Source organism: Mobula hypostoma, chromosome 3, assembly GCF_963921235.1.
Source record: "Mobula hypostoma chromosome 3, sMobHyp1.1, whole genome shotgun sequence".
Classification (NCBI taxonomy): Eukaryota; Metazoa; Chordata; class Chondrichthyes; order Myliobatiformes; family Myliobatidae; genus Mobula; species Mobula hypostoma.
In genome coordinates, this window is record NC_086099.1 from 147187211 (window position 1) to 147331389 (window position 144179).

The 144179-nt window shown below is 42.8% G+C and overlaps 1 protein-coding gene and 1 long non-coding RNA gene across 8 annotated transcripts; one reads left to right on the forward strand and one right to left on the reverse strand.

The window, feature by feature from the left end:
• Positions 1–14144: 14144 nt before the first annotated feature.
• Positions 14145–107472, reverse strand: LOC134343578 (guanine nucleotide-binding protein G(T) subunit gamma-T1-like). Of its 7 annotated transcripts, XM_063042328.1 has the most exons (4): positions 107369–107422; positions 75882–75953; positions 15799–15896; positions 14145–14839 (listed from the first exon to the last, which is right to left on the reverse strand). In XM_063042328.1, the coding sequence occupies exons 3-4, from the start codon at positions 15877–15879 to the stop codon at positions 14714–14716; spliced, it is 207 nt and encodes a 68-aa protein (XP_062898398.1). In that variant the 5' UTR covers positions 15880–15896; positions 75882–75953; positions 107369–107422; the 3' UTR covers positions 14145–14713. The 7 variants fall into 7 exon arrangements, with proteins under 7 accessions (XP_062898398.1, XP_062898397.1, XP_062898401.1 ...); XM_063042327.1 differs by lacking the exon at positions 75882–75953 and having other exon boundaries at positions 107369–107472; XM_063042331.1 differs by lacking the exon at positions 75882–75953 and having other exon boundaries at positions 15799–15886; positions 107369–107399.
• Positions 16480–41229, forward strand: LOC134343581 (uncharacterized). Its single transcript, XR_010017279.1, has 3 exons — positions 16480–16548; positions 16662–16730; positions 41094–41229. It is a non-coding gene; the product is annotated as an uncharacterized LOC134343581 (long non-coding RNA).
• Positions 107473–144179: the final 36707 nt, after the last annotated feature.

The window sequence follows — 144179 nt, forward strand, 5'->3', positions numbered from 1 at the left end:
CAAAAAAGTTCTATGGGTGCATACAAGGCTTGCTAGGCTTCATTTAATGTCAACCCCAAAATGCCTGAAGTTGTTAATACTTTGATTTTCCATTCATAATACTAGGTAAGAAATTAATGTGGGACTTGACCACTGCAGTTGAACTCGAAGATGATTGTAATTCTACATCTTATTTTCTCTGAGTTAATGACTGAATGGCGGAAAACAATGTCAAAGTAACATCAGTGAGGTACTGCATTACTCTTGTACATTCCACAACCATGTTGCTCTGCAGTAAGAGGGAGCAGATACTGTAAACATTAGTCAAGGTAATTTCAGGCAATCCCAGATGATGTTATCTATTGTGAATCATCTTGCTCTGATTTGACCTTAGTTTTGAAGGATCTAAAGGTGAAACATTCATTTGTGAATAACCACCAGCTTTCCTTCCATTTTTGTACCCATAATATTGGCATGATTTGCTTAGTTACATTTTTCATCAGTGGAAGTGCTTAATAATGAGGGATATGATAATGATAGTGCCATTGAAGATTAATACAAAGATCATTGATTTTGGAGAAGTTTAGTGCCTGTGGTAAATACTTAGCTCAAGTTTTACTTGCTGTTTACCAACTGAAGCCATGCATGGCCTTGTTATCAAAAGTTTGTATGAAGCTAACCAGACAATGCAGGGAATGACATGAATGCAGATTATTAGTCCAGGAATATTGTTTTTCTAAGACTCTTGAATCAAAATACTGGAAATGCAATGATTTTTCTCTGACAGCAGCAGGAACCTCCCTGCATGCTAAATATGCATTTGGAGACAGATTGGTTACCTGTCCATTGGGAGGGGATATGGGCTGCTCAGTAGATAAGCTGCAGCATATGGTCTCTCACTGTCAAACATTTCACCATTCATCACCAGTCCGCCTTTGTACAAATACATGACTCTGTTGCTATAAAATGCTGGGCCTACTCCTGTTTTGATATGTCCTGGTGCCAGAACAGTACCCAGGACTCTGACATTGAAGGGAAACTGAGTCATTGGGTTACCCTTTAATCTATCCTGCATTCACCCCGCAAGTGAGAAGTACAGAGGCTAATTGTCACATGTCATGCAACCAAATGAGCCTTTATACACTTTGTTCATTGACCCATTGACCAGAATAACAAGGAATATATAGTTACATTTTTTGCTGGTTTAACTGTAAAAAAAAAACAAGCTTCTGTGGACAAAATAGAAAGGCTGCAGGCCATTATGTTTTGATATATAGAATCTCTGAACCCTTTGTCAGTGAGGGGAAATTCCTATGATTTCAAAGTAACTCCACTGGTTTATATCATGTGATTCATTGATGGTTGATACCATCATATGGGCATCCGTTAGTCTCGTGAGACCATGGACTTGCGCCTTGGAAAGTTTCCAGGGCGCAGGCCTGGGCAAGGTTGTATGGAAGACAGGCAGTTGCTTATGCTGCAAGTCTCCCCTCTCCACGACACCGATGTTGTTCAAGGGAAGGGCTTGAGGACCCATACAGCTTGGCACCAGTGTCATTGCAGAGCAATGTGTGGTTAAGCGCCTTGCTCAAGGGCATAACACGCTGCCTCAGCCAAGGCTTGAACTAGTGACCTTCAGATCACTAGACGAACGCCTTAACCACTTGACCACGCGCCAACACACATACCATCATAAAGACTTCTATAATTCTGGGGTCAGGACCCCGTGGCTCCTCCTGATTTGCCTCCATGGCTATTGCTGTTTATCACACAGCTGTCATCTCCAATAGTTAGCCTCTAGAAAAAGGAAGGACATTGAGTACCTAACTTTCCATAGCAGTGGAATCAGAACCAGATTTAATATCACCAGCATATGTCATGAAAAGGAATTTCAGGATGTATATTGTATACGTTCCTCTGACATTAAAGGTACCTATTGAACCTATTGAAACCACGAAATTTGTTTTCTTTGCAGCAGCACATTGCAATACATAACAATAGAGAAAAACTCGTGAATTACAGTAAGTTATATATCTTAGTTAAATAAGTGTAAGTGTACTCTTGTGTGTATGGTAGTGTTCATGGGTTCAATGTCCATTCAGAAATCGCATGGCAGAGGGGACGAAGCTGTTCTTGATTATTGAGTATGTACCTTCAAGCTTCTGTACCTCCTTCCTGATGGTAGCAATGAGAAGAGGGCATGTCCTGGGTGATGGGGGTCCTTAATGATGACTGCCTCCATCATTTGATTTACCTGCATGTGAGTCACCAAAATATAGGATCTACATAGGTCTATAGAATACAATTTTGTGGAGTCAGGTATTCGGTGACCTGAATGATCCGGAGGATATTGAAATGCTGGTTGAAAACGCTTACTCCTTACACTGGAGATTATATGGAATGAGGGCCTACGTTGTAACCTGGAAATAAATGGGGGAAAAAACAAAATACAGGCTGCATGATAAAAACAATCTGCAAATCGCAGGTACAACATATTGGAAAGGTAAAATTATTCACCTAACTCAGCTGCAACCTCCAATATTTGTGAAGCTACTGAAAAAAAAACTAATTGCTTGAGTGTGTGTAACAGCTTACCAGCACAATACTGCTTTCTGGTTTGCCAACAAGGTCAATAACAGCACCTTTGTGTGGAAAATTGGACACATTTTATCAATTGGGTCTGTGTCAGATACTTGGCATCCAATAACAAGTGTAATACCACTACCATAGGATAATCATTGAAATTAATAATATTTTGACCGAAAGCTTTTTTTACAAACTCACTAAAGAATAGCAATGGTAAATGTAGACCTGATATCCAGCAAGAGAAACAAATCAAAGGATAGTTACTTGAGCTCCAATAAATGGAGCGTAACATTGATTAACATGCCTAGGGTTTGCCAGGTCCTAATTTAATAACCGCAACAACTTGTATTTAAGATACAGTAGAGACATTTTCCAAAGTATATCACAGATTGACATAAGGACATGGATGCAGAGGTAAAGAGGCATTGAGAGAGGTGATCATAACTTTAAGTACGAAAATAAAGAGGGCTTCAAGTTGTGGAGATATCCAGCACGTAAGACCAAGGTGGCTAAAGTTAATGATGGGATAGATGGATGGCAGAAGCACAAAAGTTTGGAGTCATTGGAATGAAAAGATAAAGGGATTTGGAAGAGAATTTGAATGTAGGGTTGACAGGGTGCACAATATTTTCTAGATTATAAACTCGTCATTGACTTATGTATGTTGGGAGGTGAATGAGTAGAACCTAATACAGGTCAAGATGCAGCAACAGAGATTTGCACGTGGGACTTCGTAGCGAGTAGAAGCCTATTTTTGAAATTCTAGAGTAGAAAAACTAAAAATAACAATTAAGAATTTCACAGTAGGAAGTGCTGGGGGGGGTCAGGGTTATAGAGTCTTATAGTGAATGTAATGTAAAAGTAGAATCTCCACTCATGTTCAAAAGGATTCCTTGATTGTGAAAAGGCTGATCTGGAGATTGAAGGTAATGGTGAATGGGAGAAATGGTGACCACACTTCCTGATGATGTGCTGGAGCGTGTTGTTATCTATCCAGGATTTGAAGTTAAAGTTCAAGTTTAATTGTCATTCAACCATATGCTTTTATACAACTTAATGGAACAGTGTTCCTTAAAGGGAAAAGTACCAGTACATACAGTCACACTCACCACATAGTACACATAGTTACAATAGCAATATTCACTCAGGTCCCTCAGAGGCATGGCCTGAAGGTTGATGATGCATGGGATGTTGTCCTAGACCCTTGTTTCTGCAAGAGTAAGCACGCAGCAGTTTCTCATCTCCCACAGCTGCAGACAACAGCAATCCAGCTTGTCTTCTAGGATGAACACTAGAGAGCAGTACTGACAGGAGGGCCAGCCCAGCCCAGCATGGATTCCAGTGTGCCTACGATGCCTGTATTCTGTTCCACACCACCTCCAACGCCTCTGCCCCTGGGTGGCTGTAACAGGCGATGATGCCATGGTATGAGGGCCTAGTCCACGCAACGGCTCCCGTGCCACCAGTCTCACCAATGGACCAACGAACTGTGTTTGCAGTATTTTATATTACCAGTGTTCCACAGGTTCTTGTGATCACAAGAAAAATGTTTAAGACAAACACTTGCAATCTTTGTGTAGGATTACTCTGTAATGTTAACTGCTAAGGCTAATGTAATGGCTTTTCTGTAATGTTAACTGGTGAGGTAATGGTTTCTCTCTGTAGCAGCAATGTTTGGGTTATAACCAGAGATAACGGGTGACTGTCCAATGGGGGAAATGTTATTCTTTGTTGTGTGTCTGAAAGCTGTTGGTTTCAGGTGCTTTTGCTAGAAGGCGCGAGGGGAATAAAGAGAGGAGACGCGACTTGAGCAAGCCGGTGTGCCGCCGGACCGGGGGGAACTCTGAGTAGGGGTCCGAAGGAGAAGAACTGCTGGACTGCGTGAGCTCCAACTTTGTGTGCACATGACTGTTTAATAAGATTATTAGTGCCTTTTCTTTTATATTTTGTTTCTCTACTAACCATATTGTCAAAGTAATAGTTATAAACCTTAATTGTTTAATTGTGTATGGTTTGTTTTATCGTGTATATTGTGTATGGTTTGTTATTTCGGAGTACTGATTTGTAACGGGGGACACATCGCGCAGCAACCACCCAAACGAGATTTCTTAAGTTTGGACGGGCAGGGGGGTTATCACCTCCTAGATTAAGCCGCTAGGAGAAGCGAGTGTTACATTTGTTAAACTACACATCGCTTCTGTGCTCTGCTTCTGATGCCTTCTTCCCTGGGTAGCTGTAGCACTTGACAACACGGTACGCAGTAAGCCTATGCTGCACAGCTGCTCTGCTATCCTGCAACTCACTAGTGAGGTAGATTTCTGGTACTTGGTGTCTTGTGATATTAAGAAAGCTGTAAAGGATGAACAATTACACCATTAGTTGGACCCCGAGAGGCCGCTAAAAACCATGCATACCACCATTTTACTGGAACACAATTTGGCTATTGGATCATGATTTGGACAGAAAAATATAAGTATAAAATAAAAGTAAATGTGAAAGGTGATCTTATGCATACAGTAAGTGTCCTGAGATGTTTGATTAAAGAAATGGGATCAGGGATAAACATTTGCATTGCATGATGTGACAATGTGAGGATCTTTAAAGAAGCCATTGTGAAGATGCATTGCTTGCATTCAAATTAGTAAAACTGAAACCACATGAGGAGGACAATCCAAAGAAATTGAATGAAGGGACAGAATTGGAAATGTATAGCTAGTTATACAGAATGTTGCAAAAATTGTGTGGAAGAAAAAGTAGGATGTCTTCCCTGGTGACCGAGAATGTCATCAATGATCTCCGTGATGAAGGACAAATTAAATCAAAGTTTTAGAACAGATGCTCGGAGGCAACAAATGATTACGTAGAAATAAAAATTACTTGAAATTGAAGAAGGTTGGGGAGATACAAACAGAATTGACAACTGGACATCTGTTAAATAGGATCTATTTGTTATCCAGGAACAGCCTGTAATGGCAACCAAGAAAAGTTGAGTGACAAGGAGGGAAGAGCAGAATCTGATTCAGGTGAGCAGAAAATTATCCCAGTGACTTAAGAAAATCTATAATAGATTGATAGGGTAGTGTGATGCCCAGTAAGTCATCTGGTTAATTTCAGAAGCTAATGGAAGAGCTGCTTGAGTGACCAAGGAACCTTAGAACAAATAACTTGAAATGAGCATAAATAATAAGGATTCTTAACAACAACACATGTCATTGGGAAGTAAAATCTAGACTGATTTTAAGACCATCATGCAAAAGTAAGATGACTAGTTAATTTGTTTTATGTGGCCTGGCTGCTGGTTGACTGTTGGCTGGTGCTTTCTTGGTTGAAACAAGGGAAAGATCAGCAAGTCAGCAATCCAGGGTATGAAATCCTTAGTGTGATGGAAGGATGCAAAAGGGATGGGGTGGAATTTTTTTTTTGGGGTGGGGGGGAGGACACTGTGATGTGATTAAAGAATCCACTACTGTGGTAAAGAGGGAGAATTTCCTGGAAGGGTCTTCCAAGTAGGCCATATAGGTAAACCTTAGCGACAAAAGAGGCTTCACAACACCATCTGGCATAGACACAGCCATCCCAGGAAAGTGCTCCCACTCACGCTTGCCATCCACCTTGCACTCAACCTACCACCTACTGCAACATTCCCTGACATGGTGGGAAAATCAGGACATTCCAATTATATAAATGGTGCACAGGGAAATACCAGACCTTAAAGCAACGGTGACTAGTGGTATTCCTCAGGGGTCAGTATTGGGGTCAGCTAGTTTTCACATTGTTTGTCAGTGATTTAGATAATGTAATTGATGACTTTGAGGCAGTGTTTGTGGATGATACAAAGATAGGTGGAGGAATAGTTAGTGTTGAGGAAGAAATGCAATTGCAGCAGGAGTTAGACAAATTGGAAGAAGGGCAAAAAAGTGGCAGATGGAATACAGTGTTGGGAAATATATGATAATGTATTTTGGTAAAAGGAACAATAGTGCAGACTACTATCTAAACGGCGAGAAAATTCAAACACTGTTGGTGCAAAGGAACTTAGGATATCTCGTGCAAGACTCTCAGAAGGTTAATTTACAGGTTGAGTCTATGGCAAAGAAGACAAATGCAATGTTGACACTTATTTCAAGGGGAATAGAATATAAAAGCAAAGAGATATTGCTGAGGATTTATAAGACACTAGTCAGGCTGCACTTGGAGTATTGCCAATAGTTTGGGGCCCCATATCTCAGAAATGATGTGTGCTATTGGAGAGAGTCCGGAGGAGGTTGAAGAGGATGATTTCGGGAATGATGGGATTAACATAGGAGGAATGTGAGTGCATAGCAGTGTACTCACTGGAATTTTGAAAGATGCAGTGGGATCTCAGCGGGATCTCATTGAAACCTACCGAATGTGAAGGACTAGATAAGGAAGATGTGGAGAGGATGCTTCCTAAAGTGGGGGTATCCAGAACGAGAGGACACAGCCTCAAAATTGAGGACCAACCTCTTGGAACAGAGGTAAGGAGGAATATTTTTAGCCAGAGAGTAGTGAATCTGTGAAATACCCTGCCACAGTGAGGTGGAGGCCAAACCCATGGGTATATTTAAAGTGGAAGTTGATCGTTTCCCGATTGGTCAGTGCATCAAAGGATATGGCAAGAAGGAAGGTGTATGGGGTTGAGTGGGATCTGGGATCAGCCACGATGGAGCGGCAAAGCAGACTCGATGGGCTGAATGGCCTAATTCTGCTCCTATGAATTATGGTCTTTTGGTCTTATTCCACCAGGATTATTAAAACTTAAATGCCTTAAGGCTGTTACCATACTCTGGGATGAGGTTGGTTTAAGTAGACTACTCCCTCCCTGCTCCCCCAAAACAGAATGCCAAAACCCAAGAAATCAGATAATTTGGCCCAACAGTCTTTTTTTTTGTAGTCAAAAGGATCTATATCAGTGGCATCCCTCATGTGGTGTAGTGAGGAGTCTTCATACAAGTTCAGCAGCCTGATCTGTTGGTCCAGTGTGCAAATTCAAACACCATCCACACGAATGTAAACAGGATCCTCACCACAAAGTGGCATCCACCACTTTGTCATTCTGTAATGCAGGGAGGGACCAATGCACTCACTCCTCATTAGTCACTGGATATTTAGAAAACACACACACAAAAATAGAACTACCTGTACTAGAACTGCTCCCTAAATGCTCAATTCCCTCTGAAATGTGGCCATCTCATATCTGGAACCAAGTTGCCCAGATTTCATGAAAAATGAATTATCCCTACAACCAATTACGAATGTATATGGGGACACAAGTAACAAAGTAACAGATTAAGACACAATAAACATGTAACAGATTATTTTTTAAAAATCAAGAAACAAAGTAGCTGACCAAACAAACACAAGGAACAAAGTAACAGATTAAAACACACACCAAGGCTGTACTGCTCTTCTTTAGGACTTCCTAAAAAAATCCAACACGTTCACAGAGTCTCTTAAAGGCAAAGTCCTCACACACACAAGCAAACTGGCACGTGTGGCTGCACCTCACATTTCTCTGCATTCAAATCATTCTTATTCTATTTACAGGGAAGAAGGATGCACATCCAATGACACCCTCCCTACAAAAATGAGGTGTAAATGTACTCACCCCCCTCCACCCCGATTCCCACTGCTGATCAACGTTAGCCAATATCCTTTGCAGGGAACCCTGAACGGAATGCAAGGAATCTGCCAGAGGTCAAAAGGAAGCCTTCTCTGAAGAGGACTTGAAGAAGCATCCTTCCCCTCAACAGTTTCCCTTTTTTGCTCCTCCTGTCAGTATTTCCACATTGCATAGAGGGTGGGAGTAGGAACCCTATTTACCTGCTCCTCCGGAACCGCAGCTTGAAGCAGCACTAAAAGCATTTCTTTACCGTACTTGTGGAATTCTGCTCTCCTCATTTGCTCATTTAACTTCCAAGCACTCTCTCTTCTACATACTCTAAAACTTGGAATAATTAAATCGCAGCACTTATAGGATGACCAACAGTTGGTGCTATTAAAGACAGCACTACACCTTTTATTGGCAAAACTGCCCCAGTAGCCATGTGTCCCACCATTTCAGAAGTTACTTCAATATCCCCTGGTGGGATACCACTATCACGGTATATTTCTGAGGTAAGAGCCCACTGGTGAAGAACTTTAGTAATGTCCTCTACTGTGCTCCACATTGCTTGGGGTTCTAAATTCTATTCAGTAAGAGTGGGATACTTAAGTTTAACTACTGTCATTACCTGAATCCACAGTGATTCATTATGCTCAGGGGAAGCAAGCACTGTTCTCAAGGCATTATTGATTGAGTGCTGGGATGATAGGCTCACAAAAGCACCCATCTTTCTGTTAGGTAGGATCACTCTAGTATCCCCCTCATCCCATATCCTCAATCACCATGCGACCAAAGACTCCCCAGCCTTTTGACTGTGCCTATCTCCTAAATTTTCCCCTTCATTGCCTGCACCTATCCCCTTCTCCTTAGCGGAGAATTCTCTGAGCTCCGTGGTCTCAAAGGTGTCTATTACACCATCCCCCACACATCCCTGAACATCCGCACCCTCCCCCTTCTGAGAGGAAGAAACTGTAGGCCAATGATCCCTCTTGGTGGGTGTGGGAATGCGTAATCACTAACCTGGCCCATATCGTTTCAGACACACAAGGGACAGGGTGATCATCTCGACGATTAAACTGACAGGTCCATGCTACTCTTTCTCCCTCATTTTCATCATCCAGCCACATACACCCATCTCCCAGCCCCAGAGTAGGATCATCACCTTGTCTCGCGTGGTTTGAATCTTAACAGGATCAGGTTCCCAATAGGCCCTTCGAGCCGCCTCTAAATCCTGTACTTTCATTAGCTGATGGGCGATCTGTATATTCGTATCTTCTAACTTCGTAGTGCTGCTCTGAGCCCTCAGTAGTCATTGCTCAGAACAATACAGGGCTGACTGAGATCTTCCAGTTCATTGTGAAGTCTCGCTATTGTTTCACAATTGCTGCAAACAGCCAGAAAGCATTCCACCAGCTCTCTTTTCTTATGGGGAAAACCCAACGTTTAAAGTATAGAAACAATGTGATGTCCCATTTTAACCCTGGTGAAATTTAACTGGTCTAATCAATTTACCGGCAACCTGTAACCAATCATAAGTTAGCGAGACTTCCAAAGCCAGCGCTATTATCTGTGCAGCTTGGGGCTCTTCATTTCTCAAAGGAAGGGTCCTCTCTTTTAAATAACCTCTTAAAGGGATGCATTTCTGCTCAAAAAACCAAAGCACCAAATGTAATGTTGAATCAGATTCACGGTCTAGTGCTAATTTCAAATAGGTATATTAATCATTTATTTACAAACAGTAAAAAATTCATGTTCCCCAAGTTATGGACAATATAAAACTGTTGTGGATAGTATGGAGGGCTGTCAGAGGTTACAGCAGGACATTGATAGGATGCAAAACTGGGCTGAGAAGTGGCAGATGGAGTTCAACCCAGATAAGTGTGAATTACTTCATTTTGCTAAGTCAAATATGATGGCAGAATATAGTATTAATGGTAAGACTCTTGGTAGTGTGGAGGATCAGAGGGATCTTGAGGTCCGAGTCCATAGGACACTCAAAGCTGCTATGCAGGTTGACTCTGTGGTTAAGAAGGCATACAATGCATTGGCCTTCATCAACCGTGAGATTGAGTTTAGGAGCTGAGAGGTAATGTTGCAGCTACATAGAACCCTGTTCAGACCCTTCTTGGAGTACTGTGCTCAGTTCTGCTCGCCTCACTACAGGAAAGATGTGGAAGCCATAGAAAGGGTGCAGAAGAGATTTACAAAGATGTTGCCAGGATTGGGGACCATGCCTTATGAGAATAGGTTGAATGAACTTGGCCTTTTCTCCTTGGAGTGTCGAAGGATGAGAGGTGACCTGATAGAGGTGTATAAGATGATGAGAGGCATTGATTGTGAGAATAGTCAGAGGCTTTTTCCCAAGGATGAAATGGCTAACACAAGAGGGCACAGTTTTAAGGTGCTTGGGAGTAGCTACAGAGGAGATGTCAGGGGTACGTTTTTTATGCAGAGAGTGGTGAATGCATGGAATGGGCTGCCAGCAACAGTGGTGGAGGCGGATACGATAGGGTCTTTTAAGAGATTCCTGGATAGGTACATGGAGCTTAGAAAAATAGAGCACTATGGGTAACCTAGATAATTCCTAAAGTAAGTACATGTTTGCACAGCATTGTAGGCCGAAGGGCCTGTATTGTGCTGTAGGTTTTTTATGTTTCTAGGTTTCTATGAATATTCAACAAATATACATACATTCAACAAACATACTTAGGTAAAAGTGCACACAGAGCATACCTTCCCAATGATCTTTCACATTATTGCCTAAAACAAAGGAAGATGAGAGCAATCCCCTTCTATGTACTATTTTATATACCCAGGATATTTGAAACTGGACACCAAGCTGCTATCCAATTGAAAAAGCAGCTGCAGTTTCTAAACTAACCAATCACAGCGGAAGTGACTTTCAATAATCAGAGTAAGACATGCCCTCACAGGACACCAAGTTACTTTATTTCATTCTTCTCCAAGGTCTTTGTGCTGAAATACTAGCCCTGTTTCTCTTTACACAGATACTGCCACCTTTGCTGCTGAGTTTTCAACATTTTCTGCTTTTATAACATTCTCAAAGAGGGTTGATCCACTGATTTTGTTTGTTCTTTTTGTTTTGCTTATCACAAGCCATAAATATTGACATAGTAACAAATGGAACCCCTCAAAAATGTACTACAATGGGAATTGGGTCATTCATCTGTTCTACCATTCAACTTGAACACATGAGGTCAGTATCTTTATTCCATTTATCCATTTGGCTCATATCATTATCCATGAAAAATCTTTCCAATTCAACTTTTAACATAATTAGTTTTAAGCTGCTCTTTAGGAAGAGAACTTCTGATTGTTTTTAAACCTTGTGTGAAGGTTTATCTCCAGGGTTGGCCTGGAAGACGTGCACCTTCCAGGTGCGGCCTGGTGGTTGACCCATTTTTCGCTAATGTCACTGACCGAAGTGTCGTGGGTGACTGAAGCGTTTTGACGGCAAGCAGTGTGTGCTGCTGTCAGGGGAAGGCCTCTGTACTAGAGCGATTTCTCTTCTTCTCTCTCTCTTTTGATGGTGAATGAGAGCCTGTTGGTTCTTGAGTCTTGGAGAAGCGATATGGAAGATCGTAACATTGGAACAGCAAAAGTTGCTGACCTCTGCTCTCGTTGTTGCAGGGGCAAACTCTCTCTCCCTCGATGGGGAGAGAGAGCCTGTCTGAAATACTGAAGTGCTGAATTATGGACTGTAGTTTTTGATGAACTCTAGGTCGAGGTCTCTTTGCGGACTTTTGCTGTTGTTTGCATGATGGGGGTTGGGTGACTGTGCTTCCGCTGGGGCTTGGGGTGAGAGGGAGGTGGAGGGTCGATACCTCTGCTGCTGCTTGTGCGTGGGAGGGGGAGGGTTCTGTTGTTCCTATCATTCATTCTTTGGGGTTTCTTATTTATTGGATGTCTGTGAAGAGTAAGAATTGCAGGTTGCATACTGTATCCATTATTTAATATTAAATTGAACCATTTGAAACTTTTGAAGAAGTGATTCCCAATGTCATCTCTAAAATGTATTGTTTTCAGGTTATACTTACTCTTCCTGGATTCGTCCGTTGGAGGAAATAATTTCTCACTTTCTAGGTTATTAAATTATTACATTAATTTTCAATGAATAACTCTTCCAAAAAATATTTTGTTTCATTCAATTATCCAGTGTCTTGGGAGACTATCTGTTTCCTCATATGTGTTGAGCATTGGGCAGCGTGCTGTCTAGCCGAGTTGGAAGGCCAGGTTATGCCAACAGGCACTCCCTGGTTCACCAAATCCAGAGTTGGAGGGGCGGTGACCACCTCCAAGCCATGAGGATCAAAGGTCTGTGTGAATCCAGAAGTTGAAGGCCAAGGCACTCAGCAGTTGAAGGTGAATGATCCTGGATATTTGAGGCCTGAGTATCAAAAGAGTGATTGGTGAGTCTTGGGGCCAAGGCCTGAATGTCAAACTGTGATTGCCGAATCCACGTGCTGATTTCCAGAGGTCAGCAAAGACTGGAGTACAAAGCCGAAGGTTGAAGTCCAGAGGGAGAAGAGCCGTAGGGCTGAAGACTGAAACTGGTGAGTCTAGAAATAGAGGGCAAGCCTGAGCCGGACTGGAAGTTTAAACCCAAAGTCTGCAAGTCTGGGAATCCAGGCCAGAGAGTTTGAGGGTCCAGGGCCACAGATTGAAGGCCTGGAAGTGGTCCCTGCTGAGGTTGGAGGCCTGCATGTGGAAGGAGATGAGAGTGTCAAAAAACAGCTTGTTTTCTTGCTGTCTTCTTTTATTGTTTTTGCTGCTTAAATTTTTATGTATTGTGTTGTGTGTTGAACATTGTGGATATGCAATGTTGGTGCTGGAATGTGTGGTGGTACTTGCAGGCTACCTCGAGCATATCCTTAGGTGTGATGGTTGTTAACACATATGACACATTTCACTGTATGTTTCCATGTCCAGGTGATAATAAATCTGAAACGTACAGCCAGTTATAATTTGCACATAAACCGAAAAGCACTCAATTCCACCTTTACCGCATCTCAAACAAGAGAAAACCTGCAGATTCTGGAAAGCCAAGCAACACACACAAAATGCTGGAGGAATGCAGCAGGCCGGGCAGCATCTATGGATAAAGAGTACAACTGACGTTTTGGGCCGAGACCCTTCGGCAGGACTTTACCGCTTCTCTCTTGGTTCATGAGACAACCTTTGCAGAAGTAACATCTTAATCTACACCCCCAAATAAATTATGTTATTGTTTAGGCTAGTACTGAAAAGGCCAAAATTCATTTCTCTTAACACTTGAAACAAACATTCTTTAGTGTGATGATTTCATGATTTATCCTGGCAGCACCCAGAGGATGAACTAAATAGTGTTCACTCTTGGCAGTGCTCTGTGATCTTGACATGTTTTTCAGAGCTCATTTACTGTCCACCACATATGATTGTATTCCCCCCCCAAAGGCCTGATCACCTCCACCTATTTGGCATTGACACCCTTATCTTTGGTCATCTATTGTGGACTTGAATCTGGTTCATCTCATTATCATCTAGAAACTTCAAATTGTCCAAATTTCTGCAACATACAATTTTCCTCCACAATAATCATGTCCATCAATCATACTCACCCTTCCGAAATTAATTTCCTCTACTTCACCAACTTTAAAATTCTCATCCTTGTCATTTATTCTATTTTAATTCTCGATCCCTCGCAAATTGGCCTGTTGTGCAACTTCTCTCCATTTTTTTTCAGCTGCCTGGGTTCTTCCATTTGAAGTTCCTGACTCTATACTTGTCTTCTCAACACTGAGAACTTCTATCAAATATTCACTCACCTTCTCTAATTTATCCCATTCTATATGCATCTCTGGACTGTGGGGTTTCTTTTAAAGCAGTGAAAGAGGTCTGGTGTTCTTTCTTATGACTGAATAGCGGGGAAAATAGGAACACAAAAATCCTTCAACTCACAAGCATTTATTTTTAATGTATAAATAACTGTATTTGTATTGTACAAATGCATTAAACTGAAGCCCAGATGTGTTAAATTCTGTATTAAAATGTTTAAAAACATCAGTGTAACTCTGTTACTCTATACATGATAAAACATTTGATATTGTGCATTTTCAATAGGCTTTGATATAGGAAATACAGTTTCACTAATATTGTATCCTATACATATTTTAGGATATATACACATTTGTAATGCCATTTTTAAATATTATTACTTTGTGAAGGAACTTAAATTATGATTTTATAGGTTTAACCCTTACAGGTTAGTATCGGAAGTATATGTTGTTTTCCAAATGTTAACACCATTCATGATTGAATTTGCCAAATTTTCAACTTTATTTGCAACATTGCAGAAATGCCTTTTAATTTCAATAACAATAAAGACTACGTGCCAATGTAGATAATGTACCCATTCCTTTTCCCTCATTCAGGTTTACCACCTACAGGGTTTCATTGTACTAACAATGACTAGGCTGTAGGAAAATACCCTGATGACCTGAGTATATAGGAGTCCTATCGGATTTATGAGATCACACAGCCTCCTTTCTCTTTGAAGGGGTTCTTGTCCTCTGGGATCCCCTTTACCAAAGGGTCTTCTGCAGACTGTGATTCAATGTAATCCTTCAGTTCCTCCGCACACTTGGATACCTGAAATAGTTCAATGCCAAACCATAAGCACCAGAAGACAATTGGAATGATGGCAAGAATCTAAACATAATACATCTTACAATTTAATTTGGCAGCCATGTGGCTCAAAGAGTGCCGCTCTTGTTTGCGTATCACAAAACTCTCATTTCAAAAATATATGTTGACACTTTGTAAGACTGTGGAGATGCCAATTATTAAAGGTGTCAGAACAGAGAGTGCTGCCCTTACAGGTGTGTTCCAAAGGCTATAGATCCTCTGAAGTGGACACAAAATACCCCACATTATTATTTGGAAGATGAGAGTTAATCCTTTTAACATTTAGTCATTTATCTGATTTGATTCTCTGGTCATTTTTATACAGCTATTTGTCAGAGGTTACACTTCAAAAATTAACTGTAAAAAGCTGAAGTACATTAAAGATACTTTATCTTCTATTGCTATCATAAGTGGTCAATGCAACAGGGATCTAAATGGTAACATTTTGGACATTGCAGCTAAGAGTAGTGTAGTATAACTACAATTTGAGGTGCAAATTAATATGTACTCCAACATTTCTATTTTTAAAATATTATTTTATTTACTCCAAATTAAAAAGGACAATACACCAAGCCCAACTTTAATTAGGATCAGCTAGGTAGATCCCCGTGCTCCATGGTTACTAGTAATGGAGAAGTCCTCATTGCACCAAACTATAATTGATAATTATACATGGCTTGCTGATTCAAATTATGTTATTAAAATATATTTTTTCCCTGGGACTTACATGAAATTTAAATTGGTTTCTCACATTCTCGACCTCTAATCAAATTTCTCTAATACTGCTGGGAAGCTTGCCGTTTGGAAATGTTGAAATGAATCTTAGCGATGAGAAGACACATAATGTTTATAACTCCTCAAAATAGCATCAACAGATTCAAGATTTTGCGACGCTAATGTTCCAAAACATAAGAAGTTCCTACCAGCATCCGCTCTAAAGGCAATTCTTTCTTAAGTTGCTCTATCTCCATTTTCAAACGGTCTTTATCTGTTAAATCTTCCATTTGCCTTCTATAATTGCCTTAAAAATAAAGCAACTTTCGTTCAGAATAGTATCAAAACAACCGCAATTTTCAAGTTCAGATTTCATAATTAAACAAAAAGTAAAAGCGGCGAAAGCATGCCGTAATACAAAACAGGCGGGCAACGCATTCGATGGGCTCACCAGCTTCCGGGACGCTTGAACCTTAGCAGCGGCGAAGGATGTTCTCCCGCCACAGTGGCTGCCCACCTTCTATCCCCTTCCACCGCCACAACCAGTGATCCCGCAGTCTGCCGTCAACCCTTTTAAAGCGGTGCCCATAATATTTTAATCTATAATATGATTAAATCACCAGACTTAAAAGATTTGTGCATTAAGTGGAATGATAGAAAATCCTTCCTTTCCAAACATATTGTTTTGAAACTGCATACGCAACTTCCAAAGAAAAAAATGTATATTTTTAAAAAAACACATATCCTTCCTTTGGTTCGTCAGCTTTCCTGTAAACATACTTTTTGTTTATTTTAAAGTTACATTTATTAATAAAGTGGATCATGCTGACGTCAGTAGCCGTAAGCTGCAAAAATCGGTTATCAGAGTATTTATCGCCTCTTAAACATCTGTTGAACTGGCCAGCTGATTCATGCAGTCCGAGTCACTTATAATAAGCACGCATTTTAGATATCGCATTGTACGCAACACTAAAATAGAATTAACAATTATTCTCTTCTGAACATAGACACAAATTTAAATATTTATCCTTTGTTTATTTGAAACATGCTGATCTCTTCAAATGTACTACAGAAATATGCCAAAGTCTACTGATTCAGAGTTGAAGAGAGCAGTCTTACTCAACGATAACATCTATTGAAGGTATGTTTACATGTGATACAATTGGATAGAAATGGATTTTATTTTGCCAGTTTATGAGGTTGAGATAGATTTAGTGAAGCCCAAATTCTGCACATGCCTGTAAGATAACTATAAGAGCTTAGCGATTTTTTGCAGATTTATTTGGTTGTCATCTAAAACTTATACAGCAGAGCTACAGAGGTAAGTGAGGTGTTTAAGCTCCCTCATAAAATTGCATATCACTGAAGCATATTGATTTTTTTAGTCACCTGAGAGGATTGGATATACACCGCCAATGAGTTGCAGTGGCCCCCTGCCTCCCTCAGAGATATACCAAACTCCTCCCCTTAGTTTACCACCATGCTTCAGGAAATAACAGGCCAAAATTAGCTTTTTTAAGACGAAGGGTTAATAAGATGCTAGATGTCTACTCAAAGGGTGGATCAGGCCTATAGTTCTGGTTTAAGATGGCGCTACTTGCTGGTTTGAGCAACAACTTGACGGTGGCCGATGAAACAACAAAGCAACTAAATACTTCATTATTCTTACTTTTTCTGGTAAACAATTGCTGCAAACAGGGGCCCATGGCTTCCCTGACAGAGTTGAGCTGAATCATTTTACGATCTGGCATTTTGGTGGTGTGGCTGGAGTCTCGCTGGGGCTGGATGGTTGCAGCCTGTCTGGGCTGGAGTTGCTGAAGGGGACTTGGAGGGAATTCAATGTGGTGGAGCGGAGGTGAGGAAAGATCTGAAGTTTGATCGACTCAAGAGCCAAGCCGAATTGGAAAGGTCGGGTAATTCAATGTGGGAGGGGTAAGACATGGAAAGACTCGAGGTTTGATCGATTTAAGAGCTGAGCTGAATCAATAGGGTGACAAATCAGTAGTGGAGAGGAAGAGCGCAATTGAAAGCATCAAATCACTTGATCTGAATCTTGCCATTCATGAATTGATAATCATTTGTGTAGAGGGCGGGATTAACAACATACCTGGTGGCCACACATGAATATTAAAGACCCATCATTCTGAAATTACTATGCTGCTATCAGTTTAACTCCAGTTAATGTTCAAAATTAAAAGTCAAAGTACATATATGTCACCACATCCTACAATGAGATTTATTTCCTGCGGGTATTCACAAAGAAAAACAATAGAATCAATGAAAAACTACAGACAATGATGGACAAACAAACTTTGAGTAAAAGAAGACAAATTGTGCAAACACAAAATCTAATAATAATAAATAATATTGAGAAGATGAATTGTAGAGTACTTGAAAGTGAGTCTGTAGGTTGTGAAATCAGTTCCGTGTTGAGGTGGGTGAAGTTATCCATGCTGGTTCTAGAGTCTGATGGTTGAACTGTTCCTGATCATAGTGGTGTAGGACTTAAGGCTCCTGCATCTGGAACATGGCCCGCCAATCACCTTCGATCCTTGAACATATCCAAATTTCTTTCAAATATTGAAATACTCTGCACTTCCACTACTGGCAGCTCGTTCTACACTCTCAGCACCTTCTGAGTGAAGAAGTTTCCCCTCATATTCCCCATAGACATTTCACCTTTCTCCATTAACACATGGCCTTTGGCTGTAGGCTTAACCAACCTCAGTGGAAAAAGCTTGTTTGTATTTGCTCTATCATCATCATTATCATGTGCCATGTTGTTTGATGTGCACGACCATTGTCTTTTCGTGACCATGATTGTTCTTGACAATTTTTTCTACAAAAGTGGTTTGCCATTGCCTTCTTCTGCTCAGTCTTTACAAGATGGCGACCCCAGCCATTATCAATACTCTTCAGAGATTATCGGCCTAGCATGAGTGGTTACATAGCCAGGACTTGTGATATGCACCAGCTGCTCATGCAAATATCTACCACCTTGCACCCATGGCTTCACTTGACCCTGATTAGGAGGCTAAGCTGATTCTACACCTTGCCCAAGGGTGACCCTCAGGCTAGCGGAGGGAAACAGCACCTTGCACCTCCTTTGGTAGAGATATATCTTCACCTAGCCACCCAACTCTGTCTATGCCCCTCACACTTCTGTATACTTTATCAAATTTAAGCTCGAACTTCTACACTCCAGGGAATGAATTCCTAACCTATGCGACCTTGCCTATAACTCAGGTCCTCAAGTCCTGGCAACATCCTTATAAATTTTCTCTGTACTCTTTCAATCTTATTTACATATTTCCTATGGGTATGTAACTAAAACTGGGCACAGTACTCCAAATTAGGCCTCACCAAAGTCTTATTCAATTTCAACATAACATCCCAAATCCTGTACTCAATACATTGATTTATGAAGGCCAATGTGCCCAAAGCTTTCTTCAAGACCCTATCCACCCGTGACAACACTTTCAAAGAATTATGGATCTTTATTCCCATTTTCTCTGTTCTACTACACTCCTCAGTGACCTTCCACACACCTTGTAAGACCTACCCTGATTGGTCTTCTCAAAGTGCAACACCTCACACTTGTCTGCATTAAATGCCATCTGCCATTTTTCAGCCCACTTTTCCAGCTGGTCCAGATTCTGCTACATGCTTTGATAGTATTTCTCACTGATCCATACACCCCCAGTCTTGGTGTCATCCACAAATTTGTTGATCCAATTTACCATATTATCATCCAGATGGTTGATATTGATGACAAACAGCAGCGGACCCAGCACCGATCCCTGTGGCACTCCACTAGTCACAGGTTGATAGTCAGAGAGGCAACCATGTACTACCACTTCTCAGTTTTCCCACAAAGCTAATGTCCAATCTAATTTACTACGGCATCTTGAATACCAAGTGACTGAACCTTCTTGACCAACCTCCCATTTGGAACCTTGTCAAATGCCATACTAAAGTCCACGTAGAGAACATCCACTGCCCTGACTTCATCAACTTTCCTGGTAACTTCTTCAAAACACTCTATAAGATTTGATAGACATAATCTACCATGCACAAAGCTATACTAACTATTCCTAATCAGTCCCTGTCTATCCAAATACATCTGGTCACTTAGAGTGCCTTCCAATAACTTTCCCACTACTGATGTCAGGTTCACCAGTCTATAATTACTAGTTTATTGTAAGGGCCTTTCTTAAAAAAAAAACAGAACAACATTCACCTATCCTCCATCCTCTGGTACTCCAACCATGGTTATGGTTGTTTTAAATATCTCTGCTTGGGCCCCTGAGGTTTCTGCGCTGTCCTCCCGCAGGGTCCAAGGGTATAATTTGTCAGGCCATGGAGACTTATCCACCCTAATTTGCTTCATGACAGCAAACACTTCCTCCTCTGTAACCTGTATAGGGTCCATGACCTCGCTGCTGCTTTGCCTCATTTCTATAGGCTATGTGTCCATCTCCTGAGTAAATACAGATGCCAAAACTCCACTTAAGATTTCCCCATCTTTTTAGGATACATATACAGATTACCATTCTGATCTTCCAGAGGACCAATTTTGTCCTTTGCCATCCTTTTGCACTTAACATATCTGTAGAATCCCCCAGGATTCTCCTTCACCTTGTCTGCTAAGACAACTTCATGCCTTCTTTTAGCTCTCCTGATGTCTTTCTTAAGTGTTCCCTTGCATTTCTTATACTCCTCAAGTACCACATTTGTTCCTACCTCTCTATAGCTGCTATGCACTTCCACTTTATTAACCAGTGCCTCAATATCTTTCCAAAAACCAAGATTTCCTAAATCTGTTATTTTTGCATTTCATTCTGACAGGAACATGTAAACTCTGTACTCCCAAAATTTCCCTTTTGAAGGCCTCCCAGTTAGCACGTATACCTTTGCCAGAAAACAAACTGTCCCAATCCACGTTTGCCAGATCCTTTCTGATACCATCAGAATTAGCCTTTGCACAATTTGGAATCTTAACCTGAATACTAGACTTAACTTTCTCCATAATTATATTGAAACTAATGACATTATGATCACTAGATGCACCATTTACCCTGCACAAAATTCTGTTAACTGCCCTTTTTCAGTCCTAAATAAGAAATCTAGTATTGCACTCCCTTGAGTTGGGACTTTCTATGTACTGATTAAGGAAGCTTTCCTGAACATATTTGACAAACTCTTTCCCATCTAGCCCTTTTACAGTATGGGAGTTCCTGTCAATATGTGGAAAGTTAAAATCACCTGCTATACAAAACCTTATGTTTCTTGCAACAATCTGTGATCTCTTGATAAAGCTGTTCCTCTAAATTCCACGAATTGTTAAGACCATAAGACTCAGGTGCAGAATTAGGCCATTCAGCCCATCAAGTCTGTTCCACCATTCCATCATGGCTGATCCCAGATCCCACTCAATCCCATACACCTGCCTTCACACCATATACTTTGAAGCCCTGATCGATCAGGAAACGATCAACTTCCACCCTAAATATACCCATGGACTTGGCCTCCACCACATTCTGTGGCAGAGCATTCCACAGACTTACTACTCTCTGGCAAAAAAAATCTTCCTTACCTCTGTCCTAAAGGGTCACCCCTCAAATTTTAAGCTGTGCCCTCTAGTTCTGGACACCCCCACCATAGGAAACATCTTCTCCGTATCCACTCTATCTGGTCCTTCCAACATTCGGTAGGTTTCAATGAGATTCCAGGGCATTCTTCTAAATTCCAGTGAGCACAGGCCCAAAACTGTCAAATGCTCTTCATATTTTAACCCCTTCATTCCCGGAATATTCCTTGTGAACTTTGTTTGGACTTTCTCCAATGACAATATATCCTTTCTGAGATATGGGGCCCAAAACTGTTGACAATACTCCAAGTGCGGCCTGACTATTGTCTTATAAGGCCTCAGCATTATCTCCTTACTTTTATATTCTACTTCCCTTGAAATAAATGCCAACATTGCATTTGTCTTCTTTATCACAGAGTTAATCTGTAAATTAAGCTTTAGGGAGTCTTGCACGGGGACTCCTAAGTTCCTCTGCACCTCTGATGTTTGAACCTCCTCCCCATTTAGATAATAGTCTGCACTACTGTTCCTTTTACCAAAGTGTATTATCATACATTTCCCAACACTGTATTCCATCTGCCACTTTTGCCCATTCTTCCAATTTGTCTAAGTCCTGCTGCAATCACATTGCTTTCACAGCACTATCTACCCCTCCACCTATCTATGTATCATCCACAAACTTTGCCACAAAACCATCAATTCCATTATCCAAATAATTAACAAACAATGTGAAAAGTAGTGGTCCAATACTGACCCCTGAAGGCAGCCAACAAGTAAAGGCCCCTTTTATTCCCACTTGCCGCCTCCTACCTGTGAGCCATTCCGCTATCCATGCCAGTATCTTTCCTGTAACACCATAGGATGTTATCTTGTTAAGCAGCCTCATGTGTGGCACCTATCAAGCGTCTTCTGAAAATCTAAGTAAATGACACCCACTGCCTCTCCTTTGTCCACCCTGCTTGTTATCTCCTCAAAAAACTCTAACAGATTGGTCAGGCAAGATTTCCCTTTACAGAAACCATGCTGACTTTGACTTATTTTATCATTAGTCTCTAAGTACCCCAAAACCTCATCCTTAATTATAGACTCCAACACTTTCCCAACCACTGAGGTTAGGCTAACTGTCCACTAATTTCCTTTCTTTTGTCTTCCTCCCTTCTTAAAGAGTGGAGTGACATTTGCAATCTTCCAGTCCTCTATGACCATACCCGAATCAAGTGGTTCTTGAAAGATCATGAATAATGCATCTGTTATCTCTTCAGCAAACTTTCTCAGGACTCTGGAACGTAGTCCACCTGGTCCAGGTGACTTATCCATCTTAAGACCTTTGAGTTTGCCTAGCACTTTCTCCTTTGTAATAGCAATGGCACTCACTCCTGCTCCTTGATACTCATGGAATTCTGGTACACTGCTAGTGTGCTCCACAGTGCAGACCGATGCAAAGTATCCACTATGTTCATCTGCCATTTCTTTCTCCCCCATTACTACCTCACCAGCATCTTTTTCTAGTGGTCCAATATCAACACTGATCTCCTTTTTACTCTTCATATAACTGAAAAAAACTTTTGGTATCCTGCTGTACATTATTGGCTAGTCTGCCCTCATATTTCATCTTTTCCCTTCTTATAGCAGTTTTAGTTGCCTTTAGTTAGATTTTTAAAACTTCCCAATTATTCAACTTCCAGCGCACTTTTGCTAACTTATATGCCCTTCCCTTGGCTTTTATGCAGTCCTTAACTTTCTTTGTCAGCCACGGTTGCCTAAGCCTGCCATTTGAGAACTTCTTCCTATGCAGAACATAGCTATCCTGTGCCTTGAAAACTATTCCCAGAAACTTCAGCCATCTCTACTCTGCCATCATCCCTGCCATTATCCTCCTCCAATTCACCTGGGCAAGCTCCTTTCTCATGCCTCTGTAAATCCCGTTATTCCATTGTGATACTGATATATATGAGTTAGGCTTCTCCCTCTCAAATTGCAGTATAAATTTAATCATATCATGATCACTGCCTCCTAAGGGTTCCTTTACATTAAGCTCCCTAATAATATTTGATTTATTACACAACACCTAATCCAAGGTAGCCTTTCCCTGAGTAGGCTCAAGCACAAGCTTCTCTAAAAAGCCATCTCTTAGGCATTCAACAAATTTCCTCTCTTGCGATCCGACAGCAACCTGATTTTCCCAATTCCCTTGCATATTGTTCCCATTACATGCCTTTTCCAGCTCCCTGTGCAATCTCAACCCCACATCTTGGCTACTATTTGGAGGCCTATATATGATTCCCATAATGGTTTATTTACTCTTGCAGTTTCTTAACTCCACTCACAAAGATTCAACATTCTCTGACCCTATGTCACCTCTTTCTAAAGATGTAATTCCATCTCTTGCTAATAAAGCCACACAACCACCGAAAGCTTTCTGCCTGTCCGTTTGATACAAAGTATATCTTTTGATGTTAAGCTTCCAATCATGGCCTTCTTTCAGCCACTACTCAGTAATGCCCACAATGTCATACCAACCAATCTCTAAGTTTGTGCACCTTATTCCAAATGCTACGTGCATTTAAATACACCACCTTTAGTTCTGCATTCTTCACCCTTTTGAATTTTGCCTCTGTGATACAATGTAACTCTTTGCTCTGTCTGCATTTGTACCCAATCATTGGCTTTTCCTTCCTTACTCCCATCATCTACAAACGTTTGTACTTGTAAACCTGCTGGTTCATCCTTAGCTGTATCATCCTGGTTCCCATCCCCCTGCCATATTAGTTTACACCAATCCCAACAGCTTTAGTAAATCTGCCCACAAGAAAACTGGTCCCCCTCAGGTTCAAGGTCCCTTTTGTACAGGTCTCACCTGCCCCAGAAGAAGTCCCAATTATCCAGAAATCTTAATCTCTGCCTCCTGCTTCAGTTCTTCAGCCGTGCATTTATCTGCCCCCTCATTCTATTCCTATCCTCACTGTCACATGGCACAGGCAGCAATCCCAAGATCTCTACCCTTGAGGTCTTGCTTCTCAGCTTCCTTCCTAACTTCCTATATTCTTTTTTCAGGAGCTCTCCCTTTTTCTTCCTATGTTGTTGTTACCAATATGTACTACAACTTCTGATTGCTCACCCTCCCTTCTCAGGATATTGTGGACACATCCAAAAACATCTCGGATCCTGGCACCTGGGAGGCAAACTACCATCCGTGTTTCCTTTTGGCATCCACAGAATTGCCTGTCTATCCCCCTGACTATAGTATCCCCTATTACTGCTGCTATTCTCTTCAGTTCCCTACCCTTCTGAGCCACAGGGCCAGACTCAGGTTCCAGAAGCACAGCTGCTGTTGCTTCTACCAGGTAGGTCATCCCCCCAGCAGTACTCAAAATGGAGTACTTATTGTTGAGGGGGTGGCCACAGGGTGATCTCCTCTATCTGACATTCTCCCTTTCCTCTCCTGACAGTCACCCATTTATCTGTCTCCTGTAGCCTTGGGGTGACCACCTCCCTGTAGGTCCTGTCTACCTCTGTCTCACTTTCCCTAACAATCCAAGGGTCATTGAGCCACGGCTCCAGTTCCCTAACACGGTCTCTAAGGAGGTGCATCTCGATGCACCTGGTGCAGATGTGGCCATCGGGGAGGCTGGGAGTCTCCTGGCAATCCCACATCTGACACCCAGAACAGAACACTGTGTCTGTAGACACACCCACTATTCTCTCTAGAGTTGAATAAGAAATAAGGAATGAACTTAGACTCTGCCTGTTCTCACCAAAGCCTTGTTTGAGCCAAAGCCTTCCTACTCTGACTCAGACTACTCTGACGATGACCGTTCCCACAATGACTGCTCCGCTAGGTGGTACCTCTCTTTTTGGGTGGCCTACAGTATAATATAATCCCATTAATATGGTCATACATTTCTTACTCTTCAGTTTTATCCATAAAGGCTCACTAGATAGTCTCTCTGTCTGTCCTGACAGGCACTGCCATGACGTTTTCTCTGACTTGTAACGCCACCTCTCCCCCTTCAATCCTCCCTGTACTATGATGTCTAAAACAATATTGAGCTGCCAGCCCTGCCTCTCCTGCATCCAAGCCTCACTAATAGCTGCAATATCATAATTCCCCATGCTGATCCATGCCCCAAGCTCATCCACCTTTCCTACAGTACTCTTTGCATTGATATATACGTAGCTCAAAACACTTGCCCCACCATGCTTGACCTTTTTCATTCCTGACTTTGTATGCAGGCTTAAAAACATCTTCCTACACTAGCATTCCATTATATATTTTCTGTTGCTCTGATTCCCAGCAACTCAAGTTAAAACTCCCACATGCAGCGATAACAACCTTCCTGCAGATCAGGTGCAAACCGTTGCTCTGTAAAGACTCCTTTCTCTGGATGAGAGCCCAATGATCCAAAAATTTAAAGCCCTCCCTCCTGCACCATCTCCTTAGCCATGTGTTAAACTGTATGATCTTCCAACTTCTGACCTCACTAGCATGTGGCATAGATAGCAATCCTGTGACCACAACCTTGGACAACATCCTCTCACTTAGCACCACCTAGCTACCTGAACTCTTTTTGCAGAACATTGTTACCCCTTCTACCCCTGTCAGTGGTACCAACGCGGACCATGACCTCTAACTGCTCACCCCTCCACCTCAGAATGTTGTGCACTCGGTCAGAGATGCCCTTGATGCTGGCAACCAGGAGGCAACATACCATCCAGGAATATCATTCTTATCCACAGCAGCTCCTTTCTGTTTCCCCTAATCAAAGAACCCCCTATTACTACAGCTCGCCTCTTCACCACCCCCCTTCCCTTCTGAGCCACAGAGCTAGGCTCAGAGCCAGAGACCTTACCACAGTGGCATTCCTCTGCTAGGTCATCCAACAGTATCCTGAGGAGATTTGTTGAAATGGAAGATTTAGGTAATACAGGCAGTAGGCAATTCTATCCCCCAAAAGACAGCATAAGTCATAGTTCCTGAGCGTTCAGTGTCATTAAGGAGTAGCTGTAATACAGAACAAGACCATTCAGCACATTTGTTTGGATTCTCTATTAGTGGAACTCACTAATTCCACCCAATCGCTCCTTCTATCTAGGTATGAAAATTTTATTCCCTTTTGAAGGCCAATGTCGAACCTGCCTCCATCCCATCTGCAGGAGGTACGTTCAGAGTCCAACCACATGCTGCTTAAGAAAATTTTCACTCGCATTAATCTTAACTTTATTTTATATTTGTGATCTCCAGTCCTGGACTCCTCCACAACTGAATGTACAGTTCTGTGCAACAGTCTTAGGCACCCTAGATTTTTTATATGATTTCAGATGGTCTGGCCTCCACAGACCACTGATCTCAACATTGTCGAGGCTGTCTGGGATTACCTGGAGAGACAGAAGCAAGCCAGTTAGCCAATGTCTGCAGAACTGTGGCAAGTTCTCCAAGGTGATTGGAACAACCCACCAGCCAATTTTCTCATGAAACTGCATATAAACTTTTCATTATTTTGAAAGCATCTTAGCTTTACAGAACTTTTTTTTACAGGTGCCTAAGACTTTTGCACAGTGCTGTAGCCCTAGACTGTCCACTCTGACAATACAGCTCACAATTTTATATACATCTATCGACAATCTCTTCATACTGCTGCAAAGAAAACTGTCTGAACCTCTCGTACATTCTTCAAGCTTTCGTCCTTCATCCCAAGAATCATGCTTTTAAATCTTCCATGATCCCCCTAAGGCTTCCACATCCTTTTGTTAATGAGACAAACAGAATTCAACACAATGCTTTTGTTAAACATAGAAACATAGAAACACAGAAAATAGGTGCAGGAGTAGGCCATTCGGCCCTTCGAGCCTGCACCGCCATTCAGTATGATCATGGCTGATCATCCAACTCAGCACCCTGTACCAGCCTTCCCTCCATCCCCCGATCCCTTTAGCCACAAGGGCCATATCTAACTCCCTCTTAAATATAGCCAATGAACTGGGCTCAACTGTTTCCTGTGGCAGAGAATTCCACAGATTCACCACTCTCTCTGTGAAGAAGTTTTTCCTAATCTCAGTCCTAAAAGGCTTCCCCTTTATCCTCAAACTGTGACTCCTCGTTCTGGACTTCCCCAACATCGGGAACAATCTTCCTGCATCTAGCCTGTCCAATCCCTTTAGGATTTTATATGCTTCAATCAGATCCCCCCTCAATCTTCTAAATTCCAATGAGTATAAGCCTAGTTCATCCAGTCTTTCATCACATGAAAGTCCTGCCATCCCAGGAATCAATCTGGTGAACCTTCTTTGTACTCCCTCTATGGCAAAGATGTCTTTCCTCAGATTAGGGGACCAAAACTGCACACAATACTCCAGGTGTGGTCTCACCAAGGCCTTGTACAACTGCAGTAGTACTTCCCTGATTGTGCACTCGAATCCTCTTGCTATGAATGCCAGCATACCATTCGCCTTTTTCACCACCTGCTGTACATGCATGCCCACTTTCAATGACTGGTGTACAATGACACCCAGGTCTCGTTGCACCTCCCCTTTTCCTAATCGGCCACCATTCAGATAATAACCTGTTTTCCTGTTTTTGCCACCAAAGTGGATAACTTCACATTTATCCACATTAAATTGCATCTGCCATGAATTTGCCCACTCACCTAACCTATCCAAGTCACCCTGCATCCTCTTAGCATCCTCCTCACAGCTAACACTGCCGCCTAGCTTCGTGTCATCCGCAAACTTGGAGATGCTGCATTTAATTCCCTCATCTAAGTCATTAATCTATATCGTGAATAACTGGGGTCCCAGCACTGAGCCTTGTGGTACCCCACTAGTCACTGCCTGCCATTCTGAAAAGGTCCCATTTATTCCCACTCTTTGCTTCCTGTTTGCCAACCAATTCTCTATCCACATCAATACCTTACCCCCAATACCGTGTGCTTTAAGTTTGCACACTAATTTCCTGTGTGGGACTTTGTCAAAAGCCTTTTGAAAATCCAAATATACCATATCCACTGGTTCTCCCCTATCCACTCTACTAGTTACATCCTCAAAAAATTCTATGAGATTCGTCAGACATGATTTTCCTTTCACAAATCCATGCTGACTTTGTCCGATCATTTCACCGCTTTCCAAATGTGCTGTTATCACATCTTTGGTAACTGACTCTAGCATTTTCCCCACCACCGATGTTAGGCTAACCGATCTATAATTCCCCGGTTTCTCTCTCCCTCCTTAAAAGTGGGGTTACATTAGCCACCCTCCAATCCTCAGGAACTGGTCCAGAATCTAAAGAGTTTTGAAAAATTATCACTAATGCATCCACTATTTCTTGGGCTACTTCCTTAAGCACTCTGGGATGCAGACCGTCTGGCCCTGGGGATTTATCTGCCTTTCATCCCTTCAATTTACCTAACACCACTTCCCTACTAACATGTATTTCCCTCAGTTCCTCCATCTCACTGGACCCTTTGTCCCTTACTATTTCTGGAAGATTATTTATGTCCTCCTTAGTGAAGACAGAACCCAAGTCGTTATTCAATTGGTCTGCCATGTCCTTGCTCCCCATAATCAATTCACTTGTTTCTGTCTGTAGGGGACCTACATTTGTCTTAACCAACCTTCTTCCTTTCACGTATCTATAAAAGCTTTTACAGTCAGTTTTTATGTTCCCTGCCAGTTTTTTCTCATAATCTTTTTTCCCCTTCCTAATTAAGCAGTTTGTCCTCCTATGCTGGACTCTGAATTTCTCCCAGTCCTCAGGTGAGCCAATTTTTCTGGCTAATTTGTATGCTTCTTCTTTGGAATTGATACTATCCCTAATTTCCCTTGTTAGCCACGAGTGCACTACCTTCCTTGATTTATTCTTTTGCCAAACTAGGATGAACAATTGTTGTAGTTCATCCATGCGATCTTTAAATGCTTGCCATTGCATATCCACCGTCAACCCTTTAAGTGTCATTTGCCAGTCTATCTTAGCTAATTCACGTCTCATACCTTCAAAGTTACCCTTCTTTAAGTTCAGAACCTTGTTTCTGAATTAACTATGTCACTCTCCATCTTAATGAAGAATTCCACCATATTATGGTCACTCTTACCCAAGGGGCCTCTCACGACAAGATTGCTAATTAACCCTTCCTCATTGCTCAATACCCAGTCTAGAATAGCCTGCTCTCTAGTTGGTTCCTTGACATGTTGGTTCAGAAAACCATCCCGCATACACTCCAAGAAATCCTCTTCCTCAGCTCCCTTACCAATTTGGTTCACCCAATCTATATGTAGATTGAAGTCACCCATTATAACTGCTGTTCCTTTATTGCACGCATTTCTAATTTCCTGTTTAATGCCATCCCCAACCTCACTACTACTGTTAGGTGGCCTGTACACAACTCCCACCAGTGTTTTCTGCCCCTTAGTGTTATGCAGCTCTACTCATATCGATTCCACACTCCCGGCTAATGTCCTTCCTTTCTATTGCGTTAATCTCCTCCCTAACCAGCAATGCTACCCCACCTCCTTTTCTTTCATGTCTATCCCTCCTGAATATTGAATATCCCTGAATGTTGAGCTCCCATCCTTGGTCACCCTGGAGCCATGTCTCTGTGATCCCAACTGTATCATATTCATCAATAACAATCTGCACTTTTAATTCATCCACCTCGTTACGAATGCTCCTTGCATTGACACACAAAGCCTTCAGGCTCGCTTTTACAACACTCTTCGCCCTTATACAATTGTGTTGAAAAGTGGCCCTTTTTTATTTTTGCCCTGTATTTGTCGGCCTGCCATTTATACTTTTCACCTTACTACTTTTTGCTTCTACCCTCATTTTACACCCCTCTGTCTCTCTTCACTGGTTCCCATCACCCTGTTGTGAACTAACCTCCTCTCTCCTAGACTCTTTAATTTGATTCCCACCCCCAACCATTCTAGTTTAATGTCATCTCAATGGCCCTCGCAAATCTCCCCGCCAGGATGTTGGTCCCCCTAGGATTCAAGTGTAACCTGTCCTTTTTGTACAGGTCAAACCTGCGCCAAAAGAGGTCCCAATAATCCAAAAACTTGAATCCCTGCCCCCTGCTCCAATCCCTCAGCCACGCATTTATCCTCCACCTCATTGCATTCCTACTCTCACTGTCGCGTGGCACAGGCAGTAATCCCGAGATTACTACCTTTGCGGTCCTTTTTCTCAACTCCCTTCCTAACTCCCTATATTCTCTTTTCAGGACCTCTTCCCTTTTCCTACCTATGTCATTGGTACCTGTATGTACCACGACCTCTGGCTCCTCCCCCTCCCACTTCAGGATGTCTTGGACACGATCAGAAATATCCCAGACCCTGGCACCAGGGAGGCAAACTACCATCCGGGTCTCTGGACTGCGTCCACAGAATCGCCTGTCTGACCCCCTTACTATCGACTCCCCTATTACTACTGCCCTCCTCTTCCTTTCTCTACCCTTCTGAGCTACAGGGCCATACTCTGCGCCGGAGGCACGGCCACTGTCACTTCCCCCAGGTAAGCTGTCCCCCCCCAACAGTACTCAAACAGGAGTACCTATTGTGAAGGGGCACAGCCACCGGGGTACTCTCTATTACCTGACACTTCCCCTTCCCCCTCCTAACCATGACCCACTTGTCTGCCTCCCATGGCCCTGGCGTGACCACGGACCTGTAACTCCTCTCTATCAACTCCTCCCTCTCCCTGACCAGACGAAGGTCATCGAGCTGCAGCTCCAGTTCCCTAATATGGTCCCTTAGGAGCTGCATCTCAGTGCACCTGGCGCAGATGTGGACGTCCGGGAGGCTTGGAGACTCCAGGGCCTCCCACATCCGGCACCAAGAACAACAAACTGCCCTCACACTCATACTGCCCCTCTCTCAAGTAACAACAATAAATGAATACCAAACCTTCCTCGCCTCACCCAGTTCTGCCTACGCCCGTTGAGCCGAAGCCCTGAAGCCTTCACTCTGCTCCCAGCTCACTCCGCCGCCTGCAAACTACGCTGCCCGCTGTATGAGGCTCTGTTCCTTTAAAATCTACTGCGCTTCACTGCCCGACGTCACACACCTGCGCAGTCCCGCCTCTCTGAACGCCGATGGAAAAAAACCTGAAAAATTCAAAAATGGCTTCCTCTGCACTCCTGCTCCGATTCTCAGACTTCCTTCTTCGAAAAACCAGACCAGTGTTTCATAGAAGTTCAGCACAATTTTCTTGCTTTTACTTTCTGCCTCCATTGATAATGACGAAAGGGCTGTTTGCCTTACAACCACATTCTGAGCCTGCCTCATAACTTTAAAAGTGTTGGGGTGGGACAGTAGCATAATGATAAACACAATGCTTTACATTACAGGTGATCAGGTTCAATTCCACCGCTGCCTGTAAGGTGGTTGTACATTCTTCCCGTGACCACGTGGGTGTCCTCTGCACGCTCCAGTCTGAAGACCCACTGGTTGGTAGGCTAACTGGTCATTGTAAATCGTCCCGTGATTAGGCTAGCATTAAATTGGGAGGTGCTGGGCGGCGTAGCTTGATGGGCCGGAATGGCCTACTCCACAATGTATTGCAACAAAATAAATAAAAAATAATCCATTTGCTCAGGTTTGCACCACTTTACAGGTGGATCGTTTGTTGTCTCTTCTCATTCGTCCTACCTCACACTTCACTGCATTGCACTTCATCAGCACACATTTAACCACTTAACTAGCCAGTCTATATCCCACTTGCTGTTTATGTTTATGTCATCCACAAATCTTTGTAATAATGTAGATTAAAAAAACTGTCCAAACACTGATCTCTGGAGTACACTTTCCTAAATGGATGAGCTGCATACATTTTGTGCCGAATCTCCCACCTTCTAAATTGCCAGAGCCTTTACACTCAGGCAAAAGGTTGGTAACTATGACAGAATGCTCTCTCACTTGTCCCTGAAAACCAGTCAGGATAAGGACATTGGAAGCACTACCTCAAACTTACACTCTCTCCATCACTGGCAGACTGTGGAAACAGTGTGTGCCATTGACAAAACGGACTCCAGAAATTTGCAAGAGTTTCTTCAATAGTGCCTTACAAATGTTCATTAGAATATCAGAAAAAAACGCTACCTAACTTCACTCCATTTAGATAAAATTTATCTAAATTTTATTTTTATATATTTGAGAAAAACATGTGATGCGGAAACTTAATTCTCTTCATCTTGTTCTCTACAGCTTTGAAGTGCCTTTGAACCATGTAGTGGTATCAAATTTAGAGTTTCTGTTGTGAAATAACCCATTTCTTTAATCTATCAAATTTTTCTTCCTTAGAAACAGATGCATTTTAATTCTGATTATAAATTCTGCTTGCTGGAGCAGGCTTGTTGAGCTGAATGACCTAATTCAGCACCTATGCCTTATATCTTATGGCTTAGACCAAAGGATAGTAAGATACAGAAGCAGAATAAGGCCATTTGGCCCATCGAGTCTGATCTGCCATTTCACCATGGCTAATCCAGTTTTCCTCTCAACACCAATCTCCTGTCTTCTCCCCATATCCCTTCATGCCCTGACCAATCAAGAATCTATTATTCTCTGCCTTAAATATACATAAAGACTCGGCCTCCACAGCTGCCTGTGGCAAATAACTCCACAGATTCACCACTCTCATCTCCTTGCTAAAAAGACGCCTCTCTATTCTGAGACTGTCTTTTAGTTTTAGATTCTCCCACCATAGGAAACATCCTATCCGCATCCACTCTATCAATGCCCTTAACCATTCTATAGGTTTCAATGAGTTCACCCCTCATTCTTCTGAATTATAGTGAATACAGGGCCTGAGTCATCAGATGCTCTTCATGACAAGTCATTTAATCCTGAAGTCATTTTCATGAACCTCCTTTGAACACTCTCCAGTTTCAGCACCTCCTTTCTAAGATAAAGGGCCCAAACCTGCTCACAGTACTCCAAGTGAGGCCTCACCAGTGCTTATAAATTTTCAACATTACATCTTTGCTTTTATATTCTAGTCCTCTTGAAATGAATGCTAACATTGCATTTGCCTTCCACACCACAGACTCAAACTGCAAATTAATGTTTAGAGAATCCTGCACAAGGACTTCCAAGTTCCTTTGTGCCTTAGTTTTTTTTGTATTCTTGCTCCATTTAGAGAAAAGTCCTTTCATTTCTTCTACCAAAGTGCATGACCATACACTTCCCGATACTGTATTCCACCTGCCATTTCTTTGCCCATTCTCCCAATTGGTCTACATCCTTCTGTAGCCTCTCTACTTCCTCAAATCTACCAGCCTCTCCTCTCCACCTGTCTTCATATTGTATGGAAACATTGCAACAAAGCCATCAATTCCATCATCCAAATCATTGACATATAACGATAAAAGAATAGGTTCCAACACAGACTCCTGTGGAACACTTCTAGTCACCGGCAACCAATCAGAAAAGGCTCCCTTTCAGAATCAGAATCGAAATCAGATTTATTATCACCGGCATGTGTTGTGAAATTTGTTAACTTAGCAATAGCAGTTCAATGCAATATATTATATAGAGGAAGAAGAAAAAAATAAATAAACAAATCAATTACAGTTAACGTATATTGAATGGATTAAAAATCGTGCGAACAGCAGAAATAATAAATTTAAAAAGTGAGGTAGTGTTCACGGGTTCAATGTCCCTTCAGGAATCGGATGGCAGAGGGGAAGAAGCTGTTCCTGAATCACTGAGTGTGAGCCTTCAGCCTTCTGTACCTCCTACCTGATAGTAACAGTGAGGAAAGGGCATGCCCTGGGTGCTGGAGGACCTTAATAATGGATGCTGCCTTTCCGAAACTTTGTAGGCTAGTACCCAAGACATATTCCCACTCTTTACTTCCTGCTAATCAGTCACTGCTTTATCCATGCTAGAATCTATACCAGGGGCTCATTTTTAAGCAGCGTCATGTGTAGCAACTTGTCAAAGGCCTGAAAATCCAAGTACACATTTGCACTCACCCCATCCTCCCACCACCCCACTAGGAATAGGGTTCCCCTTGTCCTCACCTACCACCCCACCAGCCTCTGGGTCCAACATATAATTCTCCGAAACTTCTGCCACCTCCAACGGGATCCCACCACCAAGCACATCTTTCCCTCCCCCACTCTTTCTGCGTTCCCCAGGGATCGCTCCCTACGCGACTCCCTTGTCCATTCGTCCACCCCATTCCTTCCCATCAATCTCCCTCCCGGCACTTATCCTTGTAAGCGGAACAAGTGCTACACATGCCCCTATACTTCCTCCCTCAACACCATTCAGGGCCCCAGACAGTCCTTCCAGGTGAGGCAACTCTTCACCTGTGAGTTGGCTGGGGTGATATAGTGTGCCCAGTGCTCCCGATGTGGCCTTTTATATATCGACGAGACCCGACGCAGACTGGGAGACCGTTTCGCTGAACACCTACGCTCTGTCCGCCAGAAAAAGCAGAATCTCCCAGTGGCCACACATTTTAATTCCACGTCCCATTCCCATTCTGATATGTCTATCCACGGACTCCTCTACTGTCAAGATGAAGCCACACTCAGGTTGGAGGAACAACACCTTACATTTCGTCTGGGTAGTCTCCAATCTGATGGCATGAACATTGACTTCTCTAACTTCCATTAATGCCCCTCCTCCCCTTCTTACCCCATCCCTTATTTATTTATTTACTTTTTCTTATTTTTTTCCCTTTTTTTCTCTCTCTCTTTTCTCTCCCTCTGTCCCTCTCACTATAACTCCTTGCCTGATCTCCATCTTCTTTCGGGCTCCCCTCCCCCTTTCTTTCTCCCTAGGCCTCCCATCCCCTGATCCTCTCCCTTCTCCAGCCTTGTATCCCTTTTGCCAATCAACTTTCCAGCTCTTAGCTGCATCCCTCCCCCTCCTGTCTTCTCCTATCATTTTGTATCTCCCCCTCCCCCTCCCACTTTCAAATCTCTTACTATCTCTTCTTTCAGTTAGTCCTGACGAAGGGTCTCGGCCCGAAACGTTGACTGTACCTCTTCCTATAGATGCCGTCTGGCCTGCTGCATTCCACCAGCATTTTGTGTGTGTTGCTTGGATTTCTATCATCTGCAGATTTCCTCATGTTTGCGTTTTTAAACACTACATCAATCGATTCTCCTTTGTCTATCTTGCTTCTTCTTCAACAAATTCCAACTGATTTGTCAGGCAAGATTTCCCCTTGAAGAAACTATGCTGACAACAGCCTATTTATCATGAGCCTCCAAGTACTCTGACACCTTAATAATTGACTCTAACATCTTCGTGAGGTTAGGCTAACTGGCCTATAGTTTCCTTTCTTCTGCCTCTCTCCCTTTTTGAAGAGTGGAGTGTCATTTGTAATTTTCCAGTCTTCTTGAACCATTCCAGAATCTACTGGAATCTCCTCTACTGTAAAGATGAAGCCACACTCAGGTTGGAGGAACAACACCTTATATTCCGTCTGGGTAGCCTCCAACCTGATGGCATGAATATTGGCTTCTCTAACTTCCGCTAATGCCCCACCTCCCCCTCGTACCCCATCCGTTATTTATTTATATACACACATTCTTTCTCTCCCTCTGTCCCTCTGATTATTCCCCTTGTCCATCCTCTGGGCTACTCCCTCCCCCTTTTCTTTCTCCTTGGGCCTCCTGTCCTATGATCCTCTCATATCCCTTTTGCCAATCAATTGTCCAGCTCTTGGCTCCATCCCTCCCCCTCCTGTCTTCTCCTATCATTTCAGATCTCCCCCTCTCCCTCTCAAATCTCTTACTAGCTCTTCCTTCAGTTAGTCCTGACGAAGGATCTCAGCCTGAAACGTCGACTGTACCTCTTCCTAGAGATGCTGCCTGGCCTGCTGCGTTCACCAGCAACTTTGATGTGTGTTGCTTGAATTTCCAGCATCTGCAGAAATCCTCGTGTTTGCATTCTAGAATCTAGTGATTCTTGAAAGATTATTACTAATGCCTCCAAGATCTCTTCAGCCACCTCTTTCAGAACCCTAGGGTGCACAGCATCTACCTTCAGACCTTTCAGTTTCCCAAGAACCTTCTCTCTAATTATGGTAACTTCACACACTTCATGACCCCTGAAACCTGGAATTTCCACCATACTGCTAGAGTCTTCCACAGTGAAGACTGTTGTAAAGTACTTGTTCAGTTCATCTGCTATTATGTTGCTCCCCTTTACTACCTCTCCACCATTGTTTTCCAGCAGGCCAACATCCACTTTTGCCTCTCTTTTACATTTGTGTGTCTGACAAAACTCCTTGTATACTTTTTAATATTATTGACTAGCTTACTTTTGTATTCCATCTTTACCTTCTTAAGGACTTTTTTTAGTTGCCTTCTGTTGGTTTTAAAACGCTTCCGGATCCTCTAACTTCCTACTAATCTTTGCTGTATTATATGTCCTCTGCTTGGCTTTTACTTTGGTTTTGACATCTCTGGTTAGTCATGATTGTGTCATATTTCCTTTAGTATACTTCTTCCTCTTTGGCTTCTGGGTATAGGAAAGATATATTCTTTCACAGACATAACGCATCAAAACCAGCTCTTTTAGGTCTATTATTTAATTGCAGTGGCACTGAGATGTACAACATGTTGTACAAGAGGTGAGGATGAAAATGCAGCCACAGTCAAAAACTTAAAATAACTCACACAAAATGCTAGAGAAACGCAGCAGGTCAGGCAGCATGTATGAAAATGTGTAAACAGGCGACGTTTCGGTCTGAGACCCTTCTTCACGACTGAGTGGAGAAAGGAACTATCTGGGCCAAAAGAACCTGCTTCTCTGTTATATGACTTTATCTCAGATAAAATAAGCTATAATCGAGAAATAAATGATTTGCCAATCAGCCTCTATAAAATTCGAAACCGCAGCCGTCAGCCCCGAAGATGCTAATCGGGAATGAGTTTGGCGCCACTGATTTTCCAGTTGGGTCCACATGGCAGACTGAGCGCAGAACTGGTAAACCGCGCTGTATAAATGTGGCGTCTTGGGGGCCAGTCAGTGAGTACGCGAGGTCAGAACAGACTGTAATCCCGGTCACAGAGCAAGCAAGGCAACTCACAACGGCTGAACAACCATGAAGTGGGGAATCGTTGTCTTAATCAGCTGCATTTTGTTGCTCTCTCTACCGTGTTACGCAAAACCCCGAGGTAACCCATTTAGAAACATGGTTAGGCGTGGTGGGAAAATTGCAGTAACAATTAGAATTCGTTTTTTTTTAAAGTGTCTTGTTTAGTGTAAATTAAAAAAAAACACGAATCTGTAGAAATGACAAAACCGTGTTTCCTGTTTAGTGTTAATTTAAAAAAACACGAGACTGTGGAAATGATAAGACTTGCTATGTTCAGTACCACCATCGTTCCATAAGTTACATCGAAAATGTTTCCGTATGTTTAGAGGAAAATTGAGCGTTAATTTAAAGGACAGAAGCATCACAACCTCATTCACTGCAGAGAGGGGGGAAAAAATCAATCTAATCACTCAAAGTTGAAAAGCATCAGAAAGGAAATGTGGCTATTTTCTTATTTGGAGATGGTTTACCAGGTAATCGTGCAAGTTTAAAGAAGTTAAATGCAACACCTTGTAGTTTTCTAGGCAGGGTGGGAAACTATTGAGTTAGGGGATGTTTTAATGTAATTTCCATAACGCCCCCGCCCCCGCAACGGGAATTGCTATACATTCAGTGCCCACTTTATTAGATACACCTGCTCCTTTTTGGAAATATCTAATCAACCAATCATGTGGCAGCAACACTAATAGCAACTTCATTAACTGAGCTCTCTTCCTATTGGCGATGTGCTTTACCAAGGGATAAATTAAACATTAAAATACAGGCTAAAAATTAAAATGAACATAAAACACAACAAGATATTACTTAAAAGCAAGGTTAAATATGTAGCTTTTGAGTTGGTGTTTAAAAGTGTCAACTGAAACTTCGCTTACTAGCTCTTCCTTCAGTTAGTCCTGACGAAGGGTCTCGGCCTGAAACGTCGACTGTACCTCTTCCTAGAGATGCTGCCTGGCCTGCTGCGTTCACCAGCAACTTTTATGTGTGTTGCATTTAGCTTAAGGTATTAATTCCAAAATTTAGGGGCATAGTTGAAAAAAGCAGATGTGTCAATTATTTTTTGAAGGGGATTGTTTAAATTTAAGAACCTGGCAGTAGAAGATCTGAGAGTTTGAACAGAATTGTAAAACAAAATACTGTTGTGTTGTACAACACAATGTTGTACAATGTCCCAGACCGTTAAGAGCTTTTAAAAACCAGTAAGAGAACTTTTAAAATCAATTCAAAAAGATACAAGGAGTAGCTTGTACGGAAGTGATATGTTCCCTTGTCATGATTTTTGGCTAAAAATCTAGCAGCGGTGTTCTGAATGAGTTCCAGGTTGTAAATAGATTGTTTTAGAAGGGCAGTAAAAAGTGCATGCCAGTGAAAAGTGTATTAAATATAAAGACAAGAATTAGTTTTCCAGTGTCATGATGTGATACAAATATTTTTGCATTATTTCTTGTGCAGAAATGGTGCTCTGGTCAGTTTCTTAATGTGCAGTTGAAAATTCAAATCTGAATCATGGATAGTTACTTCTGATTTTACAAGGGAAGCCAAATTCCCAAGTTTATCACGAAGTTTCTCTTTTGGCTTTGGAACCAACCATAAGTATTTCAGTTGTAACTTCTTCATTTGGATATAATAAAAGATTGCTCATAAAATACATAATAGCAAACAACTATGATTGAAGGTTTCAGTTGTTGTTTAGACCAACCATCAGAATGAGGAAGAAATGTGATCTTGGTAATTTTGACCATGGAATGATTATGTGTGCCAAACAGGGCGGTTTGAGTGTCTCAGTGACTGCTGATCTCCTGGGATTTTCATGCAGAACAGGTTCTAGAGTTTACAGAGAATTGTGTGGGAAAACAAAACTCATTGTGAGCGGCAGATCTGTGGGTGAAAACACCTTTGTCAATGAGAGGTTGGAAGAGAAAAGCTGGACTGGTTCAAGCTGACAGGAAGGCCATTGTAACTCAGAAAACCACACGTTACAACAGTGGTGTGCAGAAGAGCATCTCTGAACACAGCACATTGAAATGCAGTGGATGGGCTATAACAGCCAAAGACCACTGGTACCTAATAAAGTGAACACTAAGTGTAATTCAGAGAATGAGTGTACTGTGTACTGTGGTCAGTTTTTATTCAAGCAGTTTTTTCTACTTTAAATCCATCAGCAATAAGAACAAGAATATAATAAGAAAGACTTCTGGTTTCTATAACATCTTCTAATATAAAGTGAATAGCCAACAGTCTGAGTTGAGTGACACTATAAAATGCTGTGTGTAATATCCAAATTTGTCCTCTGAATCTCAAAATACTTAGCAAAATAATCTGTTTGATATTACTTAAAGGCATTACAAAAATATTTTTCTTCGATAATGTTAACTTATGCAGAGTGTTCCAAACAACATGCCTATATTGTTGGAGCTAATGTGACGCAATGTAAAATTGCTGTGTATAATATTCAAGATTGTCCTCTGTACAACCACAAAGTATTTAATAAGATCCCTTTGATTTTGCTTTGAGACAGTTCAAAAATATTTCTTTTGAGTAATGTTAACTTATAGAGTGATTTCAAACTGTGAAAATCCCATTTCTCCTTGTGACAAATTGGTTTAACTGTATCTGTAGATAGATGGATACTTTATTGATCCCAAAGGAAATTAGTGTCACAATAGCATTACAAGTGCACAGGTATACAAATATTAGAAAAGAAGGAAGAAATAATAAAAGAGCTACTTCAAACAGTCTAGCAGGAAGAGATCCATCACTTCCCCAGCTATAGGCTGACGCATTATAGAACCTAATGGCTGAGGGTAAGAATTGCCTCGTATAGCACTCTTTGGAGCAGTGCAGTTGTCTCAGTCGATTACTAAAAGTGCTCCTCTGCTCAGCCATGGTGGCATGCAGAGGGTGAGAAACATTGTCCAGAATTGCCAGCATTTCTGTAGGGTCATTTGTTCCACTACAGACTCCAATGTGTCCAGTTTGACTTCTGTAGCAGAGCTAGCCTTTCTAATCAGTTTATTGAGCCTGTTGGCATCACCTGTATTAATGCCATTGTTCTAGCACACCACGACATAGAAGATTGTACTGGCGACACCAGACTAGTAGAAATATGTGAACAAGAGGCCTGCATACTCCAAAGCACCACAGTCTCCTCAGGAAGTAGAAGCAACTCTGGCCCTTCTTGTACACAGCCTCTCTGTTGATGCTCCACTCAAGTCTGTCATCCAGGTGCACCCCCAGGTACTTCTAGGTCCTCACCCCATCCATGTCCTCACCATCAATTGTAACAGGGAGACTATTTGTAATGACCCTGCCCAGATAATATTTTAGTTTCAATTACTTTCATGAGGCATTTAACAGATAAAGTGAAACCCAGACCAAAAAAAAAGAAGCAAGGGATGAAATATGGTCATGTGGTGCCATTGTTTAAAAAGGGAGAAAACCACAAACTGAGTAACCACAGTTCAGTCAGTCTGCATCAGTAGGGGGCAACTTGTTGGAAATTTTTCTGAATATTAGCATAAATCAGCATTTGGGGAGACACGTGATAAACAATGATTGTCAGCCTGAACTTGTTAAAGTTCACTGCTAACTAAATGAAGTGTGCTTTAGCACAGCATTTAGACCTGCATAGAGACATTTGATGAAGTCCCAGTTAATAAATGAATCGAGAAAGGAAAAGCCCAATGTACATTAACTTTACACCAGATAAAGATGACAACCATGTTGTGAATTCTATTTCTGACAATACTTTTACTAAATAGTAATAACTTGTATTTGTTTTTTTTTGTATCATGACATCGAGACCTATGTTTTTGCACTATATTAGTTTTACAAAAGCTACAGTTACTCGCTTTGTGCTTTTCCAGTGAAACCAAACTGTCATAAGCCAAAACCTACATCGAAGTGCAAAGCCCGTATAATTCGTTACTACTTCAACACAGTCACTCAGAGATGTGAAAAGTTTATTTATGGTGGCTGCAACAGCAATGGAAATAACTATAGGAGCCTAAAGATTTGCATAAAATATTGTCACTAAAATTCAGGTAAGTTTCTAAGCCAACATTTTTAAATGGCAAAACATTTCCAACAGTACCTATCTTCACAAGTTGTAGGAAAGAGAATGTGACAAGGAGAAAAGGAGTAACACACCTGTCAGCATCTATGAAGAGGAATGAGTAGTTGACTTTTCATGCTGAGACACTTTGTCAGGTCTTGGTCTGAAACCTCTACTATTTATTCCTCTCCACAGATGCTGCCTGACCTAGTGAGTTCCTCCAGCATTTTGCATGCGTTGCCCTAGATTTCCAGCATCTGCAGAATCTCTTGCGTTTAAGAAGGAAAGGGATCTTGCACAGTGGAATGATTTCAAAGTTATTCTGAACAACCAAGAACCTGAGAGAGACAGCAAGTGCTTTTCAACTTCCAGTTACACTAAGGCAATATCATTTTACATTTAACATAACAGGATTTTTACTAATTTTATCTTCCCCTCAATTTTAAAATATTTAACAAAATTATTCTTTTGATAGCTTATTTTGAATGATATGACCTAAAGACTATATAACCAATGCTATAATTTCTGCAAATTCAGTTTTTATTAAATAACTCCAGATTTTTAAAGTCCCATTCTCTCACTATGCACCATACATCAGCTCTCTCATTTCGATGCTAATGCTGTCTTGTTTTAAAATACTTCCGTATGTGGTAATATTGAATGTACCCATTCCAGAGTTCTAAGCCTAAGCCAAGGTCTTGAGTCCATGTTCCAAGCTTTCCCTGGTAATGCTCCCCAACCCTTTCTCGGCTACATGACCAACTGCCTTGGTGGTGCTTCCTGCACCCATACTGAGCTTTTCAATTTATCAACTTTGCTTCTAACTTCCATACTCTTCTTACGTTCCCTTGGTCCATTATTGACACCTCCCTCCTCTTAATCTCCATCTCGGGAGACAAACTGTCAACTGACTTTTTTTTTAAACCTACCTGTTCCCACGGTTATCTTGACTGTATCTCTTCCCACCCTATCTCCTGTGAAAATGCTATTCTCTTTGTCAGTTCCTTTGCCTGTGCCACATTTGTCCCAAGGATGTGGCTTTCCTTCCCAGGACTTCAGAGATGTCTCATCCCTTCCTCCACTATTGATGCTGCCTTCATCCACATCTCCTCCATTTCTGGTGCTTCAGTGCTCACCCCATCTTCCTGCCTCCTTTACAGTGACAGAGTTCCTCTTGTCCTTATCTACCACCCTATGAGCCTCCTGATCCAACACATCATCCTCCACAATTTCCGCCATCTCCAAAGGGATCCTACCACTAAACATATAAAGCACTATATGGACCAGATAGTGTACACCCCAGAGATCTGAAAGACGTGGCTGAAGAGATTGTGGAGGCAATAATAATGATCTTTCATGAATCACTAGATTCTTGAATGGTTCTGGAAGACTGGAATATTGCAAATGTCACTCTAGGAAGGGAGAGAGGCAGAAGAAAGGAAACTGTTGGCCCAGATAGTCTGACCTCAGTGGCTGGGAAAATGTTGGAGTTGATTCTTAAGGATGAGGTCTCAGGGTACTTGGAGGCACATGATAAAGTGGGCTGCAGTCAGCATGGTTTCCTCAAGGAAAAATCTTGCCTAACAAATCCATTGGAATTCTTTGAAGAAGTAACAAGCAGAATAGACAAGAAGATCAGTTGATGTTTTATACTTGAATTTTCAGAAGGCCTTTGACAAATTGTCACACAGGAAAGATTGTAGCTTGGATAAAGCAGTGGCTGATTGATAGGAGGCAAAGTGTGGGAATATAGGGAACCTTTTCTGAGTGGTTGCCAGTGACTAGTTGTGTTCCACAGGGTGTGTATTGGCACTGGTTCTTTTTGCACTATATTTCAATGATTTGGATGATGGAATTGATGGCTTTGTTGCAAACTTGCAGATGATATGAAGGTAGGAGGAGGGGCAGGTAGTTCTGACGAAGTAGAGAGACTACAGAAGGACTTGGACAGATTAGGAGAATGGGCAAAGAAATGGCAGATGGAATACCATATTGGGAAGTGTATGGTCATGTACTTTGGTAGAAGAAATGAAAGGGTTGACTGTTTCAAAAATGGAGAGAAAATACAAAAAAATGAGATGCAAAGGGATTTGGGAGTTCTTGTGCAGGATTCCCTAAAGGTTAATTTGCAGGTTTAGTCTGCAGTGAGGAAGGCAAATGCAATGTTAGCATTCATTTCATGAGGACTAGAATATAAAAGCAAGGATATGATGTTGAAACTTTATAAAACACTGGCGAGGCTTCACTTGGGGTACTATGAGCAGTTTTGGGCCCCTTATTTTAGAAAGGATGTGCTGAAACTGAAGACGGTTCAAAGAAGGTTTATGAAAAAGATTCCAGGATTAACTGACTTGTCATATGAAGAGCATCTGTTGGCTCTAGGCCTGTAATCACTAGAATTCTGAAGAATGAGAGTTGATCTCATTGCCTTTCACCATTCTATAGGTTTCATTGATAGAGTGGATGTGGAGAGGATGTTTCTTTTGCTGGGAGAGTCTAAGACTAGAGGACACAGCATCAGAATAAAGGGGCATCCTTTTAGAATGGAGAAGAGAAGTAATTTCTTTAGCCAGAGGGACATGAATCTGTGGATTTCTTTGTCACAGTTAGCTATGGAGGCTAAGTCTTTATGTATATTTAAGACAGAAATTGATAGATTCCTGACTGGTCAGGACATGAAGGGATATAGGGAGAAGGCAGCAGATTGATGTTGTGAGGAAAATTGGATCAGCCATGATGAAATGACAGAGCAGACTTGATGGGCCTATTGGCCTAATTCTGCTTCTATATATCTTGCATCTTTACTTCTCCCCCCACCCCACTTTCTATAGTGATCACTCCCTCTGAGATTCCCTTGTCCATTAATCCTTCTCCAGTGATCTGGTTCTCCCTGTGAACCACCCGCCCCCCCCCCCCCCAAGCACTTATCCCTGCAAGCGGCCTAAGTGCTATACCTGCCCATTCACGTCCTTCCTCACTTCCATTCAGGGCCCCGAACAGTCCTTATAAGTGAGGTAACACTTCACCTGCAAATCTACTTGGGTTGTCTCTTGTGTCCAGTGCTCCCCATGTGTCCCCCTCTACACTGGGGAGACCTGTTGTAATTTGGGGCACTGCTTCGCCAGGCACCTCTGCTTCATCGGCCAAAAGCGGAACTTCCTGCTGGCCAAACGTTTTAATTCCTATCCCCATTCCGATTCTGAGATGTCAGTCCATGGCCTCCTCTTGTACCAAGATGACACCACCCTCAGGGTGGAGGAGCAACAATTTGTATTCCATTTGGGTAGCATCCAACCTGATGCACTAATATCGATTTCTCCTTCTGTTTTTTAAAAAAAAAATTTTACTCTTTCCCTCCCCTCTTCTTCCACTCCCCATTCTGGCCTCTTGCCTTTTCTCACTTGCCTATCACCTCCCCTCGAGTCCCTCCTCCTTCCCCTTCTCTATTGTCCACCTTCCTCTCAAATCAGATTCTTTCTTCTCCAGCCTTTCACCTTTCCAACCCACCTGGCTTCACCTTTCACCCTGTAGCTATTCTCCTTCCACTTCCCCCACATTTTGATCGTGACATCTTACCCCTTCCTTTTCAGTCCTGAAAAAGGGTTTTGGCCCAAAATGCTGACTGTTAATTCGTATCCATAGATGCTTCCTGACCTGCTGAGTTCCTCCAGGTCTGTGTGTGTACATAACATACCTTGCTGGTTGTCTGCACCTGGAGTGTGGACTTGACCATAATGAGCATCAGGAAATAGAGACAGCTCTGCCCCTTCTTGTAGACATCCTCAGTGTCCTTGAACTTCTGTCTTGTCTCCCTTTCTCTTCACCATTTACACCTCGGACTTCAACTACTGCACAGAGTCTTGCCATCTTCAGAAGTTTTCTGATGACTCTGCCATAGTTGGATGCATCAGCAAGGGAGATGAGGCTGAGTACAAGGCTACGGTAGGAAACTTTGTCACATGGTGTGAGCAGAATTATCTGCAGCTTAATGTGAAAAAGACTAAGGAGCTGGTTGTAGACCTGAGGAGAGCTTAAGGTACCGGTGACGCCTGTTTCCATCCAGGGGGTCAGTGTGGACATGGTGGAGGATTACAAATACCTGGGGATACAAATTGACAATAAACTGGACTGGTCAAAGAACACTGAGGCTGTCTACAAGAAGGGTCAGAGCTGTCTCTATTTCCTGAGAAGACTGAAGTCCTTTAACATCTGCCAGATGATGCTGAGGATGTTCTACGAGTCTGTGGTGGCCAGTGCGATCATGTTTGCTGTTGTGTGCTGGGGCAGCAGGCTGAGGGTAGCAGACATCAACAGAATCAACAAACTCATTCGTAAGGCCAGTGATGTTGTGGGGATGGAACTAGACTCTCTGATGGTGGTGTCTGAAGAGAGGATGCTGTCCAAGTTGCATGCCATCTTGGACAATGTCTCCCATCCACTACATAATGTACTGGTTGGGCACAGGAGTACATTCAGCCAGAGACTCATTCCACCGAGATGCAACACAGAGCGTCATAGGAAGTCATTCCTGCCTGTGGCCATCAAACTTTACAACTCCTCCTTTGGAGGGTCAGACACCCTGAGCCAATAGGCTGGTCCTGGACTTATTTCCTGGCATAATTTACATATTACTATTTAACTATTTATGGTTTTATTACTATTTAATTATTTATGGTGCAACTGTAACAAAAACCAATTTCCTCCAGGATCAATAAAGTATGACTATGACTATGACTAGGTGGTATAATGCATAGACCTTCTCAACAATGTTCTTGGTAGCTGGCAAAACTGGGTGGTGGTGGTGGGGGGGGGGGGAAATCACAAATTTTGTTGATGTTTAACCATATACTCAAACACACAAACTTTTCAAATCTAATTGAAGCAACATGAGATGTCCTACGTCTTCAAAGAACAGAGCTTCCCTTCCTCTATCATTGATACTATCCTCATGTATATCTCCTCCAATCCCTGCAACACTCCATTGGTCACACGTCTACAGACAGAGGGACAACAATCTACTGCCAATTTTGGGTTCTCCTGCAAAGCCGATGTCTAACCCAATTTACTACCACATCTAGAATGCCAAGTGACTGATTCTTCCTGACCAACCATCCATTGGGGACCTTGTCAAAGTCCATGTAGACAATATCCATTCCCTTGCTTCATTAACTTTCCTGGTAACTTCCTCAAAAATCTATAAGATTGGTTAGGCATGACCTACCATGCACAAAGCCATGCTGACTATCCCTAGTAAGTCCGAATCTATCCAAATACTTAAATATTCCTTAGAACATGCTGCATCCACAAAGCTAACAGTATTGTGAAGGACCCGACGCACCCCTCACACAAACTCTTCTCCCTCCTGCCATCTGGCAAAAGGTACCGAAGCATTCAGGCTGTCACAACCAGACTGTGCAACAATTTCTTCCCCCAAGCCATCAGACTCCTCAATACTCAAAAGTCTAGACTGACATATACATAATCTATTATTATAATGTAATTTGTCCTCTTCTGTGCCTATTGTCATTTATTAATTATTGTACTGCCTTGCACTGTTTTGTGCACTTTATGTAGTCCTGTGAAGGTCTGAGGTCTGTAGTCCAGTGCAGTTTTTATGTTGTTTTACCTAGTCTAGTGTAGCCTTGTGTTGTCTCACATAGTCCAGTGTAGTTTTGTGTTGTTTCATGTAGCACCAGGGTCCTGGAGGAACATTGTTTTGTTTTTACTGTGTACTGTACCAGCAGCTTATGGTCGAAATGACAATAACTTTCCCACTACTGAGGCTGGTGAGCCTGACGTATAATTTCCTGGTTTATTTTTAGAGCCTTTCTTAAATAGCAAAACAACATTAGCCATTCTCCAATCCACCGGCACGTCACCTGTTGCTAAGCATGATTTAAGTATCTCTGTTAAGGCCACTGAAATTTCTTTTCTTGTTTGCCACACAGCATCCGAGGGAACACCTTGTCTGGCCCTGGGGATTTATCCACCCTAATTTGCCTCAAGAGCAAACACCTCTTCCTCTGTAATCTTGAGATGCAAAAAATCATTTTAAGATCTCCATCTCTTTTGACTCCATGCATAGATTACCATTCTGATGTTCCAGAGGACCAACTTTGTCCCTTGCAATCCTTTAGCTCTTCACATACCTGTAGAATCCCTTGGGATTCTCCTTCATCTTGTCTCCTAGAGCAAGCTCATACTTTCTTTTAACCCTCTAGATTTCTTTCTTCAAGCTTTCTCTTGCATTCCTTATCTCCTCAAGTACCTTATTTGTTCCTACCGGCCTGTACCTGCTATGCACCTCCTTTTGTTTTTCTTAACCAGATGTGGAAGAGTAGAGGCATTTCCCTTGCTGAATACATCTTCAAAGTCCTTGTACCTGGAAGGAACTTTGACCAGCCTGAGTGTGCAAATTCTTCTGAACCCTCCTTCAAGGAAGGCTCCTGAGGCTTCTTGGGTGGCAGGGATGGTTCGACCGACTGACCTCAGAGTCGCCACCCTAGGTTCACTAGAATTTGTCATATCCTCAGGCACTGGCAATGAGGTATTGCAGCTTGTCCTTGCGCCCCCAGGAACGGAGTCTTCCCTTTAGTTGGGACATGGTGGCTGGATTCCTCAGGCTTCAGGTTACCCCAACCTGATGTCAGTCCCCTTGCTGTTCGTTGGTCTTGGGAGAATCTGATGGTTGGAACACAATGCCGCAAACGTGCCCTCTTACAAAAATTGGAGCAAGCGATGATTCTCCCTTCCTTCTAGTCCACGGGCGAGTTAGACCATAAGACAAAGTAGCAGAAGCTGGCCATTCGGCCCATTGAGTCTGCTCCACCATTTTATCATGCGCTGATCCATTCTCCCATTTAGTCCCACTCCCCCGCCTTCTCACTATAACCTTTGATGCCCTGGCTACTCAGATAACTATCAATCTCTGCCTTAAGTACACCCAATGACTTGGCCTCCACTGCTGCCCGTGGCAACAAATTCCATAGATTCACCACCCTCTGGCTAAAAAAATTTCTTTGCATTTCTGTTCTGAATGGGCCCCCTTCAATCCTTAAGTCATGCCCTCTCATGCTAGACTCCCCTATCATGGGAAGAAAACTTCGCCACATCCACTCTGTCCATGCCTTTCAACATTATGCTGGGACAGCCAAGTGTGCCGGAGGATCAGGGGTATGAGCGGTGAGTCAATGATGTAGAAAGTAATGTCTTCCATGTGATCCCATTCCTCAACTTCAAGATGACAGTCTGTTGCTGGTTCTGCCTAGAACCACGCAGGCAGCCATCCAAGACAGTCGCATCATGGACTTGATCAACTCTTGCAGCAGTATGTCAAACTGATAGGCAGTTCTTAAATCCAGGAAACTACCTGACTGCCCCAGGGTCCACAAAAGCCTTCAACTTCCTCAAGTTCTTACCCCAGGTGAACTCCATCTTCAGCACAAAACCAGAATCCATGGGATTGGGAGTACTATCATAGTCCTCCCAATACTGGATGGTCTTCGCAGTCCTCCAGGTGACTGCAGCTTTGGATATTCAACCTGCAGGTGACCTGCTTCCCCGCGGTAGTGGCAGCAGCCTTAATTCTGATGCCAGGAACCCTGCCCCCCCCCGCCCCCATCAGCGGAGAGCCTCATGTAACAGAGCTGCATGGCTCGACAGAGTCCTGAGTCGGAGACGGGCCTGTCGTGGTCCAAAATTGGGGGTGGGGAATCTGCAATCAATTGAGGCCGGGGTCAGGCTAGCCTTCTTTGGCCTCGTAATGTAGTCTCTCGTGTGCTCTGCCAGATTATTGTCAACGTGGATGGACTGGTCATTAAGGACTTCTGAGTCCCCTGTTAGCTCTCCCAAGATGAGGGCATCCTTTAGTTTGTCCCGGCGGTTGGCAGTACAGAGTGGCCAAGGCTTCTCTGTTCCAACAACTCTGTTGCACCAAAGTTTGGAACTCAATAGCATAGTTGGTCGCTGGCTGACTTCCCTGAAGCAGCTTCATCAGAACATCCAAGGCTCTGTTTGCACCGGCAGGATGATAAAATGCCTTTCCCATGGTGGCCATGAATTCCTCTGAATCAGCACAAATCTCCAACTTTCATTCCCAATGGGTAGTGGCCCAGGCAAGGACTCTCTGTGAGGAGAGAGATTATGAAGACCACTTTTCCGCATTCCGAAGGGAACTGGGACGGTTGCACAAACACCAATGAGCATGGAGTGAGGAAACTGGCAAAAACCCAGGTCTCCGTCAGATCTCTCCAGGGTCAGAAGATGTACTCGCTCCACAGAGCGACCGCCAGCCTCACCCGAGTGACTCTGGCATCCTCCTTGCAATTAGCTGGTACACGGCAGCCTGGAGATCATGTATTGCCAGGTTCTGTCTGGAAATCCTCTCACTGTGGCTGGCCACGGTGGTCAAGAGAATCTGATGTCCCACTGGATCCGTGTTGGCTCAGTTGTACTGTGATGAGGGAATTTGACGATGATGGTTTGGACCCAAATGCTGGAGTATCCGAGGCTGGAATCGACAAACAGTATAAAGCTGGAACGAGAGCTGAGCAAAAACAAAATGCCGGACGCTGTCTTTTGTTAGGCTTAAAATTGAGCATCGAACCTCAGTTCAGGTGCTTCTTAAATACTTGATTCTTGGTGCCCAAAACATGACTGCCAATTAGCGGGACCATCCTGAACCCTTAAAGGGGCCAGGCCAGTTATCCACACTCTGGAGAGGAAGAGCATCTCAATCCCGGAAGCGGGCACAGTTGGGAGTGTCATGTAACACACTGTTGTTATCTTTTATATCTTAAATCTAGAGGTAAATCAACATGTCTCCACTTTTGGGCTTGTGAACAGTTTCAAACTCAAAATTCAAAGTATTATTAAAGTTCATGTATGTTGTCATATACAACCCACACATTCACCTTCTTGCAGCCATTCATAGTAAGTGCAGAAAACACAATACAATCAATGAAAGACCTCTCCCAATAGGACATACAAACTGTGTGTGTGTCTGTGTCTATAAATTGATAGGTAGATAGGTGATAAATAAGCAATTAGTAAATATCAAGAGCCCAATACCTCCTTGTGCAATTGGATCCGGAATTCCACACTTGCAGACCCGTCAGCTTGAATAGGTAACCACAACTCCATCTACAAATATGCACCACAAGGCTGTGTGCTTAGCCCTCTGCTCTACTCACCTTACACTTGCTGTGTGGCTAAGCACAGCTTTAACATCACATTAAAGTTTGCTGATAGCACCATTTGTCATAGGCTGAATCGTAGGTAGTGATAGGAGGGAAATTGTACTTCTGACTAAGTAGTGTCATAACAAGAAACTAGCAAAACCAAGGAGCTGAATATAGACTTTAGGGGAAGGAAGCAAGAGGTTCATGAGCTAGTCCTCATTGGAGGATTGGAGGTGGAGAGGTTATCAACTATAAATTCCTAGGTGTTATTATTTCATGGGACCAGTACTGGGCCCAACATGCAAGTGCAATATTGAAGAAAGCACAGCAGTGCATCTACTTCCTTAGGAGTTTGTGGAGAATTGGCATGACATCTAAAACTTTAACATACTTCTATAGATGAGTAGTGGCGAATATATTGACTGGCTGTATTCAACCATAGTGCAGGTGACAAAAAACTGTGCAATTGCAAAACAAAAGCAATAAATAGACAATAAATTTCGAGAACCTGAGATGATGAGTCATTGGTTGTGGGAACATTTCAGTGCATGTGAAGTTATCCCTTATGTTCAAGAGCCTGATGGTTGAAGGGTAGTAACGCTTCCTGAACCTGGTGGTGTGAGCCCTGAGGCTCTTGTACCTTCTTCCTTAGAGCTGCAGCGAGAGAAGAGTGTGGACTGGATGGTGGGGTCCTCAATGATGCATGCTGCTTTCCTGTGACAGCCGTCCTTGTAGATGTGCTCAATGTTGGGGAGGGCTTCACATGTGAAGGACTAGGCCATATCCATTAGTTTTTGTAGGAATTTCTGTTCAAGGGCATTGGTATTTCCTTACCAGGCTGTGATGTAACCAGTCAATATACCCTCTAGCACACATCTATACAAGGTTGTCTTCTATAGGCCTTACAACCTATATCCAAACATCTCAGATTATTCATTATAAAGGAGACGGGTATTTTAAAAATAATCCTTGAATGATATTGTTTGCAGTAGAATCTGACAGGTTAAGTGAGTGTTCTGCTAGTAAAACGAAAAGTGCACACATTTAAAATGGAGGAATTTTTTGATGTAAATCTTACTTACTAATTTTTCCCACAAAATGTGTCTAGCCTTTTTCTCAGTTTCTGTGTCAACCAGGCAAGCTCTATCAGTTGCCTTGACATTTCAGTTCATTAGAATGTATCTGTCCTCTTTATTCCTCTCAAAGTGTGGCCTTGTATTAGAAGGACTTGCTCCTAAAACATGTAATTGTATTTCATTGATATTAACCTCTGCTCTTCTGTGCTTGTGACAGAAATGGCACAGTTGGGACGGAGAAGTCAGTATCATTTGTGACCAGAGCTAAAGAATGGAGATGTGAGCATCAAAGAGAAAACTTCACAGAATATCAATATTATTGTCTTAAATTATTTTACTCTTTTGAAAATCTGCATGTTAATCCATACATACTTTTAATTGGAAGCATTTAATGATGAAATGTGGAAGCAGTGTGATTTTTTTGTCATCATTTTAGAAGAAGTTAAATCTGATAATTACTGCTAAACTCTTGCCATGGTGGAGAATATTCTGTATTTCAGTTCTTGCAGTCCTATTTACAAATTGTGTATGTGCTAAAATCAAAATAAAGGAATTCCATGTACAGTGTGATGTGTGAATATATGTGTCAGGCAGCAATTTTCTTGGTTATGCTTCTGAATTTCTTCTTCTCAACACTTCAATACACATTACAACTTTGGCTTCAGGAAAATGTTGTGGAAAGTTTGGCAATAACTCCTGTGATTCATCTCCATATCCCAGGCTTCCTGTATTTACAACACTAAATTTGTATTAATCATTTACTGAGTTCCATAACCTATTGGCTAAAGATGCATTGTGAGGCACATTCTGAATTGTGAATACTCCTGTTTTGAAAGTACAGTTCTCTGTAAATAGTCTATTTGACTATACATCATTCAATCTGTCAGTGAAATTTTCCATGTGAAAGTTAGCTGGTTAAGTAAAGCTGTGAATCATACTAGTTTTGTAAGTGAATAGCACTGTGCAAATATAAATCTCTCAGAGTGTAGTGACACAGCTGGTGGAGCTGCTGCCTCACATCTACAATAACACAGATGTAATCTTGGTCTCCAGTGCTGACTGGTGGAGTTTTCATATTCTCCTTGTCATGTTTTGGTGATTCCTACTGGTCACCATCAACATGGGGAGCCAAAGGGCCTCAATTTGTGATCTACGAAGACAACCCGAAGGCCCTCTGAGAGGTGGGATGAAAGATGGGCCCAAAAGGTTGGATTACACGGTAATGACTGGAATGAATATAGACAAGATCCTTCAGAAGAGGTCCTAGAGACCTAGGTAGAAAGCTGAGAATCAGGATCTCCGGGGTAGTAATTTCTGGATTGCTGCCTGGGCTGTGCACCACTGAGAGTAGAAACAGGATGATTTGGCATATTAATGTGTGGCTGAGAAGGTGGCGCGGGGGCAGCGCTTCAGGTTCTTGGATCATTGAGATTTCTTCCGGGGAGGTATGACCTGTTCACAAGTGACAGGTTGCACCTGAACCTGAGAGGGACCAATATTCTCACGGGCAGGTTGTTAGAGCTGTTGGGGATGGTTTAAACTAATTTGGCAAGGGGCTGGGAACCGAAGTGAGGGGTTTCAGGGTAGGATAGATGGCAAAAAATCAAAGATAGCTTGCAGTCAGTCTGTCAGGAAGGGCAGGGAAATGATAGGACTAAATTGCAGCCAGCAGGGTGAGTATCAGTGCAATAAGGATGCAGAATCAAAAAGGGTAGTAAACACAGTACTGAAAGTGTTATATCTCAATGCGCAGAGTATGAGAAATAAGGTGGATGATCTTGTTGCACTTTTACAGATTATCAGGCATGATGTTGTGGCCAGCACTGAATCCTAGCTGAAGGATGGTTGTAGTTGGGAGCTGAATATTGAAGGATACACATTGTAATCTGGGAAATTATTGGCCAGTGAGTTTAACGTCAGTAGTAGGTAAGTTATTGGAGGGAGTACTAAGAGACAGAATCTACAAGCATTTGGATAGACAGGGGCTTATTAGGGAAAGTCAACATGGCTTTGTGCGTGGTAGGTCATGTTTGATCAATCTGTTGGAGTTTTTCGAGGAGGTTACCAGGAAAGTGGATGAAGGGAAGGCAGTGGATATTGTCTATATGGACTTCAGTAAGGCCTTTGACAAGGTCCCGCATGGGAGGTTAGTTAGGAAAATTCATTCGCTAGGTATACATGGAGAGGTGGTAAATTGGATTAGACATTGGCTTGATGGAAGAAGCCAGAGAGTGGTGGTAGAGAATTGCTTCTCTGAGTGGAGGCCTGTGACTAGTGGTGTGCCACAGGGATCAGTGCTGGGTCCATTGTTATTTGTCATCTATATCAATGATCTGGATGATAATGTGGTAAATTGGATCAGCAAGTTTGCTGATGATACAAAGATTGGAGGTGTAGTAGACAGTGAGGAAGGTTTTCAGAGCCTGCAGAGGGACTTGGACCAGCTGGAAAAATGGGCTGAAAAATGGCAGATGGACTTTAATACTGACAAGTGTGAGGTATTGCACGTTGGAAGGACAAACCAACGTAGAACATACAGGGTTAATGGTAAGGCACTGAGGAGTGCAGTGGAACAGAGGGATCTGGGAATACAGATACAAAATTCCCTAAAAGTGTCGTCACAGGTAGATAGGGTCGTAAAGAGAGCTTTTGGTACATTGGCCTTTATTAATCAAAGTATTGAGTATAAGAGCTGAAATGTTATGATGAGGTTGTATAAGGCATTGGTGAGGCCGAATCTGGAGTATTGTGTTCAGTTTTGGTCACCAAATTACAGGAAGGATATAAATAAGGTTGAAAGAGTGCAGAGAATGTTTACAAGGATGTTTCCGGGACTTGAGAAACTCAGTTACAGAGAAAGGTTAAATAGGTTAGGACTTTATTCCCTGGAGTGTAGAAGAATGAGGGGAGATTTGATAGAGGTATATAAAATTATGATGGGTATTGATAGAGTGAATGCAAGTAGACTTTTTCCACTGAGGCAAGGGGAGAAAAAAACCAGAGGACATGGGTTAAGGGTGAGGGGGGAAAAGTTTAAAGGGAACATTAGGGGGGGCTTCTTCACACAGAGAGTGGTGGGAGTATGGAATGAGCTGCTAGATGAGGTGGTAAATGCGGGTTCTTTTTTAACATTTACGAATAAATTGGACAGATACATGGATGGGAGGTGTATGGAGGGGTATGGTCCGTGTGCAGGTCAGTGGGACTAGGCACAAAATGGTTCGGCACAGCCAAGAAGGGCCAAAGGGCCTGTTTCTGTGCTGTAGTTTCTATGGTTTCTATGGTTCTATTGGAGGGATAGAAAGGTAAGCAGAGGAGGTGGCATGGCTCTGCTGGTAAAGAATGGCATCAAACCAGTAGAAAGATGTCACATAGGATCAGAAGGTGTTGAATCCTTGTGGGTTGAGTTAAGAAACTGCAAGGGTAAAAAGACCCTGATAGCAGTTATATAGAGGCCTTCCAATATAGTAGGTGGGATGTGGACCACAGATTACAACAGGAGATAGAAAAGGCGTGCCAAAAAGTCTGATATAGCAGTATCTCAGTGGAGTAAAGGAAATTACAGTGCTATGAGAAAGGAGTTGGACAAAGTAAATTAAAAGGAGATACTGGCAGGGATGACGGCAGAGTAGTTTCTGGGAACAATGATGAATGTGCAATATAGATGTATTCCAAAAGCAAAGAATTACACATACAGCAAAATAGTAACAACCATGGCTGACAAGGGAAGCCGAAGCTAATGTGAAAGCAAAAGAGGGTGCATACAACAAAGCAAAAATGAGTGGTACGACAGAAGATTGGGAAACTTTTAAAAACCTACAGAGAGCAACTAAAATGAATCATCAGGAGGAAAAAGATGAAATACGAAAGCAAGCTAGCAAGCAATATCAATGTGGATAGTACAGAAAAAGCTTTTTCAAATGTGTAAAAAACAAAAGAGAGATGAGAGTGGATATAGGACTGCTAGAAAATGAGGCCAGAGAAATAATAATGTGGAACAAGGAGATGACAGATGAAATAAATGAGCATTTTATATCAGTCTTCACTATGGAAGACACTCGCTGTGTACCGGATGTTGAAGGGTGCAAGGGAAGGGAAGTGAGTGCAGTTACTATTACAAGGGAGATGGTGCTCAAAAAACTGAAAGACCCAAGGGTACATAAGTCACCTCGTCCAGATGAAATGCACCTCAGGGTTCTGAAGGAGATAGCAGTAGATATTATGGGGGCATTAATAATGATCTTTCAAAATTCATTGGACTCTGGCATGGTGCCAGAGGACTGGAAATTGCAAATGTCACTCCACTCTTTAAGAAAGGAGGAAAGCAGCAGGAAGGAAATTACAGACTTATTTGCCTGACCTCAGTGGTTTGGAAGAGGTTTGGAGTCAATTGATAAGGATGAGGTTACGGAGGACTTGGTGACACAGGACAAGATAGGAAAAGTCAGCATGGTTTCCTCAAGCGAAAGTCTTGCCTGATGAATCTGTTGGAATTCTTTGAGGAGATTACAAGTAGGATACATAAAGGGGATGCAATGGATATTGTACAAACGTATACTTGGATTTTCAGAGGCCTTTGACAAGGTGTCACACAAGTTAAGAGCTCATGGTATTACAGGAAAGTTAATGGCATGGTTAGACCATTGGCTGATTGGTAGAAGGCAGAGAGTCGGAATAAAGGGATCCTTTTCTGGTTGGCTGCCAATGACTAGTGGTGTTCCGCAGGGGTCATTGTTAGGACTGTTTATTTTTATGTTGCATATCAATGATTTAGATGATGGAGTAGATGGGTTTGTTGCCAAGTTTGCAGATGATATGAAGATTGGTGGAGAGGCAGGTAGCATTGTGGAAACAGGCAGGCTGCAGAAGGACTTAGGCAGAGCAGGAGAATGGGCAAGAAAGTGGCAAATGAAATACAATGTTGGAAAATGCATGGCCATGCACTTTGGTAGAAGAAATAAATGTTAAGACTATTTTCTAAATGAGGAGAAAATCCAAAAATCTGAGATGCAAAAGGACTTGGGAGTCCTTGTGCAGAACACCCTAAAGGTTAACTTGCAGTTAGAGTCTGTGGTGAGGAAGGCAAATGCAATGTTAGCATTCATTTCAAGAGGTCTAGAATAAAAGAGAAGGGATGTGATGCTGAGGCTTTAAAAGGAACTGGTGTGATCTCACCTCGGAGCAGTTTTGGGCTCCTTATCTAAGAAAAGATGTGGTGGCATTGGAGAGGGTTCAGAAGAGGTTCACAAGGATGATTCCAGGAATGAAAGGGTTATCATACAAGGAAATTTGATGGCTCTGGGTCTGTACTCACTGGAATTTAGAAGGATGGAGGTGTATCTCATTGAAACCTTTCAAATGTTGAAAGGCCTCGACAGAGTAGATGTGGAAAGGATGTTTCCCATGGCAGGGAAGTCTAGGACAAGAGGGCACAGCCTCAGGATAGAGGGGTGTCCATTTCAACCAGAGATGTGGAAAAATTTCTTTAGCAAGTGGGTGGTGAATTTGTAGAATTTATTACCTCAGACGGCTGTAGAGGCCAGGTTGTTGGTTGTATTTAAGCCAGAGCTTGATAGGTTCTTGATTGGACATGGCATCAAAAGTTACAGGGAGAAGGCCAGGTAGTGGGGCTGTGGCGGGTAAAAAAAAAAGGATCAGCCATGATTGAATGGTGGAGCAGATTTGATGGGCCAAATGGCCTAATTCTGCCCCTATGTCGTATGGGCTTATAGAAGTGTAGGTGTGGATGGGAGAATGTGATGACACACCAGGGGCTACGAATCCTTCAGGGAAGAATGAAGTGCAGCGAGAAGAACCAACAGCAACCTTGCACAGCTGCGGCAGAACCAACAAGAGGGACCAAAAGCCAGGTGGAAAACCACAGAGCCGAAGGACACATCACTGATGAAGGTGATTTGTTGGTTGGGGAAGAAAGCCTAAAGATGGTAACTACCCCTCCCACCCCCACCTCCTGTGTGTGAGCACACAAACACACCTGACATCTCCCCATCTGTGGAACCACACTGCAAAGTGAAGGAGGCACAAGATCAAGTGGCCAAGTGGTAGAGGCTGGATATGGATCTCAGCGCGATCCTAGAGCATGTGCTGCATGGTCGACTGTAAGACCAGCTTAACCGATATGGAGACTTGCTCTACGAGGTGTGTAGAGAAAGGTGACGTCAAGTGAGTTGATATCCAAGAGAAAAGGGAAGAAGGGAGAAGGACATAGATCAGCTAGTATGAAGGTATCATCAGGTGTGAGAGAACTGGAAGAAAGCAACCTAGGAGGATAAGGTGGGCTTGAAGCTGTTGTGGAATGAAGCTGACTAGGCTGTCAAGGGCAGAGCTCATTTGTCAGTGCAGGAGAGAGGAGGGAGAGAGAGCCAGCTTCTTCAAGTATTGTTTCAAATATGCCTGACATAGTTGGGAGGATAAAAACAGCAAGAATTTGGAACCCACCAGAGAGGAGCTAGAGCAGTACATCAGGGGCCAGTACAGTGATCCAGCAAGGGAAACTTCGCTGGACCACCAGGGCATGTTCCATGTTCTGCTTCTCCAGCCGTTCACTTTGACTCCTCACCCCCCCTAAGTGAAGTCAGAGAAGTCATCAAAAAGGCAAGGTCAGCGTCAGTGCCAGGTCCAAATGGAATTCCTTACAAGCACTACAAAAACAGCCCTCATGTCCTTTGGAACCTAATAAGAACTTCCTAGAAGAATCAGCACATTTCATCAGAGTAGCATAGAGCTGTAGCGGTGTTCATCCCTAAAGAGTAGATCTCCAGTTCCACCAACCAGTTCAGGAGCATTGCACTGCTGAACTTTGAGGTGAAAATCTTCTTCTCTGTCGTGGCTAAGAGGGTGAGCAGCTACCTCATGGGCAATGGATACATTGACACCAGCTGCCAGAAGGAGGTGTTCCAGGCTTCCCTGGAAGTGTGGAGCATGCATCATTGATATGGGACCTGATCCAAGGGGCCAAGCGTGCAAAAGGCAATTGACATGTCCTGTGGCTAGATCTTGCGAACGCCTATGGATCTATGCCTCACCAGCTCATCAACTTTCTGATGGAGTTCTTTTACAATCTGATTCATTAGAGGACTGGTTTCTGATTATTTCAATGACCTCCAGATGGGCTTCTCTTTACAAGACTTTACAACAAGGTGCGGGATGTCACGTGATGACGTGGGATTGAGATGTGTAAATCCAGCTCTCCCGTAAAAAATCAGCAAAGTACCATTTAACCAAAGCAAAGTTAATAAATACTTTCCGAAAACTACTTATAAACTTCGCAAGACTACTTTACGATATGCCTCGTAAACCGCAACAGAAGAAGTCTGTTGTTGTGAAGTCGCCATGAGATGGGAAGAAAAAAGGGCCTACTGCAGCGATGGAGCATCGGATTCAGGTTGGATCTCCTTCGGAGGAGACGCATTTTATCTCTGGTGTAGAAGAACAGGGAGCAATGGCGGCGGTAGCGGTCTCTCGGAAGGAGATGCGGAAATGCGCATGCGCAAAGAAGTACGCATGCGCAAATCGACACAAATCAAAATACGAGAACCGATGGCAACTGCAAGTGAAAGTGACTCAGAGTCAGAATTGGATTCCGCAGAGAATACAGATGAAGAAGAGGAGGAAGAACTGGAAGAGACTGGAAGTAAAGGAGGCGACGGAGACATAAAAGAGGCTTTATTGCAAGTAACGATTGAATTAAGAAAATTAAGAACAGAGATTAAAGACATGAAGATGTTCTATGATAAACCTATGAAAAGACAGGACAAAATGGATAAGAAACTTCAGAAGATGGAAAGAACAATGGAGCATATTAACGATAGAGTGGAAAAAACAGAAAATGATTTGCTTGTCTGGAACACGGAAAGAAATCGACTCTTGGAGAAAGTGGCGTGTTGGAAGATTTTAGTAGACGAAATAATATTAAAATTGTTGGTCTTAAAGAAGGTATAGAGGGAGATAATCCAATAGAATTTTTTCAAAGATGGATCCTGGAAACTTTGCAAATGAAAGAGGAAGACCGATCAATTGAAATTGAGCGGGCACATAGAGCTCTAAGACCAAAACCACAAGATGACCAAATATCCACGATCAATTTTAATAAAATTCTTAAGATTTCAAGACAAAGAAAGGATTCTACAGGCAGCTGCCCAAGCTGCGAAGAATAGAAAAGGGCGATTGATGATAGAAGGGAACAAAATTTTTTTCCACCCTGACATAAGTTATGAGCTTTTGAAGAGAAGGAAGAAATTTAATCCAGTGAAGAAAGTCCTATGGGATCACGGTTATCAATTTATATTGCGTTATCCTGCAACCTTGAAGATTTTTTTCGCTGGTGGAGAAAAAAGATTTTTTGACGATTATCGGAAAGCGGAGGAGTTTGTGTGAGATTCTTTGAATATTCACCAGATACAGGAACAAACTCAGGGGAGCGAGATGGATTGAAGATGAAGACTGGGTCAAGGAATAGACCTGTTGGATTTTTAAAGGCGGATGAATATATAAATATATTATTAATTATATGAGAGAGGGGAAGAGAGGTTAAAATTTGAGGAATATTAGCTGGGAATAGTGACATTAATTTTTTTAATATATATATATATATACAATTTTTTTTACGGGGGAGCTGGAAGAAGTACCGACCAATCGCTACTCTATTCATGTGTGCAAGCATGGCAATAGCCACTGTTACGTACCCCGTAACTGGGTTGCCAAACCAGCAGAAATGGATCACTCAGTTGGAGTCTGGATTACTAGAACTAAGAAAGTTTTATTAAAGAAACAAGCAACACAGTAATCGAAAGGATAATAAATGCAACAGTTCAGCAATGATAAACACACATGTGCACAGAATTAAGATAACAGGATCAATCAAGCTCTATCGTTGTCTAGGGGTAAATGACCAATTTCAAAGTGACACACAAAGTCCAGTTCAATTTAGTTCAGTTCACAGTAATTGTTGTCATGGCGATGGACACTGTGGGGGGAGGGAGAGAGAGAACGAGAACGACTGATCATTCAGAACGGCTTCCACTCACAGACCGGCGATATTGCTCACAAGCAGCTTTCGGGCGGGTCCTTTGTGATGTCACCTGAGGTCACCGACTGTGACCCCTCCTCCAGATGCGATCGATCCTCTGCAGTGAACCCGGCACCCAAGCGAGGGTGGACACACACCGGGTTCCCACTGATCGTACCTTTCCACCCTGTGCGTTTAAGGCTGATCCCCCGTTCAGCCGTCCAAGAGCTTTCCACCGACTTGTGAGAGGCTTCCAGGGTCTCGTTACCTCGGGTGTCGTGTGTGTCCTGCCTTAGCGAACCTGTCCCTTTTTATCCCCCTGCTGGGGTATCGCCTGTCCATCACTTCAAACAGTTCAGGGTTCAAAGGGGGAGCCGCTCTAGACAGCTCTCTCTCCCGTCCCTTCATTACACATCTCCAAATGCTGCTCCATTGTCTTCCTTATCTCTCTCTCTCTCCCGAAGACAGGTGGCAGACCAACTGCTGATCACACGGGCCAGCTAACATCTTATCTACATGTATTCTTGTCACACCACGACCCACAAAATGGAGGGGGGTAGTGTTGTGTATCTTTTCATTCACAACATTAGTAGGGGGGTGTTTTGTCATTTCTCTTTTTGTATCTTATCTATCTTTTATTTCTTTCTTTTTGCCTGGATGATTGGGAGGGAAACACATAGCAACATGGTGAAGTTCAAAGAGATTCCCCAAGGAACTATGAGAATTGAGAAGCTAAGTAATGTTTTAGATTGGAGTAACTTTGTTAAGAATAATGACTAATTTACTAAATTTTTTGAGTTTTAAAGTTAATGGACTTAATGGACCGGTGAAAAGAAAAAGAATCTTAATACATATTAAGAAAATGAAGGTAGATTTAGCCTTCTTACAGGAAACACATTTAACAGAAACAGAGCATCAGAAATTAAAGAGAGATTGGGTGGGTAGTCTTGTTGGAGCTTCATTTAATTCAAAAGCGAGGGAAGTAGCAATTTTGATTAATAAAACGTTACCAATTAGAATACAAAATGCAATAACCGATTCTGCGGGGAGATATGTGATTATACACTGTCAACTTTTTTCTGAATTATGGACTTTCATGAATATTTATGCACCAAATGAAAATGATGCAAAATTCATACAAGAAGCTTTTTTGAATTTGGCTGATGCATATGAAAAAATATTAATAGGAGGAGATTTTAATTTTTGCCTAGACCCAGTCTTAGATAGATCAACTAAGGCTGTCATAAAATCGAAGGTAGTAAGACTAACTTTATCATCGATGAAAGATTTAAATTTGATTGATATATGGAGAAGAATTAATCCTAAAGAAAGAGATTATTCATTCTATTCTAATAGACACAAAACTTATTCAAGGATAGATTTTTTCCTATTATCAATGCATATTCAACACACAGTGAAAAATATGGAATATAAAGCAAGAATATTGTCAGATCATTCTCCTCTATTAATGACAATAATAATGACTGATAAGGAAGAAGTGGCTTATAGATGGAGATTTAATTCAACATTATTAAAATGTCAAGATTTTTGTGATTTTATGAAAAAGCAGATCCAATTTTTTTGGATACAAACTCTCTTTCAGTGGATGATAAATTTATACTATGGGATGCGATGAAAGCATATTTGAGGGGTCAGATAATAAGTTATACGTCTAAAATTAAGAAAGAATATATAGCAGAACTGGATCAATTGGAAAAAGAGATTACAAAATTAGAAAAAGAATCTCAAAGACATATGACAGAAGAAAAACGAAGGCAACTTGTCAATAGGAAGTTACAATATAATACGCTTCAGACATACAGAATGGAAAAAGCAATCATAAGAACTAAGCAAAGGTATTATGAGTTAGGTGAGAGAGCACATAAAATTCTTGCTTGGCAGTTGAAAACAGAACAAGCTTCCAAAACGATAAATGCAATTAGAACAAGTGTAAATAAAATTACTTATAAACCTTTAGAAATTAATGAAACCTTCAAAAGTTTCTATTCTGAATTATATCAATCAGAATCACAAAATGATGTTAATGAGATAGAAAGGTTTTTATCACAAGTAACTCTTCCAAAATTGAATTTGGAAGAACAGAAGGGATTAGATATGCCTTTTACTTTAAAAGAGGTTGAAGAAGCTTTAGGATCACTCCAAAGTAATAAATCTCCAGGAGAAGATGGTTTTCCACCTGAATTTTATAAAAAATTTAAATATTTATTACTTCCTCCCTTTATGGAGTTAATACGTCAAGCAGAAAAAATACATAAACTCCCAGAATCTTTTTCAACAGCGATTGTAATAGTATTGCCAAAAAAAGACAGAGATCCTTTAAAACCAGCATCATACAGGCCTATTTCTTTGTTGAACACGGATTATAAAATAATAGCAAAAATTTTATCAAATAGATTATCTAAATATTTACCAAAATTAATACATATGGATCAAACAGGATTTATTAAAAATAGACAATTGGCAGATAATGTAACTTGGCTACTCAGTATAATTCATTTGGCTTAAAAAAGGGAGGAGATGAGTATAGTGTAGCCTTGGATGCAGAAAAAACATTTGGTAGATTGGAATGGGATTTTTTATTTAAAGTATTAGAAAAATATGTGTTAGGAACATCTTTTATAAACTGGATTAAAACTTTAAATACTAAACCTAATGCTAAAGTAGTGACAAATATTCAAATTTCAACACCATTCCAGTTAAAAAGGTCAACTAGACAAGGTTGCCATTATCACCTGCTTTATTTGTACTGGCGATAGAGCCATTAGCAGAACTAATTAGAATTGATCCAGATGTTATGGGTTTTAGAGTTAATCAGGAGGAATATAAAATTAATCTTTTTGCCGATAATGTTTTGATTTACTTAACAAACCCACAGCATTCGTTACATAAATTATCTTCTAGATTGGATGAATATGGGAAAGTATCAGGGTATAAAAGAAATAGGGATAAAAGTGAAATTTTACCTCTTACTAAAGGAGATTATAGTCAATGTCGATTAGCAACCCAATTTAGATGGCCGGTAAATGGTATAAAGTATTTAGGTATAAGTCTTGATAATGATGTAAAGAACTTATATAAATTTAACTATTTACCACTATTGAAAAAAATTCAAGAAGATCTTGACAAATGGATGATACCACCAATAACATTAGTGGGTAGAGTCAATGTTGTAAAAATGAATATATTTCCTAGATTACAGTATTTGTTTCAAACATTACCAATACAATTGCCACAGAAATTTTTTCAGGAGTTCAATAAATGTGTGAGAAAATTTCTTTGGGAAGGTAAGATGTCATGAATATCATTGGAAAAATTGACATGTAAATTTGAGTTAGGAGGGTTACAACTTCCAAATTTTATTATAAAGCAAATCAACTTAGATTTATTGCATCTTTCTTCGATGATCGAAAACCAGCATGGATTAGAATAGAATTAGACAAGATAGGAGAAAATATACCTGAAGATTTTATATATAAATGGGAATCTAAATGGATACGGGAAAAGAAAGAATCTCCTATATTAAAACATTTGATTGATCTATGGAATAAGATAAATGTTGATAAGGAAATAAAGAAATCTTTATTAGCAAGGATACCTTTGTTCCAAAACAGACTTATTTCTTTTACAATGGATAATCAACTTTTATATAATTGGTACCAAAAATGGATTAGATCTATAGGAGACTGTAATGAACGAGGTATATTGATGTCATTTGAACAACTAAAGAATAAATATAAAATATCAAATAACACTTACTTTTGTTACCTTCAATTAAGGGCTTACTTAAAAGACAAACTGGGTCAAACAATGTTTTTGCCAAAAACCAATGAAATTGAAATTTTAATTCAAAAAGGAAAAATTTAAAAAATTATTTCTTGTATGTATAATTTGATTCAAAGACAGACAATTAAACAAGGAATCCACAAGTCAAAACAAAAATGGGAAATGGATCTGAATATTAATATTGATGAAACAAATTGGTCAAGACTGCGTCTTGAAAGTATGACAAATACAATAAATGTTCGACTTAGATTAGTACAATTTAATTTTTTACACCAATTATATATTACACCACAAAAAATAAATAGATTAAGTTCAAATTTATCTGATCAATGCTTTCGGTGTAATCAAGAAATTGGTACTTTCTTACATTCTACTTGGTCTTGTTCTAAAATTCAACCATGTTGGATAAATTTAAGAGTCTTATGGGAACAAATTACTGGAATTCAATTTCCACATAAACCTGTATTATTTCTATTAGGTGATATTGAAAGGATAAAACAAAAACTTAAATTGAATAAATATCAGAAAGAATTCATAAAAATTGCATTGGCAGTAGCTAAGAACGCTATAGCAGTTACTTGGAAATCTGATTCGTATTTAAGTATGAATCGTTGGGACAATGAAATGGCTAGTTCTAATCCACTCAGAAAAATTACTTATAATTTAAGAGATAAATATGAAACATTTTTGAATATTTGGCACCCTTATTTACAAAAGATAGGATGGCATATTTAGTTACTCCGATGATAAAGATCTTGGTCCCTTGGGGAAAGTAATAAATAAATATACTAAATTTATTTTGAATCCCATGGAGCATGTGGAAACCTTCCAATATCCAGGCAGTTCTTTTTTTTTCTTCTTTCTTTCTTTTCTTTTTAGGTAGGAGTATATATCGGGGGGAAGGGTTAAGGGGAGGGGGGAGGGTAGACATTATCTTTTCATGTATCCACTTTGAAAACTCAATAAAAATTATATATAAAAAAATTAAAAAAAACAAGGTGGCAGCAGCTCGAAGTAGGTGTTGCAATGGGTGCTCCATCTCTCCCATACTGTTTGTGATCATCCTTATCAGAACAAGGCATGTGGTAGGAGGGGTAAAGCTACTGTCAAGACAGACGCTTCCTCCATCGAGATGCTACGTGGACGATGTCACAAGCATCCATCAGACAGCTGTATACACAAGAAGGCTGCTGAAGAGGATGGATAAGCTAGTGACATGTGCAAGGATAAAGATCAGAATCAGAGTCAGAATCAGGTTTCTATGTCATGTGCTTTGAAATTAGTTCACTTAGCAGTAGCAGTTCAATACAATACATAATATAGAATATTTAAAAAAAATAAATAGGTAAATTAATTACAGTATATAGATTAAAAATTGTGCAAAAACAGAAATAATATATATTAAAAATTGAGTTAGTGTTCAAGGGTTCAATGTCCATTTAGGAATCGGATGGCAGAGGGGAAGAAGCTGTTCCTGAATTGCTGAGTGTGTGCCTTCAGGCTTCTGTATCTCCTACCTGATGGCAACAGTGAGAAAAGGGCATGCCCTGGGTGCTGGAGGTCCTTAATAATGGATGCTGCCTTTCTGAGATATCGCTCCTTAAAGATGTCCTGGGTACTTTATAGGCTAGTACCCAAGATGGAGCCGACTAAATTTACAATCCTCTGCAGCTTCTTTTGGTCCTGTGTAGTAGCCGCCCCCCCAATACCAGACAGTGATACATCCTGTCAGAACGCTCTCTGCGGTACATCTATAGAAGTTTTTGAGTGTATTTGTTGACTTACCAAGTCTTTTCAAACTCCCAATGAAGTATAGTCACTGTCTTGCCTTCTTTATAACTGCATCAATATGTTGTGACCAGATTAGGTCCTCAGAGATCTTGACACCCAAGAACTTGAAACTGCTCACTCTCTCCACTTCTGATCCCTCTATGAGGATGGATATGTGTTCCTTCATCTTACCCTTCCTGGTCCACAATCAGCTCTTTTGTTCTACTGATGTTGAGTGCCAGGCTGTGACACCACTCCACTAGTTGGCATATCTCACTCCTGTGCACCCTCTCATCACCATCTGAGATTCTACCAATAATGGTTCTATCATCAGCGAATTTATAGATGGTCTTTCAGCTATGCCTAGCCACACAGTCATGGGTATAGAGGGAGTAGAGCAGTGGGCTAAGCACACACCCCTGAGGTGTACCAGTGTTGATTGTCAGCGAGGAGGAGATGTTATCACCAATCTGCTCAGATTGTGGTCTTCTGGTTTGAAAGTCAAGGATCCATTTGCAGAGGGAGATTCAGAGGCCCAGGTTCTGTAACTTTGCAATCAGGATTTGTGAATGATTGTATTAAATGCTGAGCTATAGTCGGTGAACAGCATCCTGACATGGGTGTTTGTGTTGTCCAGGTGGTGTAAAGCCGTGTGAAGAGCCATTGAGTTTGCATCTGCCATTGACCTATTGTGGCGATAGGAAAATTGCAATGGGTTCATGTCCTTGCTGAGGCAGGAGTTCAGTCTAGTTGTGACCAACCTCTCAAAGCATTTCATCACTGTCGATGTGAGTGCTACTGGGTGATAGTCATTAAGGCAGCTCACATTATTCTTCTTAGGCACTGGTATAATTGTTGCCTTTTTGAAGCACGTGGGAACTTCTGCCCATAGCAGTGAGAGGTTGAAAATGTCTTTGAAAACTCCCACCAGCTGGTTGGCACAGATTTTCAGAGCCATACCAGGTACTCCATCGGGACCTTACGCCTAGCAAGGGTTCACTCTCTTTAAAGACAGCCTCTGAGACAGAGATCACAGGGTCTTCAGGTGCAGCAGGGATCTTCACAGCTGTTGTTATATTCTCCCTTTTGAAGCGGGCATAGAAGGTGTTGAGTTCATCTGGTAGTGAAGCATCGCTGCCATTCACACTATTGGGTTTTGCTTTGTAGGAAGTAATGTCTTGCAAACCCGCCAAGCCTGCCAAGTCACGAAGCCTATCGCTCTGAAAAGGGATCAGATGCGGCCGTATTACTTTTGTTGTGGGGGGGGGCGGTGGGGGGGGGGAGGAAATCCCATTGTTGGCCAAGCAGTCAGTCCATGCTAAGCCTTGGGAGGCTGTACACTGCAGAGTTTTCTGCAGGCAGATTAGGAAATGTAGCACAGAAAGAGTTCGCAGAGGGCCTGACCAAATCAACCAGGGCCAACTACCCGGAAAGTATAAAGTTGGTGCTACTAGTTCGCACTGTACCAAATAGTGACGCGGCCCCGAACATGTGTAAATTTCCAGTCGGATGGATGAGATAGCTAACTTGTACATCAGGAAATGGCTGGGGTTGCCCCGGTGTTTCTCGGATACGGGCCCCTTGGGGACAACATGCACAGCTGCCAGTAAGATCCAGCAGCCTGGGGTACAAGCAGGAGAAAACCCATCTGGGCATTGAGCTGAGAGAGTCCACCGACCCGCTAGTGAGGAGTGCCAATGCCCCAATCCATACTGGCCATAAATGGAGAGCTCAAGCTGAAGTAGACCAGGCCATCAGCAGACTGCAGCACCAAGAGGTTGTCAGCAGAGTCTAGGCTGGACATGCAGGACTTGGCTTGGGGAAGGCAGCATGTTCCTGGTCCAAGGCCTGAAAGAAAGAGAGGAAAGCAATGGCAGTGGAAGAGGTGACAAGGACAGAACAGGAGCGCTACAGGGTGAAGGAAGTGGCACAGGGCCGCCAGGAAAGCTGGACAACATGGGAGGGCACCATCAATAGGTCATTCAGCTGCTCTGACCTGTGGAAGATCCCACAAGCCAGACTCAGCTTCCTCATCAGGGCAACCCAAGACACTTTGCCCTGTCCCTAAAATCTTCGCCAGTGGTTCGGCAGTGAGAAGATCTGCCCCCGTGTGATACCACCATTGCCAACCTCCAACACATCCTGGCAGGTTTCAAGACTGCACTGTCCCAAGGATTCTACAGATAGTGACACAACCAGGTCCTAAAGAAGCTGGCAGAGATCCTAGAGACCTGTAGGTGAGATACGAGAAGCAGCCTTTCCTCAGCAGGAGAACAACTCATCCCATTTGTTAAGGCTGGTAAGAGGACTGAATGTCCCTGCCCAAGGGCTCCTTCAGGTCTCCTCTCTATGGGCAAGCAGTGAAACATGAGGGCAGATCTCAGCAAACAGCTGCAGTTCACCACGGAAATCACTACCATATCTCTCTGCCCAGACAGAGTACGGTGGTCCACGGCCGTCAAGATAGTCCTCCTCATTGAGTTAATCATCCATGGGAGGAAGGAGTGAAAGAGGCTGAAGCAGCTGAGTGTAAGGAAGCTGCTGGAGGACCATCAGCTACCCTGTGGAGGTAGGATGACGGGGCTTCACCGGCGCGTCAACAACAAGGTTACCCCATGATATGGCAGTGACTGGAGCGGACCACTGGAGGACCACTGGAGAGTTGGCTGAAGAGGTAGAAAAGGGCAGCTCTTGGCAGTGAAATTGGGGGACTGACTAACCCTATTGGAAGCTACAGGGGCCAGCATGGAGGTGTCCCTGCCACTGCTCTGGCACCAGGAGATCTACCAGGGCTAAGGGAGGTGAAACGCCAGTGAGTGGTGGTCCCCGGCTGATGATCCTGCAGCTGACCTACGGGCATTGTCTGAGGTGCAGGAGACAGCAATGCCAGTCAGGAAACAATATCGTCCTGTAAGTCTCATTGATGGCTTGGTGACTCTCCCCGGTCAGCGTGGACATGGGAGACCAAGGGGCCTGTATATATGATATACGATTCCATCACTTTGTGGTTCTGAACTATTTGAGTCATAGAGTTATGGAGTGGTACAGCACAGAAACAGGCCTCTCAGCCCAACCCGACCATGCCAAACTGTTAATCTGTCTAGTCCTATCGACTCACACCTGGACTGCAGCCCTTTATATTCCCTGGTAGTAATCCAAACTCCTTCAAGTATTGCAATCGGTCTTGAATATTACACATCCACTGGCATCATGTTCCACATTGGCACTGCCTTCTGATAGAAGAGGATCCTGCTTAGATTCCACTTAAATATTCCACTTCGCACATTTAACCTGTGGCCTCTAGTTCTGGTCTCACCCAACCTCAGTGGAAAACTGCTGCTTGTATTTACTCCTCATTCTATACCCCTCATAATTTTGTACACTCTGTCAAATCTCCCCTCACTCTCCTAAGCTACAGATCTTTGTTCTGCCGCACTCCTCAGTGCCCTACCGTGCACTGCGTACATCCTGTCCTGGTTTGTCCTTACCCTTCAAAAACAGGAAATACTGGGAACATGTAGTTGGTAGGAATCTAATTTATGTGGAGAAAACCCAGTGGATTGCCAATCCACCTTAACCACCCAACCACAACTACAGAGGGAATAGGATTACTCTGCCGGTTCTGCCGTACCTCTCAGTTTTTAAAAACATATTAGCTATCCGCACTCTTACTTTCCAGTCCAGAGATGTTGATGCTGCCTAAGCTGCTGACTTCCTCTTTGTGCATTGCTCCCGATTTCCAGCATCTGCAGTCTCTCTCATGTCATCCAGTAATTATTGTTTTGTTTTTCCTTTCACCTTGTGTTTGAAAAATTTATGCCAGATGGTATGGGGTTGTAAAGCAATGCCAGAGTTAAACAGTGCAGAAGATAGTGATAAAATGTGTTGACCTAAGCATTAGCCTTTTTTGTTAGAAATTAGCTATACGGGGAGGCCAAACATTGTAAAAATGGTTGTTACATCATTACTGAATGTCCTGCAGAGGCAATGGATATGGCTGGAATATCCTAAGCTGTTTTTAGTTGCAATTAGTTAACAGAAAGAAGTACATATTAGCATGCAACTACCCCCTCAGGGCCACTTTGTAATTTAGCTTTCTTTCCTATCTATGTGCCATCAGCAAAAATAACAACCATACCTTTACTACTTTCATCCAAGTTATTTATAAAAAGTATCAAAAGCCAAGGTCTCAGCAGCAATTCACTTGGCCTCCTGCCAAACAGAGTCGCATTCCTCTAAGTTGTTACTTTCTGTGTGAAAGAAGTCAATGTTTACTGGCTGGAAGATAAGAACTTGCCATGCTTATTTACTTTGCAGCAGTGGGTAGCTGTGGCTAGCAGTCCCGAGACATGAATTTCACAACTTGTTCCACATTCCAGTCAGTTCCTGTCCAATACACATGGAGATACTGGCTGCACTTTTATGAGGATGCTTCCCATATGCCCAAATGATATTGCTTCAATAGACATACTTGTAGTACATTGGATTCACCACTTTATGGCATCACAATACCAACCTCGATTTACCAACAGCTCACACCTCCTTTTCTGATCAATCTGATTTCCTCCCATCTCCATACCTCAGTGAAGCTGTGTTCATGCACGGGGGTTGGAGAAACATTACTAGGCTTATCTCCAGTCAGGACAAAGGGTCTTGGCCTGAAATGTCGACTGTACTTCTTCCTATAGATGCTGCCTGGCCTGCTGCGTTCCTCCAGCATTTTGTGTGACATTATGTTAGTTAATATGCCTGCACAAGATCCATATCACTCTAAAGCCGGAGTTTCCAACCTGTAGTCCATGGACCCCTTGCTTAATGGTATTGGTCCATGACATAAAAAAGGTTGGGAATCCCTGCTCTAAAGCTTTTCTTTCCACGTACCTATCTAAATGACTTTATAAATAAACCTGCCACTACCACCTACAAGAGAAGATCTGCAGATGCTGGAAATCCAAGCAACTCACACAAAATGCTGGAGGAAATCAGCAGGCCAGGCAGCATCAATGGAAAAGAGTACAGTCGACGGTTTGGGTTGAGACCCTTCAACAGGACATCAATTGCTTTCTCACCCTGGATCCCATGCAGTTTAACTTTCTGGACCAGTCTACCATGTGTGACCTTGTCAAAGGCTTGCCTACATCTATGTAGACAAAGTAAACTGCCCTGAAGGGTCTTGACTTGAAACGTCGACTGTACTCTTTCTCAGAGATGCTGCCTGGCCTGCTGAGTTCATCCAGCATTTTGTCTGTGCTGCCACTACCACCTCCTCTGATGGCTCGTTTCGCACACCCAAACACTCTGTGTGGAAAATCTTGCCCCTCAGGTCCCCTTCAGTTCTTTCTTCTCACCATAAGCATGTCTTAAACTCCTAATAAGAAGACAGAATATTTACCTTATCTATACCCTTCATGATTTTATAAACCTCCATAAGGTCACACATCAGTCCTCTTTACTTGAAGAAAACAGTTGCATCTATTTGTCTTCTCTTATATCTCAAGTCTCCCAATCTGGAATTCGATTGTAAACAAGGTGGGAGAGTGGAAACCTGATTGGATGAGGACTAACCAATCGGGATGGACGGTCTACAGGGGTATAAATACCACTGAACTAGACATACCCAGGCATCATTCCTGAAGAAGATGGCAGAGTTTGTCATCAAAACGTTGGTTACAATTGATATCTATACCCAGCTGGAAGCCTGAGACGAGTTTACTGCTCAAGTCTCCCAGTTCAGCCTACAGTCCTGTGATTCGTTTCTGCTCTATCCTTTGCTTTGTCACATCTTGCGTACAGCACAGCAACTGAAACTGAAGACAATACTCCAAACATCAAAGTTGCTGGTGAACACTTGAATTTCCAGCATCTGCAGAATTCCTCGTGTTTACAATACTCCAAAGGTGTCGTTGACAGCTGTAACATCACATCCTACCTCTAATACTGAATTCCTTGGCCAATGAATGAAAACATACCACATAACTTTTTCACCACTCTGTTTATCTGTGTCACTACTTCCAGCGAACTATGTACCTGACTCCAAGGACTCGCTGTTGAAATACATCCCCGCAACCTGACCACTTTCCTGGCATGGTTTAGCTTCCCAAACTGCATCAATTTTCATGTCTAAACTAAACTACATTTGCTATTTTTTGTCCATTGACCTAGTTGATCTAGATCATTAGGCAAACTTCTACATTGTCGATCATACCAATTTTACTGTCATCTGTATTCTTACTGATCATGGCCACATATATTCTTTTCCAGAATTAATATGTATGCCCAACTATAAAGGACTCAGCATGAACCCCTGTGGCAGATCACTGGTTGCTGATCTCTAATCTGTAAAGCTATACTCTACCACCATATCTTCTTCCCAGCATCAAGCCAATTATAATCAACTTGCTTTCTCACCCTGGATCTCATGCATTTTAACTTTCTGGACAAGACTACCATGTGCGACCTTGTCAAAGGCTTGCTCATACCCAAGTAGACAAAATAAACTGCCCTGTCCTTGACAGTCCTTTTGGATGAGTAGTAGATTGATTAGAGGTCAATGTGTAGTGGTGTTCTCTTTTGGGACCCTGCTTTACTTTCCACTCCCCTGACAGCAGTGTGTGCTATGGCTCAAGCACAGAGGGAGCGACATTGAAGCAGATGAATAGTTCATTGACTTTTAACAAGAACTATTCTCAATTTAAGGAAAACAAAAAATAGGCCAACAAGACCATTAAGAAAAACTCTGAAATTGAAAGCTAATGCTGACACAGAAGTTGGGAACCAATAACAATAGTAAATGATTACTGCTCCCTTACAGCGTTAATCTAGCTGGTAGTCTTCTTTCTCAGAACAAGGACAAAGGTAAGCAGGGAGCAGGGATGTTGCTGTGAAATTGGTCAAGGGAGTTAACGAACACTGTTTGGCTGGAACATGCATACTCATAAGCATGACTGCTGAATCCATTCTGCAGCCCGCTGTGAAGTTGAGCGGACCCTGTGGTAGAGTCTGTGGTTGTGACTTCCCATTCTGTTTACTTTATCAGCCATCCTGTTCTCCTCACCAGCATATCACCTCCCTTTGACTCCCTTTTTTCCACTGTCCCCTGTTAACTTCTATCAGATATCTTCTTTTTCAACCTTTTATCTTTTCCACCTATCTCCTCCCAGATTCTTGGTTCATCCCCCATCCTTCACTCACTCACCTTGCCCCTCTCCTGGACTCACTCACTTATCGCCTACCAGCTTCCCATCCCCTCAGCTTCTCATTCTGGCTTCTGCTCCTTTCATTTCCTGTCCTGATGAAGTGTCTTGGTCTGATTGTTCCCTCTCCATAGGTGTTGCCTGACTTGTTGAGCTCCTCCAGTGTGTTGCTCAAGGTTTCCATCATCTGCAGAATCTCTTGTGTTTATGGGCCAGAGGTCACTGTAGTCCAGGTGCTCCAGTACCAAGTGTAGAGCCAGTGACAGTACAACTGCTGTGGTATTGTTCCCATGGTAAGCAAATTGTAGCAGGTCCAGGTCCTCCATATCAAGGGGTTCACTGGATCCCAACTGCCTGTAGCTAACATGTGCTTCCTTTTTCCTGACTAGTGTGACAAGAATACACATAGATAAGATGTTAGCTGTCCTGTGTGATCAGCAGTTGGTCTGCCACCTGTCTTCAAGAGAGAGATAAGGAACAATGAAGCAGCATCTGGAGATGTGTAATGAAGGGACGGGAGAGAGAGCTGTCTAGAGTGGCTCCCCCTTTGAACCCTGAACTGTCTGAAGTGATGGATAGGCGATCTGGAGATGTGTAATGAAGGGATGGGAGAGAGAGCTGTCTGAAGCGGCTCCCCCTTTGAACCCTGAACTGTTTGAAGTGATGGACAGGCGATACCCCAGCAGGGAGATAAAAAGGGACAGGTTCGCTAAGGTAGGACACACACGACACCCGAGGTAACGAGACCCTGGAAGCGGTGCGCCTCTCACGAGTCGGTGGGAAGTACCAGACCTTAAACGCACAGGGTGGAAAGGTACGATCAGCGGGAACCCGGTGTGTGTCCACCCTCGCTTGGGTGCCGGGTTCACTGCAGAGGATCGACCGCATCTGGAGGAGGGGTCACAGTCGGTGATCTCAGGTGACATCACAAAGGACCCGCCCGAAAGCTGCTTGTGAGCAATATCGCAGGTCTGTGAGTGGAAGCCATTTCTGAATGATCAGTCATTCTTGTTCTCTCTCTCTCCCCCCCCCCCCACGTTGTCCATCACCATGGCAACGATTACTGCGAACTGAACTACTAAATTGGACTGAACTTTGTGTCACTTTGAAATTGGTCATTTATCCCTAGACAACGATAGAGCTTGATTGATGCTGTTATCTTAATTCTGTGAGCATGTGTGTTTATCATTGCTGAACTGTTGCATTTATTATCCTTTCGATTACTGTGTTGCTTGTTTCTTTAATAAACCTTTCTTAGTTCTAGTAACCCAGACTCCAACTGAGTGATCTATTCCTGCTGGTTTGGCAACCCAGTTACGGGGTACGTAACACTAGAGACTCAATATCCCTCATCAACCAGGATTCCCCAATCCTGCCAGTCTTTCCATTCACTATACCAGGTGTGATCTAAACAGGATTTATGGAGCTGCAACATTACCTCATGGCTCTTGAACTCAATCTGTAACTAATGAAGGCCTGCACACGATATGCTTTCTAAACAACTCTCTCAACCTTGACAGATATATGGATGTGGACCCCAAGATCCCACTGTTCCTCCACACTACTAAGAATCTTGCTATTGACTCTGTATTTTGCCTTTAAATGTGACCTTCTAAAGTGAATCACTTAATACTTTTTTTTTGAGTTGAACTCCTCCTTCCAATTCTCAGCCCAGCTGTGATTTCTGTCAATGTCCAATTGTAACCCTCGACAACCTTCTACACCGTCCAGAACATCACCAAATGTCATGGCAACTGCACCCTTCCACTACCTCATCCAAGCCATTTATAAAAATCACACAGCACATGGGGTCTCGGAACAGATCCCTATGGAACACCACTGGCTACCAACCTCCAGGCAGAATATACTTCACTCTGCCTTCTATGCGCAAGCTAATTCTGAATCCACACAGCAGAGGTCCCTTGGATCCCATGCCTTCTGAAGTTCTAAGTCAGCCTACCACAAGGAAACTTATCAAACACCTTCCCAAAATCCATACATACAACATTCACTGCTCTATCTTCATCAAAGTATCTTATCACATCCTCAAAGAATTAAGACTCCCTGGTCTATAATTCCCAAGTTATCCTTACTCCCTTTCTTGAACAAAGGAACAATATTTGCTATCCCCCGATCATCTGGTACTATAGTGGCCAGGGATGACTCAAAGATCATTCTCTCTAAACTTTTCCCAGTGCTTACCTTCTCCATTTTAGCAATCAAACCAGGTCTGTAATTCATGTTAGTGCTGACTGTAACATGATGGGTTAGATTTAGGTCAGTGCTTCTGCAACATTCTAGGTAATAGTGTAACAACCACATGTTTCTGCTCTGTGAGTTTGTAGAAAGACGCTAGGCTTTTGCTCAGCATCTTCTGCAATGAAACAGGTGAAACTGAATGTCAGTGAAGTATTTCAATTATGGAATTAAATGCTCCAGAGAACGTGCAAACCAATAATCCATTATATAATTTAGTGTGTTTCTGAATAAGTTGTAATACTAGTATATTGTAGTTCAATGGGGTAAAAAGTGTCCTGGGCAGCTACTGACCTTTAGCTTTTTCTCTTATTTCCACTGACTGCAACAATCATGCAGTATGCCAACTGGAACCGCAGCAGTAGTCTGCAAGGGGTGACGTCAAAAAATGGCATAATCAGATTCACAAAACTGTGAAAAATATCATCCTCAAAATAATTTTAACAATGAACATTGTTTCCACTGTTGCTGTTACTATCATCAAGAAAATAATGGCGTGTTGTTATTAATTGCAATTGCCCGACAAACGGCAGTTACATTGAATAAGGTAAATTATAAAACTATCAATTTCAGAGTTGTTGCTCATCAAATAATGTGCCATACATTGTGATGGGATTTCCCCACATTATGAAGACATGTCAGTGGACTCTCTTCTTCATCCAGTCTGACAAATATCTCATAGAGAGAATTGCAAACCCCGACAGAACTTCCTGAAGTTCTAACAGGTGGAAATGAAGTTTTCCAGAGTCTGTCAGCCCTGCCCCACCTGATTTTCCTCTCCCTGCTTCTTTGATCTGATATAATTTCCAGGCAGTAGAGATAGCTTTTTTTGCCTCAAGACAGCCATTTTGATCAAATTAGAAGCATCCATTTATAGAAAAGTTGCATCTACAATCAGTTGCCATAACTTGAAATGTTCAATTCTAACAGATACCATTTTGACAAAAAGAACAGTGACATTTCTTAAAGAGCATTTAGATCAGTTTAAGCTTTGTGACTGTTATTCAACATTTTATCTGTACACTCAGTGACCGAGCAGCACTTGAGAAGGACTATATCCTTGTTATCACAGTCTTAATGTTATAAGTCAACAAGAGCTCACAGCATTCAGAATCACCTAACTGGATGTGACACAATTTTACTGACAGAAGATCAATGCTGAAAGTTAAAAATGAAAAGGGAAAACCACTGAACAAAAGATAAAATCGGATGTAATATTTACAGATATGATATGTACAAGAAGGTACAAAATTGTACCATCTGATTTTGGAACAATTGGGAAATGTCTGCAGAATGTGTTATTAAAAGTCTTCCAAGTGCAGTCAGTGTGGAAGTTGTGGTAATGCAAAGATAGCCTGGAGTAGTTGTAGTCAAGCGAGCCCTTTGAAGTGAGACCAGTGGAGACACCGCTACTATCTGCAGATGAGAGTGGCTGGGTTACTCAAGCCAGATGAGTGAGACCATTGCAGTAAGACTTTACCAGAAAGATCTTCCTAAAGCATAACAGTAGGTGTCCAAGAAGGATGTAAAACATACCTAACAACTAAGGTTCTATTATTCTTACTTCAAAATATCATCAGCTGTCCGCTTTAAGTTTCAATTGACTTTAACACTGCTATTGAGAATGGCGATTAATCTTGTGAGTAAGGAATTAAAACATGTACAATTTACAATGATCAATTTACATACCTAGTAAGCTAATTTTGTATAAAAGTAGCAGTTTTCTGCTCATTCTTCAGAACAGTGTGGATTGTAGGGGCCTGTGCTGTTCTTCTGCACAAGTAAAATGAAAAGAATGCTTGAGTTGTAAGAGAAAGGAATTCAGCCCTGGTAGCCAATCAGTTCTAAATATTTGAGGCAGGTTCCTGTACTGGGTTTGCTGATGGAATGCAAGTTTCCTCCTGTGTGGAATAGTCAAGGTATGCTATGTCAGTCACTGGCATAGGAAAGCAGCAGTGCAAAAAAAAAGATGAGGTTGCTCTGGTCCGGGTTAAAGTCGCACTCGAGGTTGCTATGGTCCGGGTTAGAGTCGCACTCGAGGTTGCTGTGGTCCGGGTTAGAGTCGCACTCGAGGTTGCTGTGGGCCGGGTTAGAGTCGCACTCGAGGTTGCTGTGGTCCGGGTTAGAGTCGCACTCGAGGTTGCTGTGGTCCGGGTTAGAGTCGCACTCGAGGTTGCTGTGGTCCGGGTTAGAGTCGCACTCGAGGTTGCTGTGGTCTGGGTTAGAGTCGCACTCGAGGTTGCTGTGGCCCGGGTTAGAGTCGCACTCGAGGTTGCTGTGGTCCGGGTTAGAGTCGCACTCGAGGTTGCTGTGGTCCGGGTTAGAGTCGCACTCGAGGTTGCTGTGGTCCGGGTTAGAGTCGCACTCGAGGTTGCTGTGGTCCGGGTTAGAGTCGCACTCGAGGTTGCTGTGGTCCCGGTTAGAGTCGCACTCGAGGTTGCTGTGGTCCGGGTTAGAGTCGCACTCGAGGTTGCTGTGGGCCGGGTTAGAGTCGCACTCGAGGTTGCTGTGGGCCGGGTTGGAGTCGCACTCGAGGTTGCTGTGGCCCGGGTTGGAGTCGCACTCGAGGTTGCTGTGGCCCGGGTTGGAGTCGCACTCGAGGTTGCTGTGGCCCGGGTTGGAGTTGCACTCGAGGTTGCTGTGGGCCGGGTTGGAGTCGCACTCGAGGTTGCTGTGGCCCGGGTTGGAGTCGCACTCGAGGTTGCTGTGGTCCAGGTTGGAGTCGCACTCGAGGTTGCTGTAGCCCGGGTTGGAGTCGCACTCGAGGTTGCTGTGGTCCGGGTTAGAGTCGCACTCGAGGTTGCTGTGGGCCGGGTTAGAGTCGCACTCGAGGTTGCTGTGGGCTGGGTTAGAGTCGCACTCGAGGTTGCTGTGGTCCGGGTTAGAGTCGCACTCGAGGTTGCTGTGGTCCGGGTTAGAGTCGCACTCGAGGTTGCTGTGGTCCGGGTTAGAGTCGCACTCGAGGTTGCTGTGGTCCGGGTTAGAGTCGCACTCGAGGTTGCTGTGGTCCGGGTTAGAGTCGCACTCGAGGTTGCTGTGGTATGGGTTGGAATCCTGTGATCCCAGTTTGCTGTGATCCTGTTTGGAGTGGGACAGTCGGCGATGAGACAGAGACGGACTCGTGTGGAGTGTCTGGTCGACCACCGTTGTTGGTTCCAGGTGGCCGGTCGAGGTGGTCCGAGGGGGTCGCAGGGTGAAGAAGAAGGTCCTTGAGCTCCAGCGGTTTTTGTGCACGAAGAGATTGAACTTCGATAAGTGTGGCGCCTTTTATTTTCCTTTTATATTTTATTCTCTATTAATTATATAGTTCCAGTAATATCTATAAACTGTAAATCATTTAATCGTATCTGGTGTATTGTCTGTTATTTGGGCAGGGTGGGGTACATCACACAGCATCCACACAAACTAATTACCCGGTTTGGCGGGACCGAGGCTGTTTCCCTAGACGACAGTCAGCCGAGCGACCCTGAGGGTGGCCAGGGGGTCTACAATGTGTAGGCTTTTGTCCGGGATTGGATCTACTGGTATGCTGTGTGGCTGCTCTGTTTAAATCAGTAATGTGTGTCTCTGTGGGTTATTTGTTGGTTATTGCTGTATGCGTTGTGAGTGAGGTCTTTGTTCGAGTTCAGACTAGCATTGCAGAATTGGAGGTGCAACTCGGGCTGTCCATTGCTGTTGGGAGAGAGAGGAAAGAGCGGTCTGATTTGGAGGTAGTGTCTGCGAATAAATGTTCTAGCTCTGGCAGGCTCTGCCTGGCGTTTGGGATAGTGTCCACCCCAAGAGGGGCGGAGGCGTGCGGGACGTGGGCGGAGTGGATCTCTCAGTTGTTAGATGAGTGGCAGTGTTTGGTTGAGGGAGAGTGACAGGGATTGGTTGAAAGTTTGAGTAGGCGGGCTGGTGACGGTGTTAGAGCTGTCAGGTTCACTTACACGGTGGTGACAGCTGTCAGTTATCTGAAAGAGGGGGAAAGTTTTCAGTGTGTCTTCTCTGGCTAGAAGGGAGGCTAAATTGCTTGCAGTGCCAGGGGGATCATTTCAGGGGATCAGTTGTTCAGCTGATCAGAGAGGTGTCGGGAAACTTAGTGGAGGCCCAGTGGGGGAACGTCTTGGTGTCTCTGGGGGAGCATGTTCCCAGCAATGTACCAATGAACTTCCAAAAGGAAAAGACCCTATTCCTGAAGGCTTAGAGGGACCACGCCCCAGGGTTCCACCAAGATGCAACACAGAGTGTCATAGGAAGTCATTCCTGCCTGTGGCCATCAAACTTTACAACTCCTCCCTTGGAGGGTCAGACACCCTGAGCCAATAGGCTGGTCCTGGACTTATTTCATAATTTACTAGCATAATTTACTCTATTTATGGTTCTATTACTATTTATTATTTATGGTGCAACTGTAACGAAAACCAATTTCCCCCGGGATCAATAAAGTATGACTATGACTATGACTATGACTGTGGGTAGAGGGAAGTGATGCTAAAGCTATCCTCGACCCCGGGGCGCAGGTCAAGTTGCTGTACAGTTCTTTTTCCAAACCGTGTCTGAAGCATTTACCCTTGACAACCGCAAGGGCACCGGAGATTTTGGGTACCAGTGCCAGTAGTTATCCAGAAGACGATGATTGGTTAATGACCCTGGAGTTCATGGGGGCATTGTTTGGGCACCCAGCGTGTCGAGTTGCTTCTGAGGACGTGTGTAGCAGCCTTGAGCCGGTACCAAATTTAAGCAAGACCCAGCGGTGGTACGGCCTGGGGAAAGTAGCTGAGGGTGAGACCCTCTTAGCAGATGCTCCGAACTACCACGAGGGAGGGGAGTTGACCGCTGAAGACACCTCAGTGAGAGAGAGGTCGCGGCAACTGGACCCTGGTGCCATGGAAGGTGGAGGCAGCGTGTGTGTGGATTATGCGACGTGGTTTAATGTGCTGGATCTGAGGAGTGGATGTTGCCAGATCCTGAGGAGTGCGGCTGTGGAGAGCCGAAGACAGTCGTTATTAGTTCCCTAGGATTCTTCTGATCCGGAAAGATGCCCAAGGGCATATCCGGAGCCCCTGCATCCTTCCTGCGGGGCATGAGGAAGACCTTGGGGAAAATGAAAGTGTGTGGAGTTTTGGCGTATGTGGATGATCGCCTAGAGCTTGGATTCGCCTGGGAGGACTATGAGGCAAGGCGAGTGGCTGAGCCCGGGCGACAGAAGCGAAGTGTCAAATGTGGAGGAGTTTTTGGCCAGAGCAGTTTGGTGCAATGTGAGAAAAATGACCCGACATACCAGTTGAACTTCCTGGTGTTGGAACAGACGGTGGTGGACCTGGGGATGGAAACCCAGATTGTCAATCTGAATGAGACACAGGGGAGAGAGGGGACTTGCACCGCTGAACTGAGTGCTCAGAAATGCCGGCCGGAGACTGAGTGCCGCACTTGTGGGACGACCATTGCAGACTTGGAATTCACGCTCGTCAACGTGGAGAAGGAGCAACGGAATTCCGAGCCGACACTGTGGTCATGTACTGATGAATTAATCCAGCGAGAAGAAACAATGACCCACCTTCGAAGGGATCAGCAGAAACTCACGACGTCGATTCAGAACAGATTGGAAGACTTGCAAGTTGGGGAAGGTCAAGGAAGTGTTCTGACTAAGGCCAACAGAAAACTGAGAGCCCAGGGAGGGGAGGTTGACTACGCTTCCAAGGAGGTGAAGAAATGGAGGACAGATCTCAGAAAAGGGAGGCGGACGCTTGAAAGGAGCCTGAAGATGACTATCAACAGTTTAAATGAAGTGGAAAAACTGAAAGTTGACCTGGAAGACGTCATCAGGAAGAAACAACCGGAGGCTGAACATACTTTAACTGCTGCTTTTCAGGTCAGGGAGGAAGAGGCTGGTGGGGTAACTGCGTCCCAGATTGAGATGGCCAAGAACCCTGAGTCCGAACTGCAGAGGCTGTGGCGAGAGTTGAAGGAGTTTCTGAAGAAGCTGATGTCTCGACTGCAGGAGGCTGAAGGGGTAGCCCCGGCTAAATGTTTCAGTTTGGAGAAACTCAAACAGCAGCTACTGATCGAGGGAATGAGGAAGAATACGGATTCAAAGGATGATGTGCTGCACATGTGGTACATGCTTCCTTTCGCTAACTTCCCCGTGATTGAGGAAGAGACCTTTGGCCCTTCTCCCACTGAGTCAGGTGTAGTGGGGAGGGCTAGCTGTGGGCAGTCTGAGTTACGGAAGGATCAGGAAGGAAAAGGAGCGGGGCCCCGGACACGGGACAGGGGGCTCCGAGTTGTAATGGTGGCCTGAGTGACAGAGGAGGCAGGCAGGCCCGAGGTATCCCTAGTAGTGTCTGAGCCTTTAGGGTTTAGGTGAGGGGGTACAGAGGTCTCGGAGGATTAGAAAGCTCCCGGATAGGTTGGCCTATGTAGCACCCGTGGGACGGGCATAAGGTCCACTGTTTGGGGAGCACTGTCACTGTGTGTATCTGTGTATGTGTGTGTTGTGTGTCTGCAGGACTGGTTGGCGAGTTATTTCAAAGTCATGAGGACATGACTTTGTTTGGCGGGGGAGAGTGTAAGGGGGTTTCGTCTTTTATGTTACTGCATAGGCTAATTAAAATGGCTTATTTGTTATGTTATACTTGGGAATGCTTCTTTGTTATGTTAAACGCCGAGAAAGTTCTTGCGCTAGCAGCTTGTTTTGGTTTAGAGTGTGATAAGAATATGTTATGAACTAATTGGGATAGTTGTTCTGTTTTTGGTGTATCTGAAGATATTGTATGTGCAGGGTTTTGAGGCAGAAGGCGGGAGAGAGAGAGACAGAGGATGGACCAGGTGCTGTGATGTCCGCTAATGGGGTCGGACCCCGAATGGGGCGTTTGGCGAGGAGAGGAGACGGAGACGGACTCGTGTGGAGCGTCTGGTCGACCACCATTGTTGGTCCCAGGCAGCCGGTCGAGGTGGTCCGAGGGGTCGCAGGGTGAAGATGAAGAGTCCTGGGCTCCAACTGTTTGTGCACAAAGAGATTGAACTTTGATAAGTGTGGCGCTTTTTATTTTCCTTTTATGTTTTATTCTCTATTAATTATATAGTTCCAGTAATATCTATAAACTGTAAATCATTTAATTGCATCTGGTGTATTGTCTGTTATTTGGGCGGGGTGGGTTACATCACATAGCATCCACACAAACTAATTACCCAGTTTGGCGGGGCCGAGGCTGTTTCCCTAGACAACAGCGAGCTGAGCGACCCTGAGGGTGACCAGGGGGGCTCCATTTAAAAGAAAGGAATTCTGAAATGTGTTTGTGTGTGCATTGTAGCATGAAAGTCCCCTTTCCGAGACCTCTAAAGGACCCTGGTAAGCATGCATGTTTGTACATTATTGACCAGGAAAGTTGAGAAGTATATTATACGGTGGAATGGACTAAATGAGTGTCTGCAGAAGTGTTGCCAGAGAAAGAAAAATGAGAGAACACTATAGGGTGGCTTGTGTTTATTCAATGTAGATATGAAATGCAAAAAGAGTTAGATAAGTTCTGTTTAAACAAATGAGAAAGTGAGCTACAGCTAAAGAAGGAAAAGACACCGAAAGAACAGGCAAGGATAATAATGTCTATCTCAGTGCTTGAAAAGAAACAATTCACACCAGAGTCTGAGCATGAATGACTTGTATCACCCCTGCCTTCTCTAGGCACAGTTTCAACAGGTGACGGGAGTCCTTGATGAGGATGAATTGGACCCAGATGCTGAGATATCTGAAGCAAGGTTCAAGACATGAACTTTTATTACATGAACTATTACACTGGATCTGAGCTCAAAACAAACACTAGATAATATCACAATAAGGCTTACAATTGAGCACTGAACCACTGTTCAGGTGATCTGCAAATACTCAACTCTCGGTGCTTGAAACATGATGACCAATTAGTGGGACCATCCTGAACCCTTAAAGGGGCCGTGTCAGCTGTCTGTACTCCGGGGAGTTTGAGCATCTAAATCCTGGAAGATGACACACTTGGGTGTCTCGTTTACAGGACCCCCTCCCCTTTGGCTGACTCTTGACGGCCCTGGCTGCTGGGTTCAAGATGTCTCTTTCGGGCACCCAGCTCCTCTCCTTGGGTCCGAATCGTTCCCAGTCCATGAGGTATTGCCGAATCCCTCGAGCTGTATGACTTCCCCTTGGATGACAGGAGGCCTGTGACAATGTCCATGGAGATGTGTGCCCAAGGTCTTTCCAGAACAGGTAGGGAGTGGAGGAGCCCTTGAGGTCAGGTATGGGGATTCCTTGTACATCTCGCACGCCTGCACGCACTTCCTAATTTCTCTCATCATTCTGGGCTACTGATACCTCCTCTTGATAAACTCAAGGTTCCTGGCAATCCCCTGGGTGTGCGGTCATTCTCGATCAATGTCCCCTGGAAACTGATGGAAATTGGGACGAACAGCCGACCCGGAGGGCTGTTCAACAGCCCGACCCGAAGGGCCGTTCCTAGGAATCTCCCCTTGCGTTTGGGCCTTTGAACAAGAGGGTCAATACCTCAATGAATTGGTTTAACCACCCTGACCTCGGATAAAATGGTGATAGGCTACTCCTCTCGTTCTGGTTCATCAAACTGATGGGATGGGCATCTGGCTTCTGGTTTATCGACCCCGAGAAGTAGGTCAAGATGAATTCAAAGCAGTTAAAGAACAAAGCCCACATGGCCTGCCTGGAATTCAGTCTCTTGGCCTTTTGAATAAAAGCCAGGCTTTTGTTGTCAGTCCAAATGATAAAAGTGTTCTTGGCCTCCTCTAGCCAGTGATACCATTCCTCCATGAGTAACTTAACCGCAAGAAGCTTCCTATTCCCGATGTCATAGTTTCTCTCTGCCAGGGATAGCCGCCTGGAGAAGAAGGCACATGGGTGCAGTTTACTGGTCCGTAGGTAGTCATTGGGACAGCACAGCACCGACGGTGATGTCTGAAGCACCCACCTCCATGATGAAGCGAAGGTCTGGGTTAGGAGAAACCAAGATGGGAGCTGATGTAAACTGTTGCTTAAGCTCTGTAAAAGTGGTCTCCACTTGGTAGTCCAGATGAAAGAGCACACGGATTTCTTAGATAGTGCCATCAGCGGCGCTACCACTGAGCTGAAGTTCTTGATGAACTTCCAGTAGAAATGAGCAAATCCCAGGAATCACTGGACTTGTTTGATACTGGACATTTGTGGCCAGTCTTTGACTACCTGGGTCTTGGTAGGGTCCATCTTGTGATTGCCATTGGAGATGATGAAACCCAAAATGAAACAGTTGTCATGTGAAACTCTGACTTTTCCAACTTGACATAAAGTCTATGGTCTAGAAGCCTCTTTAAAATGTCCCTGACTTGAGCGACATGCTCCTCCATTGGTTTTGAGAAGATTTGAATATCATCCAGGTAGATAAGGCATATTTATGGAGAGTATCCTGGAGCACATCATTTATAAGGTCTTATAAAATGGCTGGAGTGTTCACAAGGCCAACGGACATAACCTGGTACTCGTAGTGCCCTGTCGGTGTATTGAATGCCATTTTCCACTCATCACCTTCCCTAATACGGACCAGATTGTATGCACTCTGTCGATATAGTTTTGTGAATACCCTCGAAAGCCTTATTCATGAGAGGAAGTGGGTAGTGATTCCTGGCCGTTATGTGGTTTAATCCCCTATAATCAATGTATGGCCACAGGCTCCCATCTTTCTTTTGTACAAAGAAGAAGCCTGCACCGGCCGGAGAGGTGGAGGGCTGAATGAAGCCCGTGGCAAGAGCTTCCTTTTTATGCTCCACATGGGCACTTCTCTCTGGGCCTGAGAGCATGTACAATTGACCCCGTGGGGGAGGAGTACCAGGCAGCAGGTCTATAGCACAGTCGTAGGGTCAGTGCAGTGGACGAGTCAAGGGAAAGGCCTTGACTTTTCCACCACTCCGATCCTACGACTGTGCTATAGACCTCTTCCTTGCAGATGGAAAGAGTTTCAACTGATCTGGGTGTTACTATCTCCCCTGGACCTTCCTTCGAGGATGACTCCTGAGGCTTCTTGGGTGACAGGAATGATTCAACAGACCTGTGGGTCCTCTCCCTATGCTCATGAAGTTCCGTTGTAGAAACGGTGGCCGAATCAAAGTCCAAACCACTGTCTGTATCAGGCAATGGCAGCAAGGCATTACAGAGGGTTCTTGCCCTCTCCCTGACCTTGGGAATAGGCTGCAAGGACTGGCGTACAGGAGTCTCTCCCTACCTTGAGACCTGACGGCTAAATTTCTTAAGCTTAGCAGTGGGTTTCCCAGACTGCTCTGCCATCTCCTTGGACCACTCCTGAACTATAGATTCCCTCTCTCTAGTTCCAGTGTGATCCCGACTAGACTGTCAGTACTCGCACAGTCCCGTTGGCCGGAACTGGCTTGTCCACTCTTCAGAACTGGACTAGGTCTCCAGAAGGTCTCAGGTTCCCTTGCACTGAAGGCTGTCCCCTTATTGGGTGTTGGTCATGAGAGAGTCTGGGAGTTGGAACCTTATGCCGTTAACAAAGCCTCTTATAATGACTGGACCAAACAGTGATTCTCCCCTGCCTCCAGTCCACTGATGGGTTATGTTGGGCAGCCAAGGATACTCAAGGTTCAGGGCTATGAGTGGAGAGTCAATGATCTACAAACTAATGTCTTTCACATGATCCCCTGTCCTCATCTGTAAAACCACAGTTTGTTGCTGGATCTGCCTGGAATCTAGTGGGCAGCTGTACGAGACAGATGTGGGCAAGGTCTGACTCAACTCTTGCAGTGGTATGCTGAACCGACGAGTGGTTCCTAAATCCAGGAAATTCCTCACTGCCCTAGAGTCCACGAAAGCTTTCGCCTGCCTCAAGTTTTTACCCAGGTGAACTCCGCCTTCAGCAAAAAACCTGAATTTGTAGGATTGGGTGTGGTGGCTGCTACCATCACAGTCCTCCTGATACCGGATGGTCTTAGCAGTTCCCCAGATGGCTGCAGCTTTGGACATTCGGCCCGCAGGCAACCTGCTCCTCCACAGTAACAACAGCGAACTGGACTATAACGCCGGGACCTCTCATTGGCGGATAGTCCAGCTGCACTGACCCGTATGGGCTTGACTGGATCCTGAGCAGGCGACCGACTGGTCATGCTCTGAGGTTGGAGAGTGGAACCCCGATGTGTAGGGACTGGGCTCAGACCAGCTCTCGTCAACCTCCTGATGTGGTCCCACTCTCACTCTGCCAGACTAATACCGCAGCGGATGGACTGGTCGATCAGAACCTCTGCTGGCTCTCCCAAGGTGAGGGCATCTTACAGCTCATCTCAGAGTCCATGGGGGTATAGGGTGGCCGAGGCCTTCCCGTTCCAGCCACTCTCCTAGGCCAAGATCCCAAATTCAGTCGTGTAGTTGGCCGTTGAACCTTCATCAGGCGGTCCGAGGCTTGGCTGGCTCCAATGCGGTGATGAAACACCTTCCTCATGGCAGCTCTGAATTCCTTCGAATCCGAGCAAATCTCTGACCTGTGTTCCCAGTGTGTGCTGGCCCAGGCCAGGCTCTTCCAGTCAGAAGAAAGATAATGAAGGCCACCTTTCCACACTTTGAAGGGAACCGGGATGGCTGGAGTTCAAATACCAATGAGCATAGAATGAGGAAGGTGCGGCAAGAACCCAGATCACGGTCGTCTCTCCGGGGTTGGCAGATGGACTGGCTCCACAGAGCGACCGACAGCCTCACCCGAGCGACTTTGGCTTCCTCCCTGCAATAGCTGGCACATGGCAAGCTGGAGGACGTACATTTCCAGCGTCTGGAAATGTTGTCACTCAGACTTAGTCTAATCATTACCAGAAAAACTTCTGCTTATAATTTCACTGTTAATCTCGGGTTTTAACATTACCTGCTTTATATATGTAATGCCCTGACTAAAATTGCATTTCTACTGCTATGCTGTTCGGCATTTTATTTTAGCAGGTTTCTGCAAACACAGTGTGTTCTGTTAGTTGAGCCTCATAGACTAGTATTTTGGCTTCAACTGAGAAAAGGAACATTTGCTCAGACCAGGAATGTTGTGTCAGCTGTTTGGGTTTGTCTGGTAACGTGCTGTAACACTCTGTCCGTACAAGAGAGCTGGGCGGGTTCAGATTTCTGAGGGACAGTAGTCTGGTCTTAGGCATTTGTTGGCAGGAGGTGTGGAGCGGGGCACAAGGGAAGATACCCGCCGAATGCCGCTCAAAGGAGAGACCCTGTTGTAAGAAGTGCTTTGTGCAGGTGAGTGGTTCCTAGGAGGAAGTGCCAATATTCCTGAGTTAGCCAGTTTATTTGAAATGGTCTTCGAGGGAAGTTCAAACTGTGGCTGGTGTCTTTCACGCAGAATGCAAGTTCAGCACGTAAGCAATCAAAGGGAAGCACCCAACTACTTCAGAAATGAGCTCCAATGTTTATGTGCACATTTAGCCTGGTTTAAGTGTACTGGGCCCTTTTCTCCCCCACCCCATTAACTGTTTGCTAAAGCAGAAATTTCTGTAAATATACTTCCACTTTAATTTTATGCTGCTGCAAGATCTGTTATTTCCTGTTGAACAATAACTTTGAATGGGGCAGCATTTACCCAGTATTCACCGTAGTGTCCATTCCCATATTGGAACATTCCAGCTTTCCTTTTCGGGCGAACCCGCATCACAGCGTCCCTAGACGTGTGTTGCTTATTGAAGATGGCCTTGTCACCATTACCCATGCAATGCTGAGTCACGTGGCTGTTAGTCAGAATTAGCTAACAAGCCAAGCTTGTACAAGCCATGGTGAGACAGTTACATCTTTTGGGGCCTTCGGCCAGAGGATTGGAATGCTGTGTAAGGATTGATTAAGCAGCTTATTTGTTTAAGCCAGTGTATTGAGGAAAGTGAGGCACCTTATTATAGATGCTGTGGAGATTAAGGTCTGGTGCGATACAACTACCAGTGCCATGACTGAAGTCACACTGCCTGATAAGATAGGGGTACCTGGAGAGGCAGGGCCATGGCCAGTTCATATCTGCAGCGTAACTGAGGGTCACTATTTTAAAGGCAAGTTATTTTCTTTCCTTTGGAGTGAGGGGAAGTCTTTGTCTGATGTGAAAAGTCTAAAAGGTCCTTCAGCTGTTGATTTAAGTTCAGAGCTTGTTTCGGCTATTACATCACTGGTTGATGAATGCCAAAGTGTACCTGTGGAGAACCAATGTTATCATAGGCTGAGAATGTTCTCTGGAGTTAAACCCACACCTGTTGAAGAAGAAAAATATGAGGCTTGGGTGGAGCAGACATCTCATTTACTGGATGAGTGGCAGTGGTCAGATAATATGAAAAAACAGAGGCTGCTTAAAGGGTCTGGCGGTTGATATAGTGAGATTCCTAAAACTCAGTTAGCCACCTCAGCAACTCTGAATGTTGCTTTTGGCACTACTGAAAGTTCAGCTGATCTTATGATGAAGTTTAGGCACACATCCCTGGAGGAAGGAGAGAAGCCTTCTGCTGACCTTTTCGGATTGGAGAAACTGCTGCACTGTTTGTGCCACACAGGGGCATTAAACTGTCGGAGGGAAATTGCCTGAGGGTGGAGCAAGTTGTGAAGGGCATGCTGTCACATGACATGATTGCTCTATGTATCAGAATGCACAAGATGCACCCTCCTCCACCTTTTACTGAGGTACTCAGAGAAGTTAAAGAGAAGGAAAATATGGTTGAGTAGTAGAGCTACTAGGACTTGATGTTTCAATCCCTATGGTAAGTTGGCACTCTCAATGTTGGCAGTTGGTTTGGAGTGGTGACAAGGAGGGAGGGTAGGTATGTCATCGGGTCATCATGTGGGCGCCCTCCTTCTTTGACGTTTCGTTGATAAGCCCACGATGTCTCCAGAGGGCTCAACGGTGCTACCTGGCGTCCCAGATACACCCCCCTCAGTTCCATACCCTGTGTCTTCATCTTGCAGCCCAGTTGTTGTCTTTCCTTTTAATCCAAATCCAATTGCTGCTTTCTTCTGCTGCATTTGACAAGGACTTGATTGCTTGTTGGAGGGAGTGACCCCTCACCCCCATCTTCTTCAATAGACTGGTCATAGATGTAGCAATGGATCCCCTGCATCCCACTTCTACAGGGAAAATCTTGGTCTTCCAGTCATTCTGGGCAGCTTCAGTTGCCAGTTCAGAGTACTTGGTCTTTTTCCTCTCATAAGCTTCTTTGACACCATCTTCCCACGGTACTGTCAATTCCACAACATATGCTAGCTTGGCTGTTGTAGACCACAGGACCATGTCTGGCCAGAGTGTTGTAGCCGCAATGTCTGGGGGAAACACAAGCTTTTTTTGCAAGTCCACGTCCATTTTCCAATCCCGAGCAACCTGCAGAATGCTTACATCTTTTGATGTTGTATGGTGCTCTGGAGGTTGGCCTGCTGGTACAAATCGTGTGATGTGTTGTGGACATTTCCTGCTGATGTTTGTGGGAGAGCATTTGTGGTGATTCGCCTTGCTCCAAAAGCCGAGTAATGTCTTCAGTGATAGCCCCTGTTGCTAAAGTGACCCCTGATGCAACAGAGAAAAAGCTTTTGAAGTATGAGCTGAGCTGACGCAGTGAATATTTGCTAACATTTCAGATAAATATGACACATCCATTGGAAACCCAACTCACCTGTAGGACTTACTAAGCACAGGAACGTTGCTAAAAAATAGTCTTTTGACTAGACAGCCAACCAGCATTTTCTGTTACAACTGAGGAGAAGATGGGCATTTCAAGCAAAACTGTGAGGCACAGGACAATCTTCGAAAATTAAATCAGCGGTTAATCAAACAGAGAAGTAAAGAAGCAAAATTATGATGGGACCCAGTAAAGGAATGGCCTGGCATCTCAGAGAGAATCAGTGCATCAAGGAAAATACTAAAGAGCAAAATGCTTTTCCTGAAGGCTCAGAGGGACAAAGCTCTGATATATCCATATGCATTGAAGGTATTTATGCTCGAGCCATACTTGACACAGGTCCTCAAGTTACATTATGTTACAGATCCTTTTACACTTTGGTATTTGACACTTTTACATCAGGTGGCATTCTACAATGGGAAGAATTAAAATTGTAGAATTCTCAAGTACAGTTTTGGAATAGATTATTTAAAGTAAACTGTGTAGTCTATGGTCCTAGTGGCATTGGAGGTGGAAACTGTTATCAAAATTGCCTTGGCTCAAGGGCATCTTCGAGACCAGTGGCCAGGCTGTCCACAAAAAGTATATATCTACCCCTTGCAGATACTCCTATTGTATCCACCATCCCATTTCCACATTTATTGGATCAAAGAACTGTAAAACCTATGCTGTTCAAAACAAAAATTACCAGCCACATATGGGTATATGGCTGAAAGGACTATCACGGGCTAGCAGGCCAGGCATACCCCTTCTAAAATGGGATCTTTCTCCTGAACCAAAGCCATGGAGAGGTGGTTGTTATCTGGCCTATGTAGTAGCAGTACCTGCCCACTCTCTCTCCACAGCCTGCTGTGTGAAGCTGCCATCAAAGGACTATGGAGATTGAATGGTTCTGGATTGTAGTGTTCCTTTTCTGGGAACCTGCTAGGCTGGCTCCTGAAAGCCTCAGCACTGCTGGAGAAACCGGCTACCTACAGAGACGTAGCTCTACGTAACACAAACCAGGCCATCAATGACATTACTCCTGAAATGCTGGCAATCCGCACCATTGCCTCTCCCCACAATTCACAAGCACTAGACTTTCCATATCTAAGCGAGGTGGTACTTGTGCCATTATTTGCCAAGAGACTGCACGCTATTGCAATTTAGTAAGATTTATGTTGTAGTCTACAGAACAAAAGGAGGGAGTGTGGAAGTCACGATATAGCTGGGGCAGCTGTAATAACTATAGATGAGATAGGCTGGGTTGACTAAGGCACTGTACACTCAAGCCAGAAGAGTGAAGGTTCTCTAGTGAGGCTTATCCGGAAAGCTCTTCCAAAAACAAAGCAATCCGTTACACGATAGAGGGTGCCAGAGACAGATGAGATAAAAATAATGGAAGAAGGTGAAACATGCCAACAACGAAAGCTCGACTGTCTTTACTAACTTCAAAATATAAATGTTTGTCTTCTTAAAGTTTCAATTGATTTTCTGAATCGTGATTAATCTTGAGAGTTAGGAATTCAAACATCTACCATTTACAATGTTCAGTACCCGTAACTGATCAGCCAGTTCTGTATAAAAATACGAATTTTCTGTTCAGGTTTCAGAACAGAGTGGGTGACAGGGGTCCATGCTGTTTGCCTTGTGCACAAGTAAAATAAAAAGAATGCTTGAGTCGTAAGAGTGTGTGTGTTCTGGGCTCAGTTATTATAGTTATTTAATGCTGTATTTACTTATTTTATTATCAGTAATGACGCTATCATGTACCAGTTGAGGAACAGATATGCAGGCAGACTAGGGAAAGTGCACAAACAATAGGGTTGTAGTAATGGGTGACTTCAACTTCCTTAATATAGACTGGGACTTTCAGTGCAAGGGTGTTAGGTGGGATGGAGTTCGTTAGGGTCTTTGAAGAGAGTTTCTTAACATTGTATGTGGATCTAGACAAGGGCCATACTGGACCTTGTGGGAGGTGTCTAGAATGTGCAGCCACAAATGGTGGTACAGCAGATACGAAAGAGGTATTTAAAAAGTGCTTATACAGGCATATGAATACGCAGCAAACAGAGGGATATGGGCCATGTGTTGTCAAAGGGGGTTAGTGTAATTAACATCATTAGCTTAATTAGTCCAGCACTACATCATGGGACAAAGAGCCCGTGTCTGTGGAGTATTACGTTTTATGTTCTATGGTACTTCCTGAATTATACTGACGTAACTGAAACAAAGTCTGCTTGTACTCTTTGTTATAAAAATACTTATAATAACAAAAGGGACATTGTGCTATCTTCTGGAGAGTTCTCTCACACAGTCTCAGTCACACACACACACACGTGCGCTTGACTGCTACCACCATCTTTGCTTCCAAACTCTCTCAGTCACCCTTCACTCTTGATACCTCACCCAAAGACCTCCATGCCCATGAACACATCTACTTGCTGTTTTTTCTCACTACAGTCCCATTTTCTGACATCTTCAACCTCTTCCACGAACTCCCCTCCTTCTAGCCCTTACACCCGAGAGGTTCCCAGTCACTCATCTGACCATGTCACGTTTCAATATGTCCAGGTACAGTCTGAAGCCGGGTGTCTTCGGGGCCTTGCATGAATTCTCACCAGTGTTGCGAAGTGAAGCACAGCGGGAGCCGGAACATCGAAAACAGGGACAGCGGCTGTTGGAAGGCTCAGCACCCGGTACTAACCACGCTCTCCCTCTCTCATTGCTGAGGGAGAATTTGCTGCTGATTCTCGAGTCAGGGAACTCAAAATAAAAGCAACACTTCAGACTGACTAACAACAAAATAGCGGCTCTTGCAGCCTGTGGGATGTTGAAATGTTGGAGTGAACAATTAGGTTTTGATGTACCATACACTATGGTCTCTTTTTGGGGGGCTTTGCTGTTGCTTGCATGGTGGGTGGTGAGAATGCTGTTGCTTTATGCAAGAATAAGTGGAGGAAGAGTTGATTCTGCTTGCTGCTGCTTGTGTGAGGAAGCGGGGGACGAGGCTTTGGGGTTCCTATGTTTTTTCTACCATTCATTCCTTTGGGCTTTTCCTTCTGTTTCAAGGGTATCTGTGGAGAGTAGGAATTTCAGGTTGCATATTGTGTACATTCTCTAATTAAATGAAATCATTGACCTATTGAAACATTTTCTTGGCCATGTTTCCACCTTTGGATCCTGATCGCTGATGTGCTCTGGCTTTGCGTTCTGCACTGCACAACTGACAGCATTCCACAATTCCACATTCTTGTTTCATTTCCAGTCAAGTTGTGCACACGTGTACCCGAATGGACTGCCCCCATTCCTGGACTTGCTCCTTCTGCACAAATTGAAATATAATCAAAAAGCAACATGCTGATAAGTGTGGTTTTAAGCTTTAGTTGAAGAGGTTGGAGAATGAGCTGAGAAAAGTAGGAGCAGGTTAGTTTGTGAGCTGTGGGTGATCAGTGTGTGTGTTGGAGGAGAATGGTACATGACTGTGGAACATCAGATGATGGTCTGAGCATTATTGTGAATCATGTGGACATTAGCATCGGATCATGGAGTGATTGGAGTGTGGATATAAATTAGATCAAATTCAATCAAAATTAGATCAAATTGTTTACGGATAAATGTAGTTTCAATGAGGGAACTAAAATGCTCCATTAGAAGTATCAGTTTCTCTTTCTTTAAATTGGTAAATTTCTTTGAACAGAAGTAATGAACTAAAAGATGGCTGTGTGAGAGAGCTGTTCAGTTTAACAAGAAATGTAGCTGGCATTGTACTATGATCTGATATTGTGCTGGATTGTACCAGACATTAGCCAGCAGTTCTAGTGGGAAATGATTCCTATTGAGGATCACTCAGGGAATTCTGAGCCAGCAACTCCAGGGAGACACAACTTCCACTGTGGCCATGAAAATGCTCAGTGGCTGAGCATTTCCTAATTAAGTCATAACAATTGAAGACTGAGAAACCCAACCATTTGGTCAATATCTTAATCCCAAGAGATTGGTTGCTGAATGAGTCTGGCTGCAGGCTTGTCGGGAAGTGAGAATATAGATTTATAGAGTTATGGAATTTGGCCAAACACATCAATACAGACTAGAATATTCAACTCAGCTAATCCCATTTCCCTGTGTTTGGTCCATGCCCTCTGTAACTTACCTGTCCATGTACTGTACTTATCCAAATGTCTTTTAAATGTCGTAATTGGACTTGCCTCTGCATCTTCCTCTGACAGCTTGTTCCATACACCCTCCACCATCTGTATTAAAAACCCACCCCTCAGGCTCTCTTTAAAACTTTCTCCTCTCTTCCTAAACCTTTGGTCTCTAGCTCTAGATTCCTCTACAATGGGAAAATCTCTGTGACTGACTATGGTCCTTCTGGTTTTATAAATCTCTATTAATGTCAGAATCAGAACCAGAGTCAGGTTTAATACCACCAGCATATGCTGTGAAATTTCTTAACTTAGCAGCAGCAATACAAAGCAATACGTAATAATACAGAAAAAAAGTAAATCAAATACGTTAAGTATTTCAACATATATTAAATATTCAGTTAAAAATTGTGCAAAAACAGAAATAATACAAAAAAAAGTATGGTAGTATTTGTGGGTTTAATGTCCATTTAGAAATCGGATGGCAGAGCTGTTCCTGAATCACTGAGTGTGTGCCTTTAGGCTTCTGTACCTTCTTCCTGACAGTAGCAATGAGAAGAGGGTGATGGGCTCCTTAATAAACTGAGTAATTATACAAATTTCTGTAGCTTCTTTTGATCCTTTGCAGTAGCCTCCCCCCATAACAGAAAGTGATGCATTCAGAATGCTCTCCATGTTACATCTGTACAAGTTTTCAAGTGCTTTAAATGACAAACAAAATCTCCTCAAACTCCTAATAAAATATAACTGCTGTCTTCCCTTTTTTGTTGTATCAATATGTTGGGACCAGGTTAGATCCTCAGAGATCTTGACACCCAGGAAATTGCTCATTCTCTCCACTCCTGATCTCTCTGAGGATTGGTTCATGTTCCCTCGTTGAAGCCTTTCTGAAGTTGAAAATCAGCTCTTTGGTCTTATTGATATTGAGTGCAATGTTGTAGCTGCGACACCACTCAACTAGCTGGTATATCTTGCTCCTGTACGCCCTCATCTCCATCTGAGATTCTGCCAACAATGGTTGTATCATCAGCAAATTTATAGATGGTATTAGGCTACTCAGTCATGGGTATAGAGAGAATAGAGCTGTGGATCAAGCACACATCCCTGAGTTGTGGCAGTATTGACCATTGGCAAGGAGGAAATATTATTACCAATCCACACAGATTTTGTCTTCCAGTTAGGAAGCCAAGGATCCAATTACAGAGGGAGGTACAGATACCCGTTTTCTGTAGCTTACTGATCAGGACTATGGGAATGATGGTGTTAAATGCTGAGCTATACTCAATGAACTATAGGTATTTGGCGGTGTACTATGTTCTGTGTTCTATGTTACTTCCTGAATTATATTTGTTCTAAATACTTAACACCAAAAGACCAGTACTACCTTAATTTGGGAATTCATATACAGGCCATCCCCACATTATGGCCGTTCTGTTTACACTCATTTGCTCTTATAAAATTTGCAAATCACTACCCAAAATTTGAGATATGGAACGAAATTCGCTTTAACAGAATTCATGTTTCTTCTTCTTTTGCCCGTTACGCCGTTGGCATTTAGAGCAGCAACGAAGCTCCTCCATCTTTGGTGGTATTTACGCCTTCCTTCAGTGTGTCAGTAGCTTCCTCTTGGTTTACTGTCAGTCTTGCATGTCCTGGGTGGAGACTCAGGAATACCGTCGCACTCAGATGTAGACGGATTTTTCATTGTAGTGTCCAACAACAGTTTTGTTTGACCAGTCAGGGCTGTTTGCCCCAAGCAAAACCTCCAAACCTGGAGGATCATGGACCACTCTTACTCTGGTCTCTACCCTTGGACATGTTTGGCATGAGTGACCGTTCCAAGAGCAAAAGCATAAAGCCAGAATAGCTCTTGATGTCATCGAAGCAGGCAAGCCTCCAAACAAGCTTGATGTCTTGTTGGAGGAGAATTCATGTGAAAAATAGTAAATAAATCAACAGTATTTTTCTTGAAACATGCAAAGATGAGGCAGCTTCGCATTACAGAAAATCTCGCTACAGCTTGTTTCCTAGTAACGTACCTCCCATAAGACAGAGATCACTTATGTATCACCGACCTTCACTATTTTTCATACAAATGCAACTTTGGCAAAAACTTTCTATGTGCAAAACATGTTAACTACTAAATTAATGCATTGCTATTACTTCCTAATGAATGATTTTACAGAGAAACTGATGTAACTGAAACAAAGACTGCTTGTATTTTTTTTGTTAAAAAATACTTGTTACAACAAAAGGAACATTGTGCCATCTTCTGGATCTCTCTCTGTGTCTCTCTGTGTGTCTCTCTCTCTCACACACACACACACACACACACACACACGTGCGCGCTTAACCACTACCACCATTTTTGTTTCTAAACTCAGTCACCCTTCACTCTTGATACCTCACCTATAGACCTCCATGCCCATGAACATTTCTACTTGCTGTTTTCTCTCACTACAGTCCCATTTTCTGACATCATCAACCTCTTTCACAAACTCCCTTCCTTCTGGCCCTTACACCCCTGATTCCCAGTCACTCATCTGACCATACCATGTTTTGATATGTCCAGGTTCAGCCTGAAGTTTGGTACCTTTGGAGCCTTGCACCAATTCTTGCTGGTGTAGCAAACTGAAGCACAGTGGGAGCTGGAACATCGAAAACAGGGAGAGCAACTGTTGAAGGTTTCTGCATTTGGGATTGATCACTCTCCCTCTCTCAATGCTGAGGGAGAGTTTGCTGCTGATTCTCGCGTCGGGGAACTCAAAATAAAAACAACACTTCAGACTGACTGTAACATCAAAATAGTTCTTTGCTTCCAAACTCTCTCACACCCACCTCCTCCCAATACTTCAGCCACAGTCCTCTATGTACCAGAACCCCACTGCTTTGTACTTTCCCTTCTCCTAGGCCCATATTCTGACCTCTTTATTCTCTCTTTTTAGCCCTTACATCTCCCTCTCCCTCCCTGCCTTCCTCTCTGCAAGCCATTTGCTCCCAGTCATTCATCTGCCCATATTCTTGGCCATGTTTCCACCTTTGGATCCTGATCGCTGATGTGCTCTGGCTTTGAGTTCTGCACTGCACAACTGACACCAGTCCTCACAGCATTCCACAATTCCACATTCTTCTTTCATTTCCAGTCAAGTTGTGCACACGTGTACCCGAATGGACTGCCCCCATTCCTGGACTTGCTCCTTCTGCACAAATTGAAATATAATCAAAAAGCAACATGCTGATAAGAGTGGATTTAAGTTTTAGTTGAAGAGGTTGGAGAATGAGCTGAGAAAAGTAGGAGCAGGTTAATTTGTGAGCTGTGGGTGATCAGAGTGTGTGTTGGAGGAGAATGGAACATGACTGAAATATCAGACCATGGGTTGAGGGTTATTGTGGAGATCACCGTTGGATCAGGGAGACATCAGGGCACATATGCAAATTAGACCAAATTGGGATCATTTGAGTTTAATTGTAAGTTTTACATGGCAACTAAAATGCACACTTTGAAATATCAGATTTCTTTCTCTAAATTAGTAAATCTATAAGAACAGAAGTAACAAAGTAAAAGATGGGTGTTCAGTTGAACAGGAAATAAAGGTTGAGCATTTCCTAATGGAGTTATAACAATTGATGACTGAGCAAACCAGCCATTTGGTCAATATCTTATTCTCAAGAGATTGGTTGCTGAGTGAGTCCAGCTGCAGGCTTGCCAGGATATATGAATATTTATAGAGTTATAGAGCATGGAAACAGGACCTTTGGCCCAACGCATCGATGACGACCATTTGCCTGTGTATGGCCTATACACTCTACAACTTTCCTGTCCATGTATCTGTCCAAATGTCTTTTAAATGTAGTATTTACACTTGCCTCTACCACTTCCTCTGACAGCTTGTTCCATCTCCCCTCCACCTTCTGTATTAAAAACCCACCCCTCAGAATCTATTTAAATCTTTCTCCTCTCATCTTAAACCTATGCCCTCTAGTTTGAGATTCCCCTACAATGGGAAAATCTCTGAATAACTACGTTTGTACTTTAACAATGGTCCTTATAAACCTTTATAATTTCACCCCTCTGCTTCCTTCTGTCCAGGAAAATCAGGCGGAGCCTATCCATCCCTTCTTGTAACTCAAGCCCCCCACTCCCGGAAAAATCCTTATGAATATTTTCTGCGCCCCCCCCCCCTCACTTAACCACATGTTCTCCATAGTGCGATGACCTGAATACACACAATGAACTAGCTGTGGCTGAACCTATGTATTTTATTACAATAGATTCTCCTGTGTTTCTTCATTTTCTTAATGATAAAATTGTGCATCAGGAAGCAATAATAATCTAGGAACTCATTACCAAGTAATATTAGTGTCAATCTGACCAGGAGTTGGAAATGCTATCTGCACCATCATCACTAATTATTCCAGTAACTATACTCTCTATTGAAACAGTAATCTGACAGAGTTTCTCACTTCAAATGCAGCAGTTTTCTTCCTGATCCTACAAGGATGGCCTTTTTGCTGTTGACCATGGCCTATTCCTCTCCGCAGCCACAATTACAGGTCCTTCCCTCCACAGTCTGACGGATTCTTTCCCCAAGCAACCAGATCTACTTTATGACCTTGACTGAGAGCTTTCCCTCTTCAGAAGCAGTTGTCATTCAACTTGCAACATCTCTTTTCTGCCACTAGTTCAACAATGGTTTTGCTCCTGTTCCAACTAGAACTTGAAGTAGAACATAAAGGCCCTGTAGCTCAGAAGGGTAGGGAAAGGAAAAGGAGGGCAGTAGTAATAGGGGACTCGATAGTTAGGGGCTCAGCTAGGCGATTCTGTGGACACAGTCCGGAGACCCAGATGGTAGTTTGCCTCCCTGGTGCCAGGGTCCAGGATGTTTCTGATCGCATCCAAGATATCCTGAAGTGGGAGGGAGAGGAGCCAGAGGTCGTGGTACATATAGGTACCAATGACATATGTAGGAGAAGGGGAGAGGTCCTGAAAGGAGAATATAGGGAGTTAGGAAGGGAGTTGATAAAAAGGACCGCAAAGGTAGTAATCTCGGGATTACTGCCTGTGCTACGCGACAGTGAGAGTAGGAATGCAATGAGGTGGAGAATAAATGCATGGCTGAGGGATTAGAACAGGGGGTAGGGATTCAAGTTTTTGGATCATTGGGACCTCTTTTGGTGCAGGTGTGACCTGTACAAAAAGGACGGATTACACTTGAATCCTAGGGGAACCAATATCCTGGTAGGGAGATTTGCGAAGGCTACTGAGGTGATTTTAAACTAGAATGGTTCAGGGGTGGGAATCAAATTAAAGAGACTCGGAGAGAGGAGGTTAGTTCACAAATAGAGAAAGCTAATAGACAATGTGTGAGGGAGGATAAGCAGGAGACAGAGATCAGGAGCACTCAGACTGAAGATGTAGGGGACAAGGAAGAAAAAGATAACAAAGTTGTTTGCTCCATTAAGGATAAACAGAGAGTAAGAGGTGGAGAGTTTCTTAAATGCATCTATTTTAATGCTAGGAGCATTGTAAGAAAGGTGGATGAGCTTAGAGCATGGATTGATACCTGGAAGTACGATGTTGTAGCTATTAGTGAAACGTGGTTGCAGGAGGGGTGTGATTGGCAACTAAATATTCCAGGATTTCGTTGCTTCGGGTGTGATAGAATAGGAGGGGCAAGAGAGGGAGGTGATGCATTGCTTGTCAGAGAAAATATAACAGAGGTGCTCTGGCAGGATAGATTAGTGGACTTGTCCAAGGAGGCTATTTGGGTGGAATTAAGGAATAGGAAAGGTGTAGTGACGCTTACAGGGGTGTATTATAGACCACCTAATGGGGACCGAGAACTGGAGGAGCAAATCTGTAAGGAGATAGCAGATATTTGTAGTAAGCACAAGGTTGTGATTGTGGGAGATTTTAATTTTCCACACATAGACTGGGAAGTCCATTCTGTAAAAGGGCTGGATGGTTTGGAGTTTGTCAAATGTGTGCAAGATAGTTTTTTGCAGCAATACATAGAAGTACCAACTGGAGAAGGGGCAGTGTTGGATCTCCTGTTAGGGAATGAGATAGGGCAGGTGATGGAGGTATGTGTTGGGGAGCACTTCGGGTCCAGTGATCACAATACCATAGTTTCAATATAATTATGGAGAAGGATAGGACTGGACCCAGGGTTGATATTTTTGATTGGAGAAAGACTAACTTTGAGGAGATGCAAGAAGATTTAGAAGGAGTGGATTGGGAGAATTTGTTTTATGGGAAAGATGCAATCAAGAAGTGGAGGTCATTTAAAGGTGAAATTTTGAAGGTACAGGATCTTTATGTTCCTGTTAGGTTGAAAGGAAAGGTTAAAAGTTTGAGAGAGCCATGGTTTTCAATGGATATGGGAAACTTAGTTCGGGGAAAAAAGAGGGATCTACAATAAATATAGGCAGCTTGGAGTAAATGAAGTGCTCGAGGAATATAAAGAATATAAAAAGAATCTTAAGAAAGAAATTAGAAAAGGTAAAAGAAAATACGAGACTGTAAGATGAAAATAAATAAATCCAAAGGGTCTCTACAGTTATATTAATAGCGAAAGGATAGTGAGGGATAAAATTGGTCCCTTAGAGAATCAGAGTGGACAGCTATGTGCGGAGCCAAAAGAGATGGGGGAGATTTCGAACAATTTCTTTCCTTTGGTATTCACTAAGGAGAAGGATATTGAATTGTGTAAGGTAAGGGAAACAAGAAGGGCAGTTATGGAAAGTATGATGATTAAAGAAGAGGAAGTACTGGCACTTTTAAGGAATATAAAAGTGGTTCAGTCTCCAGGTCCGGACAAGATATTCCCTAGACCCTTGAGGGAAGTTAGTGTGGAAATAGCAGGGGCTCTGACAGAAATATTTCAAATGTCATTAGAAACAGGGATGGTGCTGGAGGATTGGCATATTGCTCATGTGGTTCCATTGTTTAAAAAGGGTTCTAAGAGTAAACCTAGCAATTATCGGCCTGCGAGTTTGACGACAGTGGTGGGTAATTTGATGGAAAGTATTCTTAGAGATGGTATATATAATTATCTGGATAGACAGGGTCTGATTAGGAACAGTCAGCATGGATTTGTGCGTGGAAGGTCATATTTGACAAATCTTACTGAATTTTTTGATAAGGTTACTAGGAAAGTTGACGAGGGTAAAGCAGTGGATGTTGTCTATATGGTCTTCAGTAAGGGGTTTGACAAGGTTCCACATGGAAGGTTAGATAGGAAGGTTCAATCGTTAAGCGTTAATATCGAAGTAGTAAAATGGATTCAGCAGTGGCTGGATGGAAGACGCCAGAGTGTAGTGGTGGATAACTGTGTGTCAGATTGGAGGACGGTGTGTAGCAGTGTGCCTCAGGGATCTGTACTGGGTCCAATGTTGTTCGTCATATATATTAATGACCTGGACGATGGGGTGGTAAATTGGATTAGTAAGTATGCAGATGATACTAAGATAGGTGGCTTTGTGGATAATGAAGTAGGTTTTCAAAGCTTGCAGAGAGATTTAGGCCAGTTAGAAGAGTGGGCTGAAAGATGGCAGGTGGAGTCTGATGCTGAAAAATGTGAGGTGCTACATTTTGGTAGGACGAATCAAAATAGGACATACATGGTAAATGGTAGGGCAATGAAGAATGCTGTAGAACAGAGGGATCTAGGAATAATGGTGCATAGTTCCCTGAAGGTGGAATTTCATGTGGATAGGGTGGTGAAGAAAGCTTTTGGTATGTTGGGCTTTATTAATCAGAGCATTGAGTATAGGAGTTGGGATGTAATGTTGAAATTGTATAAGGCATTGGTAAGGCCAAATTTGGAGTATTGTGTACAGTTCTGGTCACCAAATTATGGGAAAGACGTCAATAAAATTGAGAGAGTACAGAGAAGATTTACTAAAATGTTGCCTGGGTTTCATCTCCTAAGTTACAGAGAAAGGTTGAACCAGTTAGGTCTTTGTTCTTTGGAGCGTAGAAGGTTGAGAAGGGACTTGATAGAGGTATTTAAAATTATGAGGGGGATTGATAGACTTGACGTGGATAGGCTTTTTCCATTGAGAGTGGGGGAGATTCAAACAAGAAGACATGAATTGAGAGTTAAAGGGCAAAAGTTTAGGGGTAACATAAGGGGGAACTTCTTTACTCAGAGAGTGGTAGCTGTGTGGAACGAGCTTCCAGCTGAAGTGGTTGAGGCAGGTTCGATGTTGTCACTTAAAGTTAACTTGGATAGATATATGGACAGGAAAGGAATGGAGGGATATGGGCCGAGTGCAGGTCAGTGGGTCTAGGTGAGAGTAAGAGTTCGGCACGGACTAGAAGGGCCGAGACGGCCTGTTTCCGTGCTGTAATTGTTATATGGTTATAACCCATAGTAACATTGAGTAACTGATACTGGAATTGCAGCTGATGTAACTCATTTGACTGCAGGGATAACCCTTCCCCTTATTGTCAAAGCCCTCCTTTTACTGAGTTTCTTACCTTACAACCAGTCATTTGGTTGGTAAACTTCATCAGGGAAACTGAGGTATTCATACAGCTGAAGGTTGAGCACTAAAGTGCACTCAAATACTGTCCCAGTTAGCTCCTCAGTCGTAGCCACTCTGAGAGATGTGTAGACCGTTCATGAGATAATAAGTGAGTTAAATGGAAGATTTGGAAACAATGAGAGACTCGACCAATATGATGTGACACTGATATTTCAATACATGATTAGTGTCAGAGTGATGATGTAGCTGTAGTGTTTTTCCTCCTGTGACAATTTTACAGTGCTGTGGTTCCCCAATTGCTCCTGATACTGAGAAACACAGACAGTTTTGAGATATTGTTGTACCATGGACAGTATCCTCTCCCCAAAAAGATCTTTACTCCCAGTCAAAGGATGGCAGTGAACCCCTGGTGGGCAGAGGAAACATTTCAAAGATAATATCAAAAACAGCATGAAGAAATTCAACATTGCAAAACTAGGAAGTCGTTGTACTCAATAGATACACCTGGAGGAAATTTGTTCAAGAAGGAGCTGTACTACTTGTGGCTAAGGTAATTATGAGAACCAGCAAGAAAAACAACAAGTACTTACTGTATATGTAACAAGAATTGACTTGTAGCCATGTCATTGATGATAAAATCAAAACACTGTCTGAATGATTTAGAAAGAAATGTTTAAAAAGGTGCCTCATGAGATGATAGATAGTCATAACCCTAGAGCTTAACAGTTGCAGAATAAGACTTCAAACTCTGACCGGAGAGGAATTCGCCACATTGACACCTGGCCAGCTTTATCGTGAGTAGGTAATATCTGAATAGACTCAATGAGATTTGGAGGGTGTGAAATTGCTGTAAGTGTTGTGTAATTAAAGAGTTAAGTTTTGGTATTGTGTCCTGAATGTTTGAGCTGTTTGAATTAATTATGCTTATTTGATGTGGCTTGCCATGTGTTATGTTTAATTTGGTTTAATTGGCAACAGGTGGATAATCAAGATCTCAGCAGGCCAGGCAGCATCAATGGAAAAAAAGAACAGTTTATGGTTTGGGCTGAGACCCTTTGGCAGGACCAGAGGAAAAAAAGATAAGGAGTAGATTTAAAAGATGGGAGAGGGGAGAGAGAAACACCAAGTGATAGGTGAAACTGGGAGGAGGAGGGATGAAGTAAAGAGCTGGGAAGCTGATTGGTAAAAGAGATACAGGGCTGGAGAAGGAGGAGCCTGATAGGAGGGAACAGAAGTCTATGGAAGGAAGAAAAGGGGGGAGGAGCACCAGAAGGAGGCGATGGGCAGGCTAGGAGATATGGAGATGGGGAATGGTGTAGGTGGACATTACTGGAAGTTTCAGAAATAGATTTTTATGCCATCAAGTTGGAGGCTACCCAGATGGAATATAAGGTGTTGTTCCTCCAACCTGAGTGTGCCCTTATCACAATAGTAGAGGAGGCCATGGATGGACATATGGGAATGGGAAGTGGAATTAAAATTGGTGGTCACTGGGAGATCCTGCTTTTTCTGGCGGACGGAGCATAGGTGCTTGGCGAAACAGTCTCCCAATCTGTATCGGTTCTCACCAATATACAGGAGGCCACACCAGGAGCACCGGACACAGTATATAACCCCAAAAGACTCACAGGTGAAGTGTCGCCTCACCTGGAAGAACTGTTTGGGGCCCCGAATGGCAGTGAGGGAGGAGGTGTAGGTGCAGTTGTAGCATTTGTTCTGCTTGCAAGGATAAGTGCCAGCAGGGAGATCAGCGGAGAGGGATGGATGAACAAGGGAGTTGCATAGGAAGCGATCCCTGCAGAAAGTGTGGGGGGGGGGTGGAGGGAGGGAAAAATGTGCTTGGTGGTGGATCCTGTGGAGATGGTGAAAGTTGTGGAAAATTATGTGCTGATGTGGAGGCTGGTGGGGTGGTAGATGAGGACAGGAGGAACCCTATCCCTGGTAGGGTGGCAGGAGGATGGGGTAAGAGCAGACGTGCGTGAAATGGAAGATATGTGGTTGAGGACAGTGTTGATGGTTGAGGAAGGGAAGCCCCTTTCTTTGAAAAAGGAGGACATCTCCTTTGTTCTAGAATGAAAAGCCTCATCATGAGAGCAGATGCAGCGGAGATGGAGGAATTGAGAGAAGGGGATGGTGTTTTCACAAGTAAGAAGGTGGGAAGAGGTATAGTCCAGGTAGCCGTGAGTCCGTGGGTTTATAATAGACATCAGTCGATAAATTGTCTCCAGAGATAGAGACAGTGAGACCAAGAAGGGGGAGGGAGATGTCAGAAATAGATCAGGTAAATTTGAGGGCAGGGTGGAAGTTGGAGGCAAAGTTGATGAAGTCAACAAGCTCTGCATGGGTGCAGGAAGCAGCACCAATCCCGTCATCAATGTAGCATAGGAGAAGTGCGGGACGGTCGCCGATGTAGGCTTGGAACGTAGACTGTTTCACATAACCAACAGAAAGGCAGGCATAGCTGGGACCCATGTGAGTGCCCATGGCTACACCTTTTGTTTGAAGGAAGTAGGAGGAGCCAAAGGAGAAATTATTAAGGGTGAGGACAAGTTCTGCTAGACGAAGGAGAGTGGTGGTGGAGAGGAACTGGTTGGGTCTGGTGTCCAGAAAGAAACAGAGAGCTTTGAGGCCTTCCTGGTGGGGGGAGTGGAGGTGTACAGGGACTGGACATCCATAGAAAAAACAAGATAATGGGGGGCAGGGAAGCTGAAATCATACATGTGAAGTGTCATGGATGTAGGTAGGAAGAGACTGAACTAGGGGATAAGACAGAGCTGATGTATGCAGATAGAGTTTAGTGGGGCAGGAACAAGCTGAAAGAATGGGTCTACATGGACAAGCAAGTTTGTGGATCTTGGGTAGGAGGTAGAAACAGGAAGTGCCTGGTATGAGAACTACGAGGTTGGTGGTAGTGGACTGGAGATCCCCAGAGCTAATAAGGTCAGTGATGGTGTGGGAGACAATGGCTGGTGCTCCTTGGTGGATTCCTGTTCAAGGGGTAAATAAGAGGTGGAGTCTGAGAGTTGTTGCTGGGCCTCAGCAAGGTAGACGTCAGTCTGGCAGACTACTACAGCACTCTCCTTTATCTGCGGCTGTGTAGCTGAGGTTAGGATTAGTGTGGAGAGAGCAGAGCAAGACAACATCACATTTCCCTCAACATAGAATGAAACTATTTGGTCCATCACTGAACAATCCCATTTATTCAATCCCATTTATTCATTAATTTGCCCTGTCATTTGGTCCTCATACAATTCCATCAACTCTCATTAGGAGCGATGACTCACTTATACAGGAGGGACAATTCTGTGGTCAATCAATCCCTTGAATGTGAGGAAAAAACTTGAGAGCTTGGAGGAAACCCACACAATGTGCAAACTCCACACAGACAGTACTAAAGTTTAGGGCTGAACTGAGTTTACTATTCTTGTGAGGGAGGAATTCTTCTGGCTGAGACATTATGTTGTCTATTATTCTGAACATCAGAAACCTGTTCTGTTATCAGAGCAACAGTGAAACTATTAAGAACAAACATTTTTCTAAACAATAAGATTATAGAGTAGAGTTTTTGTATATTTCTGGACAAGAGTTTCCAAAATATAATCACATGCAGATTTACAACAAGCTTTCAATTTAATTCAATTCAATTTTAATTGTCATTTATCCATCTATGAATACTCATGAATACAGCCAAACGAGACAGTGTTATTATGGGGGTCGAGGTGCAAAGACACCTTAACAACAGTCACACACAAGATCACAATCACGTTATAAGAGTCCCGAGACCCACTTCCCCACCCCGTAATGTCGTGGCTTGATGCATGCAAGTCAACAAACCCATCTAGAATATCAGTAAAAATACAACAACGCCAAATATGCATGTGTATATATATATATATATATATATATATATATATATATATACAGTCCAGAACCCCCAGCCCATCAATAGTATCTGTCTCCCAGCACCACCAGGCGACACCATGGCTTTGAGGCTCAGTCCTTGCATATATAGAATATTAGTAAGAACACAACCAGACAAATATCTATATGTATATATAGTCCACACCCCTCAGTCCATTTGAAATCTTCGGTCACCACAACAGCGCTACGTTGCCCCTGTAGAGCGCAGTGGCTCAGAAGCCTGTCCTCCGGTGGCTGAAAACCAAGCGACCTCGCAACTTGAGGCCCAAGTCCATTGAGTGCCGCTAAGAAATCTACAGTCAGCCACAACAGAGCTGGTCTTCTGCCGAGCAAAATGCTGAACATTTCATGTTTGCATTTTACTCTGGGCTTAGCACAATACTTAAAAAGCAAACGTATATTGAGTCCACAGTAGAAAATAAAATACAGAATTTATTCCACCAAGTATCTGGAGTTTATGAAAATGCTCATTTTTCCCATATTATACAAATAGCATGTTCCATTGGTGTTTTCAGTTTACATTCAGGAGAATATAAAAATTATATAAAGCATTGCAATTGAATCTAATAATTAAAAACTGTAATATTACATTACCTGTCAAAAATATCAATGATTTCCAAGCTTTCTTTTTGAAACAGAGTTATATAACTCAGATCATACTTGTGTTGGCTTCTCAGCCTTATCTGTGCCACGTCACTGTCAGAAGTAGGTCAAAGAACGTAAGCATTGTTTAAAGTACAATTACATTGCATACAGGAATTAACTTGCTAGTGCTTTTATTGCAAGGCATAATTGTGAGGGAAGGAAAGAAAGTAAGTTTACATTGTTATAAACTAATAAATCATTGAAGCGAAGGTGTGTTTGTGTTCGCAGGAGGTTATCTGAGGAAAAACATATGCCTATTTTGCATGAACATTGTGCAAACTATCTATTTTTTATTTTTTTTATTTTACATGGGTGTAATTTTGAAACAGTTTAATTAATTTTCCTACAGTGACAATTTGGCCCAACAAGTATATTCACAAATAAATTATGGGAATTTCATAACCAACATTAATGACATTTTGATAAGTCTAGCAAAAGAATAATTTGGAAAAATCGCTAATTTTGGAATGCTCTGGAAGATTTTGATGTTGGTCTAATCCTAGTTTTCATGTTCAGAAACTCTGGAGGCAACTGTATGTTTTAATTTTAAAAAATGTAGAAAAGACCGTAAGACCTTTATATACAGAAGCAGAATTCGGCCCACTGAGTCTGCTCTGCCAATTCATCATGGCTGATCCATTTCCCTCTCAACCTCAATCTCCTGCCTTCTTCCCGTAACCCTTCATGCCCTGACTAATCAACAATCTACCAGCCTCTGCCTTAAATATACCCAATGACTTGGCCTCCACAGCGAGCTGTAGCAACAAATTCCACAGATTCATCACTCACTGGCTATAGCAGTTCCTCCTCACCTCTATTCTAAAATGGACATTCCTCTATTTTGAGGCTGTGTCCTCTGGTCTTAGACTCCCTCACCATAGGAAACACCCTCTAAACATCCACTCTATCGAGGCATTTCAATATTTGATAAATCCCCACTCTTGGAATGCCTTTGGGGAGCAATCAATCAGTGGGTTTTGTCGAGAGAGCTAGGGAAGGCCAACCACCAGTGGCAGTTCAGGTGAATGAACAAGATAGGAGAGCTGATGCCTATGGTTACCATCTTGCACATGTTGTCAAGCCTGCTTCCACTGACACCCCCCAGTCTCCAGTCAGCTAATAGAATTCACCTGCCACTCATCCCAGACTCATCACTTGCAGCCTATTTCTGAGAGGGACTTGTGGTGATGAACCAAGTGCAGAGATACACTGCAGTTCACTGACTTTTAATAAGAACTGTTCAGAATTAAAGTAAAAACACCAAACACTAGGCCAGCAGGGCCATTAACTAAAACCCGCAAACTGAAGGCTAACGCCGACACTGAGGCTCAAAAACAGTAATGTAACATTAAAGTAAATAGCACCCCCTTACAGAGTGAATCTAAGTGGTTCTCTTCTTTCCCAGTAAAAGGACAAAGCAGGGATGGTTGATGTTGCTGTGCTTTTTGTCAAGATTCGACAAGACTAAAATGAGAGGAAGGGAGTTAATTACAATCACAGTGAATCACTAGTTGGCTGGAACGTGTATACTCACAAGCATGACTGATGATCCCTTTCTGCAGCCCGTCTGTGAGGGTGCCTAGCTCCTGCAGCAGAGTCTATGACAGGGTTGTGACAGGGTCCCCCTTCCTAGGCACTGCTCCTGAGGTGTAAACCTGTGTCACTTGAAATCCCATATGAGGGACTTGTCCAGGATGTCTCGAGCTAGAACCCAAGAATGCTGCGAGTTGCTAAACTGTCACTGTGAGGGCTGACACCTGTTCTTCCTGCTTGAATTGTGCTTGCCGCTCTGAAATTAACTGTTGTACTGCATGAGGCACTTTAAGCAACCAGACTCTACTGATTTTAACTTCTTCTCCATGAACTTCAGTTTGGGCTGGACTTGCCATTCTGTGAGTAGCTGTTGTACTGCATGAATCACCTCTGCCAACAGGGGCACAACTGACTGTAGCTAACCGCAGATCTCATCCGAAGACCTTGTTTACTCATCAAGCAAGTCAGGCTCGAACAGTTGCTTCTAGTTTTCACTCTCCCAGCCTAAAGTTTATTGTCTATTCTTGCTTGTGTGGCTTGTTACTTTGTGGTGCATTATTAAGGTTATCATTCACTGGTTCATCTCCATTGCTCTGCTTTTGGGCAAAGTTTCCTCTACATTTCCTGACACTGTCGACAGGTAGATCAAATCTTACTGGTGCCCATAGACTAACCATCTAGAGCCTTGATATCTCTCAATTGTTGAGTGGGAACTACCCATCTTTGAGGTTGGAAGATACCCTTGAGCTACTCGGCTGCCCTGAAGTCAATAATTGCCGGAAACTCATGGGTGTGGGACCCACACAACAGGCAAGTTAGGAGCATTACTTGACTAGGAGAAGATGCTTGCAGGGAGAATCAACTCAGAAGAATTCTTCTTCTTACAGGCAGGTCTCCTCTTTTGCTGGGCACTTGGGACACAATATCCAAAGGTGACCTGAAAGCCACACCAGAGGCAACAAACTATTCATCTATGCTGATTTCATTTGTCCTGAGATAGGTGCAGGGCCCCAACCTGAATGGGTTCTTATGTAGGTAGATTGTGTATTGAATGGTGAGGCTATAAGATGAGACCATTAGATATAGGTGCAAAAACAGGTCATTTGCCCCATCGAGTGTGCTCTGCCATTTCATCATGGCTGATCCCATTTTCCTCTCAGCCTCAATCTCCTGCCTTCTCCCTATATTCCTTCATGCCCCGACCAATCAAGAATCTATCAACCTCTGCCTTAAATATACATAGGAACATGGGCTCCACAGCTTCCTATGGCAAAGAATTCAACAGATTCACTACTCTATGGCTAAAGAAATATCTCATCATCTCTGTTCTAAAAGGACGCCTCTCTATTCTGAGGCTGTGTGCACAGGTCTTAGACACTCGCACCATAGACTCTCTACATCCACTCTATCAAAGCCTTACACCATTCGACAGGTTTCAATGAGGACATCACTCATTCTTCTGAACTCCAGTGAATACAGGCCCAGAGACATCAAATGCTCTTCAGACGACAAGCCATTCAATCCTGAAATCATTTTTGTGAACCTCCTTTGAACCCTCTCCAGTTTCAGCACATCCTTTCTAAGATAGGGGGCCCAAAACTGCTCATAATACTTCAAGTGAGGTTTCACCAGTCCTTTATAAAGTCTCAACATTGCATCCTTGTTTTTATATTCTACTCCTCCTGAAATGAATGTTAACATTGTACTTGCCTTCCTCACCATAGACTCAACCTGGAAATTAACCTTCAAGGAATCCTGCACAAGGACTCCCAAATTCCCTTGCACCTCAGTTTTTTATACTATTTCTCCATTTAGAAATTAGTCAACCCTTTCATTTCTTCTACCAATGTGTATGACCATACACTTCCCGACACTATACTCCATCTGCCATTTCTTCGCCTGTTCTCCTAATCTGTACAAGTCCTTCTGCAGCCTCTCTACTTCCTCAAAACTACCTGCCCCTAAACCTATCTTCATATTGCCTACAGATTTTGCAACAAAGCCATCAATTCCATCATCCAAATCACTGACATATAACAAAAAAAGTGGTCTCAACGTAGACCCCTGTGGAACTCCACTAATCTCTAGCAGCCAGTCAGAAAAGGCTCCCATTATTCCCAGTCTTTGCCTCCCGCCAATCAGCCACCGCTTTATTCATGCTACCATCCTTCCTGTAATACCATGGGCTTGTTGCTTGTTAAGCAGCCTCATGTGTGGCACCTTGTTAAAGGCCTTCTGAAAATCCAAGTACACGACATCCACTGATTCCCCTTTTGTCTATTCTGCCAGTTATTTCCTCAAAGAATTCCAACAGATTTGTCAGCCAAGATTTTCCCTTGTGGAAACCATGCTGACTACAGCCTATTTTATCATGTGCCTCCAAATATCCAGAGAACTCATCCTGAATAATTGACTCCAATATTTTCCCAACCACTGAGGTCAGGCTAACTGGCCTATAGTTTCCTCTCTTTGACCTCTTTCTTTTCTTGAAGAGTGGAGTGACTTTTGCAATTTTACAGTCCTCCAGAACCTTTCCAAATCTAGTGATACTTGGAAGATTATTACTAATGCCTCCACAATCTCTTCAGCCACCTCTTTCATACACCTGGTGACTCCAGGTGACTTATCTAACTTCAGACCTTTCAGTTTTCCAATAACCTTCTTTGTAGTTATGGTAACTTTACACACTTCGTGACCCCTGACACCTGGAACTTCCACCATACCACTAGTGTCTTCCACCACGAAGGCGGATGCAAAATACTTATTCAGTTCAACTGTCATTTCATCGTCCCCCATTACTACTTCTGAAGCATAGTTTTCCAGCGGTCCGATATCCACTCTCGCCTCTCTTTTACACTTTATGTATCTGAAGAATCTTTTGGTATCCTCTTTAATATTATTTGCTGGCTTACTTTTGTATTCCATTTTTATCTACTTAATGAGTTTTTTTGTTGCCTGCTGTTGGTTTTTAAAAGCTTTCCAATCCTCTAACTTCCCACTAATTTTTGCTCTATTATATGCCCTCTCTTTGGCTTTGACTTCTCTTGTTAGCCATGATTGTGTCATTTTTCTTTTAGAATAACTTCTTCCTCTTCGGAATTGCTTCCAGAAATTCCAGCCATTGCTGCCATCAATCTGCCATCATTCCTGCCAGTGTTCTGAGAGAGGAGGTAAAGTCAGGTAGTGATCCGATGAGTGTGAGGCTTGAGGTATCTTCTCTTGGCACCACTCATCTACACGGTTGTCTATTTGAATGGGCAGATTTATCCGGTCATCCAGGTTGTCCTGTTCATTACGCACTGTGACCTCCTGCTGGATCACCGTTCTCAGCCCATGCTGGAAAGTAGTGATGAGAGATCTCTTGTCCCACCCCATCTCAAGCTCAGGAGGGTGGAACTTTACTGCATAAGTTCTCACTGACCCTCTCCCTTGGTGCAGGTCCAGGAGTCGGTGGGTACCTTCCAGACCCCATACTGGAAGGACAAACACTCTCTCGAACTCAATGTCAGTTTGCTGGAAAGAGTGGGCTGGAAGAGAAACATGTTCTCCTAGAACATTGAACAGGCTAATTGGGGGTCAGTCTAAGAGATTCATCATGGAAGCCAGTTCATGTGCAACATCTCTGAACTGACCTGACTGAGCTTGGAATGTCAACTCACAATGGGTAATAAAGTTTCTGCAACCGTCAGGGTCACCGGTGTACCTGCCTGCTGGAGGAAAGTTCGCTTCAAGTCCGGAGCAGCCATGGGAATTAGAGTATTAATGGCGGAGGCTGATGAGACTGCAATAGAGGAGGATGGGGATGGTGATGGTGCTTGTGCTTGAAGTGGGGCCATCCTGGCAAAGAGCTGCTGAACCACAGCAGTGAGGGCAGTAATGGTGCCACCTGATTCTGGCTGTCTGTTCTGAGTTTCTGAACCGTCATTGACACGAGTTCTTCAAGCGTGGATTGAGCTTGCCCTGCTGAGAGAAGGTGTCACACCATGGGAGACAATTCTGTTAACCCAACCTCCGCTGACTTTAACTTCTTCCCCACCTGACCAACAAAACTCAGTGCCAATTTCAGCTGTTCTCTCTTTGTTGGGTCCATTTTGAAGATTGACTCTTGTTGACAGGAGTTCTGTGATGGCCCAAGTGTAGAGGGAGATACAAAGACATGGAATGAACATTTCTCTAAGGTTAACTAAGAATTGTGTAGAACCAAGGAAAAATTATATACACTAGGTTAACAGGGCCGCTAAATAATACTGTCATACTAACTAAAACCTAATGCCATCACTGCAGCTTGAAAACAGTGTCCCAGAACCAAATTAATACCGCTCCTTTAACAGCGTTTATCTAATCACTCATCTTATTACCAGGAGTGTGGACTAAGGCAAGCAGGGAGAATTATCGTCGTTGTGCTTTGATCAAAACTTGACAAGACTGAGGCTGCGTCCACACCAGACCGGATAATTTTGAAAACGCCGGTTTTGCGTAAAAATGATAGGTGTCCACACCAGGCGTTTTTGAAAATACCTCCGTCCCCATTAAAATGGATATTTGGGCGAATCTCCTCCTGCTGGGCATACGCAGGACACATTATAGAAAACAAGTGAAGAGGAAATGGTGCGCAGTTGTCCAGTTACAGACTAGAAAAACTTAAAAGGAAATTGCCAAACGACGGACAGCTGTTGGCTCTCGCGCGGGAGTACTTAAAACTGACAAAAAACATATACTGGAGCATATGGAGGCAACCGACAGGGAGTTCACAGACAGTATGACCCGGCTGATGATGAACATTAAAAAACTGACTAACTCTGTTGCGGAGGGATTTGCAATAATGAGGAATATGATGGCTCCGCCCCCCAGTACTTTTCACCGCCACAATACCAGCCTCACAGCCACTACAATAGTTACACATATGGACACACAGACCCCCGGGTGGCCCCACCAACATCTTCCCCACTCCCACAGAGGCGTCACTCTGGAAACATTTCCTACAGTCATAGTCTCTTTACCGATGAAGGGGATGACTGGTTTTTAAAAACCTCTGGTTACCCCGTACACACTACAACGCCCAACTGCTGTTTTCAGATTTGGAGAGTCTTTTAGAAAAGCTCCATTTTCGGGGGAGGAAAATACCGTTTCTGTGTGGACGGAGGGTCAAAGCAATGAGAAAAAGCTTCGGTTATGGATTTATCTGGTCTAGTGTGGACGTAGCCTGAAACAGAATGAAGAGTGTTAAATACAATTACAAAGAAACCCTAATGGACTGGAATGTGCACATTCTCACGTGATTGTCGTCTTCTTTCAGCTGCCCATCTGCAAGAGCGCCCTGACTGTGTGGCAGTCTCAGTGATTATCACAGCTACAGCGTAAAAAATAAGTTAATGAGATTGTTTGTTGTTGATTCTCAAGTCTTCCATTTTCAATTCCTCTTACAGAAAAATCAGGCATTTCAAGGTATAGAAAAACTTGGGCAACATAATGCTATGGTCTGAGGACCCAATTTTTAAAATATCTATCAAATGTTGTTTCTTGCTTGATACAAACACATTTTAATTCTGGTTAGAAATTCTGCTTGCTGAAGAGGACTTGATGGGCTGAATGGCATAAATCAGCACACACATTTTAAGTCTTACAGCTTGTGGGTATAGAACTCCAAACAAAGGAATGATATGTTCTTTCACAGACATAAAGCACCAAAACCTCTTCTTTTAGGTCTATTCTTTAATTACAGTGGCACTGAGATGTTCAACGTGTTGTACACGAGGTGAGGCTGAAAATGCAGCCACTGAGGAAAACTTAAAATAACTCTCACCGAGCAGGTGAGAAACTCATTGGATCAGGTAGCATTTATGGAAGAGTACACAGTCGATATTTCGGGCCGAGACAGTTCTTCATGACTGAGTGGAGAGAGAAACTATCTGGGCCAAAAGAACCCGCTTCTCTGTTGTATGACTTTATGACAGTGAGATAAAAATAAACAATGATTCAGAAATCAATGATCGCCAATCTGTTTTTATAGAATTTGAAACTGCAGCCGTCGGCCCCGAAGATCCTAACTTGGAATGAGTTTGGTGCCATTGATTTGCCAGTTGGGTCCACATGGAAAACTGAGCGCAGAAGTCATAAACCGCGCTGTATAAATGTGGCGTCTTGGAGTCAGTCAGTGAGTATGTGAACTCGGAACAGAGCAAACAAGGCAACTCACAACGGCTGAACAACCATGAAGTGAGGCATAGTCGTCTTAATCAGCTGCATTTTGTTGCTCTCTCCACCGTGTTACGCAGAATCAGAAGGTAACCTGTTTAGAAAAATGATTAGACGTGGTGGGAAAGTTGCAGTAACAATTAGAATTTGTTAAAAATCATCCGTTTTCCCTATTTGGTGTAAATTAAAAAAAACACGAGGCTGTTGAAATCAGAAACTTGCCATGTTCAGTACCACCATCGTTCCATAAGTTATATCGAATATATTTTCCATATGATTAGAGGAAGATTGAGTGTTAATATAGAGGACAGAAGTATCATAACCTCATTTAGTGCAGAGAGAGGAAAAAAAATCAATCTAATCACTCCAAGTTGCAAAGCATCAGAAAGGGAATGTGGCTATATTTTTTATTTTGAAATGGTTTACCAGGTAATCGTGTAAGTTTAAAGAAGTTAAATGCAACATTTGTATTGTTCTAGTTAGAGTGGAAAACTTCTGAACTAGGGCATGTTTAATTTAATTTGCATAGCACACAGACACACACATATTACATATGGTAGTTGCTAAGGCAACAGGAGTCAATATTCACTCAGTGCCCACTTTATTAGGAACACCTGTTTGTTAGTGCAAATATCTAATCAGCCAATCATGTGAACGCTACTCAATAATAATCATAATAACTTTATTGATAGAGCACTTTTCAGACTGATGGTGTTGTTCAAAGTGCTTTATAATGCAATTAAAAGTACAAAGATTAAAATAAAAATAAACAGAAAATAAAAGGCAAAAATAAGTTAGTTCAAAGGTTCAAAGGTCAAATTTAATGTCAGAGAAATGTATACAATATACATCCTGAAATGCTTTTTCTTTGCAAACATCCACGAAAACAGAGAAGTGCCCCAAAGAATGAACGACAGTTAAACATGAGAGCCCCAAAGACTCTCCCCAGCTCCCCCCTCCCGCGCATAAGCAGCTGCAAGCAATGATCCCCCTCCCCCCACCCAAAAAAAACGTGCATTGGTACCATCACCGAGCCCAAGCTTGTGCTAAGCAATAGCAAAGACACAAACCAAAGTTACCCCAAAGCTCCGCATTTCATCCGACAATCGACAAACCGCAGGTTCTCTCTCTCCCTGGCAAAGGAGAGGGAAGTGTCCCCCATTTTCACAGAGAGCGGGAGACATAACAACAACCTGCTGGTTTCTGATGTTAAAAGTCTGTTTTGTCACTTTTTCCTAGCTCTGTGTCCGAAGATAGCAAAGAGCTCGGGTCTTTGGGCCCACAGCGAAAGATTTTCCGGCCTCCTCGACGATACGAGTCTCCTGCCGAGACACTGACCCTCAATCAGCCCGTTTCCAGAGCCCCGAGATCTTAGGCTTCCAAACACAATTGAGATTCTCAGGCCAAACTCTTGGCATATCGAATAACGGCCAGTCGTGGAACCCCGAGAAGGGGTCCCATTCCCACAAAGAACTGAAGTTAAAAGGTAGGTTAAATATAGTGCCTATAAAAAGTATTCAACCCCCTTGGAAGCTTTACAACTTGCATCACAATGGATTTAGTTTGGCTTTTTTGACACTGATCAACAGAAAAAGTCTCTTTTGTGTCAAAGTGAAAACATGTCTCTATAAAGTAATCTAAATTAATTATAAATATAAAGCACAAAATAATTGATTGCATAAGTATTCACTCATTCACGTCAGTATTTAGTAGATGCCCCTTTGGCAACAATTACAGCCTTGAGTCTGTGTGGGTAGGTGTCTATCAGCTTTGCATATCTGACACTGCAGTCTTTCCCACTTCTCTCCAAAGCTGCTCAAGCTGTGTCAGATTGCATGGGGATCATGAGTGAACGGCACTTTTCAGGTCCAGCCACAAATTCTCAATTGGATTGAGGTCTGGACTCTGACTTGGGCACTCCAGGACATTAACTTTGTTGTTTTTAAGTCATTCCTGTGTAGTTTTGGCTTTATGCTTGGGGTCATTATCTTGCTGGAAAACAAATCTTCTCCCAAATTGCAGTTCTCTTGCAGACCATGTCAGATTTTCCTCCAGGATTTCCCTGAATTCTACTGCATTCATTTTACCCTCTACCTTCACAAGCCTTCCAGGGCCTGCTGCAGTGAAGCATCCCTACAGCCTGATGCTCCCAGCTTCACAGTAGGGATGGTGTGTTTTTGGTGATGTGGGATGTTTGGTTTACGCCAAACATAGTGTTTAGTCTGATGACCAAAAAGCTCATTCTTCCAGCTGGCTTCAGAGTCTCCCACATGCCTTCTGGCTAACGCTAGCTGAGATTTCACCTGAGTTTTTGCACCAGTGGCTTTCTCTTTGCCACTCTGCCATAAAACTGCAACTGGTGAAGTACTCGATCAATGGTTGTTGTATGCAGTCTCTCCTAGCTTAGCCACTGAAGCTTGTAACTCCTCCAAAGTTGTCATAGGTCTTTTAGCGGCCTCCCACACTAATTCCCTTCTTGCACAGTCACTCAGTTTTTGAAGATGTCCTGCCCTGGGCAGATTTACAGCTGTGCCATATTCTTTCCATTTTGTGCTTAACATAACTGTACTCCAAGGGATATTCAGTGACTTGGAAATTTTCTTGTATCCACCTCCTGACGTACTTTTCAATAACCTTGTTGTGGAGTTGCTTAGAGTGTTCTTTTGACTTCATGGTGTAGTTTTGAGGGGATACTGATTCACCAGCAGATGGACCTTCCAGACACAGGTATTTTTACTACAATCAATTGAAACACCTTGAAGGTACACTAGTGATCTCCATTTAACTAATTATCTGACTTCTAAAACCAATTGGCTGCACCAGTGAGGATTTGGTGAAGATCTGGGGTGAATACTTACGCAACCAATTATTTTGTGTTTCATTTTTGTAATTAATTTGAATTTCTTTGTGGAGATCTGTTTTCATTTTTTTAATAGAAATACTTTAAGTTTCAGAGACTGAAAAAGAATACTTGGGAGCTCAAGAAGCAGTACCAAATGAAAACAATTCTGTAATATACTCCAGTCCCAGACCATTAAGAGTTTTAACAACAAATAAGAGAACTTTAAAATCAATTCTAAAAAATCTAGGAGGAGTAGCTAGTACAGGGGTGATATGCCCGCTCATCCTGATTTTGGTTAGAAGTCTAGCAGTGACATTTTCAATGAGTTGAAGTTTGTCAATGGAGTGCTTTGGAAGGCCTGTAAAAAGTGCCATTGCAAAAATCTAATCACTTGAAATAAAGGCGTGCATTAGTTTATCAGTATCATTATGTGACAGAAACAATGCACCTTTGAAATATTTCTTAAATGTAGAAATGTTACTCTGGTCACTTTCTTTATGCGGGGTTTAAAACTTAAATCTGAATCAATAATAATACCCAGGCTAGTTTCTTCTGATTTTACAAGGGGTGTCAAGTTCCCAAGTTTATGAACAAGTTTATCTCTTTTGGCTTTTAGACCAACCATAAATGTTTCAGTTTTACCTTCATTTAGATTTAAAACAATATTGCTCATAAAATGCAAGCAGATATGGTCAAAAGTTTCTATTACTGTTTAGACCAAATATCAGAATGGGGAAGAAATGTGATCTTGGTAACTTTGACAACTGAATGATTATTACTGCCAGGTGGGGTGATTTGAGTATCAGTAACTGCTGATCTCCTGGAATTTTCATGTGAACAGACTCTGGAGTTTACAGAGAATTCAGCAAAAAATAAATCTGCAGGAAAAAAAGCCTCATTAGAGAGAGGCCAGAAAAGAATAGCTAGACTGGTTCAAGATGACAGGAAGGCGACTGTAACTCAAATAACCATGTGTTAAACATTGTTGTCCGAAGAGCATCTCTGAATGCACAGTATCTTGAAGCTTGCAGTAGGTTAGCTACAGCAGAAGACTACGAATACCATCAGTACCTAATAAAGTAGCCACTGAATATAATTCAGAGAATGAATGTATGATGTAATGTGGTCAGTGTTTATTCAAATAGTTTTTCCTACTTTAGATCCATCAACATTAAGAACAGAAGGGTTCTGGTTACTTTAATAGTTAATATAGAATGAATAGCCAACAAACTGAATTGAGTGACACAATATAAAATTAAGTGTGTAGTTTTCATATTTGACTCTGTTGAGCCTCGAAATATTTAGCAATGCAATTCTTTTGATAATACTTCAAACATTTCGAAGATATCTGTTTTGAGTAATGTTAACTTTCATAGTGATTCCAACATGTGCATTTCTCATTGTGACAAGTTGGACTAACTCCAACTGTATTGACTCTGTCCAGATAATATATTAGTTTCAAATACTTTCCTAAGGTATTTCAGAATCAGAAACAGGTTTAATATCACCTGCACATGTCGTGAAATTTGTCAACTTAGTGACAGGATTACAATGCAATAAATATACCTTAATTCAGTTTTTCTATATTATCATATATATTAATATATTTAATGATAGAAAAAAACTGAATTATCATAAAACTGGGAAAATGTATCATTTAATATATATGGTACAAAAACAGAAATTTAAAAAAGTAGTGAGGTAATGTTCATGGGTTCAATGGCAACTCAGAAATTGGATGGCGGAGGGGAAAAAGCTGTTCCTGAATCGCTGAGTGTGTGCCTTCCAGCTTCTGCATCTCCTTCCTGATGGTAACTGTGAGAAGAAGGCATGTCCTGGTAGTGTGGGTCTTTCATGATTATCACTGCCTTTCTAAGGCACTGTGCCTTGAAGATGTCTGGATACTATGGAGGATAGGCCCCATGATGGAGCTGACTAAGTTTACATATCTCTGCAGTTTACTTTGATCCTGCGCAGTGACTCCACACCCATCCCCCTCCATACCAGATGGCGATGCAGCTTATCAGAATGCTCTGTAGAAATTTTTGTGTGTTTTAGGTGACAAACCAAATCTCCTCAAACTCCGAATGAAATATAGCTACTGTCGTGCCTTCTTTCTAGCTGCTTCAATATGTTGTAACCAGGTTAGGTCCTAACACGCAGAAACTTGAAATTGCTCACTCTCTCCACTTCTGACCCTCTGAGGGTCACTGTGTATTCCCTTGTCTTTTGTAGAGTAATTTTAAAATGTGAAAATTCAATTTCTTGTGAGAAATTGGACTAACTCCATCCGTACTGAACCTGCCCAGATAATTTAGTTTCACGTACTTTCATGAGGTATTTAATAGATAAAATGGAATCCAGACCCAAAAAGAAGCAAGGGAGGAAATAGTAAAGGCTTTGATCATACTTTGTGATTGTTTATCAGCAAGAGACTTGGTATCAGAGGACTGGACACTTGGTCATGTGGTGCCATTGTTTAAAAAGGGAGAAACCCACAGACTGAGTAACCACAGTTCAGTCAGTCTGCATCAGCAGTGGGCAACTTGTTGGAAATTTTTCTGAACAATATCATAAATCAACATTTGGAAGACACGTGATAGACAATGGTTGTCAGCCTGAACTTATTTAAGGAAGGTCATTACTAACTAAGTGAAATGCACAGCATTACACCTGCATAGACTTTGCTCAGACATTTGAAGTCCCAGCTGATAAATGAATTGAGAAAGAGAAAGCCCAATTTTACACTGGTTAAAGACATCTATCACATCTTCAGTTCTGTTTTAAGCTGTATTTTTACTTATTGGTAAAACCCCAAAGATATGGCCTCCTTTACATTGGTGAGACCCGTTGAAAATTGGTGGAACACTTTGTCGAGCACCTCTGCACTATCCACCATAAACTGGACTTCCCGGTGGCCAAACATTTTATTTCTGATTTTCATTCATGATCCGACATGTTGATTCACAACTTCCTCTTCTGCCAAGATGAGGCCACCCTCAGTTTGGAGGAGCGACACCTTGTATTCCATCTGGGTACCCTGCAACCTGATGATATGAATATCAATTTCTCATTCCAGTGAACAGATTTTCAGCATCCCCCTGCCCCCACCTTCTTCTATTCCCTATTCTGACCTTTCACATCTTCTCACCAGCCTGTTACTTTCCCCTGAGTCTCCTCCACTTTCCCTTTCTCCTATTGTCCACTCTCCTCTCCTGTCAGATTCCTTCTTCTCCAGCCCTTGATCTTTCCCACCCACCTGGCTTCACCTATCACCTTCCAGCCAGCCTCTTTTCCCTTCCTCCTTCCTTTTCAGCCCTGATAAAGGGTCTCAGCTCCAAATGTCGACTGTACTCTTTTCCATAGATGCTGGCTGACCTGCTGAGTTCCTCCTGCATTTTGTGTGTGTTGTGAAAGATTATTATTTTCCTAGTGGTGGGAGTAGTGATTTTAAAAGAGGAAATCTGTCTGATTTTCCTTTCTGAAGCTCTCCATGCAGTGCTGATAGATTACGGTGATTATAAACTGACTAAAGGTGACAACCATGTTATAAGTTCTATTTCTGGCAATACTTTTACAAAATAACAATCGATTGTATTTTCAATTGTTTCTTGTATCCTGACATTGAGACCTGTGTTTTTGTATGATATTACAGTTTTACAAACGCTACTTTGTACTTTTCGAGTCGAACTAAACTGTTCAGAGCCAAAAAATGGTAGGATTGTGCAAAGGCTATGTCCCTCGTTATTACTACAATGCGGACACTCGGAAATGCAAGAGGTTTATTTATGGTGACTGCAGTACCAATGGAAATAACTTTCTGAGACTAAAAGACTGCATTGCATTTTGCAAAGGTAATCTAAGTAAATTTCTAAGGCAACATTTTTGTTCTGGTTAAAAACCAAAACATTTCCAACAATACCTATGTTCACATGTTGAATGAAAGGGAATATGACAAGAAGGAAGAGAGTAACATACTCAAAACAGATCTGAAGAGGAATAAGTGGTTGACTTTTCAGGTTGAGACACTTCATCAGGTCTTGGTCCGAAATGTCTACTATTTATTCCTCTCCATAGATGCTGCCTGACCTGCTAAGTTCCTCCAACATTTTCTGTGGTTGCTCTGGATTTCCAGCATCTGCAGAATTTCTTGTGTTTAAGAAGGCAAGAATTCTTGCACAGTGTGACAATTGCAAAGTTATTCTGAACAGCCAAGAACCTGAGAGACAGCAAGTACTTTGCAACTGTTTAAATAACAAGTAATATTTAACAATTATTTTTGAAAGCATATTTTGAATGATATGACCTAAAGATTGTATAACTAATTATATAATTCCTGCAAAATTCATTTTTTATTAAATAACTCCAGATTTTGAAAATCCCGTTCTCTCACTATGCACCATGCATCAGCTCTCTCCTATAAATGCTAATGCTGTCTTGTTTTAAAATACTTTCACATGAGATGATGTTGAATGTACCCGTTCTAGAGCCCTGAACTTAAGCCAAGGTCTTCAGTCATATAATTATAGGTGTCTATCAGTACACTGAATGAAGGAGGATTGTACTTTATCAATGTATAATGCAAGACTACTTTACTTGTCATTGTAAGTGTACAAGATGTAGAGTAAGGACACAGTGATGTGTGGGTCATCAGTGTTGAAGAAAGTCATGGCAGAGGTATTACTGCCTCTGATTGCAGTCTGTTAGTTTTGTTGGAAGCTACAGCTTTTTTTCAATAATACTTTTTATAAGATTTGTACTTTTTAACAAACTTGTGTATTTTTCAGACTCATTGGCAAAAAGCGATATAGCAGATAAACTAATGGTTTATCACCTTTCTCATTTTTCATTGGCTAAGTATTAGCACATTACCCATATGATGTAACTGTTTTAATTATATAACCTATTATCTAATTTATCACTATCTAAGGGGTTTTCTTTATCTTAACGATAGAAGTGATAGATTTTTCAGAAGCACCAGCTTCATTCCTCTGTCTCACCTCCACCCCCACCCCCAGCATCTTTCTCAGCTCCTTATTTAGCTCTTTATTTGTGCGTTTATTTATACTCAAAAATAAACTGAAGTCTTGGAATTAAGACTGCTTGCTGCTTTTGACTTGCAGAAGAACCTTAAGAATCAGAAATTAGACTGAGATCCAACTGTCAGGAAATCAAGGATCATTTATAAAGGGAGGTGTTTAGTCCCAGGTCTGGGAGTTTGGATACAAGTTTTCTTGAAATTAGGTTGAAGGTCGATGTTGAAGTCAAAAAGAATGGTCTAATGTAGGGGTCTCTACAATGTTCTGATGTGCCAAAGATGAGTGTAGGGCCTTGTTTCTGGAATCTGGTGACAGGCACATGGATGACAGGCTAAATTAGGTAAATTGGTTAATTGCTGTCACATGTCCTGTGCTGCAGTGAAACTTTTGTCTTGCATACCATCCAGATAGATCAATTCACTGCAACAGTGCAGTGAGGCGGTACAAGGGAAAGAGAATGCAGAATGAAGGAATGAAGTGTTACAATTACAGAGAAAGTGCAATGCAGGGAGACGATAAGGTGAAAGGCCATAAAAGATGTAGATTGTGAGGTCAAAAGCCCATCTAACCATAATAGCGAGGAAGTCAATCATTTTATGACAGTGGGATAGAAACCGTCCTGGGGTCAAATGGAAATTCGAATCTCACTAATGGTACATGATTTCAGGCTTTCTTGTCTTTCCCCTGATGTGATTGGGGAAGAAAAGAATGGCCGGGGTGGGTGGGATATTTGATAATGTTGGCTGTTTATCAACACAGCAAGACATAATCCAAAGAGGGAAGGCTATTCTCCATAACATGCTGAGCTGTGACAACTCTCTGTAGTTGCTTTTAGTGGTCACAGTCAGAGCAGTTGCCACACCAAGCCATGATGCTTCGGATAGAATCCCTTCTGTGATGCATCAGTTAAAGGTTGGTGAGTTTCAAAGGGGACATGCTGAATTTCTTTAGGTTTGTGAGGGAGGAGAGGTGTAAGTGCACTTTCTCGTCTATGGCAACTATGTGGTTGAATGTGGGTGAAGTACATTCCGAGGCACTTAAAGCTCTCAACCCTCTTGGCCACAGTATTGTTGATGTAAACAGGAGCATGTGCACTGATTATCCTGAAGTCCACAATCAGCTGTTGCTGGTGTAACGCTCAGCTATATCGGCTCGTATTTATCTAGGAGAAACCCCGTCCGCCACCCAACCGTGTCTCCCAGTTGTATCGGTTGCTATGCAATGCCACCTGGTACAACCTCACACCTCAAATATCAGACAGCACACAATGTACCCTTTACAGATTACACTTTATAAATCTTACTGGGACTATGAGACTAATAGAGATACAATATAAAAACAAAAGAAAAAGGCGTCAGACTTATCAAAGTTCAATTTCTTCGTGCACACAGTTGGAGCTCAAATACCCGGGGTCTTCTCTCTCCACCCTGCGATCCACTCCGACCCCCTCAACTCACCGCTCGGGATCAACCAGAGCGCTTCCAGCACGTCAATCTTCTCCCGGTCTCCCCTGAAAAGGCCGCCAAACACATCGGTTCCCAGCCATATGAGACAGAATATCACCCCAAAAAAAGAATAACATGTACACCCATTGGTTCATTCCCTCCTTATCATTATTAGTAACCCAAACTAGCTGCTAGAAAAAGAATCACTGTCTCAGCAGTTAACATCACAGAGAAACCACTTTAATTAAAACATAACAAAGAAGCTATTTTGATTAGCATACGCAGTAACATAAAAGAAGAAACCCCTTACACTGGCATTAAGGGAAAGGTTTTTGTTATTACACTATGTCACCAGTCTCTCTTATCATCTTCCTGTGCTTCAGATTAACGTTATTTGAGATGCAACCTACTACAGTCATATCACCAGCAGATTTCCCAGTGCGTTTACAACATAGAACATTATAGCACAATTCAGGTCCTTTGGCGCGCAAAGTTGTGTATACCTTTTCAACCCACTCTAAGATCAATCTATTCCTGACCTCCCACGTAGCTTCTATTTTTCTATCATCTTTCTGGCTATCTAAGCATCTCTTGAAAGTCCCTAATGTATCTGCATCTTTCACCATCTCTGGCCATGTGTTGCACACACTGTCCACTCCATGTTTTAAAAAACACTTGACCCTGACATATCACCCCCCCCCATACTTTCCTCCAGTTGGCTTAAAATTATGCCCCCTCTTATAAATCATTTCCACCCTGGGAAAATGTTTGTGGCTGTCCACATGATCTAGGTCTCTTATCACTTTGTAAATCTTTATCAAGTGTCCTCACATCCTCCTTCACTCCAAAGAGAAAAACTTTAGCTCACTCAACCTATCCTCATAAGATATGTTCTCCAATCAGGAAGTTTACTGGTAAGTCTTCTCTGCACTCTCTCTAAAGCTTCCACATCTTTCCTAAAGTGAGGCGACTGGAACGGAACAGCATATCGCAAGTGTGGTTTAACCAACGTTTTATAGAGCTGAAACATTACCTCTTGGCTCTTGAACTCAATCCCCAATGATTGAAGGCCAACACACCATATGCCTTTTTAACAATCCTATCAACTTGTGGCACTTTTGATGGATCTATGGATGTAGACCTCAAGGCCCCTCTGTTCCTCCACACTGCTAAGAATCATGCCACTAACCCTGTATTTTTCTTTCAAATTCATCTTTCTGAAGTGAATCACTTCACACTTTCTGTATTGAACTCAATCTGCCTTTGACAGTCCAGAACTGCATCCTATCAATGTCCCATTGTAACCCTCGACAACTTTTTATACTGGGGTTTCTAACTTGAAATCCATGGATCCCTTGCTTAATGGTATTAGTCCATGGCATTAAAAAAAGTTTGGGAACTCCTGTTCTGCACTATCCACAATACCACAAGCATTAGTGTTATCTGCAAACTTTAGAGTAGAATCTGGGGCTGGACAGTCAAGTGTATCGGGCATAGAGTAAGGGGTTGAGGACAGAGTGTTGTGGGCTTCAGTGTTGGGAATAATCTTAGCTTTGATTATAGTTTGTTGGTCAGGAATTCAGGGATTCAGCAAGAAAGGGAAGTGTTGTGTAAGTCCTAGGTCTAGGAATTTGGAATTCAGTTTGCTTGGAATTATAGTGTTAAATGCAGAGCTGTCGTCAATAAAGAAAGGTCTAGTGTAGGAGTCTCTTAAAGTGCACAGGCTGCAAAAATGAATGTATGGCCAGGGAGGTGGCATCCACTGTAGATCTGTCTTGCCCATTGGCAGGTTGTAGTTGACTGAGTTCTCTAGGACGTTGGGGTTAATATGTGCTGTAACCAGCATCTTAGAGCATTTCATGATTGTAGACGTCAAAGCCACAAGTGATTGCCATGTTGCCCTGTTTTTCTTGGGTACTAGGACCACAATGTTCTTTTCAAAGTAGATGGGAACAGCAGAATGAAGCAAGGAGAGGTTAAGAATATCTGCAAATCCCCGCAGCAGGGTCCAGGACGCGGCTCGGTACACCATCTGGACCCGTTGTTCTCTGGGGATTCACTTACTGAAAAACGATTTTACATATGCAACACTGACTATGGGTTCAGGTTCATCTGAGCTTGTTGTAACAAAAAGGATAAATATACATTCCAATGACTGGTTAGTCTCATAAAAGTAAAGGTGAAATTGACCCATTTTAAGTTTTACTGAAGCCAGACCTTGGAGAATAAATTAGGTGATTTAAAATCCATACAATAATTCAGTAAATATGATGAAATTTATTGTGCTTGCTTCATTGCCTTCATTTGTGAATAAAGATACCTTGACCGGGGGTGTGATGGACCTCTATCACTCATGCCTGCACTTCATGTCTGACCAATCTCATAGAATTTTTTGAGGATGTAACTGGTAGAATGGATAGGGGAGAACCAGTGGATGTGGTATATTTGGATTTTCAAAAGGCTTTTGACAAGGTCCCACACAGGAGATTAGTGTGCAAACTTAAAGCACACAGTATTGGGGGTAAGGTATTGGTGTGGGTGGAGAATTGGTTAGCAGACAGGAAGCAAAGAGTGGGAATAAACGGGTCCTTTTCAGAATGGCAGGCGGTGACTAGTGGGGTACCGCAAGGCTCAGTGCTGGGACCCCAGTTGTTTACAATATATATTAATGACTTGGATGAGGGAATTAAATGCAGCATCTCCAAGTTTGCGGATGACACGAAGCTGGGTGGCAGTGTTAGCTGTGAGGGGGATGCTAAGAGGATGCAGGGTGACTTGGATAGGTTGGGTGAGTGGGCAAATTCATGGCAGATGCAATTTAATGTGGATAAATGTGAAGTTATCCACTTTGGTGGCAAAAATAGGAAAACAGATTATTATCTGAATGGTGGCCGATTAGGAAAAGGGGAGGTGCAACGAGACCTGGGTGTCATTATACACCAGTCATTGAAAGTGGGCATGCAGGTACAGCAGGCGGTGAAAAAGCTGAATGGTATGCTGGCATTTATAGCGAGAGGATTCGAGTACAGGAGCAGGGAGGTACTACTGCAGTTGTACAAGGCCTTGGTGAGACCACACCTGGAGTATTGTGTGCAGTTTTGGTCCCCTAATCTGAGGAAAGACATTCTTGCCATAGAGGGAGTACAAAGAAAGTTCACCAGATTGATTCTTGGGATGGCAGGACTTTCATATGAAGAAAGACTGGATAAACTGGGCTTGTACTCGTTGGAATTTAGAAGATTGAGGGGGGATCTGATTGAAATGTATAAGATCCTAAAGGGATTGGACAGGCTAGATGCAGGAAGATTGTTCCCAATGTTGGGGAAGTCCAGAACGAGGGGCCACAGTTTGAGGATAGAGGGGAAGCCTTTTAGGACCGAGATTAGGAAAAACTTCTTCACACAGAGAGTGGTGAATCTGTGGAATTCTCTGCCACAGGAAACAGTTGAGGCCAGTTCATTGGCTATATTTAAGAGGGAGTTAGATATGGCCCTTGTGGCTACGGGGGTCAGGGAGTATGGAGGGAAGGCTGGGGCGGGGTTCTGAGTTGGGTGATCAGCCATGATCATAATAAATGGCGGTGCAGGCTCGAAGGGCCGAATGGCCTACTCCTGCACCTATTTTCTATGTTTCTATGTTTCCCTGGGCTGGATGAGAGATATCCATCTTGCTGGCTGTCCGCACCTGGAGTGTGGTTTTGGCTATAGCTGAGCCTCAGGTGATGTAATGCACACACTTTCTCAGGAACACTCCTGATAACTGACCAAGCTGGGGGAATCACAAATCTGATAACATTGAACCAAATACTCAAATGCATGAAAACTTTACAAAGCTAACTGAAGCAAATAAGAATAATAAGAAATTAAATTCAAGCACAAGTCTTAAATCTTCTCAAATTATGTTTCCTGACCTGCTGAGCATAATCTGTATTTCGGATCTAAAGGAATCAGAACTTGTGGCATAAGGCAGCAAAATCATTTTCAGAATTTGAATCAGAATTGGGTTTAATATCTGTCTGTCTGTCTAGGTACCACATCCGACGTGGACTTTGGTGGCCATGGTTTTCCATATAGATCTATCCTTCGTTTCTTGGATGACTTCCATTTCCTCAATGTGTAGCCACCTGGCTATGCTTTTGATGTACATAAGCCGAGGTCTTCCTCTAGGTTTGCTCCCCTTAATCTTTCCAGAGAGTATGAGTTTTTCTAGCTTATCTTTCAGCATGATGTGTCCCAGGAATCTGAGTTGTCTTTCTCTTATTGTTGGTATGAGTGATCGAACTGCTTGGGCTCTTCTGAGAACTTCTTCATTTGATGTGTGTGTGGTCCATCATATTTTTAACATTCTCCTGTAGAACCATAATTCAGCTGCTTCTAGTCTCTTTCCCATTGCTGGAGAAAATGGTCCAGCATTCACTTCCATAAGTCAGGATAGAATAAATGTAGCACTGCAGTATTCTGTTTTTTGGGTATGTGCCCATCTTTCTGTCTGTTAATATGGTTCTCATTTTTTGGAAAGCTTCTTTCACCATTGCTATTCTGTATTTGATATCTGTGTCGCACCTGCCATTACTTGTTATTAGGCTGCCAAGATATTTGAATTTGTCGACCGGGTCACACATTGTGGGATGTTTGTCTTTCTGGAGATAACCATGTTTTCTGTCTTCTTGGTGTTGATTGAGAGGCCTCTGCGATTATTTTCTGCTGCCACTATAGTGAGTAGTTCTTGAACTTTTGTTTCTGAGTCAGCTATTAGTACAATGTCATCAGCATATCTGATGTTATTCATATTACGACCTCCAATTGTGAATCCTTTGATGTCTTTGATACTTCTCAAGATATTTTCAGTATACAGGTTGAATAATATCACTGGCACAATTTTGTTTTTATGGTGAAATTTGTTTATTTTGCAGTAGCAATACAATGCATGATAATAGAGAGAAAAAAACTGAATTACAGTAAGTGTGTATGTATGTGTGTAAATATTTTTAAATTATTTAAATTAAGTCAATAATTCCAAAAAAATGTATTTTAAATTTTACTAAAAGGTAGTGAGGGAGTGTTCATGGGTTCAATGTCCATTCAGAAATCGGGTGGCAGAGGGGAAGAAGCTGTTCCTGAATTGCTACGTGTGTGCCTTCAGGCTTCTGTACCTCCTTCCAGATGGAAGCAATGAGAAGAGAGCTTGTCCTGGGTGGTGGAGGTCCTTAATGATGGATGCCACCATTATGAGGCACTGCTCCTTGCAGGTAACTTGGATACTGCAGAGGCTGGTGCCCATGATGGAGATGGCCATCTTACAACTCTGCAACTTACTTTGATCCTGTGCAACACCCCCTCCCCATCCGCATAGCAGACAGTGATGCAGCCATTTAGAATGTTCTCCATGGTACATCTGTAAAAACCTGTAAGTGTTTTTGGTGACATACCTCAAGCTCCTAATGAAATATAGTCACTGTGTTGTCTTCTTTATAGCTGCTGCATCGATATATTGCGTCACAGTTACGTCCTCAGAGATGTCAGTGCAGCCTAAATGATAAATGTCCTACAACTGCTCCCTTTTCAGTTTTATGTACTTTAGTATATTTCAAATCTTCTCTAATGTCTTTGAAAGATAAGATCCCGTGACAGCAAAAAAAAGTGATTAATTGGTACTAGAATTATTAAAATCTGCTCATCAATTTCATCAACTTTGCGCCCTCCTCTTGAATTTACTTGGTCCATCTCAGATAACCCTCTGAGAAAATGGGCAGCTAAACTATTTATTTATTGACATCCAGTGCAGAATAGGTGCTTTCGGTCTTTCGAGAGCTGTACTGCCCAGCAACCCTCAATTAATCACAAGACAATTTACAATAATCAATTAACCTACCAACCGGTAGGTCTTTGGACTGTGGGAAGAAGCTGGAGCAAATGGAGGAAACCTACACAGTCACGGAAAGAATGAACAAACTCCTTACAGGCAGTGGTGGGATTTGAACTGAGGTCACCTGTCCTGTAAAGCATTGTGCTAACCACTACATTACAATGCCATCCCAAACTAGTCCCCCTCGCCGACACAATGTTCATATCCTTACATTTTCCTCACATTCATGTGCCTGCCCAAACATCTCTTAAAAGTTTCTAATGAATCTGCCTTTGCCACCAATCCAGGCAGTGCATTATAGGCATCCACCACTCATGTATTATATTAAAAAAAATCTTGCCCCTCACATCTCCTTTGACATTTTCCCCCTGTCACCTTAAATGTGCCTGTGGAATGTCCTGTGTTTAAGTCTGCAGAACCTTTGGAAGCTGCAGCAATTGACTTGTTTTGATGAAAATACTGTACATATCACAACAGATTCCTTCATCCCTCTGTACATTTAATGTGAGTCTAACCCAGTCTAAGCACATCTGAGCAACATGGAGCTTCTGGCCTGTGAAGCAATCTGGTGAGAAACAGTTTGATGTGTGTAGTCAACTTGCCAGACACCTTTGAATCTCGAAGACTGTGAAGCCCAGTGAAGACTGTGAAGTTTGTTTTATTGTTTGCTCAATATCTTTGCTCTTTTCTAAAGGTATGCTCACCATTGGAATTCTGTAGCATTCCTCCCCTCATCTACAAAGACACTTTTAGCTCCTTTCTGCTTCTACCCAATCTCTGTGAGGCATAAAAGTAGTTTTATAGTTAGACATTTGTGTTACTCATCCCATAATTTTAAAATCTCGATTGACCTCTAGATTTGTGCTTTAGTAAGGTAAACCTTAGTTACTTGCATCAAAGTATGTTTCATCTGCAATTTCGTTTAGTATTTTATACTTCAATGACATTTGATGTATCCAGACATAGGGAACTGGCGGCTTTCAGAAGTAACACACATCAAAGTTGCTGGTGAACGCAGCAGGCCAGGCAGCATCTCTAGAAAGAGGTACAGTTGACGTTTCAGGCCAAGACCCTTCGTCAGGACTAACTGAAGAAAGAGCTAGTAAGAGATTTAAAAGTGGGAGGGGGAGATCCAAAATGATAGGAGAAGACAGGAGGGGGAGGGATGGAGCCAAGAGCTGGACAGGTGATTGGCAAAAGGGATACGAGAGGATCATGGGACAGGAGGCCCAGGGAGAAGGAAAAGGGGGAGGGGGGAAAAGCCCAGAGGATGGGCGAGGGGTATAGTCAGAGGGACAGAGGGAGAAAAAGGAGAGTGAGAGAAAGAATGTGTGTATATAAATAACGGATGGGGTACGAGGGGGAGGTGGGGCATTAGAGGAAGTTAGAGAAGTCAATGTTCATGCCATCAGGTTGGAGGCTACCCAGACGGAATATAAGGTGTTGTTCCTCCAACCTGAGTGTGGCTTCATCTTTACAGTAGGGGAGGCCATGGATAGACATGTCAGAACGGGAATGGGATGTGGAATTAAAATGTGTGGCTACTGGGAGATCCTGCTTTCTCTGGCGGATAGAGCGTAGGTGTTCAGCAAAACGATCTCCCAGTCTGCGTCAGGTCTCGCTAATATATAGAAGGACACATCGAGAGCACCAGACGCAGTATATCACCCCAGCCGACTCACAGGTGAAGTATCGGCTCACCTGGAAGGACTATCTGGGGCCCTGAATGGTGGTAAGGGAGGAAGTGTAAGGGCATGTGTAGCACTTGTTCCACTTACAAGGATAAGTGCCAGGAGGGAGATCAGTGAGGAGGGATGGGGGTACGAATGGACAAGGGAGTCGCGTAGGGAGCGATCCCTCCGGACAGCAGGGGGGGCGGGGGAGGGAAAGATGTGCTTAGTGGTGGGATCCCGTTGGAGGTGGCGGAAGTTACGGAGAATAATATGTTGGACCCGGAGGCTGGTGGGGTGGTAGGTGAGGACCAGGGGAACCCTATTCCTAGTGGGGTGGCGGGAGGATGGAGAGAGAGCAGATGTGCGTGAAATGGGGGAGATGCGCTTGAGCGCAAAGTTGATGGTGGAGGAAGGGAAGCCCCTTTCTTTAAAAAAGGAGGACATCTCCCTCGTCCTGGAATGTAAAGTCTCATCCTGAGAGCAGATGTGGCGGAGACAGAGGAATTGCGAGAAGGGGATGGCATTTTTGCAAGAGACAGGGTGAGAAGAGGAATAGTCCAGATAGCTGTGAGAGTCAGTTGGCTTGATAGAGACAGAAAGATCTAGAAAGGGGAGGGAGGTGTCGGAAATGGACCTGGTAAACTTGAGGGCAGGGTGAAAGTTGGAGGCAAAGTTAATAAAGTCAACGAGCTCAGCATGCGTGCAGGAAGCAGCGCCAATGCAGTCGTCGATGTAGTGAAGCAAAAGTGGGGGACAGATACTAGAATACGTACGGAACATAGATTGTTCCACAAAGCCAACAAAAAGGCAGGCATAGCTAGGACCCATACGGGTGCCCATAGCTACACCTTTAGTTTGGGGGAAGTGGGAGGAGCCAAAGGAGAAATTATTAAGAGTGAGGACTAATTCTGCTAGATGGAGCGGAGTGGTGGTAGAGGAGAACTGGTTAGGTCTGGAATCCAAAAAGAAGCGGAGAGCTTTGAGACCTTCCTGTTGGGGGATGGAAGTATATAGGGACTGGACATCCATGGTGAAAATAAAGCGGTGAGGGCCAGGGAACTTAAAATCATCGAAAAGTTTAAGAGCGTGAGAAGTGTCACGAACGTAGGTAGGAAGGGATTGAACAAGGGGGGATAAAACCGTGTCGAGGTATGCAGAAACGAGTTCGGTGGGGCAGGACCAAGCTGAGACAATAGGTCGGCCAGGACAGGCAGGTTTGTGGATCTTGGGTAGGAGGTAGAAACGGGAAGTGCGAGGTGTGGGAACTATAAGGTTGGTAGCAGTGGATGGGAGATCTCCTGAGCGGATAAAGTCGGTGATCGTGTGGGAGACAATGGCCTGGTGCTCCTTAGTGGGGTCATGAACGAGGGGTAAATAAGAGAAGATATCCGCGAGTTGTCGCTGTGCCTCGGCAAGGTAGAGGTCAGTATGCCAGACTACAACAGCACCCGCCTTATCGGCGGGTTTAATAGTAAGGTTAGGATTAGTGAGGAGGGAGTGGAGAGCAGAGCGTTCGGAAGGAGTAAGGTTGGAATGGGAACAAGGTGCGGTGAAATCGAGACGGTTGATGTCCCGTCAACAGTTAGCAATAAAGAGATCCAGGGCAGGCAGAAGACCAGAGCGGGGTGTCCATGAAGAGGAGGAGGGTTGAAGACGGGAGAAGTGGTCATCGGTGGGGGTGGAAGAGTCCTTGCCGAAGAAGTAGGCTCGGAGATGGAGACGCCGGAAGAACAGTTCCGCGTCATGGCGTACGCAGAACTCACTGAGGTGTGGGCAAAGGGGGACAAAGGTAAGGCCCTTACTGAGGACAGAGCGTTCTGCCTCCGACAGTTGAAGGTCGGAGGGGATGGTAAAGACCCGGCACGGATGAGAGCTGGGATCAGAGGGAGGAGGGGGGAGGGGGGCGACTGGTGGTGTCAGTGGAGTGGGGAGGGTTGGGGTGAGAGGAAGATGGAGCCTCTGAGGGCCCAGGAGCTGACGGTGGGATCTGAGGGAAACGGGGCTATATATTGGCGAGACCCGACGCAGACTGGGAGATCGTTTTGTTGAACACCTACGCTCTGTCCGCCAGAGAAAGCAGGATCTCCCAGTGGCCACACATTTTAATTCCACGTCCCATTTCCATTCTGATATGTCTATCCACGGCCTCCTCTACTGTAAAGATGAAGCCACACTCAGGTTGGAGGAACAACACCTTATATTCCGTCTGGGTAGCCTCCAACCTGATGGCATGAACATTGACTTCTCTAACTTCCTCTAATGCCCCACCTCCCCCTCATACCCCATGTGTTACTTATTTTTATGCACACATTCTTTCTCTCACTCTCCTTTTTCTGCCTCTGTCCCTCTGACTATACCCCTTGCCCATCCTCTGGGCTTCCCCTCCCTCCCCCTTTTCCTTCTCCCTGGGCCTCCTGTCCCATGATCCTCTCATATCCCTTTTGCCAATCACCTGTCCAGCTCTTGGCTCCATCCCTCCCCCTCCTGTCTTCTATCATTTTGGATCTCCCCCTCCCACTTTTAAATCTCTTACTAGCTCTTTCTTCAGTTAGTCATGACGAAGGGTCTGGGCCTGAAACGTCCACTGTACCTCTTCCTAGAGATGCTGCCTGGCCTGCTGCGTTCACCAGCAACTTTGATGTGTGTTGCTTGAATTTCCAGCGTTTGCAGAATTCCTCGTGTTCGCGGCTTTCTGAAGTGTATATTGACTTACTCTTTTGTGAACTATACTGTACCTTCTTTATCATAATGATGTTCAACCTCTCATTTGATTTTTCAACTTGACTCCCTATCTATCATCAATTTTCCCTCGTTTATTTGATCTGAATTTCTCTAAGTAACCTATTACTTTTTGATAATTCTTCCTTTAATCGTATCTGGAATACATTGAACCAGAATGCTATGAAGCTTCACATCTGTTGTGAGCAGCTGTACGACTTGTGGCTGAAAATTTTTTTTGGCTCACCTCTTTGTGCACTCTGGAAATATCTCTCTAAAGACTTGCTTACTCCATATTATGCCACTGGAGTTTAGGACAGCAATGAAAGCCCTTCATCTCTGGTGGTGTTGAGGGCTTCCTTCGCCGTGTCAGATGTAGCAGGATTCTTCATTGCTGTTTCCGTGGCAATTTTTTTTTACCAGTCATGGTTGTTAACCCTGACTGAACCCCCAAACCTGGAGGACCAGTGGACCACTTATAGTCTGCCCTTTGACCTGTTTGGCACGGGAGACCCTACCAAGAGCCAAAGCATAAAGCCTTGACTCCAGCCAGCATAGCTCTCTGGGTCACTGAGGCAGAAGCCTTCAAACCATGATGAGGTTGTTGTCCTTCTGGAGGCTCTCTCTAAAGAGGCTGGCGTGAAAAGGTGGTGAGCAGAAACTTTGCACAATACATGGACATTAAACACACCACTGTTTTCTAGTCAGTATAGATGTGTCCTTTATGATAGACTAATATGTACATTCATTTAGAGTGCTTTAGGATATTGTGCCTGTGTTCTTCCTTGGAGCTGGACTGACAATTGTGTTCACTTAGTGGAGTAGCTCAGAATGATATATCCCCCCATACGTTATAATTTATACAGCCGTGCACCCAGATTATTAACCTGCCTTTTAGATTACAGATGAGCAATGTGCAGAAGGAAAGCTGATCTTGAACACAAAGTCAGAATGTTAGCATTTGAAATGGCACGTTTGCCTTTTTTGAAAGGATGTTGGAGTTTAGAAATAAGGAAGTGTTATTAGAATTGTACGGGTACTGATGACACCACTCCTGGACCACCGTGTATCTTTCCTCTGCAAATGAAAAACTAAAAGGTAAATTTGCATTGGATGTAGTTAAGTCCTCTTAAATTCTCCTGCCAAAAATGAATGTCCCCTAGTTTTATTTACCTCTATAAAGGGAAGAGGTTCCTGCAGTCTACCTTCCCTAAACATCTCATGTATATGTATATCTCTGTGTACCTCTTAGAAATTTTACACACCTCAATTATATTTTCTCTTAAACTCATCTCCTCCAGTGTCTCTTCATAACGGAACACATCATCCCAATAAACAGGCATTGCCTAATTTGTTGTGTTTTAGTATTTCAGAAACATTGTAAATATAATGTTTGATTAGGGATCTTTGTTTACATAATTCATTATGAGTTGTATATAAAATTCATGACTGGCGTACATCACGGCACAGTAGTGTAGTAGTTAGCACAATGCTTTACAGTACGGGTGACTGAGTTCAATTCGCACTGCTGCCTGTTAGGAGTGACCACATGGATTCCTCTAGGTGCTCCGATTTCTTCCCACAGTTCAAAGATTTACCTGTTGGTACATTAATTGTTCATTGTAAATCAGGGGATTTCTAGGGGGCGTGGCTTGAAGGGATGGAAGGGCCTATTCTGTGCCCGTTCTCCAACTCTTCTTCTGCTATTTCCGGCTGTTTAGACGCATCTAGGCGTATTACAGCCCTCCGCAGGATGTATAATTAATTATAGAACTTCCAGGAACTCAAATTCTTGAATACAACCTAGTCTCACGTATAAACTGAATAATAGACTCTCCAATCAGATGTTGATTCTCTTGATGGCCAAAGAAAGATTTAATAGGAAACCAAAATAAATTTAAGCCAGATAGCCTCTTGAACAACATGCTTCTTTCAATTTTGTATCGATTACAGCTCAGCAAAACATGCTGGACTGTCTCTGGACTACCACAGTCACATAATCCAGTAGGATGTTTTCCTATTATCTTTAAATAATAGTTTAGCCCACAATGCCCCAACCTAAGTCTTGTAAATTTCACGATATCTCTACGACTTAAAAGGTAACAGTCTGAGAGCTTTTTAACTAGTGGGTGACTAGAAAAATAATGCCCGCCCCTTAATTCAATTTTCCAATCCTCCTGCCACTTCTTCTCTATACCTTTTTTAATCCTACTTTTCAATTCTGCTCTGCCGAGGGGAACTCTAATTTCTACTTGCCTGCTCTGTAAGGAAGACTTTGCAATGCCATCACAATTTCATTTCCCTCCACCCCAGCATGCCCAGGTATTATCTCAATAAATAAATGTGCACTTCACTGAAGTAAAAACGAAGTATGAGAGCATCTTCCTGACTCTGTGCTTTTCGTTCTATTAGCTTTATGCATTGGAGTTACAAATCATAAGCGGCCACAAGGAAGTTTTAAAATGACCCGAGACGCCTACCTACATGCTGAATTGTGGCACATTTTTTCTTCAGAAAGGGGAAAAAGATGTTCGAGTTTTAAAAAAAAGTGCAGCACGATGACGTATGCAATTAACATATTTTTCCATATAGCCTGTAATTAATTATTTAAATGAACAAGAAAGCTTAATAAAACAGTACATATACAAGATTGCTCAAATACTGAAACATCAAATCCACACTCCTCCCTGCTTAGCTATAAACCAACTCAATAAGGAATACTTTCAACCATATACACAACATGCTATATAGTACAAATACTTGTATACAACCATCCACAGCATAGTAAATTTTAAATTGTGCCATTCAAGCCTAAAGATTTAATTGCTGTGGAGGACTTCTTACTGTTGTGGATAACATCTTTGCTGACAAGGACATGCTGCTTGGCAGGTGAGACTTCTCGCTGTGAAACAACCTCGGGTTCTGGGGCCACCTCCGTGGTGGTTGTAGGAGTTGACTCTGAGACTGTTGGAAGTGGTTCTGATGGTGGGAGCCAACTTTCTTCTCTATCAATTAACTCTGCTCTCTTCAACTGATTGATGTGTCTCCAGAGGATATCGGACTCAATTTCCACAGTGTAGGAGAGTGGTAGAGTTCTATCCTTAATCCTGCCAAGTACCCATTTTTGATCACCTGTCTAGTCCCTCACCAGGACTACTTGTCCAGGAGTGAAACCCCGAACCTTCTTGTTTGAGGAGCCCTTGGTTCATCTCAGCTGTTTGTCCTGTATACTCCTTCTGAGATTGGGTTTGAGGAGATCCGAGCATGAGTACAAGGGACAACCTAGGATCAGCATAGCTGGTGAGTTGGTGGTTGTGGAGTGTACTGCATTGCCATATGCAAGGAGGAAATTGGCGAGCTTCTGGTTCATTGATAGTGTAGTGTGTCCTCACCGTGTGTTCTTCAGTCTCTAGACAAGTCTATTTGCCAAGCCGTTTGTAGCTGGGTGTACAGTGCAGGTGTAATATGTCTTTTTCCATTCATTTTCAGGAATTATTTAAACTGTTTCTTGAACACCAGTCCTTGCAAAGAGGTTTCTCAATATTATCAACTGCGTATATGGCTGTACTGGAGGCCATTGGCAGCACCTCTGGCCAATTTATCTAGTACTACAACAAATTTGTGCCCAAGAATGGACTCCCAAACTCTACATGACTCCTCTGCCAGGGTAGTGCCACTCATTCCCAGGGATGGAGAGGTGATGCTCTGGATATGTTGACATTCCATACTGTGCATGGCAAGTTGCTCAATCTGCTGTTATATCCCAGGTCACCAGCAAAGCTTCAAGCTAACGTTTTCATTTTAACCATGGCTAGCTGACAGCCATGTAGCTCCTCCAACACTTCTGTTCTCAGCTTGGATGGAACAACAACTCTCGGTCCCCACATAAGCCAACATTTTTCAAGGGCAAGTTCATTTCTACGCTGGTAAAAATGGGGAAACTGGAGGTTTTGTTGCACGTCCCACACATTTTTGGTAGTAATGTAGATCCCAAACAGTGTGGGGTCTTTTTTTGTTTCCCTTTGGATCATCTCTGCCATAATAGGTTGAATTTGCATTAGGGAGACTACGTCAGGAGGAGTGTCTTCTTATGTAATTCTTGCAGTACTTCCTTTTCCAAGGTAAATGAGACAATCCTTCAGCAATTCCATGAATAGTCATTCTCTTGAATTCTCTCTTGAAATTGTGTCCTCTAAGAAACAAAACGCTTATTTGCATTTATGCTGTTGCTGTTAGTGGAACACCCTTCTGTGGATTGAAAATTAGCACTAGTGGTTGATCATCAATAACAAGGGTAAACTTACTCCCATACAAGTACGAGTTGAAAGGCATTACACCTCAAACCAGACTCAAGGCCTCTCTGTCAATTTGTGCATAATTTTTCTCTGCAGCGGTAAGGGAATGTGATGCAAGGGCTAAGGGGTGTTCACACCCATCACTCATAACATGTGACATGATTGCATCTATACCATAAGGCAAAGGGTCACAGGCAACATTCGCTGGATGATGTGGACCATAATATGTGAGTACAATGTCTGATGTCACCATTTCCTTCACCGTTTTGAAAGCCATCTCACACTGCTTTGTCCATTGTCATTTCTTACTGATCTGTAGTAATGAGTTCAAGGGTGAGCACGGTGGCCAGGTTTGACAGGAACCCGTTACAGTAATTAACAAATCCTAAATAGGATCACAACTGTGACATATCCTTTGGCCTTGGGGCATCCAACACTGCTTGAATTTTCTCTGCACTATTGTATAATCCTAGTGCATCAATCGTATAACCATAGTAAGTTTTGCTTGGTTTAAAGAATTCACACTTCTTGCATTGTGCTCGGGTGAGTCCATTAACTTCTAATCTTTTTAACACTATCTTGACATTTTAGAGATGTTCCTTGTCATCCTTACTGGTAACAGTGATGTCATCCAGGTAACGAGGAATGCCCAGACATCCTTGCGACACCTGGTAATCTTCTGTTGCTCTTTGTAAGAATTCAATTATAAAATGTTCGAAGGTTCATTTATTATTAAAGTAATTCTTCTTCTCCAGATAGCCTTTCCAAAATAGTAGCTGGGATATGGACCACAAATTACAACGGGAGATAGAAAAGGTGCGTCAAAAGGGCAATGTTATGATAGTCATGGGAGATTTCAACATACAGGTCAAATGGGAAAATCAGGTTGTAGTGGATCTTAAGAGAGTGAGTTTGTTGAATGCCTATGAGATGGCTTTTTAGAGCAGTTTGTCATTGAGCCTACTAGGGGATTAGCAAAATTGGATTGTGTGTTATGTGATGAACTGGAGGTGATTGGGGAGCTTGCGATAAAAGAACCCTTAGGAGGCAGTGATCACAATATAATTAGTTCAATTTGAAATTTGATAGGGAGAAAGTAAAATCTGACCAGCAATATTTCAGTGGAGTAAAGGAAATTACAATGGTATGAGAGAGGAGTTTCCAAAGTAAATTGGAAGGAGATGCTGGCAGGAATGACAGCACTGCAGAAATAGTGTGAGTTTCTGGGAAAACTGAGGAAGGTGCAGGATAGGTGTATTCCTAAAATAAAGCAATACTCAAATTGCAAAATAGAAAAATCTGTGGTTGACAAGGGAAGTCAAAGCTAACATGAAAGGAAATGAGAGGGCATACATCAAAGCAGAAATTAGTGTTAGACAGAAGATTTGGAAGCTTTTAAAAACCTACAGAGAGCAATTAAAAGAATCATTAGGAGGGAAAAGATAAAATATGAAAGCAAGCTAGCAACAATATCAAAATGGATAGTAAAAGCTTTTTCAAATATGTAAAAAAAAGAGAGATGAGAGTGGATCTAGGACTGATAGAAAATAAGGCCAGAGAAATAATAACGGGGGCCAAGGAAATGGCAGATGAACTATATGAATACTTTGCATCCGTTTTCATTGTGAAAGATACTAGCAGTGCGCCTGATGTTGAAGGGTGCAAGGGAAGAGAAGTGAGTGCAGTTACTATTATAAGGGAGAAGGCGCTCAAAAAACTGAAATACTCAAGGGCACATAAGTCACCCAGGCCAGATTTAAGGCACCCTAGGGTTCTGAAGGAGGTAGTGGTAACGATTGAGGAGTCTTTAGTAATTATCTTTCAGAAGTCTTAGGACTCTGGAAATGGTGCCAGAGGATTGGAAAATTGCAAATGTTACTCCACTCTTTAAGAAAGGAGGAAGGCAGCAGAAAGGAAATTATAGACCAATTAGCTTGACCTCAGTGGTTGGGAAGATGTTGGAGTCAATTGTTAAGGATGAGGTTATGGAGCACATGGTGACACAGGACAAGATAGGACAAAATCAGCATGGTTTTTTAAAGTGAAAATCTTGCCTGACAAACCTTTTGGAATTCTTTGAGGAGATTACAAGTGGGATAGATAAAGTGGGTGCAATGGATGTTGTGTTTTGGGATTTTCAGAAGGCCTTTATCAAGGTGACACACATGAGACTGCTAACCAAGTTACGAACCCATGGTATTACAGGGAAGTTACAGGCATGGTTAGAGCATTGGCTGATTGGTAGGAGGCAGCTAGTGGGAATAAAAGGATCCTTTTCTGGTTGGCTGTCAGTGACTAGTGGTGTTCTGCAGGGATCAGGGTTGGGATTGCTTTGTTATATGCTGTATATCAATGATTTAGATGATGGAATAGATGGCTTTGTTGTCAAGTTTGCAGATGATATGAAGATTGGTGGAGGGGCAGGTAGCATTGAGGAGACAAATAGGCTGTGGAAGAATTTAGACAGATTAGGAGAATGGGCAAGAAAGTGGCAAATGAAATATAATGTTGGAAAATACATGGTCATGCACTTTGGTAGAAGAAATAAATGTGCAGCCTATTTTCTAAATGGGGAGAAAATCCAAAAATCTGAGGTGCAAAAGGACTTGGGAGTCCTTGTGCAGAACACCCTAAAGGTTGTCTTGCAGGTAGATTTCGTGGTGAGGAAGGCAAATGCAATGTTAGCATTCTTTTTAAAAGGTCTAGAATACAAGAGCAGGGATGTGATGCTGAGGATTTATAAGGCCCTGTGGAATTTACCTGTGGAAATATTTGAAATCATAACTGTGGGAAAATTTATTAAATAATTTTAAAATGACAGTCATTTAAAATGAAAAAATGGAAGTAGATTATTTGCACAATGTTCATGCAAAATGGGCACACTTCTTACCTCAGATAATCACTTGTTGACACAAGCATTCCCTCAGATCATTTCAATGATTTATTAGAGTTTATAACAATATAAACCTACTTTCTTTTCCGCCTTCACAATTGTGTCTTACAATAAAAACTGTAGCAAGTTAATTTGTGTATGCAAAGTAACAACGCTTATGTTCTGTGACCTATCTCTGACATGGACGTGGCACAGATAAGGCTGAGAAACTAACACAAATATGACCTGAATTATAGAAAGGGTATGCAAGCTCTCTTTCAAAAAGAAAAGCTTAGAAAATTATTTAAATTTTTGTTATGTAATGTAATATTATAGCTTTGAATTACTAGGTTCACTTGCAATGCTTCATTTTTTTAATATTTTCATGAATGCAAACTGAAAACTAACTGTACATGCTACTCCTATATTATGGGAAACTTGAATCCATAAGACCTTAAGATACAGGAGCAGAATTAGGCCATTCGGCCCATCAAGCCTGCTCCACCATTCCATCACAGCTCATCTATTTCCCTCTCAGCCCCAGTCTCCTGCCTTCTCCTCATAACCCTTCATGCCCTGACCAATCAAGAATCTATCAATCTCTGCCTTAAATATACTCATTGACTTGGTCTGTAGGAATAAATTTCACAAATTCACTACTCAGTCTAAATAAATTCCTCCTCAACTTCTAAATGGACATCCTTCTTCTGAGGCTGCGTCCTATGGTCTTAGACCTATGTGTTTCCACCGAAGGAAACATCCTTGCCAGATCCACTCTATCAAGGCTTTCCAATGATCGATAGTTTTTTATGAGATCCCTGCCCCTCATTTCCAATGAGTACAGGCCCAGAGCCATCAAATGTTCCTAACAACTTCCTGCCCTTCCTGACAATCTGATTGCACGTTATCTTTACTTTTTACCATTTGTCCTATTCTGAGTCCCTTCATTCTGGTTCCGCACCCTCCACCCACCCCTGCCAAGATGGCTTAAACCCTTCCCAACAGTTCTAACAAACCTGCCCGCAGAAATATTGGTCCCCTTCAGGTTCAGGAACAGCTTCTTGTCCTCTGCCATCCGATTTTTGAATGGAGATTGAACACAGAAACACTACCTCATTACTTTTTGTTTTACTTAATTTCCTTTTTTTTTCACTACTTACAGTGCCTATAAAAGTATTCAACCCCCTTGGAAGTTTTCATGTTTTATTGTCTTACAGCATCGAATCCTAGTGGATTTAATTTGGCCTTTTTGACACTGATCAACAGAAAAAGTCTCTTTTGTGTCAAAGTGAAAACATATCTCTATTAAGTGATTTAAATTAATTACAAATATAAAACAAAGAATAATTGATTGCATCAGTATTCACCCCCTTCAAGTCAGTATTTAATAGATGCTTCTTTGGCAGAAATTACAGCCTTGAGTATGTGTTGATATCTCTCTATCAGCTTTGCATAGCTGGACACTGCAATTTTTTCCCAATTCTTCTTTACAAAACTGCTGAAAGTCTCTTAGATTGCATGGGGATTATGAGTGAACAGCCCTTTTCAAGTCCAGCCACAAATCCTCAATTGGATTGAGGCCTGGTCTCTGCACTCCAGGACATTCACTTTGTTGTTTTGAAGCCATTCCTGTGTAGCTTTGGCTTTATGCTTGGGGTCATTATCTTGCTGTAAAACAATTCTTCTCCCAAGTCACAGTTCTCTTGCAGACTTCATCAGGTTTTCCCTGTATTTTGCTGCATTCATTTTACCCCCTACCTTACAAGCCTTTCAGAGCCTGTTGCAATAAAGCATTCCCACAGCATGATGCAGCCACCACCATGCTTCACGGTAGGCATGGTGTGTTTATGATGATGTGCGGTGTTTGGCTTATGCCAAACATAGCATTTAGTCTGATGGCCAAAAACTCAATTTTGGTTTCATCAGAGCATAGAGCCTTCTTCCAGCTGACTTCAGAGTCTCCCACGTGCCTTCTGGCAAACACTAGCTGAGATTTCATTTGAGTTTTTTTCAACAGTTGCCCTTTCTTTGGCACTCCCATAAAGCTGCAACTGGTGAAGCACCTGGGCAACAGTTGTATGTGCAGAGCTTGAGAAAAGCGACATAACGAAGTTTTAACATCATAAACCAGCCAGTTGTTTGTTATGTGTCCCTGCTTGCTGGGAAAATGGAGACACCTCTTTCTCCCTTGCTTGGGAGAGACAGAGCCCACGGTATGTTGAGTACCAGGTGAAACGCGAAGTCTTTGGTGTAACTGCAAGTCTGTGTCTTTGCTATTGCTTT

Coding starts and splice junctions, on each gene's coding strand:
- LOC134343578 (XM_063042325.1), bottom strand. CDS start 77,319: ATGAGCAGAAAACTGCTACTTTTATACAAAATTAGCTTACTAG. Junction 15,897..77,276: donor ATACAAAATTAGCTTACTAG/GTATGTAAATTG, acceptor TTTATTTTTAAG/GCAATTATAGAAGGCAAATG. Junction 14,840..15,798: donor TGCCTTTAGAGCGGATGCTG/GTAGGAACTTCT, acceptor GAACTATTTCAG/GTATCCAAGTGTGCGGAGGA.